The 144179-nt window shown below is 40.1% G+C and overlaps 9 protein-coding genes across 16 annotated transcripts; 5 read left to right on the top strand and 4 right to left on the bottom strand.

Moving 5' to 3' along the window:
* The first annotated feature begins 23743 nt into the window (after positions 1 to 23743).
* On the top strand, positions 23744 to 30834 carry agtr1b (angiotensin II receptor, type 1b). Its single transcript, XM_020935710.2, has 2 exons — positions 23744 to 23820; positions 28905 to 30834. Exon 2 carries the CDS (start codon positions 29006 to 29008, stop codon positions 30098 to 30100), a length of 1095 nt encoding a protein of 364 aa, XP_020791369.1. The 5' UTR covers positions 23744 to 23820; positions 28905 to 29005; the 3' UTR covers positions 30101 to 30834.
* A 401-nt stretch (positions 30835 to 31235) lies between these two features.
* cpb1 (carboxypeptidase B1 (tissue)) lies at positions 31236 to 36048 on the top strand. The gene is made up of 11 exons (XM_020935663.2): positions 31236 to 31316; positions 31933 to 32008; positions 32271 to 32395; positions 32471 to 32570; positions 32646 to 32747; positions 32923 to 33027; positions 33113 to 33223; positions 33370 to 33460; positions 33558 to 33760; positions 35343 to 35427; positions 35696 to 36048. Exons 1-11 carry the CDS (start codon positions 31255 to 31257, stop codon positions 35881 to 35883), a joined length of 1248 nt encoding a protein of 415 aa, XP_020791322.1. The 5' UTR covers positions 31236 to 31254; the 3' UTR covers positions 35884 to 36048.
* Positions 36049 to 37178: 1130 nt separating this feature from the next.
* gyg1b (glycogenin 1b) lies at positions 37179 to 43570 on the top strand. 2 transcript variants are annotated; one of them, XM_055151177.1, is made up of 8 exons: positions 37211 to 37309; positions 37400 to 37487; positions 38646 to 38784; positions 38851 to 39025; positions 39106 to 39268; positions 41920 to 42046; positions 42536 to 42752; positions 42831 to 43570. In XM_055151177.1, the coding sequence occupies exons 3-8, from the start codon at positions 38699 to 38701 to the stop codon at positions 42912 to 42914; spliced, it is 852 nt and encodes a 283-aa protein (XP_055007152.1). In that variant the 5' UTR covers positions 37211 to 37309; positions 37400 to 37487; positions 38646 to 38698; the 3' UTR covers positions 42915 to 43570. The 2 variants fall into 2 exon arrangements, with proteins under 2 accessions (XP_020791323.2, XP_055007152.1); XM_020935664.2 differs by lacking the exon at positions 37400 to 37487 and having other exon boundaries at positions 37179 to 37309.
* A 140-nt stretch (positions 43571 to 43710) lies between these two features.
* bdh1 (3-hydroxybutyrate dehydrogenase, type 1) lies at positions 43711 to 46623 on the top strand. Its single transcript, XM_020935706.2, has 5 exons — positions 43711 to 44678; positions 44865 to 44975; positions 45045 to 45186; positions 45279 to 45431; positions 45756 to 46623. Exons 1-5 carry the CDS (start codon positions 44466 to 44468, stop codon positions 46220 to 46222), a joined length of 1086 nt encoding a protein of 361 aa, XP_020791365.1. The 5' UTR covers positions 43711 to 44465; the 3' UTR covers positions 46223 to 46623.
* A 356-nt stretch (positions 46624 to 46979) lies between these two features.
* On the bottom strand, positions 46980 to 72326 carry nck1b (NCK adaptor protein 1b). 3 transcript variants are annotated; one of them, XM_020935718.2, is made up of 6 exons: positions 72094 to 72326; positions 70246 to 70361; positions 63341 to 63392; positions 62297 to 62537; positions 51102 to 51844; positions 46980 to 50816 (listed from the first exon to the last, which is right to left on the bottom strand). In XM_020935718.2, exons 4-6 carry the CDS (start codon positions 62520 to 62522, stop codon positions 50616 to 50618), a joined length of 1170 nt encoding a protein of 389 aa, XP_020791377.1. In that variant the 5' UTR covers positions 62523 to 62537; positions 63341 to 63392; positions 70246 to 70361; positions 72094 to 72326; the 3' UTR covers positions 46980 to 50615. The 3 variants fall into 3 exon arrangements, with proteins under 3 accessions (XP_020791377.1, XP_020791376.1, XP_020791378.2); XM_020935717.2 differs by having other exon boundaries at positions 70242 to 70361; positions 72094 to 72325; XM_020935719.2 differs by lacking the exons at positions 62297 to 62537; positions 63341 to 63392; positions 70246 to 70361; positions 72094 to 72326 and adding an exon at positions 60112 to 62011.
* A 1089-nt stretch (positions 72327 to 73415) lies between these two features.
* Positions 73416 to 112264, bottom strand: slc35g2b (solute carrier family 35 member G2b). 4 transcript variants are annotated; one of them, XM_055150694.1, is made up of 5 exons: positions 111578 to 112167; positions 110810 to 110937; positions 110490 to 110607; positions 83866 to 84010; positions 73416 to 75044 (listed from the first exon to the last, which is right to left on the bottom strand). In XM_055150694.1, the coding sequence occupies exon 5, from the start codon at positions 75016 to 75018 to the stop codon at positions 73768 to 73770; it is 1251 nt and encodes a 416-aa protein (XP_055006669.1). In that variant the 5' UTR covers positions 75019 to 75044; positions 83866 to 84010; positions 110490 to 110607; positions 110810 to 110937; positions 111578 to 112167; the 3' UTR covers positions 73416 to 73767. The 4 variants fall into 4 exon arrangements, with proteins under 4 accessions (XP_055006669.1, XP_055006668.1, XP_055006667.1 ...); XM_055150693.1 differs by lacking the exons at positions 83866 to 84010; positions 111578 to 112167 and adding an exon at positions 112218 to 112264; XM_055150692.1 differs by lacking the exon at positions 83866 to 84010.
* A 632-nt stretch (positions 112265 to 112896) lies between these two features.
* Positions 112897 to 116767, bottom strand: LOC110170030 (Golgi reassembly-stacking protein 1-like). The gene is made up of 9 exons (XM_020935651.2): positions 116580 to 116767; positions 116011 to 116091; positions 115631 to 115834; positions 115059 to 115145; positions 114844 to 114974; positions 114630 to 114765; positions 114447 to 114543; positions 114146 to 114271; positions 112897 to 113659 (listed from the first exon to the last, which is right to left on the bottom strand). The coding sequence occupies exons 1-9, from the start codon at positions 116643 to 116645 to the stop codon at positions 113421 to 113423; spliced, it is 1167 nt and encodes a 388-aa protein (XP_020791310.1). The 5' UTR covers positions 116646 to 116767; the 3' UTR covers positions 112897 to 113420.
* Positions 116768 to 117312: 545 nt separating this feature from the next.
* Positions 117313 to 119552, top strand: LOC110170022 (elastase-1-like). Its single transcript, XM_020935640.2, has 8 exons — positions 117313 to 117406; positions 117478 to 117572; positions 117639 to 117745; positions 117821 to 117949; positions 118339 to 118475; positions 118556 to 118701; positions 119299 to 119448; positions 119518 to 119552. The coding sequence occupies exons 1-8, from the start codon at positions 117373 to 117375 to the stop codon at positions 119530 to 119532; spliced, it is 813 nt and encodes a 270-aa protein (XP_020791299.1). The 5' UTR covers positions 117313 to 117372; the 3' UTR covers positions 119533 to 119552.
* A 1043-nt stretch (positions 119553 to 120595) lies between these two features.
* Positions 120596 to 133105, bottom strand: csrnp1b (cysteine-serine-rich nuclear protein 1b). Of its 2 annotated transcripts, XM_055150911.1 has the most exons (6): positions 132755 to 133105; positions 128712 to 128870; positions 126140 to 126338; positions 124160 to 124419; positions 123779 to 124075; positions 120596 to 123667 (listed from the first exon to the last, which is right to left on the bottom strand). In XM_055150911.1, the coding sequence occupies exons 2-6, from the start codon at positions 128775 to 128777 to the stop codon at positions 122684 to 122686; spliced, it is 1806 nt and encodes a 601-aa protein (XP_055006886.1). In that variant the 5' UTR covers positions 128778 to 128870; positions 132755 to 133105; the 3' UTR covers positions 120596 to 122683. The 2 variants fall into 2 exon arrangements, with proteins under 2 accessions (XP_055006886.1, XP_020791319.1); XM_020935660.2 differs by lacking the exon at positions 128712 to 128870 and having other exon boundaries at positions 132755 to 133102.
* Between the last annotated feature and the right edge of the window lie 11074 nt (positions 133106 to 144179).

The raw sequence follows: 144179 nt of genomic DNA, 5'->3' as shown, positions 1-144179 counted from the left end.
TGGACGGCCACACAAAGCCTTAAGGAGCGCTGCTTTGTGAGCTTCATTTTATTTATGCAACTGCGGTTTGAAGTGTCCCCTTTTACTCAGACACTAAAAAACAATATTCCCTTTCTTGCAGTGGTGACGGTTGAATAAGATTTACGACTTCAAAATATTTCTTTAGTCTTGCTTACGTCATTAAGCAGCCCATTACAGTTTTGCTTTACCTATTTTTCCTATACTATGCTATGCTTATTTCTTGCACTGCTGATTAGGGCTGAGCATTTTGGGGATAATATCTAATAGCGATTTCCCTTTCAAGTACTGTAGGGATTTTATATTGGATTTAGTATTTTTTAACACACCCAGTATTTGGACATTTGAAAGAAGAATGAAACAGGCTTTGAATTAACGTAAGAACCAAAAACACTTGAGAACATATATGTAGAAGTCTATATGGGTATATTACTGGATTTATACATACTAAGGCCCCGTGGAGATGGATGATACATGGAGACTTTTTGTTAGTAGAGGACACTGCATGAAAAGCAGCCAAAATGTGACTATTCAAATCATGATTTTAATCCTGCAGTCCTGGCCTCAGCACTTCTCTTGCTCGCATGCACCCTGAAGTTCCTCTGTTGTCCACAAAACAATATCATCCACTTACAGCAGAGATGAGAAACTGTACTCCCCAAACCATATGCCCTCTGGCTCCTGATTATGAAAACTAACTGATCAGTAATTTAGCTATCAATTAACTGTTTTCTGAACTATACATAGATTCCAAAACCATGTGATGAGAGAGAATGAAGAGAGAAGATCTAGAAAAACAAGTTAAAATATACTCTAAAACTAGAAAAGCACTCAGAGAGCGCCGACCTCCGCCAAGGACTACCCCCATTTTTATATAAATTGCGATAAAATCAGTCTTCTGGATCAGATCCGGATCAGCCTTTGGAATATGATCCCATTGTCCATCCCTGAGTCAAATTTCATGGGGTTTGGTCAATAATTAACCGAGATATTAAGAAACAAAATTTTTGGCCCCATTTACCACAATGTTAACTAAAATTTCAAAGTGATCCAGGATTTCTTCCAAATCACCCCCAAAATGAAATCAGTTCTTCCTTTTCACATTTCCAACAAATCCTGAAAATTTCATCAAAATCGGTCCATAACTTTTTGAGTTATGTTGCTAACAGACAAACAAATAAACAAACAAACAAACAAACAGACAAACGCCAGCAAAAACATAACCTCCTTGGCGGAGGTAATAAATACTCAGTCTATATTCTATACTAACAAGCTTTTCACAAACGAAGACAATTCCTGAAAAAGTCAAAACAGTAATCACCAGAAAAATGTATTATCAAAATAATTTGTTAAAGCAATATTTTGAATTCAAGGTAAATGTGTCAAATCAAAATAGTATTCTTTATCAATATTAGATTCTTCACTACAACCACTATCACAGTTTTTAACAGAAACACAATATTTTGTTGTTAGCAGAGGACTTTATAATGCCTAAATAATTGTAGTGTAAGTTATTTGCTAATTGTGACTATTCACATTGCAATTTTGATGTAATTGCAAATCAGGTTTTCTTTTTTATTTATTGTTTATTTATTTTTATTTTATGATATGTTGTTGTTGTTTTTATTTATTCTGCAATTTTTCCACTAATATCTCACTTTATAGTTTAGATTATAGCAGGGCATACATGCTGTAATAGTTGCATATAGTAATGTTGTGGATGAATACAACGCTTTTTGTCATCAACATAAAAGATGATCAAACAGTGTGCCTCTGTAATATGATCTACAATCCTGAGTCATTAAACCGCCATAACCTCTGACCTCTTGTACTGCGCAGTACCCTCCTAGTACTCTGTGCTGAAAATGACAAAGTTCACATCCAACATAGCAGAGATACAGTAGATCAAATTCAGGTTTCCAGGAAAAGTCGAACATTGTAAAGTATCCTCATGCTCTTCAGAATGTAACAGATGCAGTTAAAGTGGAATGGAATGCCAGGTTCATTTTGGAAACTCTATAATATTTTACAAAGGGCTCCATCAAAGAGTACGCCACGCGACAAATGACTCGGCAAAACATAAATCACAGTTTGCTGCAGAGGTATTACTGCGGAAAGAGACTGTAACCTTAAACACCAGTGAACATTTGTGCCTGCTCCTCCCCACTGACCCGTCCATTCCACCTCCAGGGGGAGCCCTAACCTGCAGCAGCCGCAGGGGCGCTCATAAAATAAACACAGAAGTAACCTGAAGACTTTAACGGACCTTTGAGCCAGGACCATGGACCAGGAGACAGGAAGACTGTTTTTCACTCTTCAGTTCAAGAGGATTACACTTATGTCAGAGCACATGATCAAAACAATGGACTAGGTTACAACAGTGACCCTTGACCTGCATCTCCTCTCCAAATCAACACTCTGCTCACACAGGGCTGAGCCGACAGGGAGCCTGGAGTTTGTGCAAATGAAGGATCTGTCAGGAGGCTGTTTATATCCCTGTTCCCTCTGCTTTATTTAACACTCCGCCATTAAAAGGGAAGAGCTTTTTAATTAGCTATGGACTCTCCTATTTTAATCAACTCACAAGCGGAGTCCAGCTGTGACAGCCCTGACAGGCGAAGACTGGTGACGCTACCACTGCTGACTTTCTTCCAAATGAGGAAAAAGAGCATTTCAGTGTGGCGTCTCAAGCAGAAAACACAGTTTAGTAAGATCGATGGAGTTTGAATTAGAGAGGAGCGGCTTGTTGCTCAAATGCACTTTCATTTTTCTTATTTAGTTGAAGACACACAGCCTGTTATATTTGCATAGTTTGCCAAGAAGCAGGAAGGTACAAAGACATAACAAAAGACTATTTAAGCTTTGAAAAGTGCCATATAAGACGTGATGCCAACATGGGCACACTGTACCCTCTGAGTTTCTCAATCAGCTCTATTCAGCGACCTTGGCGACTGGCTCAGAGCGCGCTTTTATCCCTGGAGTGGCTTTACTCTTTTAAGCAAAACATAGAGACAATGAAAGTGTAACTGAGGTCCTCAGTGCAGTATGTGATGTAGCTGCCAGCCAGTCAGTGGGACGTACTCAATTCAATTTCCTCTATTCATTTGCAGCTTTTATTTACATGACAAGACTGAACAGATTGCACTGGCCTTGGAAAAACACGAAGAGGTTTGCCAAACAATCGAATGTGATCACAAAGAAGGAGCAGCTTCATATGTGATGTTAGCTCATGGCTGTGCCCACCTGTGACTTCCTGCTCTTTATTATGGGTGGTGGAGCATCCCATGGCTTCACTGTGATGTGCAATCTGCTCTGCTCTTACACTGCCATCTAAATGCAGGAGCTGTGGACAGCGGTCTCATCACAGAGCACTCTGTGGACAGCCCTCATTAAACTAATTACACACTAAACCTGAACGGAGTGCTCATAATGAGCTCTGTGATATTGACAGGGAACGTGTGCCACTGCAGTCTGCCAATGACGCCACCGCTCTCCCTTATCTCCACAAAGCAGAAGACAATGGCAACTACACTACAGCCATTATAACACATATACAATATTAAAATTGAACTTCTGATTGCTGCTATTCACAGTAAACACAGTTACTTAAAGGTCAAAACAAAACACAGCCCTTATGAGCCCTGTGTGTTATTACAAATTATGTAATTCCCAAATGCAGTATTTCCACATTTCCTCAGTGTGTTTACAGTCAGTATTATCCAAACAGCTCCAGTTCCTACACTGCATTGCCCCTCACAACCTCTCCATGGCTCGACCCACACCTCCATCTTGTTCATGCCACAACAGATAGACTCACCCTATTGGCATTTATTATTGTTGTGCAAATTACACAAGAATGCAATGAGTTTACCATTAACTTTATAATTTCCAGGTTTCTCCTTCATTGTAACAAAAGTAGATCTCCTGCCCTGTAATTAGCTGGCAAACACAAATACAAAGTGGGTGGCTGCTTCATTCTGTGGCATATGCAGAAGCCAAAGGTTGCATGGCAAAGAATGAGGTAACTCTTACATGACTTACTCATGACTGATCAGTTTTTAACCAAAGTATCATGAAAGACTCAGTTAACAAGAAGCAAAGGCCCTCTCGCAGTTCACTTGAGTTTGGAGACGAGAAGAGCAGTTAATTCTCACAGCGCCGCGTGGAACCATCTATGAAACATGAGGAATTAATCCAGCGCTCCTATTACGCATTACTAATAAATTTGCACAAGCATGTTTATTGCACCTCACACTGTGGAAAGGGTATCTCATTTCTCTATGTAGGGGCACTATTTGTAACAATGTTTAATTTGACTACAAGCTTTGTAATTTGCCTTCGCGCTCCAAGCCACCCTGCCTCTTCCCCCCTTCTCCTCACTAGATTTATCCAGGCCGGCTGCGTGATGGTGTGTGCTGGAAGTTTTCCATGCATCATAATTGTTTTGCTAATTTACTATGCTAATTGAGTAATTAATTCGGGAACAGGAGATTAGAAGGGGGGCAAAAAATATTGTGAAATAAATAAACAAGTAAAGCGTTGAGTGTATCCGGCGGGCTAGCGTTTTGTTGTGACATTAGGGATGCAGACTGACTTGAATGCTGCAACATGTTTTCCTCTTTGCCCAAGGCTAGCTGCTGATGTGCGATCCCTAACTTCTCACTATGGGACCTGCAAACACTCAGCTGCTAAATGCACGCACCAGCACTTTGAAATCCAGTGGTGTGGTCAGACTTAACACTTATTCCCGCGTATACTTAGGTGATTATGGCTCCATTTTACGGCTCAGCACCTTAAATGAACTCTTAAAGAAAGGGGATCTTGATGCCAGCGCAAAACTAAGCACGCCAGCTGCTGCGTTTCATGGGGTGTGCAAGGAAAATGAGCAGGACATATATCTAACAAAAGAACAAATTAAACTGTGAAAATCATCTAATTGCATCATTATTTTTACACAATTTTTACATGTGATGACTGACCCCTTAAAATATGTTACTTACTATGTGTAATTAAAATGGAAGACCACAAGAGGGCAGTCACCCTATTCACATATGAACTCCAAGGTCTGGGTTGAGAGTCTCAGTATTTGCTTTTCTGTAGTACCTCAAATGGTGAAAAGCATTTTTACTCATACCCCAGCTTCTACATTCAGTTTTGTATCAATATACTGTGTCCACAAAAAATATTATTATTATTATTATTATTATTATTATTATTAAAATGAATGAACTAAAAGTAATAGTTATCAGAGTAATCCCTAGAGATGTAAGGGGAGGGGATCATGTGAAAAGGTTTTCCCAAAGAGAAATGTTCTGGATAGACATTTTAAAATCCATACAATACCCAGCGCGCTCTATGATGATCTTATAATAAACAATATTGTTGCCCTATGTTGTAGTCCTATCCATGTGAAAGGAATTAAGTATTAAAAACCTGATATATGTTCTAAATGTTTTACATGTCATTGTTTTTTCTATTGTGTTTTGGCCTCACGTGATCTTCTCACGTGAGGCCCCTTAATAAGAACACCTGTTGGCTATGGCAAACTTTCAAGCCCTGATGAAGACCTCCATAGGTCGAAATGTATAGGCGTCCCACTCTATTTTTGGAATCAGTGTGCCCCTGACATTTTATTTAAGTCGTGTTCGATATAGAATACTGTGCTACAACAGGACGAGGCTCTGTATTTTAATACATATTAGGGCTGTGCTAAAAAATATTGAAATACTGATATAAAAATGATACAAAATTTGGTATGAGCTGCTGTATTGATATATTGCCAAGAGTATTGTTTGCTATACTTTACTAATTTATTTTATGACAGTGCTGGCAGTATTTGTTCAGAGAAAAGAAACTTGTTCATGCAATACATTTGTCACATTTACACTTGACATATTTACACTTGACATATTTATGTTTTAACTGTTACAACTGGTTTATTTCAGATTGACCTTGCACATGTAGTGCAGAGAAATACTGTTGTAAAAATGTATTGGGTTCTTAAAAATAATGATAGATTACAGAATATCATCTATATATCGAATATCGGGCCCTGCGATTCCCAGCCCTAATACATACATATTTTCTACTGGTGTGACAACAAAATTTGGAGTAATCTTAGCATTTTAACAGTAAGTAGTAGTTGCAGTAGTAGTAGTTGGGCTGCAACAATGCAATTAGCAAATCACAAAGATATAGACAATATTGGAAGTACCATTATTTCCACCACAAACAACAAAATATCCTGTTATTCTTCATAAATACTACAAACCTTAGAGTTTATATCTGTACAAAATGTTCTGAAATGTCTTCAATTCTTTTGGTTTTAAATGTGAACTTTGAACAGAATCCTGTTATTAAAACATAAATCTCAAATCTAGATGAATAGACATTTTTGTCAAACATTCAGCCTGATAAAATAGCATTAAAGCATTAAAGTTATTGTTCTTAAAATGCTAAACCTCCTGATGAATATAACTACAGTATACACTCCAAATATGTCTTGTTCAGCCTCTATGGTACTACTTCTGCTCCATAAAAATGAGTGTACAACTTGCCTTGTACGTAACTAGTCTAAGAATTGTTGTCATCACTCACCACAGAGGGGCAGAGTTGCCACTTGCGGCTATAGAATGTCGCTTTATATAACACACAGTTTAACATGGGTCACCGCAATGCTTTTTTTGTACAACTACAATTTTTCCCATAAGACATTTTATATAGAAGTCTTCTATTTAAACTCATTACTGTTGTGCTTCTGTGGAATATTAGTCAAGCTCTTCCTGGTGGAAATGACAACAAGGCACTGGCAGCTTTGACTGGAAGTGACTGGCCCTTCCCCTCACAAACTGATGATGTTCTGGCTACCTCCCTACGCCTCTGCTTCCCCATGAGTCCAGATGAGCTGGCTAATGGACATAGAGCTCTATAAACACAACTAGCATATGTCTCTTCTTTCATGTGTGGACTTTAAAGCCTTCTGGATGACGTCAGTGCAGTTACTGTGCACTGACAGAGCAGCTGGTCTTTGGGCTGCTGTATATAATCTTATAGATTATGACTGAGGAAGGTGCTCTGTTTCTTCTTAATCGAGATCAATGTATTTAGATAAGCTGTACTGTTAAGCTGTTTAATAACACATATGGATCTAAAATAAGTATCACCTCTAAAGAGGGCAGCAGAATTATATTGCTTTCTATTCCTGGTATGGATCCAGGTTTGGGCTGCAGGGATTTAAGCAAACCTTAGGCTGCAGTTATTGAGGCATTGTAATGTTCTCTTCCTACATGGTAGAAAAGGTTTCAAAACATAGTCATCTGGACAATGTTTTTGAAAATGAGACACTGAAAAGTCCATTTCAATCTGGGCTGAAAAGGAATGTGTTCTAACCCTTCCCTGTATATATTATAATACAATGTATTCTAATCCTTGTTTGTAACTATTTGTTATTATATTAGTTAATTTTAAAGTCTTAACAAACATTAATGCTTCTCTGTGTGCTAAACATGTGCACTGTGAGCTCATTCTCAAGGTAACTTGCAAATCTATAATCGCAATCACAATATTTGTCAGAAAAATTGCTATTATACTTTTTTTTTTCCAAAATCTTTCACAGCCCTTCACTGGTAAAAAACAATATTTTCAGTTCAGCCTTTTAAAAATTAGTTAAAGGTATTATGATATAGTCAGGATAACTCACTAATGAAACAAATTACCACCACTGGGTGATATGCAATGTAAGGATCCAACAGAAAGACTACGGACATGTAGGGACACATAAGGACACAAAGGACACAGAGATTATTCTTTTCCATATTAATCATAATCCTTCTTTCTACCACTTAATTCCTGTTAAATAATTCTTGCAAAAAGTTTGACTTCACTTCGTGTATGTCCCTGTATTGTCCTTCTAATTCAAGTTAAGTCTGACTCATTTCTGACTCCATGTTCATGGACAAATTGTACACAACAATTTTAGATTGGAATCTCTCATGAGTACGGGCATAAATCAATGTGCGACGCATAAGTTGAAGTCCACGTCAGCCGCTGAGCAAAAAATAAAACCGCATTGTTTAATGAATATAGGAACGTGTCCCTCAAATGTCAGCGCAAGTATCACAATAATGTGTCCCGAGAGGTGTAAGTTACATTCTTCTTCAGAACAACTATGTATGGTGAATAGAATGCTCTATGGGAACACACGTAATACACAATACTAGGACTTTTTAGTGAGCAGGAATGAGACAATCTTTGGTAAATAGCATAACACACACACTCACATTTTAGAGCACAAATCTATTTGATAATTACTTTAGCTTAAGTAATAATATTCTGATATGATAACAGATATATAAATAAAAATATGTATCTAATATTACTTTGGAATGCCAAGAAAAGGGAGTATGCATGCTAAAGTATTAAAACAGTAGTAGAAGCAGTTCACATTGTTATTGTCATAATTTCAGTAGTTGTAACTACACAAACATATACTTGCCTAATACAGTTTTATAATAGTTTATGAGTACTTTATGAGCTGCCATCGTGCATTAAATAAATTCTAAATGCAAGAAATGAACTAGGTATTGATCTGTAATCATTCACTTACAAAAATGAAGTGAAAAAACTTCATCACCATCACAAAAAAGTAGATTCTGCTTTTGTACCATTTTAAACGTAACTATTTAAATATAGTAAAGTGTATTGTGAATTTGTGTAGCCTTCTACGCGCTTCTTCCAATGTTTGGTCGTTGTTTACTTTTGCCTAAGAAAATTAGCATTCTTTATCAGCCTTGTTAGAGCTTTTAATGGACATGCGTCACTATAAAAAGTCCATTGTCCTTTACTGATGTGATTAGGCAAAGCAAAACAGCACAGAGCTAATGAGCAGTTTGTGTTACTGTGGGCTCCAAGATAGAAGACAGAAGCCATTTGTGAGCCCATGGAAAGTCCTATCTGAAGTATAGGGCCACCTGAACAGTATGACAGATGCGTTGGGGAATTGATTCTACAGTGTCATGGCCAAATCTATACGAGCCTTTTAATCTAATGAAAAATGAGAAGTGTGCGGTAACTCTGTTAGAAGTGCCTAATGTAGCCAGGGGAAATGGTGCAGGGGGCAGAGTGGCAGGCCCTCTCCACATTCGGTGTAAGAGCTAACCTGATTTACACTCAGACCAATATCTGCCTCCAAAGCCCATCAGGAGTGATTAAATAAACATGACGGACAGGTTTTGGAAAGCATATTAACTGACGTAGGGATGATACGTGGTAATCAGGATATTACATACACATTAACAATGCAGTTTGTCTGATTTGAATGCATTAGTTTGGATATGAAAGATGGAATAGAGATGGGGATCATAAGTTATAAGGTCAAGGTCAAGGTCAAGTTTATTTATAAAGCACATTTACAAACAGCCTTCACTGCCCAAAGTGATGTACGATCAATTGTGGCACAGCTGTTTCATAATAAATACATGTTAAAATAATACATTAATTAGCAAAATCATACAACTGTACCTTAAATGCAATAAAAACTAGTGATGCACCGGTCCAGTTTTTTCTGTTCTGATAAGATGTTATTACTTTTGCTGCCGATACCCGATGTTAACCGATATTAGGGCAGAGACTAAAAATATATTTTATTTTAATCATTTAAATTTAAAGTGCAACAGCTTTGAAAAAAGTTTAAACAGGCCCTAGTAAAGAGTCTTAAAAGTTTATAGACCAAAATTGGATATTGACTGAACTGATATCTTGGAACTGATGTCTGATCTATGAAATTTTTGGTGCCACTATATCATGCAGCTTTAATAAAAACAATACGTACATACAAAAATAACCAAAAGAACCATGAATTTTTTTCCAGCAAATATCAACAATTCTCTTGCTGCTGAAGCTGATGACCAAAATCTCTGATATATAGGTTTAAAACTATGGCAAGGTACAAATTGTAGTTAAGTTGAAAAATTCATAAATCAATAAAAAACTTCATTCGAGTTAATTGTGAATGGAGAAATTTAAATAATAATAATAATAATAATAATAATATATATGATATATATAAAACATTATACCAATATATCGCTCATCATTAGAACAATCCCATCAACAACTGGATAAAGTAAATGCATTTATTACACAAGAATCAGAAAATACTTTTGTATAAACATTTAACTTCATTAGTTAGCCACTTTAAAATGTACTCTCTCTTTTTCTATTAACCAAAGATGAAGTATGAATCATTAAAAGGCCATTGTACTGTATAGCATCAACTAGCCTGAGGAAGCATTGGATTTGTTACATAAAAAGAGAATGTGAAAGATGCACAGTTTGTGTCCACATGGTTTCCATCTGTGGTCAGACAGCAGCCTCATGTAGCCCCATCCTCATCAATCCTCATTCACTTAAGTAATGGTTTTTGTATGAGTGAGATCAGGGAGAGACTTACACCTCCTTAAAGGTTTATAAAAATGACACGCTCATCATTTTTGTGACGTGACAGGGATTACACCTCAGAACAGGCAGTATTTAGGTGCCGTGTGCTGAGGAGTTCAAGCATGGACCTGTGTCAGAGCCAGGATTAGGTTTCACTGGGGACTGGAATGATTTGTGGTTTGGTCAGGACAGTCTGGGTCTCTGTGTACTCATGCGGACACCCAAATCCACCAAATATTTTAGTCCATAAATATAATATGTCTGTCTAATCATTTATTTAGAGAGTTTTCTCCCTTATGTATAGTAAAATTCTTACATCTTGCACTGATCCAAGCCTGGACCAAAGACTGTATACATAAATGGACATAATTAACCTGCTAGCCGCCGGGCATTTCAGGGCTCCATCCACTCTGCTTCCAATTTTATTTTGTTTTGCCGGTAAATAAATTCCTATTCCTAATATGGAACTCGCCTCCAAATTCGTCCTGTAACCGCTAGCATCATGAGTTTCATTTGGACTGGACACATTGGGTCTTGGATTTTGTCATGCCTGTAAATCTTTTTTTATAATAATTATTATAATGCATTTTTTATTTTTGTTTTTTGACAGTTTTGTACTTTTACCACAGTGCTCTGATTTGACATAAAAATAGTATTACTGAAAAACCCCGTTCATCACCTTTTATAATATGTTATTTTGAACTACTGAAAGAATAAGCAACAAGCTATCACACAACACTTATACAGTATATTATTTATGTCTTGTCTATGTTTAAGTGGGTTATTTTTAAGCTTAAGTGGTTCCTCGTGTGTCTGTGTATCTTTGTATTACATCAACTGGCAATTGTACTATAAAGAAAGAGTAAAGATAAATAGATGTAAACTTCTTATGCATCGAAGTCTCTTTTGTTTTTGGTTATTCCAACAGATGAAAGATATGATTACATTGACGCATAGCAGATCCAAACAAAAGCCTCTGTTTTCTCTAGTGGTGTATAGCGTTGCACTGAGGGTGTTGATGTGGACACTTTCCAACAACAGTTGCGTGTCCACTTATCCCGTCCTCCCACCTCAGCCCGATGCACTTCTCGCTGATTAATTAGGAAAGTGAGTGGAATTAGTCCATCAGCAGGCTCGGGGAGATGACCAAAATATTGACAAAGCTCCCAGGAAGACTTTTCATTAGGAGTTGACTTGTGGTGAGGTGCCTCCTGTCTTTACGGCCACAGGGAGTTGCACTACTCTTCAGGCTAAAGTGGAGCTAACCAAGTATTAGAGCTGGTGGAGTAATTGTGATTAATCGGCTATGAAAAGTAAATGTTGTCATATTTTGGTAAGTGTAAGAGACTTTATAATAAAGACAAGTACTTTATTAAAGCAGATCTAAGTAACATTTTGTACCTCATTAAACGTCTTTGTCCCCTTGATGGTTACACATATTTTTGGCATGTCTGAAGCACCCGTCATCGGCATTGTTGTCTGCATGCATAAAACCAGCCTTGCAGTAAGGCCGACACAACACAAAGAAAATTCTCCTGGAAACCATGGCTCTTTTTTTTTAATATTTGGCAACATTATATGCTTTTTATGTGATTATACTCCCTTATTTCAGTAAAAAAGAGATGAAAAGAAGAAAAAAAATGGTTTTGAGTCTGTTCCCTGACAATGCATTCTCACAAGGGAGCTGTAGGGGGAATATTATCTCTGAAAGTTAGTTCTGCTTTAAATCAAAATGTCAAAAAATATTTAACAATTTCTTATTTTCCATAATAATAGACTTTATTTGTAAATATTGTCTGTTTTGAAACCTCTAGTCATCATATTTTAACCTTGATTTGGTTAAAAATGCTTTTAAAACTGCATTTGAATCGATGACTAATCGCTGGAGTCTCACGATATTTGTGAGTTCACAAACTCAAGAGAATCCATCTTGCGGTGAGTCCAATGAGGTTATTTGGGCGGCCAAACCAATTACAGAGAAGCATTGACGTTTGTGTGGAAGCCAAAGGCCAAGTGCCCAAATGAACCAAAACAAATACGGAAAGGCCAACACACATACTTCAACCTATTGTAGCGTCAATACGGACTATTTTATTTATGAAAAATATGTAGAAGGAAAGCTCTTTGTGCATTTATGGACAAGGAAAATGTCTGTGCTTTTCTCTCAACTGGATATAACAAAAGTTATATATTTCGGCTTGTTCCACTGTTGTGACACTTCAGCTTATCAGATTCAAAATGTCGTCATGATGTTCCACATTTTCTGAACGCTTTCTCCGAGAACCATTCCAGATTAATAATGTGTAGAAGTCAATTCAGAGCGCTACATACATCAATCTGGCGTGAGACTAGTTGACTACTAAAATAAGCCCTGCACACCCTGCAGCCCTACTACTGAATGTGGTAGGGCTGAGTAATAAGGAGGAAATTGAACTCTAGTGATAAGTATGCGCAGGCACAGAAAATGTTGCCCTCTAGATTCCAAAACAAACAATGCAAAACCTTGTAGAGGCATTCACAGTACTAGTGACGTGAACCAGCTCCTTCCTCTCTGGGGTAACATCGTCGACTCGCACAATCTTGGGAAATGGTGAGCGTCAGTCTTTTCTTGCTAATGTTTTGCACATAGCTGTACGTTGATTGGCATGAGCCTCCCTGCTGCTGTGTTATTTCCTCTAGGCTGTGCTCCTCCTCCCATCCACTCCAGCTCTCCCAGCGGGAGACAGCTGACCCTCCAAACACACACTGCCAGCACCCATGGGGCACCCAATGTCTCTGTGATTATCGAGGGAAAATAAGAAACAACAGGCAGCTCATAACCAATTTAGAAGGCTCCGATCCATAAGAATAATAACACTATCAAAATGAACGCAAGTATTCCTCTGCTTTAAAATGAACATGTGTAAAGCAATGAGGTTATGAAATTATATTTGGCAACAACATATTACAAAGAACAATGCAGTTGCTATAGAGCAAAGAATATGCACTACAAAATATTTTACAGTCACAGGTAGGCCTGTCACCGTAATAATTTTTGAAGTGCAATATATTGCTGAAGGAAAAAATTATAAACTAAATACTGAAACTAATGTACACCACTGACACAATGACTAAGAAAAGATTTAAACCACAAAAACAATTCTAAATTTAAAATGTTGTTAAAAATCATGTGCTGTGATAAATAAATAAATAAATAGCAAAATGAATCACTTAGTTTGCATCTGTATTGAGTCATAAAATAGATTATTAATTCAAATTCTTTTACGGCTTAAATCTTATTGTATAACCAAAAAATAAACAAACATTTCCCAGTAATGCAGAGAAAAAGTACACACAAAGAATATTGACCGGCCTAGCGACAAAGTGCTGCAAAAGTTACTGCTCACTCTAATACAGTGTCAACATAAAGAGGGCATTTGCTGAATAGGGAATATATAAATATACTGTACTGTAATCACTATAGCTTTAGTAATGCCTGACTTTTTATATTATTAATATAATATTAGTTATTTACTATTACTATTCTTATTATTCTTTTAAAAGTTATATCAGTGAATAATATTTACGCTTATTTTTGCCACCTCATTAATGTCAATTTAAATTTCATCTATGGGCAAGCTGCTGGAACCACCTTTGTTGCAGAGTTCCATGGCCCATTTCCTGAAACTTGACCTGCTTTGATCTTTGAGCTTTTTTCTAAAGACTGTTGGTCAGTGTAAGACCTTGGTGCCACGTATTATTTCAAGCGAAAGTCCAGACCAATTTTCCAAGCAAGGCCCCACCAACAAGAATTATCAGCGTGTACTATCTCACCTCAAGTTTCTCAGTGTCCTGTCATACGAAGTTGTCATCACTAGACCTGTCTCAATAACAAATTCTGAAGTGCGATATATTGCTCAAGCAAATAATATACATGAAAATGAAACCAAACCATGAAGTAGAATTATTGCACCAAAAGAATTCAAAATCTACAATATTGTCAAAAAATATGAACTGCAACAAATAAATGACAAAATGCAACAGTTAAGTTCTTATTTTGTATCTATAATGAATCATAGAAGTTCATAATTCAACCCTCTACAGCTCAAATCTCTTCGTATAACAGAAAAATAACAAAGATATTCCCACTAGTACAAAGAAAAAGTAACCATGATAATAAATACAGACCTCCAAAAATTTTTGTTCCATCTGTCAGGTATTGAACAATAAGTCAGTATAATAATTATCAGGACACTTTGGAAATATGAATCAAACAAGCTTCAAATAAAAAACAAAAAGATAAAAATACATTGTTTACTGAAGGCTAAAATACATGATTGACTTCTGATTTGATGCTGGTTTTCTTCAGTCGTGACAATGATGGTTCTGTTGTGGTCAGTTCCACTGATTGGTCACGATCAGTGTGAAAAGATAAAGTGCCTCTATGAACGTCACTGAAGACAACAGAAGAAAAACTGAAGTCTTAGCTCAGAGTCTCTAAAAGACAGGACTGCACTGCTATTACATTCAGAGGAGAATACACAGTGGTCTCTTAGCACTGTCACTTGATTGATAAAACCTGTTGGATGAGGCGAAATGCCTATCCAACTACTTTATGAAACTTTCTGTTACAATGGCGCTCGACTGAAAAGCTGAGGGATTGCACAACTACCCCAAATGATTTCCAAATGTGTCACAGGACAGTACTAAGACAAAGACAGCAAGACTGTCAAATACACTAATACAGTAATACAGTGTAAGACTGTAAAATATACTAATACACTGCAAGACTGTCAAACTAAAGTTCTGATGTAATTATTTTTATAGGCACAGAGACGAACTCTGTGACTTTTGCAGTTGTTTTGATTAAAGTCAAAGTAGCTTGCCTCCACTTAGTCATCATGCTTATGATCCACAAGGGATAAATAAGGGTCCGTACAAACAGCAATCCCAGAGAAAGAGTTAGAATTTAGCATTGAACACACTGTTTCGGGAATTTTTCCTTTTGAGACTTAAACCTAATATTTTTAAAGCTTTATTTTCAATGTGAGGTTTTTAACCAAGAATTTACAAATAGTAGTAGAGGCATGGGAAAATCTGAAGTACAATTAGGCACTTTATCCAAAACTAAAGAAAAAATATCTCTATACATCACCACCCTCAGAGAGGTTCTGGAATCTTTTGTTTTGAAATGCTCCATATTTATTTGTGATGTAAGCATTTATTTGTCATGTGGCAGTTTGTGAGTGAGTGTCCTTCAAACACATCTGTCAGAGACTGTAGCACTGTTTGTTAGGACAGAGATGAGAATATGAGCAAACATGGCAAGTATGGTGCCGTCGCCCGGTCCCCAGAGGACACTATGTATATGTGTATGTGTGTACACGACCTGCAGGGCCTGAGGCCTACAGTACTATTGACTCAGCTGAGTCCAAACTCTCCAGGACCCAGCACGACCCAGGGGCCAACACTGAGGTACTGTGCATACCCTATGGATTCCCACATGTGCAGCTTGTAAAATGGTCCTATTCTGTTACGCTGGGATGAATATGTTTTACATTTGGTTCTTTTTGTGATTACGATTCCTGAAAAACATGTGACTTGTACAACACAGGGGTCAGGGGTGAGAAAGCCAGCACAGAGTTGTTCACATGCTGTTTACAAAAGGAAAGCTGGTCTGGGATAGGAACAGGCTCAGGACCCTGACTGAGACACACACAAGTCTGTACATACACAGAGCAGGGCTCTAAACACACTGCAAGTGCATGACAGAAAAACAATAAAAACATTATAACAGCATTATGGTGACAAAGAAACCCAGCTCAATATATTTATGTATTTACCTTCATGTAATGTGCGTCTGAGATATTTCAAATGACACAACAAATGTTTTTAATAAAGGAAATACATCTGAGGAGCCACAGTCACTTCCTTGCTTGGAGGCAACTTTACCTCCTCCTCCTCCTCCATTAGCTCATATTATACAGCTCCTTTGGCTGAAAGATGATAGCTCACCTCTAGGAAGCTACACAGACACAGCAGCATGACTACACCATTTCTAATTTCTTATGCAGTCTACTATATCCCTTTCTTCTAGCTGGCCTGAATATTCAGGACTCCCACATCACCCTCACACAGGATTTTCTCATCCCTCCCTTTTCTGTCCAAATGTAACCTTGGGGAGCAGGCCTAAACAATGTGGCTATGAGGGGCCCTCTGTCATACTTCCCACCACTTTCCCCCAATCTCTGGGCACTTCCTGTTTGTTTAGCACACTTGTTTTCTTTGACATATCTGTATGTGGTTCCGATCAGGAGGAGTGCGCTGTCCACATCATTTTACATGGTCTCACTGAACCCAAGGTCAGTGGTTTCCATGATGCTAAGATAGATGTAAAGTGGAAGTTGATCAACTCCAAATCTCCACAGGTTACAGGCTTAAACAAACCACTGGCTCCTTTTATCCTCCACACAAACAGAAAACATCATTCTGACTGCGGTCACAACACTAACAAGGTCTATGCAATGGAAGTGCAGTAAATATTTTCGGAGCCTTGACTGCAGAGAAGGGTGCATGGGTTGTCCTTGACACCTAAACAGCACAAATAGAAAATAAAAGCCTTGTTAAAGTCACATTGGACAGACCCTAGTGCAGGGGTGGCGAACACGCGGCTCTTGAGCCGCATGCGGCTCTCGGCCAATAAGCATGCGGCTCTTTGCCTCATCATATTTTCTATATACTGTGGCTCTTTGCCTCGTTTCATGTTTAGTTTTTTTTCCTCTTAAACCACACTCGAATCCATCAGAGGGTATTAAAAACAAATAATAAATAATATTTTAAAATTAATTTGGCAGATTGGGTGTTTTTCTGCTGCTCCGGACACGTAAGTGACTGCCAATCATCTTCGCGGGTTACGTCTAATGCCGGGAAATGAAGGAAACATTTCATGAGCTGCAGACTGTTACCCTCATGGTCAAAATGGCAAAACACTGAATTTAGACCACGTCATGAAACCTGTGATGGAGATTGTGAACTACATCCGGACGCACGCTCTTAATCACCGGCAGTTCAAAAATCTCATTGCTGAACTTGACGCAGACTTGCCTGGTGACCTGCCACTGCACTGCGCTGTGAGATGGCTCTCAAGAGGCTCTCAAGAGGCTCTCAAGAGGCTTATGGATTTGGCTTTTTTAGTGGACATGCTTTCACACTTGGATAAACTAAACCTGGATCTGCAGGGGAAATTAAAAACTCTTCCTGATCTGGCACAAAGTGTATTCTCTTTTATTAACAAGTTGAAGCTTTTCAAAGTGCACATTCAAAACGGCAATTTATCCCACTTTCCTTCTTTGCGTAGCGCACAGCAGAAGGCTGCCATTAAAATGAATACAGCGCAGTATGTGACACTGCTTGCGCAGCTGCACGGGAACTTTACTTCGCGGTTTGAGGACCTGCAGCAGAAATGACCACAGATCACTTTTCTCATCGACCCTTTTAATGCAGAGACTGACTGCCTGAAATCCCCGCTTGTCACTGATGAGGCAGCTACTGAACTGGAGATGATTGAGCCACGCAAAGATAACAGACTGAAATCTTTTTTGAAAGAAGGCCCTGTTACGTTTTGGAGAACTGTGCCAACTGAAAAATACCCGTGTGTAAAAAGAGCCGCTCTCAAGCTGCTGTCGATGTTCTCGTCAACATATGTCTGCAGTCCCTGTTTTCTACCTTGAAACACGTGAAATCAAGGCATCGGTCCGTTCTGACTGACACTCACGTAAAGGAACTGCTCCGAGTGGCTACAACTGAATACAAACCTGATTTGCAGAGGATTACTGGAAACAAGAGATGCCAGAAATCCCACTGAGAATATCATCCCATCACTCCAGCAATACTAATTAAAAACTTAGTATAAAAATTTTATTGTTTATTTTTTATTAAGTATCAAAATTTAATGATAAAAAATCCCGACATTAGTTTATACATTCAAATAGATTTTTTTTTGTGTTTCACATTGAATAAAATTTCTTTGAACCCTTTTTTACGCGACATTTTTATTTTGCCCTAGTGTAGTTTGGAAAAAACACCTGACTGAACATGCTTGTGTGAATATTTTAATATTCCATCAATTTACATTATACAGGTTCTATCTGTGCATCTGAAGTGTGTTCAGTAGTTGTGTGTGTCAGAGAGAGGCAGAGAATTAGATAGTGAGAAAAAGTGTGTGTGTGTGTGTGTGTGTGTGTGAGATGAGATGAGAGAGAGGTGCCTGTGTGTGTGGCCTCCAGGGTAGTTGCTGTGTTAACTCTGGCTAAGGTGCATTTGATGTGTGTATTGAGGGTGGACACTTTCCTTGAAATGAACAAAAGAACAATACTTGTTGTATTATTGTAAGGAGAGGAGTGTGTTATAAGAAATAATATGTTTTTAATTGCGTGTGTTTGTGTCTGTCTGTCTTGGCAGGTCAGTGCGTGGTGTGGCTCTTTGACTCTCACAGTTAAAAATTTCGGCTCTTTGTGTCAAACTTGTTCGCCACCCCTGCCCTAGTGGGTCATCCCAGAGTGACTGCTGTCAAAGACTATAAACAATCCTATGATTTCTACAAGGCATTTAATAACTTTAGCCTATGTAAAATAGTGACAAGAACTATAAGCAAACAATGCACATCAAATGCACAGGTATCTATACACAAAGTAAATGTTCACTCACTTAACTTTTTTAAGTCAGCAACTCATTAATTTATTTTCTTTTTCTGCTCCTAAAGATTAGAGGACCCATATTATGTTGTTTTCTGATCAATGTTATAAAGTTGTTTCCTCATGAAAAGCATTACTGAAGTTGTGGTTTGTTGTGTGAAGTTCTAACAGAAAACACATTGTGATGCCATGTGGTAATAAAGTGCTCTGGAATTGCCCATTTCTACTGAACAAAAGGTAAAAATTTACCTGTACACTTGAAAACTAGCACTACATGACATCACAAGGTGGGACAGAGCACTTTGAGCTTTGGAGATGTACACAGACTAATAATAAAGGATTACTCAAACATGTGCATAAAACAAAACACAGCTCTAGGTATGTTTTTGAGGAGATAATAACATTGTAACATGTCTTAAAACTCACGAGTCAATTTTGCGTAATACAGGACCTTTAACAGATTGAGGCATGTCCATGGGTTAACTGGTTTTAGAAGCACCCTCCCCCCCAACATCGTAGTGCGCTGGGCCTTCTCACAGTCAAAAACAGCCCTGATAATGATGCATCACAATACGTTTGACAGCTATCATGTCACATCCGAAGCAAGAAAAAAACAAACTGTATCTGGTGTTGAACTGTGACCTTTAACATGTTCAGAGTTTGTCAATGGGTAACGATTTTTGTAATGCATATTTTGTTATCCATTAACAGAGCCCTAGTGACGTAGGGACGACATTTGTGCGGTTTGAGTTATTTCTTACCTTAATGTGGGGAGTTTGACTGTTTTTGCTGAACTCCACGTGGATGCTTGGAGACGAGCGCCAGCGTTTGACGTAACAACACGAGCAGCGGATTTACTGCCATGGGAGTGTTCAGGTAGGTAGGCCTGTGCAAAATACAAAACGCAACGAAGCAAAGTTACAGTCTTAGCCTCGCAAAATTTGCAAGAAGCATTCTAAAACGTAAGACCAAGTGCACTGTGCAAAATTAGCTCGCAAAACTTAATTCAAAACGAGTTTTATATTACCTGCATCTTCTGTTTGTTTCGTTAGGCCCAACATTAACGCATGCGCAAAACAAAGCAAATGTGGCGTATCGACGTTCAATGAAATTAAAATATGTCAAAATATCTGAAACACCAGTAAAAACAAACATTTGGTTCTTTAGATTAAATGTACATTGTTGAAATATTTTAGCACCGTTTAGACAGACTATCCCCAGAGATATCACAAGAAGATTTCTGGTAATACCATATAAGGTAATGTTACACAAAGTCCTATCAAGGAATATGTTCTTCTGTGTCAAATACAGGTGTAACTTACACCAAAGTACAAAACTGCATGGGACTGCAGTAGTAATGAGCTCCATCTGGATGTCCCTGCAGTTATATAATTAAAATACATTTCAGATGGAGTAGACCAGTCCTGCAAAACAACACATATAGACCTAGGCTTGAACTGTAATTGTAATTAGTCCTAAATTGTATGGCTATTTGCCCCTTTTTGACCCTTCAAACAGTGCTTCTGGCCAGATCATGTGTCAGGATTACGTGGCCTACCTGGGTAAGAGTACCTCATTGGAGGGTTGCTATGTGTGTTTTGGGATGTTCTTCTCCCTACAAAGAGCAAGCAAACTCCACACAGACTCTCCATCACTCTTCATCTTGCTGAATGTTGGAAATTGTTAAACTTAGAGGCACATTCACATTCTTGCTTAAGTGAAAGTCAAACAATACTGTTTACTCAAGTCAGGATTCTTAACTTCTTTATCATCATTATCATCACTGAACAGTTTATCATGCTTTAAAAGTAGTTGTAGGCTTGCCTGGCCATTATAGATTGACATAAATATAGAGGATAATGCCTGATGCCCATGTCCCATATTTGCCGATAAAAGGTGTGTCCTGATCCGAGCTCACAGAGGATTGTCTTTCTGGAGCAGGTGGCAGGAGGGTTTGGCATTTGACCGTCTGTGCTGTTTTGCTCCATCATTTCTCTCAGTGATCTCTGCTTCCAGTAATTACTGCAGTCATCAATTCATCCTAATATAGCTTAAGTGCTGACACAGCTAATCCAGTTAGTGGGATTTGATTAGCAAGAACATTGCCTACTATCACACCTCCAGGGTGTAATAAGCACTTGTGCTACAGCCTTGTCCTTTTACTGGCCTCAGCATCTCACCGCTGATGGATGATAACAAACTTGATAGATTGTACTTTTTCTCGTCTTTTCTTGGGTTACAACAGATTCATAGATATTGCACAACATGCATTTTGAACCAGTGTGGAAGTTTTTATTGCACAACATGAAATTCATTCCAAAGAAATGAAGTTATACTTTGGCCGCACGCCACCTGAACCAAAGACCACAGAACTGCTCTAAAAAGGTACAATATGCAGATGTCCATATTTAAATGTTCATGTGTTTCGGCTTAAACATGACTACAGTCAGTCAGTGTGTATTGTGTTGTTGCAACAACATCCTGCCCCAGAGTAATTTGTTATGTGTAAAATAGTGCAGGCAAGATATAGGCCTGATGCATAACTCTCTCTGCACTTCCTGATGGCTCTCATGGGGCAGATAGAGACAGATCTAAATCTGGGGACAGTGAGGCTGAGATGTCATACGCTGTGTGGCTACTGAGTGCAGTGACAGGACATAAGATACAACACAATGCATGATTCTTATCACTCAGAGTATTAAGGACAGAGTAGATCAGATCAAAGCCCTGGAGGTGTAAATGGCTCTGTTTCTGTGTGTGAGATAGGAGATATTCTTCCTCTTAAAGCAAGCCTTTATATAAATGAGCTGTGAGGCCACTGTTGCATGCCTGGTATTTGTAGTAAATGCAAACACGGTTTGTACCTGATGACCCAGTGTGACCTTTGAGCCTGTGCTCTATTCAAAGCTCAGAGAATGTGATTATTTTTCAATGAGCAGGTTACACCTGAGTGAGCAAAAGCCACCAAACGAGACCCCACTTAGCCCCACGTGTTTGTTTTTCCTTTCTTTTCTTGTTTGTGCTCAACCAGAGGAGAGCTTTCTACACTGGCCACAGTGAAACTCACAGGATGACAGTCGGACCACATCATCCGTCACTATCCATCTTTGTGACAGCTGAAATCACAGCCTTCGCCGTAGTGTGGGGGAGAGGTGAGCCCATTCTCAACACCTGTCATGACCTGGCCATAGAAAAAAGAGTGAGAGGCAAATATCTTTAGCACAGACCTGTTCCTGGTGCCTGGTCACAAAGGTTAAAAATAGAAACCTTTTAAATACGATCTTAAAATATGCTGATATATTTTCCATATCATTGTACACCTATGACTCTTTCTTTCACATTCACAAAGTATACTGGTAGGGGAGTCGTGGGCTTAATCACTTCTTAACAATTAAATTACACGTCTTCCTGTATTTAGAAGTGACAACCTGCATGAAAAATCCAATATGCAGCCACCCACTCAATAACTGTGGACTGTTCCAGAAGAATAGGGCTATGCATAGTGCTCTTATTTCCTGAGCCCTAGATACTACCTAATGGAAGTGAAGGGTAAGTTGGCAGCTGCTATTAATAAAGTGTTGACAGGACCAGTCACAATCAGACAGTGGACTTTTCCTTTTATGCAGGGACACGGGACAGTCTTTGTTGGGCCGAGACATGATGACGATGGAAAGCTGAATGTCTTGATGTCATAAAAAAGTTAATATAAATTCGTGTGTGTGTGTGCATATGTGTGTGTGTACACGTGTGTAAGTTCTGTAATAACCCACATATGGGCCTCATAACAGCTCTGCTCATGATTAAGAGGAATGTTTTCAGATGCAGTGGTGGGTAGAGTAGACAAAAATTTTACTCAGCTAAGGGTACAGCTACTTAAAAATATTACTCAAGTAGAAGAGCAGTAATCCAAGAAATTATTCAAGTAAAAAGTAACTGGGGAAACTACAATTTCAGTTTTGAATAATATACGAGTAACTGTTTATATGTAAAATCTAATTTATACTTAGAAGTGAAAGTAATTGGAAGGACAAATCTGTAAATAATGTACATAATCTGGTATAGGATCAGGATAGATCACAAAAATGAGAAGGAGCAGTGCAAAACAAAAATGTAAAATGATTTGATAATGTCATAAAACTTTTGTCACTTAAAGGCTTACTCACAATGAGAGGATTAACCATAACATTTACTTAAGTAAGAGTACTGTTACAATGTAAAGTATATTATTCATGTAAGAGCCAACGTATGGTATATATTAAAAGTTACTTGAGTAAGTGAGAGAAGAAAACTTGAGAAACCAGTGATCAGATGTGTTCAGTAACTTCAGGACACTGTGTTTCTGTGTCAAAGGAAGACCCAAAAACAAGAGAGGACACTGGGGATATTGTGTAACATGTTGTTTATGTTTGTGCCCTGTAGAGGCTGCTGGGTGAGAGCCAGACAGAAACGGACAATGCTTGGCTGACTTGTGTGAAGTAGAGATCATTATTGTGCGTGTGTGCGTGCATGTGTGTGTATGTGTGCTGTAGGAGAGTGACGGAGGGGGCTGAGTCTGTGTTTTTGTGTGTCAGGCGTATTCCTGCTCGTCTCGCTCCACCACTTAAGTTGGATTCGGAGCGGTCAGTGGCACAGAGGTGGTGGTCCTATCTCTGTTCTACCAAAGAAGCAGCTGCCATTTGGTTCAGCAACTCAGGTAAGAAATCAGATATACTTTTGTAACTTTTAACAGTACTTTTATTCATTCAAGTGAATAAAGCTTCTATATTTGTTCATCAAATTTAGCAGCAACATTCACGTGTATTTATATATTATAATATTTATTTGTGTTCCTGTATCAAAAGAAGATTATAACTGATGCCACTTGTTGAAAGTTCTAATACTTTAGTTCTACTAGGGCTGCAGTCCTTCAGTCAGTTAGTCTATTAATCGGTCAATTGCATTTTAATTGACTAAATCTTTTAATAGACAAATATTTATTCTAAGATTATACTTAGCAGAAATTTCAGTCAGTTAATTTCAGTCAGTTAATCAATGCATGGAGAATGTCTTTAGTTGTCCAAGTATTTCTTTAGTGTACCAGTTCTACTTTTTACATAAATGACAGTATAGGGAAGAAGGTGCTGTGAATAACAAGCCAAGAAACTTACTGCAGAACTCAGTCAGTCCAGTTCCTCATAAACATTAACTACTGGAAATCTTCATTTATGAGAAAAGTAATCCTCGGACAAAGTGTGGGGCATATGAAAGTCAAGCGGAAGAACACTTAATATATAAACAAATATACAAACATATATGCTGCATATATATATATATAGTGACTTTAGGAACTTTAAGAACTTGTGGGAAACTATGCTGCATTGAGGATATAAAATACTAATATGGTTTAATCCTAATTCTAATCCTGTTTAAATAATCTTCCCATCATGCAGCTGTAGTTTTGATTGAGTTTATGGATTATGTTCTGGTTTGTTATTATTGCAGGATACATCTCAAATGGCATTATGGGAGATAACATGTGCTTTCAGTAGCAGGAGCAGGTTCTGTTTAATTTAAGTGACAGAAAAAAGAACAGATTTGTAAACAAAACATGCAGAGAACATCATTTTTCTAGGGTCAGTATTTCCATTAGCGGCAACCACAAGTCAAGTCCCCAGGCACTTTCTTAATGGATTATGTGACCACTATTTACATTTTGGCCACAAGTAAAAGCCACTGTAACATATATGACTTATGTAATGATGAAACGACCTGCATTTGCATCACTTGAGTGATATGTTGTTAAAGGTGTGCGATGTAACTTTTCTTGTAGGAGTTTTGCCGCCTGCTCGTGTCTATGGAGATGCTTTATCTTTGCCTGTAATATTCCACAGTGTTGAAATAACAGAATTAATGACTTTATTGTAAAACATGCATACTTACTGTTAGCGGGATCCACTCTCCACAGAGCTGACCTGCAATTTGGCCAGGTAGTGTTACCTGCTTGTCTCCAAAGAAATAGTGGATAGCGGAGAAATTAAGAAAAGTTGCATAGTGCACCTTTAATACATGGACAATACAAGTATGGAAACTTAAAATATGCAAGGGGAGGTGGTAGAATTGAATATATTGCTCAACACTTGCACTCCTCAAGTGGTGAAAATAGATTTTGTACATAAAATTGTGTTCAAAGACAGGTCAGACTACAGGAAAAGAGGGTCTGTGCACCAGAGGAAGTGACTGTTGACTTAGAGGATCTTATGGAGGCGAGATGTGTAGACAGCTATGTAGTGGCCTGGCTGTGTGCTCTTGCGATGAGTCCTTTACTTGATAATGGGCATGTATAAATCATTAACTCCATCAGGCAGAGATTTAGCGGCTCACTCTGAGGGCAGCCAGATGGTGGTGCTCCTGTCAGCCCACTCACCAAGAGGGCCAAGATAGTTCTGTTGGTGAGAATTCCAGGCACTCCCCCCGAGTCCTCCCTCCTCCTTTCCTTCAGATTTAAACTTTTGCCTTTTTGCTTTTTTAAGAAATTCCCATGATCCCCAGAACTGGGTGCATGAACAAACACTTGAATGGGATTAGGGTAAGAATGTTATTTTTTCAGTGTTAATTAGGGGTAGGTTTTGAATGACATAGAGTTACATTTTTTTAGCGGACTTTGACAACCACTTACTTGCCACTTTGATGGGATGGAGTTAATGAAATTTAATAGTGATAGAAATGTGTTTTATATTGGAATGAGGGTGCATCTGGAATGAAGAGTTGTATCAGGATCTCACAAAGGAAGAACCATCACAATTTAATGCTTTAGTAGTTTTCTAGCTTGGAAATATTTGAAGTATACATGAAAAATATAAAGGTATAAATCTTTTTTTTACTGGGCACAAAATAATCATTATCTCTTTTTTCTCAGGTGCCCTGTCAGCACAAGGATTTCAAAAAATTATAGTGAAATTTATATGAAATTTGAAATGAATAATATTCAACACAGGTAATATCTCTCCACAGATCTAACCTGTTGCTTGGCCTGGTGGTATTATACTGCAGAACATTCTGGGAAAGCAATACTTGCACCAGAAAAGTTATACCCTGCACCTTTTAAGCAAACCTCTTTTTACATCTTTAAAAATAAATTCACTAATAGCATTTTCTTTCTGTTACGCTGTAATATAGACTGCACTATAATACAGGATACAATGATGTGTGTCTTGATTTAGCATAGGTTTAAAAACGTTTAGTATTTCCCTTCCAGACCCAGCCCTTTGTGTTACTCCAAGTGACGGACAGGAGACGCATACAGTATAAACTCATATGACGACATGGGCTTAAAATAAATGGCCTGTGCCCTTATGATGTCATTGAGCTGCCTTTGTAGTAAAAATGTTGCAGAGCTTCCCTTCTGCTTATTTTTATCTTCTATGCAAGAGTGTGTGCAAACAGAGAGCATTGTCCGAGAGGATGCAGCTTTGCCATGGACCCTGTGAAGCCAATGTTTACCTTCCTGTTGGTGGTCTCCCAGGGTTTATAGCTGTCATTCAGTCATGCACCGGTATCACTCTCACTGTTAGCCCCACACTAACTCACTAGACCTACTTCCGACACCAGTGTTTGTGGCACCTAACCTTTATTATGGGGTGTGCTTGTGTTCAGCATATCATGAGTAATAATCCACTCTGTTTGTATTGACTCCCCTGCTTACGTCCCTCTGCCCTCACGGAAAAATACTGGTGCTTTATCTGTCAGGTTGTCCAATTATAGCAAAAGGCATTCCATGTCGTATTTTTCTAACACTTATTTTATCTCCTTTTAATACTTATGAACTGGCATGTCTTCTTGTCTCTCTTAGACAGATCAGGTTTACAGCCAACGACTGTTAAAGTCATTAGCGTATAGGAAAAAGACATGTCAGGAAAATCCCAGCTATGACATCTGCATTGGTGCTTTACACAGTACTTACTATGCCAGGCTGCACAACACTGATATTTCATGACTCTGTTGCCCTTGGCAGCCACACACCGTCCACACGCTCCAGCCTCCACATCTGTAACCGATATGCTTGTTGCTTTAGCGCTCACTGAGTTTTTCAAAGAATTCATACAGAAACCTGGTGGAATATGGGCTAATCTTTCATTTGGAGATAAAATATCCATAGCTGAGTGGCTCAGACAGTCTAATGCCAACCAGAGCCTTGGAGGAATGCATTACATTAGCAGTTATTTCAGTTATATCATAAAATAAGCAGTTTGAAATATTATTTTAACATGTCATAACAACTTAGACTACACAAAACCAATCAACGGGTTTTCTATACTGATAAACATAGAATTTTTAGTGCCTTTTGAAGGGTCATCCCACATCAAAATACTTGAGAAAGCATGCCATCTTGTGGCAACAAAAGGCACCAGCCTTCACTCCTGAATTTCTCTTTGTATGTCATTCACCTGTTGTTGTCACATGTCATCACACAAGATTATATTGTTTTATAGAGAGGGTTTTGTATTGTATTTATTGTATGAAATATATATATATATATATATATATATATATATATAATATATATATATATATATAGAGAGAGAGAGAGAGAGAGAGAGAGAGAGAGAGAGAGAGAGAGAGAGAGAGAGAGAGAGAAATAATATAGAGGAATCTGTTGTATCTGTATTTGTTGTATCGAATATATTTCTAAACTGTAAGTTGTTGCATAGAGCAGATATGTCTTATGAACTATGTGATGTTCAGTGGTCTTTTTATCACCAATGGGATCCCTGTTAGTGAAACTCTTCTTATATCTTTGGAGGTCAGGTGTTGTGTTCACTTTGGGCAACACACAATTTCGTGTGTTGTGTCGTGTTGTGTTGTGTCAAGTTAAGTAGCATTCTGATAATGCAGTGAGCTGACAGTCAAGTCAAAGGAGGTTTATTTATTTAAGCTTTGAACTTTCACAGTGTTATCTCAATTAAGACTACCATGAATAAATCCTACTTAGCTGCTGTAATAATTGAAATAAAGCCTTGTGCTAATATTATTACATTAACAGAGCTAATGAGGCTCCTCTGGTAGACTCCCAAAAAGAGACAGAGTTCTTTTTTATCTCAGCTCGTCTGTTACAAATGAAGCACAAACTGCCCTGAGGCCTATTTTCTGCAGTAGCATGCAGGTTTGATTTTCTCACAGAGCAAAGTTTCCATGGAGCGGCATCCCTGCTGTCGTGTTTGTTTAGGTGTGTGCTGATTAGAAGTTCTCATGCTGGGTACAATGTATCTCTGCTCACCCAGGGTTCGAAACGTGACATGTCTTTTACAGTGACTGGAGCCTTAGCCCTCTCTCTCCACTACCTCTGTGTTTAATGGCGTTGTTATCCAAGCTTGCACTTTGCCAGGCGCTCTTCATTAACACAGGTCATAACACAAGGCATAACGCTTCTCCTTCCGGGTGCTCACGGTCCACCCAGATGGACGGGCCATTTGACAAAAACACTGTACCGTTTTACTGTTGCCATTTATTAGCCCAGGGAGCTTTTAAAGGAGAAGGCAGAATGCAGATTGTCAGAGTAATGTTTTAAGGAGCATTTCTGGAATATTGAATAACATACAACATCTGTTTTTAATGAAGTCTTATTTTACAGAAATAACATAAAGCGTCAGGATGGCTTTAATGTCTGCGTTCTTAATGAGCTAGTGTAGGGTGAGCACTTTGATGGCTGCTCGTGTGGATTAGCGTTTATGGGCCGTGCCACTGCTAATGAAGGTTCTTCCCTGAGATTGCATTGACATTTTTGTTCTATTTCTTTTATAGGAGTCACCAAGGCCCTCGCCCAAGGCCCGTATCAGTCAGTACAGACGCACCCTGCTGCCAGGGCCTCCTTCTCATTACCCCTCCTCTGATTCAGAAACAAGATGATGAACCTAACATCAGGAGCAGAGAGTAAAGAGATAAACCTGACATGTGGACTGTCAGGGAATCATGACTTCATCTTCACCCTGGTACCAATTGTCTACAGCTGCAACTTTATTATTGGCATTGTGGGGAACAGCATGGTGGTGGCTGTCATATACTGTTACATGAAACTCAAGACAGTGGCCCACATTTTTGTGCTCAATTTGGCCATTTCTGATCTCACCTTCCTTATCACTTTGCCCATGTGGGCTATGGTGACTGCCACAGGCTACCACTGGCCTTTTGGAGGATTCCTGTGCAAAGCCACTGCAGCTATGGTCATCTTTAACCTCTACACCAGTATCTTCTTCCTCACAGCACTCAGCATCGACCGTTACCTGGCCATAGTGCACCCAGTGAGTTCGCGGCGGTTCCGCACAGTGCTGTACGCACGCATCACGTGTGTGCTCATCTGGCTGTTTGCTCTAGTGCTCAGTGTGCCCACTGCCCTCACCAGAGACATCCACAACATCAGCAACCCGAACCTGACCGTGTGTGGTGTCCTGCACACCACCAAGGACAACGTCCAGAGCCTGAAACAGGTGCTGCTGGCTATCAGCCTGATGAAGAGCCTGCTGGGCTTCCTCATACCCTTCATCATCATCATCACCTGCTACTGCCTGATCGGCAGAGCTCTGCTTGGGGCCAGGCACATCCAGAAGAGCTCCCAGTCCCGGGACGATGAAGTGCTGCGCATGCTAGCAGCTGCTGTCCTGGCCTTCTTTGTGTGCTGGGTGCCCCACCAGATATTCCACTTCATGCAGCTCCTGACCCAGCTCATAATGCCCAACAACTGTCCCCTTCTGGACATCATTGACACTGCCATGCCCTTTACCATCTGCATTGCCTACTTCAACAGTTGTGTTAATCCCATTGTGTATGGATTTGTTGGGCGTAACTTCCGTAAAAATCTGGTGCGTCTGCTGCACTGTGCGCCCGCTAATATCCGAGGACCTCATCCGAGCATCAGCTCCAAAATGAGTGCTCTGTCCTTCAGAGCCTCAGAGGCACTCAGCCTGACAGTGAAAAACAAGTCTTCCTCTGACATTAAATGATAACTCAAGTGTGTTTACCTCTCCTCACTGCAGTGTATCTGGTAAAGAGGTGGGGAAGATCCTCGCTTAAAGCCCCAACTGAAATACCAAGCACTGACCCTCGCTGAGTGACTGTATTGTTCTTTCACAGACATTTACTACAGTGTACAATGTTATTGTTGTCTGTGAGCTGTGTCATTCAGCAGACATACTACAAGTGATGCTGGCAAACATTCTCCTTTAAGCCTGTGGAATAAATGTTAGCAGACCCTGACTACACTACAGTTCCCTACTATGCAGTGTTTTGATCAAAAGGACAAAACTTGTTGGCATGTGCAGCTTTACTTGATGGCACCCAGTCCTTGTCGTTCAGTGACGCTATACTTACTGTACACCACTGTATGTCCACTTATTAACAACAAAAAGAGTTTATCATGCAGTCATAAAGCATTCTCACTCAGGCAGATCTGTATACGTGTGTAGCATTTGTCAAGTGTGTTGTTTCAGGTTGGCAACATCAGTGCATGTGAAGGATTTTGTTATTGTTGATATTGTTATTGTTACTTGATATGTACTATATCTAATAAAATACAGTTATAAATTAAATATGATGCATTAGAATAAAATTGAATAGTGTCAATTGTCATGTGTAAATAAGGTGTTAAATGGATGTTTTGTTTTTGTGGTGGTTGTATTTGTGCTATTTAAACATGTTGAAAACCATTTTTTATTTTCTACTGTAATGTACAAACTGAAGAGGGTATAAGACATATCAATAAAAATAATTTTAAAAAGTCAAAGTTTCATAATTTCTAAAATAAATATAATAATTTTTTTCAGAGTTTAAATTCTAAAGTCTTTGCAAATAAATAATATTTGCCTACACTTCTGAAGACTGTATAAACAAGAACTGTCCCACTGCTAATTCCGTGTACCTCTCTTTTCATATACCTTTCCAACATCACAAGTGGTCAGAATCTTAAAAAGTAATTTTAATGATTAACTCCACATTACCTAGGATCTTGCCTCACCATGTTGCCTGTTGAAAACAGGTGCATGTTGCCATATCATTTTGGGGAGGATGTTTGACATGCTGTTGCATAGGATTGGTGGACTGGTGGAGGGTCCAAGCCTTATAAGTGGCACCCAAAGGTGGGAGCAGCCTCACTGCCAACATGAAGTTCCTTTTGCTGCTTGGATTGGTGGCTGTGGCCCTGGCCGAGACACACTTTGAGGGGTAAGTAAGTTTAGGGGAAAAAAAAAAAGGAGTGCAATCACGATTTGGTGATTAGCATTGATCGCATAGTGAGAAAGACAGCTTGCTGTGTGTCAAATTATCACAAAATATAATGGTTTGGGTATAGGTCACCATTCTCATTTAGCTTTACAAGTTTTAATTTACATGGCCTTCAAACTTTTAATGAGAAATCAACCGTTTTTAGTAAAAGATGCACATCAAGTAAAAGTCAATCTAATACAGTCATTTTCATTCAGATGGGTAAGAGCGCTCAAATATGTGGACCTGAAACTACTGTATTTACAAGCAATTATGTATTTGTTACAATGTGGAAAATCATTCTTATTTAAAACAAAATTTCTAAACAGTTTTTTCCCCACCACACACAGTCACCAATCATCTAATTTAAAGTTGATACATGTGTGAAATATTCTACTTCGTGTACAGATGCAGATATTGCTTTTTGCATGGAACTACTGAACAAAAATATGTTTTCCTTTCTCTTCAAATTGTCCCTGCATTTGAAGAGTCTGTCAGTAAAATGTAGTTGATATGATGTCATTTACTATAGCCTAGTAAGTCTATATGAACTATATGAATGTGCCCTTTTCCTCAGAGATAAAGTGTTCCGTCTGAAGCCTGTGCTTGACGAGCATGTGACCCTCATTAAAGAGCTGGCTGACAGCATCGAGGTACTGTCACACTCCCCCACCTTTACTGCTCTCCTCACGCACTGCGGGGGAAACCGCTCTGCTAATGGCCAAACACATTCAATTGGACTTTCTGATCATGCTTAGAAGACACTCACTTTTGCTTCGCCAGCTGTTTGTATCTTCAAGTCTGTCTTTACAAATACTGCCATGCTGCTTTGACTGTCGGCTTTAGCAAAGGTTGTACCTGTAGGCCTACAGTCTTTCATAGAGCTCAAGTCTTTGTGTTTGGCGCCCTCTGCAGTTGGACTTCTGGAGGCCCGAGAGTCCCCAGCTGGTGACCGTTGACATCGATGTAGACATCCATGTGCCCGCTCTTTACCTGGACATGGTCAGAGTCAGACTGCAGCAGAGCGACATGGAGCACGAGTATGTCACAATAAATACTGAACACAAGTCAGATCTCGTGGTTTAAATTTAAATTTAAAACAATATTATTTTTAGGGTGCTCATTGATGATCTGGATGAGGCCGTGATGCGTCAGCGCGACAGTGGCCCTGTCCCCAGAGCCCACAGCTACACCAGATACAACACCTGGGAGACTGTAGGACACCAGCTAGGCTATATAACACAGAGTTGTGTAGTTTGTACATGCTATACCTTATTGTTGTGATTTCAGATCCACTCTTGGATTAACTCTATCGCCGCCTCCAACTCCGATCTCGTCAGCAAAGAGGTCATTGGAAACAGCTACGAGGGACGCCCCATGACCCTCCTTAAGGTACAAACACAATCAAAATATAAAATAAATAAAATTATAGTCTATCTACTTTATTTAAGTATATCACTTTCAAATTGCTACCATTTACAAGTTCATTCATAAAAGTCCATAGATCAGTGATATTTATATATACAGTACAGGTCTTTTTCTATATTTTATTTTATGTTATTTCCAGATCGGCAAAAAATCCAGTTCTACAAAGAACGCTATCTTCCTGGACTGTGGTATTCACGCCAGAGAGTGGATCTCCCCCGCCTTTTGCCAGTGGTTTGTTAAGGAGGTACAATACAACATTTCAAGTGGATAAGAAGAGTGAAAGTAGCCCAAAAACTGTGCATTACAAGAATCTTTTACTCTCTTGCTAGGCCGTGTCCACTTATGGCAGTGATGCTCAGATGACCAGCCTGCTCGACCAGATGGATGTGTACGTTCTGCCCGTCATCAACATCGATGGTTATGTGTTCACACACACCAACGTAAGTGTTTGTTTTGTTTTGTTTTGTTTTTTTAATCATAACAATAACACATCTATTTTGTATAACTGTAAACTCTAAGATGGGTCACAGGGTGTGAGGCCATAAGAAACCAACTATAGATGTATGTTTGTTTTTTTGGCCATTAGAACAGGATGTGGAGAAAGACCCGCTCCAGGGCTTCTGGAACTAGCTGCATTGGAGCTGATCCCAACAGAAACTTCGACGCCGGCTGGTGCAGTAAGTCTGACAAAAGACAAAGTGCACAAGTGCAGAACATTTATCTTATTACTTATCTCAAGTCTCAAATGCATCTGATTGTATTTGTGTACACCAGCCCTGGGAGCTTCGAGCAACCCCTGCAGTGACACCTTCTGTGGGTTCTCCCCTGAGTCCGAGATCGAGGTCAAGAATGTGGCCAACTTCATCCGCAGAAACAAAAGCACCATCAAGGCCTACCTCACCATCCACTCCTACTCCCAGCTGCTGCTCTTCCCCTACTCCTACACCTACGAGCTGGCCCCAGACCACAGCGAGCTGGTCAGTACAGTCCACTCACCATGTATTGGATTTTTTATGTATTTATTTTTTGTGGTAAAAAAGGGCTGTGGGTGAGTTGTAATGTTTACAGGCCCTAGTGAAGATCATGCTCGGGCTGCAACAATTAATCAGAATAATTGTGACTTGACTGTTCAAATAATCGTAATCGTAATTGTATCATAATCATTAGCTGGACATTACAAATTTGAGAACACAAAAAATAAAACCATAGAAAGTTTTATATAAAAAGAATTAGCTATTTCTTATTTCAGGAAACAATACACTTTATTTATAAATCTCTTTCTATCTACGTAGTGTTCAGTTACCAATTTTCAACATAATATAGATTTTTTTCTTAAATATACAAAAGAAATAATGTCTGACTAGTTGATTACTAAAAATTTACTCACTTAACTTACGTAGAGTTAGTTGTAACCCTATATCATATCTAAGTCTAATTTGTTTCATAATATTTAAGTCTAATTTGTTTACAGTCCATAAACTTTTAGATTAATGATTGTCTTAGTATACAACCAAATCAGCTGTTCTGCACACTTAACATTAGCTGTGCATGTTTCAAATCTGTTATACTTCCTCCCTAAACCATCTCTGTCACAAAAAGGTGCTCATAAAAAAGCGATTATGAAGTAGTTTCCAAAAGCTTAAGCATGAACTCAGCCTAGTGCCATTAAGCCTGTTATCTAAAAGCCACACTTAGCTGCTGCAAATCATTGACTCCCCGCTCCTTCTCATGGGTCTTTTAGCTCTCCCTGGGGTGTCCATGCTCTGTGCAGTTAACACTCACACCAGCACTCACACTGTAACAGGCACATCACACGCCCTTCTCTACCCACGTGTGTAATTTAAGCTCTCTCTCTCACACACTTTACACAACAAAGGAACTCTCCGCATCCTCCATAACTCCTCTGTCTATCCCAAAAACTATCATTTCCTGAGAGCGCGTTTCTCCCGAGGTTTTAATTTCCTGTGCGTGCAAACTGTAGGATTTCATGACGTGCTGAAGACAACTTGTTCTTATGCTATGCTAAAGGCTGTAAGGCATAAAGCATATTGTTGCAAGGTGAAGTATAATTGTACTGTTTTTCTATTCACTAAAATTATTTATTTGGAGTAAATGGCATTTGAGCATGCAATAACTACAGGCACTGCAACTGGATTCAAAACCTACACAAGAAGATCAATTAAAGAGTAATAATGTGACAGGTTTGCCCCTTTTTCATAAAGTACAATTTGAAGACTAACATAGAAATTGAAAAAAATTTTAAAGATTCATAGATTTTTTAAATAAATAAAACAAAAAACATACAAGATACAAAATGAAAAATCAGAACAAAAACAAGTATAGGATGAAAAAGAAAAACTGTCCCATTACTCCTCTTGTTCCCTTATGAGCTAAAAAAGGCTTCTTGTAATAATTATTGTAATATTGCTAACCCACAGTAACAACAGACCGTGTATTTTATATTCATTGATAAACCATTCATTAAGCCTAACATTTATTTGACATTGCATAAATGTTCATGTATGATTATTTAACTCTATGTTTCTTGTGTGTCTATAGCTGAAGGTGGCTGAGGGTGCTGCCAATGCTCTGACTAGCCTGTATGGGACCGATTACACCAGTGGTCCTGGTGCTGCCACTATTTGTAAGTACATGATATTACAGCTGTATTCCACTCACCGTGGGGGGGGGGTTGCTTCTGTGGATGAGGCTTGATAGTCTATTTTCAGTCTAATATTATGCATTATGGTGTGCTCACGATGCTCAAACAAATGTATAGCTAAACAAAGCTGGCATTTACAGAAAAGGACAGAGCCAAATGAAGAGACACATCTTTTGTGAACAAAAGGATGTTGTTGCCAAAAGGATTTGGCTGGTGGCTCACTGGAGCTGTGTGTTCTGTGTGTGCCCAGACCCTGCTGCTGGTGGCTCTGATGACTGGGCCTATGACCTGGGGGTGAAGTACTCCTACACCTTCGAGCTGCGCGACACCGGCCGCTACGGCTTCCTGCTGCCAGAGTCTCAGATCCAGCCCACATGTGAGGAGACCATGCTGGCCGTCAAGTACATCGCCGCCTATGTGCAGAAGAACATCTACTAAAGAGAGAGGAGCTGCCAGGACCCCTGCCAACTCTCCTCCTCTGTACCAGCCCCCAGACCTCCCACTCCAGCCTGTTTCCATGGATACGGGCACCTCCCGCCATGTTGCCTCGCTGTGCTTGACAGAATGTCAAGATGAGAGCAAACAATAAAATCAATGATCCATCCCCACATGCTGAATCAAGTGTGTATGTGTGCATGATATATTATGTGATGGACTGCTGTTGGGCACAGCAATGTGCGTGACGATCACTCTATAAGCACCACTGCATGTCAGGTGACTCAGCCTACTTGCCTTTTTGACCACTTTATATAGCCTACAAATAACACTTTTTTGATTTACAAGTACAATTTACAATTCAAGTAAGACAATAAAAGTATTTTCTGTTCAAGAGAAAGTGACTTAAGTGCCTTAAGCCTACTAGCTGTCTGGCTGAGACTTGAACCCTGGTAGCGCTCTCTTGTTGAGCTGGCTCTCTTCCAGGGGTGGGGGATTGCATGGGAGCCAGGCAGGCCTTTTTAAGGATTTTAGTGCAGTAGCACAGTATGTGACAACTACAGAGTAGTCCAGGCAGCATGACTGCTCTGCCAAGCATCTGTGTGAGCCCACAACTGAGAAAGGACAAAGATTTATTTGGGGTTCCATGTTGTTATTTGGGTTTCCTCTGCATTTTTAACTGCAAAAGTAAAATAGTATAGTTTGAACGGCACTTTTAAAAAAATTAACACACCAGAAATAGGCCTGCGGTTTATTCTTCTTCACTCAGTAGAAGGCTACATGAGTCCCAGGAGTCCCTCTACTCAACTTGCTCTGAGAATGAGCTCCATGACGTCTTTACCACCATACGACTTGCAGCTGCGTAAAATAGTACGAACGCATAGGACCGTCCCATTTTTTGCTTACTGTTACTTGCTTTATGCTCTTTAACCAACAGATGGCGACAAACATAAGGAGTGTGTTTTAATAGTGCATACCGTTCCCAATTCCACAGCATCACCTTCTTATCTACATTGTGACTGTCTGTAAGGAGCCACCACAAAGGTTAAGAAGATTGAGTGTCACAAATGAGATGCGATGTAAAATGTAATGGTTGTATACTATGGTTAGAAACATAATCATAATTTAGGGCTAATAATGATTATAACAGTTACTGTGTGGAAACTTTAAAATTAAAGTCTGATAGAGTTGGAAAACACTTGGTACTAGTGCAAAACAGTGAATAGTTGAACTCCCTCAACTTGGGCTGTTGGGCACACAGTTGGAGCAGGTGGGTGTGAGGCTGCAGTCACGTGACGCAGCGCCTGGCTACTGTCATACTGCTATAAATCCACCTCTGTATATTTAGACAGTCCTTTTCTTCAAGTCTCCGAGTCCTTAAGCCCAGGCTCCAAACTAGCAGCGTGTACTACTACTTCAGTCATGGCTGGTATGTGACTTTTCAAAACTTTTTACACTGTTGGCTGTTGCTTGCTTGCTACTTCTGCCCAATCTTTGTTACGTACTATTTGTATTGCAGCAACTCTCTTCGTGAGTTTGGAGCGCGCGTCAAAACCAGTGCTGACCATTTTGGCCAGTGTCAAAGTGACCTGATAACGCATATAACGGTGTGTCCTGGAAGTTGTTTTGATCGGGTTTCGAAAGTAGGCAAATCCAGTCACTTCACAGAACTGTTTGTCTTTAATGTAGACCTATGACTTTTTTAAAATTTATTTATTTTATGTTGTTGCATTTGTTAACCTTAATGTTGTCTCGCCTGCTGTTATATTGCTCTTTGTCTCATCATGACCAAGTCTAGTGAAGTTGGCCAAAGCATGAACTTGTAATATACTATAATAAAACGTACATCAAACGTATCGTAGGGTACATGTAAGAGCATGATTAAATCTCCACACGGAGCTATATTGGGACCCTCTTATTGGTCACGTAACTCTTGGGACACGCTGTACTATCTGTACTGTGACGCTTCAGCGCTCTTTTGTAAAGTCAGAATTTGTCAAGTTCGTCTGACCATTACGATTCTAAAGTAATAATGCTGCTTAAAAAATATTGAGTTTTAGCTGGTCTGTCTGTATTATGTCACACTTATGCCACAGTAGACTACTGCTTTACCAATTGGAAAAGGGGTGTGAGGCCGGGGGCGTGGCACTGTTTATGTAGAAGCCATGTGAGAGACTTCTCTAGGCTGCTGAATGGAAAGACTGTGCTCTGTGGCACAGCAGAGAGTGACAGAGCCAGCTCAGTCCATACTGGCCTCTTGGCTCTCTTACATGCTGCAATCACACAACTCAAACAAGTGCTTGGGTCATTTCGTCATCTACATTTATACGCTCCCACAGACTCACATTGTTCTGGGACATGACTTGGCAGGTAGATGAAACTCTTCACGGTAGAGCGAATTTCGTCATATCATAAATCTCAGTCACAATAAAGTGATGACTAGCACACTTAATTCGTTTGTGATCTGTGAGAAATGTTGCAGTCCATTATTACTTACCTGTTAATTCTTTGGTAATCCTTGCAGTGACAGAGCCACACTGTTCACCTGTCAACCAAAAGGATACAGTTGAACACAACCATTGTGCTCTTGGGCAAAACACTTCACTCACATTGGCTAGTAGCCACAGTATATATCAGGTTGTATGAAGGGCCAGGAAAAGCACCGGATCTTTCCTAATCATCATGTGACAGGACAGATTCTCTATGGTAACACAAAAAAGGAAGAAGTAAAACAGTGGTTCTAACCTCCATGAATGTTTCTTTAGCAAACCAGGCTTTCGTGACATTGGCTACCAATGACAGTTATGCCCGGGGAGCTATGGTATTGGGCAAGTCCCTGCGAAACCACAACACCACCAAGAAGCTGGTTGCCCTCATTGGCCCCCAAGTTTCAGAGCCATGCAGGTAAGCAACCTTCAACTGTAAAACACATCAGTGCACATCAGTGGTGTAACACTGTGCCCTGCTTAGGGGGGTGCTGCGGAGGATCTTTGATGAGGTGCGGGTGGTGGATGTGCTGGACAGTGGAGACACGGCACACCTGGCCATGATGAAGAGACCAGACCTGGGTGTGACCTTCACCAAACTCCATTGTTGGACCCTCACACACTACTCCAAATGTGTGTTTATGGATGCTGACACTCTGGTAATACACAACACATAAAGAGATAAAGAGAAGATAACAACTGTTCTGGTCCTTCAGTTTGACTGTAATTGTGGCTGCAGGTGCTGTCCAACATTGATGAGCTGTTTGACAGAAAGGAGTTATCTGCTGCCCCTGACCCTGGCTGGCCTGACTGCTTTAACTCTGGTGTGTTTGTGTTTTGTCCTTCAATGGAAACATATGGCAAACTGCTGCAGTACTCCACTGAACATGGCAGCTTCGATGGTAAGCCAAAGCCCATCTATTACTATGTAATAACGCATGGTGCACTGTGCATGGGTTATGTAAATTTATGTATGCAGTCATTTGAGATATAGTTCACACAGCTATACAAGTTAGCTATACAAGTTTTCTAATCACCCATGGACTTTCAAATCCAAAATGCATGGCCTACAATTTTGTGAGGCAAAGCAAACACCATATAAAAATATGTGTAAACAATATCATTTATTGTATAATATTTTTGTAAGTAGAGTTTTCAGAGCATGTTGCGCAGGCACAGGGTCCTGCTGAGTTATTCTGAGTTGGAGCACATATGGGAGGCCTTGTGCACATAGCTTTTGACATTCAACCACTCTTCAGCCTGTGGCGTAATGTTACTGTGGTGGGCAACATTTTGGTTTCATTTGTGTTTACTGAAGTTTTAGTTTTGTAGCAGTTACTCAACAATGACTCTAGAGTCATTTAGAGTTTTTTAGAGTCAGGTTTTGATGTAAAATGTTAATTTGGGGGCAACAGTGTATTTGTTGAATGTTCTCTGAACACAACTGGAGGTTTAGTTGATAAACTCCCAGATTCTAAGCTTTATCTTTGGTAACTATATTTCTCACGAAAAAGATTTCCCTTTGGGGATAAATAAAAGTAATTCTGATTCTGATCTGCCCAGTGAAATGATTCTGACAGGATTTCACTGTCTCCAGGCTCAGTGGCATGCTAATACTAATGGGGAGACAGACTTATTTATAGACATATCTTTTCATGTGCATTGAAGCAAGAGTGGATGTAATGACCTTTAGCATTTCTAATGAATACATGATGTGCACATGCACACTGCTGTCTGTTTCTATCATGGGAATACACTCTGAAAGATGGGCTGAGCAGTTTGTGCTTATGAATGCAGAAAAGTGGTCCAGGGCCAAGTCAAACTGGCACACTAACACACACATTCTTACTGCTCATCCCCTCAAAATGAAGACACCCGGTCTGTATTAGAGTCTGTGCAAAAAAAAAAAAGCTTTACTAAAGGAAGGGACATAGGCACAACCACACCCTATAGAAAGGGTGGGGTTTATTAGCTTCAGTAGTAAATGTACTCCTTGTGAGCAGCATACAATAGGTAATCTAGATAAAAGAGGTAACCTAATCTAATTCAAAGAAACTGAAAGAAACTGCCATTATCCAGTACTGTACCCCAATGCTCTTTATCTTGGTAAATGCTAAATGTTCACATTTTTATATACTAGTAGCACTTTTCCAACTTCAAGGCACTCAATGTGCTTTACATCAAGGAAGCACTCATCCATTCACACACGCATTCATACACCAGCATAGGCAGACACTGGGAGCAAGGTCAGTTAAGCAATGCCCAAGAACACAACGGCAGCATTCATCTGTGGTAGCTGGAATTGCACCTCCAACCTGTGGTTCAGAGAGATACTTGTCGACCTTTGCCAACCTATGTATCAGTGGACAAACACTTTGCCAACTAAGTTACTGTTGAGTTTCTGAGACTTAGAACAAACAGATAGCATTTTGGGCTTCCCTTGCACTGGAGTTGGCCCCCAGCAGTTTTGTGTCTGTTTGAAGCTGAGGAGTTATGAATGGGGTTAATAGAACTATCTCTTGAATTTGTTCATTCAGGACCCATGCTTGTGTACTGATAATGTTTTGTAGACACAAATCCCACCAGCAATTAGTCTGTTTTAAATAGCCCACTGAAAGGCAGGATTTGTGGATGGATTCGCAGCGGCTTGGTTCTGGGTTCTTTAAGTACCCAGCCACTGACAGTCTACACTAAACTTTGGACAACACCTCAAGCATCAGACCTGCTGTCATTACATCTAATATTAGCAAGTCCACATCAGACTCTTCACTGTTCACTTTCAGTCAAGAACATGCACTCTGAATCTGTTGACAACCTACATTTACAAGACTTGTGATGGGTTATGCCAGTTTTAAATTAAACTAGAGGATAATTCTTCATCAGATTTTAAGTAAGTAATTCCCCACCATTGTGCTGAATGTGATGTAAGCACCTCTATATATCACAGACTACAGCCACATACTGATCTCCTGATGTCAAGTGTGCCTAATGTGCCTGTGACAGAGTACACAGTGTCTTTCCAGTTTTCACTCGCATATGGTGGATGTAACATAGGCTCTATGTACTTTCTTTGTCTTACCATATTCAGAACGCCCAATCTTCACAGGGTGGTGCCCGGTTAGTGCCTGGATGGGGGAACACTGGGAATACCAGGTGTCATAGAGAGTGTCCATGTACTGGACAACGTGACGACAACTTTCTGGCATAATTACAACTGTATTACAGTCATGCTAATGTGCTCAATGTTCAAGGTCATGGCCAAGACATGTCCTTAGGTCTCCATGTCCAAGTCAAGTCTGGTTTACAGAAAATATATAATGCTTATTATGCCCAACCGAATAAACAAATACAAAAAATAATGTTGTAGGTTTTATTTTGTACAACTATCATTTCCTTTTTAGTTTTCCCCTTCCATTACACAATGGGGCATGTTATGTTTGCATTGAACACTATCTGTGTGTGACGTACTGAACTCAAAAATAGGACTGAGTTCCAGAGGTCATCTTGTGAATTACTTTCCACATCATGTGCTTGTGTTTTTCCTCATTTTCAGGAGGCGACCAAGGAATCTTAAACGGTTTCTTTGGTGACTGGGCAACAGCTGACATCTCCAAGCATCTTCCATTTATCTATAACCTCAGCAGCATAGCCATCTACACATATCTCCCTGCATTTAAACAGTAAGTCGTGAGTATTTTAATGTTTGTTTTGTTTTTTTCCATTTACTTTTAATAAGGATTTTGTTTATGCTTAGTAGTCATTAGCCTGTCAGTATGACTGGATTCCTGTTGCATAAGATGGGCAATTTAAAACTGTAAGAGGCAAATGTAACTTGAGCCACAATCACATGAGCATGTGCTTACACTGAAGTAACATCAGGTTACCGGAGTGATGAACAGTTAGAATCCAACTGTAGCACTGGTAAGCCCCCCCTGGGCCCGCCTCAGACGCCCACTGGCAAATCCAGCCTAAACCACCCAACAGCTGATACCCATCTGAAAATAGACTGTCTATTCTTTTATGTCAGTCTGTGGTCTCCTTTGTATTGTAAACCCATAATTGGCAAGTTGGTTTAGTCTACTATTGTCTGCTATTTAAAAGCAATTTGTCAAATTTGAGACAAAAGGTATAGTGCTAGTGCAAGTTCCCACTTCATATCCCCATTGCAGGTATGGCGGCAATGCCAAGGTCGTTCATTTTCTTGGTAAGACCAAGCCGTGGAATTACACCTTTGACCCCAAAGCCAAGCGCATTTCTGGCAGCGTGCAGGAGGCCACATCACACCCCACCTTCCTCATGGACTGGTGGATGCTGTATTCCAGTGCAGTGGTGCCTCTGATGTATGAGCAGTATGGAGACCAGCCTTTTCACTCTGGATGTGTAGAGGTATTCTTTGACTCCTCTTAGCTGTTTGGTGGCTAATATCTGAATGTCAACGCATATACTTTATGTTTTGTTTTGTAGGGGGAGAGCCCATTGCAAGTGCAGGCTCTGCAGCCTCTCATATCATCAGGAGCGGAAGGAGAGATGGGAGCAGGGTCAGGCTGACTACCTAGGAATGGACTCGTTTGATAATATCCAGCGAAAGCTCGATAGCTTCCTCAAATGAAGCAGTGATGGAAGTCTAATGTGAGAAGAGCACTTACAGTTCAACAAATGTCACCCAGGCCTCAGCTTAAAGTGTGGTTGAGAAGTTGAGCCACTCCCTGGGCCCCTGTGGGTAAATGCCCAGAAAAAGTGAATGTCAGAACTACCAGGAGAAACTTTGATCTAAAATGACACATAAAGCCCACAATCAATGTACACAAATATGTTTTGTCACTGTGTAACTTTTTTTTTTTTTTTCCAAAATGTTATAGACCACACCATTGGGAAGTGGGCAACAGGAGTTGAACTGGTTTTGCCTGAGTCATTTACTCTGTATCATTCTTTTTTCTTTCTTCTTTTTTTGTACATTTGTGTCTGTTCTTCATTCAAATGTCTTTCCTTCTACTTCAGATATACTTAAAACATGTTTACATTTCCTCTGAAAGTCATGCGCTCTACGGGATATCATATCTGTGCCTTAGCGTTTCTTGATATCTACTGTTCTGTACCAGGCTAGCTTTACTGTGCAAACTCTCCAATTCTCTCATCTGAGAATAGCATACTTTTGCATTTTGCGGTTTTCCCATACTAAATATTAAACATTTAGTTTTAACTCATTGAGTTTGTTGAAATAATTATTTATCATTAGTCAAGTGGCCATGTCGGAAAATATAGGTTATATTCTCTGCTGTCTTTCCTTTGCTTGGCTACTATTAGGTATGATATATTATATACATAAAATATATATACAAAAGTAGATTCACATCATGTAGGTCAATCCAAAGGGACATGCAATTTTATGACTGGACTAAGCTTTAGCTTAGACTTACCTCAAACTAATAGTAATGTCATGAAAACTACATCTTTACCCTGGAGGCTCGAGCTCTTAAATTTCTGCAAAAATTGACAACAAGCGCAGCCAGGCTATGTAGAAGTCTATGTAACAAACGTGTCTTTGTAGTAAGGAGGATGGCTGTCTAGAGTAGTAAGATAACTGATACCCTACACTTCCGGGTTTGTACAAATTTATTCCATCTACTTTTCCATAGACTTTAACTACTGCACAAAACAACACAAACACATTACAACAGATACATTAAAAATAGCTGCTAAATTAACCTGGCATATGTTACAAAATTAAATTAGATTAAATAAAAAATAATAATAACATGCGGTATTGACAGGCCTGGCTCTATGAAGTTTATGGCAAAGAGCCTTTCTGCGCATATGGATGATTTCTCTGTCTTGTCAGTGACTAGAGTCTCTACTGTGCTTTAACTGTTTTCTGTTGTTTCTACTGTCGCCTGCTGTCATAGTCTATGCTGCTGTCATAGTGTACGCTGCTGTAGACATACGGTCTGTGGCTGTAGGCTCAGTCTATGCTCACAGGCTTTGGGATAGAACAGAAATCGCGCATAGTGAATAATTAAAGTCGGGGGCGTGTCGAGAGGGTGGTCCACAGTTGTTAATATAAAATTCTTGCTAGGAAACTAAACACACACAACAATCAAAATGGCTTCGATCCCTGGGCTGCGAGTGTTTCTTCTCGTTTTATTTTCTGTATTCCTCACCGTGGTTTTAGGTTTTGGGCTGCCTGCTTCGCTTAACGCGGTCATGTGGCTGCTCGGATTACCACAGACCAGTGTAACGGAATGCATCGTTGGACTTTATTTAATTTTTGTTGCATTTGTTGCAATGCCCAGACTTCCCAGGGGATGGGTAAAGGTAGGCTATAGAGATTTAATAAGCATGGCGTTAGCAACAATCTTGAACTTGTGGAATAGGCCTTTCTCGCACCTTGTCTAGTTAAGCTACACATTGTATGAAAAATATACATTTTCATCTAATGCAGTAATGTGTGGGTCTAACCATTCCAGTGATCTAATCTATGGATGAAACTTGCTTTTTCAGGTGGATGGCAAAGCTGTATTGGTCACAGGTTGCGACAGTGGGTTTGGACTGGCACTTGCCAAACATTTACACAAGCTTGGCTTCACAGTGTTCGCTGGCTGCCTCCTGAAGGTGAGTGTTTCCATTGTACTTTCCCCTGTTACATAGATGCCAGGGTGCTATTAATGGTTTACTCTGAAGGACAAAGGAGGAGAGGGTGCCAAGGAGCTGGAGGAGATGCACTCAGACAGAATGAGAGTGCTGCAGCTGGATGTGTGCAGTGATGAGCAGACAAACCAGGCTGTGGAACACATCAAACACTGTTTGGGGGACCCAGAGAAAGGTTAACCTTGCCATGCCGATCAGACCAGATCAAGCAATGGTTACTGCATGTGTGGATGTACTGAACAACATGTACTTTTATGTTTATGCTAGGGCTGTGGGCAGTGGTCAACAATGCTGGTGTGTCCACGTTTGGAGAGGTGGAGTTTACCTCCATTGACACCTACAGACAGGTGTATGAGGTGAACCTGATAGGCACCATCAGAATCACTAAAGCTGTGCTGCCTTTGATCCGCAGAGCAAAAGGTTAGATACTTACAACATTATGAAAATGATCCAAAGGAGCATTCACTGAACATAATTCCTGCCATAAAAGTTTAAGGGTTTAAAACTACAACTGACTTGTAATTCTTGTAAGGAATGACAATAATGCAGGCTTAAAGACTTTTACCTTACAAAGCTTTGTCCAGCAATTTACAACAGTTTACATGCTGAAAAAACAAGCTTAATTTGTAACACTGTAACAATTTAAAGGATTTAAAAATTTAAGTTCAAACTTCAAGGTTGTATGCATTGTACTGTTTATATTGTTTACTACACAAGTTCATTATTGTCTGTCCTTGTTTCCAGGCCGAGTGGTGAATATAGCCAGCATGTATGGGAGGATGGGAAACATCATGCGTTCACAGTACTGTATGTCCAAATATGGTGTGGAAGCCTTCTCCGATTGTCTTCGATACGAGATGAAAACCTGGGGCGTTAAAGTGTCAGTTATTGAACCAGGCAACTTCATCGTTGCCACAGGAATCCTAACTCGGGACATTGTGGGAAACACATCCAACAAACTGTGGACTGAGGCCCCTCCCATTGTGAAAGAGGACTATGGTAAAGCTCACTTTGAGCATCAGATGGCTCTCATGCGCTCCTATTGTAATAGCGGACAGAAGGACATGGCCTCTGTTTTAGATGACATCATTGACGCCATAACATCTAAGCGCCCGTACACGCGCTATCTGCCCATGGAGCCACACTTGTGGATCAGAGTCCAGCTCATGACTCACCTGCCTGGTGCGATATCTGACTTCTTGTATTTCTAACTCAGCTTATTCTGAAATAAGTAACATAGAAGGCTGCTGGATAATATTGCACACTGAAGATGATTTGATTGTATTGATGATTTATTTTATATTTTCAGATAATTGTGTTTATATTGACAGTGAACTGGTAATCTGAACTGATAAGGAAAAACATATGCATGTGTTGTGCATTTTGTATCATTACAGTGATTGGTGAGGATGGGTTTTTCTCTGCCCTGGTGAGAACTGGCACTGTCTGATGTGATTATGTAACAGCACAACCGTCACCCCACTGTTTCTGTCTACTTCTGCTGTGATTATCTAGAGTGAATTTATGGTTTTGTGAGTGCCTTTTTCTATGAATGAAAGTTTATATAAAATTAATGCTTCTTGGCTGAATATAAACAAGCGTTTAAAACAAACTATAATGTATCTGGTCGACGTAGATATGTCTGAGACGTGCAATTACAAGAAGTCACCACAAGATGGCAGACAAACATAACACATCAGACCGTCGTCCGGTGCTTTAAGAAGTGTTTACTCAGCTTCATCAGGAGTATGTACTGTTGTACTGTACATATAAATATTTATCAAATATTAGCACTGGATATAAGCTTGAAATTACTAAACATAGACATAAAGGACATAAAGCACAATTTCAAAGATAGATAGAATTATGACACATTAATTAGGCTATAGTATTTGACCGTCAAATTCAAAACTGTTTAGACTTGAGGACACCCTCTAAAAACAATGACAGAATTGAAGAAACCAGACAGAATTTCCCATAGTTTATTATGACATCTTTGAACACTCTAATAATAGACTCTTCTAATTCTTACACCTGAAGACGTCCTCTCCTCCATAGAAACAGTATTAAGAGTATGAACATTACATTTCACAGCACTGCCTCCACTACCCCACAGCATCAATGTGTTTGTTCCACTCTGGCGTACAGTGAGACAAAGAACACCATACAATGTAAGCAGCACAAAAGCACCAACGTCAACATGGGCCACTTGAATTTTATCTAGAAATTAATCTGTGTAAAGACTTTTCTCAGGGTTGCATTTGCAGACAAGAATTCACTTAAGCTGCATTTGGAGTTCTGTACAAGTGGATAATAAAATAATCTCTAGATACATTTTGCAACTGCTGCCCAAATGTTATAAGCAGATTTGAACATTTCTGTAGCGCAGCGAGGCTCTGCTCATGCGGCTGGCTTATGATGGAAAATAATATCTATGCAGAGGTACTTTCAGCCTCTCTTATACATCAGGCTCGTAGGAACATTTTTACATTTAAAGTGGCTAAACTGGTAGCATGATGACAGAAATGTTGCATAATTAACACAATATATCATTTGGCATCATTGCAATATTGGCAATTTCATAAGATATGCAGTAGTATGATCCAAAGCCTTGTATTTTTTGAGTAAAACCGGACCATCTATATCATAATACTTAAGATAACTGACATTTTTGCTACTAATGTGCAGCCCTAGCCTAGGTCACACTAAATGAAAGTTATACTGACATTAAATGAATTTTCTTGGTTCCCTTGACAGTTTCCTTACAACCAAATAAGTCAGGATACCGTTACTTGGCGTTGTTACATTAGATTGAGGTCAAGATTACATTACACCTGCTACTGTATGTTTTTCAATGAGAAATCGGCACATACTGTACATGTAGGCATTCATGAATTACTCAGGAAGTTACAATGATCAGGCATAACAAAATAGCCACCTGTCTAAAATACAACAGGGAAAAAACATTCAAAACAGCCTATAGTTTAAAACTGAACTGAGAATTGGGCAAACTTCTAAGTAAGAATTTGCTTTTTAGCTGTCAGTTTGCAGATGCCGGTGAGATAATTAAAAAATATGGCTAATTTGTAGATCCAATTCCTTCAAAAATGCAAAAAAATTCCTTCCAAAATTGAAAATGCAGCCTTTGAAATGTTCACCCAATCAGTAACTAATTCATATTTAAGATTCATTATTTGTTGAAGCCACAATGTTAAAGCCTGATCAGTATATTCTCAGCAATGATAAGGTCACTTGATACAACAAACAATGCATGACCAAAAAATAATTGGGGAGTACACAAGGAAATAGCCAATGAAGATGTTTTGCGAACTCAATCCATTTTACTGACACACACATGCAAAGCGTCAACCTGATGGCATAGCACGCAGCAGTGACAAGAGGAGTGATAAGGGACATTGAACCTTTGGTAAATCAGAAGCAGTGAAGGCACGAAAAAGCTCCTAAATCCTTCTAAATAGGGCACAGCGAGTAGGCGGTACCCACGTTAATTCTGTCATATTGCGGATTTAAAACAGGAGATAGCATATTGTGAAGTGTGCGGAAAATGGCACCAAAGCAAAGCCAATTAGCAGAATTTGTAACTATGTTAAAGGCCAAATCATAGAGAATATACAGGCACATAAGAAAAAAATATATTGAGAAATTTTGCTTTCATTTTAATTTAAAAAAAAAAAAAAAAAAAAAAAAAAAAAAGATTCCATTCATAGTAAAAAGTGAACTATGTAAAATTTCTAGTGGATGCTTGTTTGATGCTGGATTTAACGTTTCTATCTCCATGGAGACAAGATAAATTAATGTTATACTGTGTAAAATTCCAGGCATCATAATAACCTATCCATGGTGACCAGCAACTGACAAACGACCCAGCAGAAAAGTGGCATAGTGTACCTTTACGATAATGATTCGAGACATTAAAGGCTCTTGTTAAGAGTAAGGCAGAATAAAAAACAGGCTTGGACAATATAACTTGGGTTGACTATACAGTTTGACTTTCCCATAAACTTCTAATTTACTGATATGTGCCTGGTACGTCCATTGCTGCCATTGTTGGACCATAAATTTCTACTTCCGTTGTAAAAAAAATAACTTTCTCACCATCATAAATCCTTACCACACAGTTTACATTAATCAGCTGAAGTGAATGGCCAGAACATACACATATACAAATGTCACATCACAAAAAGAACAGGATACACGCCTCACATCTACTCTATTGTGCCGCAAACGTTCTTTCATTTATACATCACCAATGGCCTCTGCACTCCCCACCCCGACAACTGGGAGCGGTATTCCAGATACTGTATTCAGCGAGTTAAACTTTATCCAAGACTCCTCCCAAGATCCTAAGTCACCACTTGAGTTTCAGAGGGTCAGTTTCCATTCCTCCCATGAAATCCCCCTACTTTTCGATAGCTCCGAACTTCCAGCTGGAGAACTCATCACTATCCTGGTCATCATCATCTGTCCTTAAACTCCAATGCTGCTTTAGTAAGAGGTTTTGAGTACTTCTTTGTCCTCTTTGCCTCAATAACATCCCAAAAATGTCACCTTATTTTCTGTGCATTCAAAACAAAACGCCTGTTCTACCTTCAGCAACTATTCAGAAAGTGAATCATACGTTCTAACCACAAGTGTATATCTAGCATGTGCATTTTAACCTACATAACCACACGAATATAACCTTTAAGCAACCTTTTTCTCCAGTAACTCACGATTTCCAGATGACATCATGCTCTTGACTGGACAACCATTTCCCCTCGGCACAACTAGCATGTGTTTGGACGCAGGCTGAACCTCTCTTATCTCCGGAGAAACGTCCCCCTTGGCAACACACAGGGCGCTCCTCAGCTGTCAGAGTGATGGGTGGGGGAGGGGCTACCACATAGTCACAGTGAAAACACAATTGCATGCAGACGCAACATGGTGGGTTTGTTTCGCTATGAGAGCAACAGGCTACATCTGTGGTGGCCACAGCTATGCAACAATCAGCGTGGCCGAGTGGGCACGTTTTACAAAATGAGAATCCTTCATATGCAAAGCGTGACAGATCTAAGCCTAACAGAATAGTGTCAATAAATATATTTTGGTCACATGAGTTTTATTCAGCATAAGCAGTTAGCAGAGAGTGTTGATTAGCGTGTCAACAGCCAATTAAGACAGACACAAAGAGCTTCAATCATGTCTGAAAGATGGTGTAAAGACAGTTAAAATCATCACATTTAAAAAAGAAAATGTTAAAAAGATTATATATTATTAACAAAAGAGAAAACTAAATGTAAGTCTAATAGATACAGAGGAGGAAATACATGGCATTGCCGATGGGCTACACATCTGGATCATTTTAAATAGGCGACCAAGAGGTCTGTAGTCATCTATCAGGAGTCCATAGTCTTTGTCTCCTCCTCTGTGTGTCCGTCTCTCCCATGCTTTTTCCATTCCTCCTCTTGGAATGCTCTCAAATGGGTTTAAGTCCTGATGATGTGCTAAGTCCTCAGGGTACAGTTCATATGTTAGTGTGTGTTTCACTATGACTCCACATGTTCTGTGTGTATCTGTAGGTTCCAAGTGTCTGTGACAGAGGGATCAGGAGGCAGCCAGGGCCTTGATCAGGTACAGTTTGTCTCCCTGCTCGCTGGTGAAAATAGGGGCCTTTTTGTAGTGTTCAACAAGCTCTTCCATAGAGTTGAACTTCCTCTGTCCAATGCAGTAAAGATTTTCTTTAAGCTGCACTTTGAAATGCTTGTTCTTGCTTTGGGCCTTCAGGGAGATGGAGAAGTCATTGGGCTGTAAAAGACAATGAAAAAAAAATATTAACAAACATGCAGTTCATGGGAACAATCTATTACCTGATACATTTTTATGTATATAAAATAGTGTGAAGAACACACAAAGATTTTAATGCAAAATTGAAACAAGTGTTATAATGAGGAGTATAAATGCTATTAAAATGTTTTTGTTATAAAATGGTTAGCAAGTAAACTTGAGTTCTTTTGCACCTCTAATCATTACTAAAAACACAGCGGACACATTGTGAATGTTAATAATAAGAGTGAGTGTTGGAGGACGTACCGATGACTCGCTGTCTCGGATGAGGAAGTCTCCCTCTGTGCCCCGGTGGTTGAGCGCCACCTCAGCCTGGTGGCGGGTCACTTTGCCATAGTACCACTCCTTCCCGGCGAAGCGGCCGGTCCCTGAGGGGGAGATGTAGTCACAGTCGGGGGTGGGGGGTCCGGCTGGGCCTGCTAGGGGTTTATGGGAGCTGGAGTCCAGCACTGTTACATAATTTTTAGGTACTAATCCCAACTGTCCATCGGCTTTGCGACACTTCCACCACTCTGGGTCGTTTTCAGGTTTCTCTATGACCTCCATCACCTCTCCCTTTTCAAAGTTCAGCTCTTCATCATTGCCCGAGCTGAACGGGTACAAGGCCTGGACCGTGTGCAGCACTCTGTTCCCATTGGCCGTGCTGTTGACCACAGCTGCCAGCTTCTCTGTCAGGGATACCGTGGGGTCACCCAGCCCTCCTGGTCCTGCTGTCCGCTCCACATCCTCTGTCACATAGTTAGAGGGGAACCAGCCCGAGCGGCCGCTGTAGCTGCCACGCCACCAGCCGTCGCTGCACTTCTCCATGACGATGACCCGTGTTCCTTTGACCAGAGACAGCTCATCCTCACGCTCCGCCGTGTAGCTGAACTTAACCAACGCAGGCACGTTCAGGTCATACAAACGCTCGCCGTTATCGTACATGTCTGAGTCCACATTAGAGGCTGTGTCTCTCATGCCCCTCTTCCCGCCCTTCACCTTCCCAATCCCTGCAAGGAGGAGGAAAGACAGAATCAGTCAAACTGTTTTGTTTGTGTAAAAGAAAATGTTTTACACAAATAACCAATGCTAATATATTTACAACAATGTCCAACTTTTAACATAGCCTCAAAAACAACTTGTATTTTACCAGCCAGCCTAGAACGTGACATGAAAGTAAACAAACAGCAAAGATATTTTTAGTCTGTAAATGTTTCCAATTAAAGTACTAGTCGAACTGTTACAGCCCTAGGCCTAATGCTGCTCAGAGGAAAGCCAATGTGGTGTAGAGACTTGGTTAATTCTAAGTTTGGCCTGAAATGGATACAGTTCAGAATGACAGACCATCTCACAAAGTGGCTCGCCAACAAAAAGCCCTTGAGCAACGTTAAATGTGCCTGATGACATCCAAATGACCAGGCCTTCAGGTCTGTTGTAAAAGGCAACCCAAAATGCAACCAAACATCAACTCAAAACCATACCTGCTAATTATTAATGTCCTGAAATGTTTATGAAAAAGACAAAAACAACATATTCACTTAGGGTTAAATAATTGGAGTGGGCACAACTCAGAGCCACTACAGCTATCCGACCACACTACAAGCCAAAATACATTCTTTGGGATTAAGTGGTGGTGCTAAGGAAACAAAAACCAAAGCTTGTGTGGTTGGTAGAGAAACTAAGTGTGATGAAAACTTGTTTACCACAAACTTATACATCAGACAGTCTCCAGTGCATCAGAGTGATTCAGCTCAGGATCTTACAGCTCACCGTAAGCCGTCTCTGCGGTGAGTGCACATTTCTGACTGGGCTTAAGGTGCGTTTCAGTGTTGTGGATATCACTGCACCAGTTACCTGAGTTGCCCTTCTACCTGTAACCTGATGTGCCCCACAGCTGGATCCCAAACCACTCACTTCTGACACTCATTTTTATGGACTGTAAAAACAAACAACATTAAGCGCACTCTGACTGCTAGTATAACTTTGGCATCGCTGTACTATCAAGTGTACGTAAACAAAAATGTGTGGGGAACAGGTCTGTCACCATAATTACTACCATATACTGTATTGTCATTGAAGATGTATGTATTTTGGAGCTCAATATTTGTGTGTACATTTTCTTTACATTAGCAATCCTTTTTTGTATTATGGCAAGATTTGTAGAGGGTTTAATGAGTAACTTCTATAGCTTACTATAGCTTATTTGTTGCTGCTCATGCGTTTCAACAATACTGTACATTTAAAATATGTATTATAGAGCGAATTTGCCTGTGATATTTTGTGTAGCAGTATGTTGTGTTTCTAAATGTGCCATTGTGACAGGCCTAGTGGGGATCATGAGTGTGAATGGAAAAATAACTGTGAATCATGCACAAAGTACAAAAAAGAGACTTCCTAAGTACATGGTTTTATAGGGCAGAGATGCGTTTTAGTTTTTCCTCCAGTGATGGGGAAAAAAGAGAGAGCAACTGTATGTGATCATGTATGTTAGCTTTTGTCAAAAGTAATGAAAATCAGCTATTAATTGATACCAAAACTAGTACTGAAACTAGATTTGAACAAGTACAGATATTAAAAATATTACTTTTTTAAATTCTTTTTTTATTAATCAATTCTAGTTTTATACACATACATATGTATTGACGTATATATACATACATACACACATACATACATACATACATACATTTTCCTCCTGTTTATGGTCGTACAAACTAACAGTAGTGTTAACAAAGGGACGAAATTTTATCGTTTATAATCATGCAAAACAAACAACAATGTAAATGAAAAGATAATAATAAAAAAAAATATATATATATATATATATATATACATACATGCATATACACATATACATATACATATATATACATACATACATACATATAAAGTTTATTTGTTTTTCGTTTATGGTCTTACAAACTAATAATAATGTTAATGAAGGTATAAAAGTTTATCGTTTATAATCGTGCGAAAAAACTACAATGAGAAATAAAAAATAAATAAATAAATATATATATAACACACACACACATATATATATGTGTATATATATATATATATATATATATATATTATGCATGTATGCATGCATGTATGCATGCATGCATGCATACATATTTTATATATATATATATACACACATACACATATATACACATACACACATACATATACACACATACACATAAAATAAAAAGTATAAGGATTATTTGTTTTTCGTTTATGGCCTTGCAAACTAATAATAATGTTAACGAAGGCGTAAAAGTTTATCATTTATGATCGTGCGAAATAAACTAATCTTTCGTTTATAGTCGTACAAACTAATAATAACGTTAATGAAGGCGACAAAGATTATCGTTTATGATCGTGTGAAACAAGCAACGATGAGCGTGAAAGAATGTAAGGATTATGATCATGTATTTATTTTTTTTTTATACAAATATTACTCAAACTGAACAACCAGTCTTAGTCTTATAATAGTTTTGATAAAGCTGGGCTTACACCACATGGCAATTCTTATGTTGTGTTGAAAATTCTATTGTCTAAAAGTATTTTTATTATCATTGTGGTATTGAAACTGGTATTGAGAATCAAGCAAATTCCTCAGTATCAGAATATAGTCCAAAATGTTAGTATTGTAACAACACTATGACCTTTTATACATTAATAAGTATAGTGCCTTGCTAGTAAAGAATTCCAAATCTTAAGTGTTTGCCCTAAGCAGCTTTCAATTAACATAAGTGAAAAAAATTATAGAAGCAATTCTGAATTTACATTTAAGTCTATTCAGTATTCAGTAATGACACAATTTATACAGCGCTATTGTATGCTTTTCGTAATACAAGTCTTAACAATCCTATAAACTTATTTGGCTGAACTCCACTCCAGTAAACAAAACTATTCTAGAACATATCTACTTCAGAGTAATCAGAGCAAGGCTGTAATTTCTTGAGTACCTTAATTCTGGTCACAGCCCAGCGCTCGCTCGACCCATCACTTAACAGGTCTGAGTAAGAGCAGGGGAATACCAGGCTTCGGTCTGCCAGGCCTGTGTGGTCATCATTTTATTGGTCAAGAATTTCCACTTGGCAGGGCACTTCTGAACAGACACAGCGGTGAAATCATGCCGCCTAGCTAGCCCAAAGGAAGTCTGCATGGTCTATCTACATGTCGGACATGTCCAAAGTATAGCCCAGGTTTACACAAAACAAGTAAAGTGTGATTTTACAGATGTAACGTAGTGAACAAATTAAAAAAAAAAAAACCTGTCAGATTTTGCCTTCCTATTTAAGTCTGTGAAGTTAACCTGTAAAACAGATGAAAAGTCATATAGCTTGATTTCAACACTAAAAAAACTCAATTCTGACAACACAATTTCTGTAAAATGAAATTGCACAACAAGTCTTATGATGTAGTGTCATTTTAGCAGGAACTAATGTGTCATCTTACAGAATGTATGTTAGGAGATGAACAGTTACTGAGGGGTGTCTGCTGTGACTCCGGCAGAAGAGGACAAATTTCATGGTAGCACCAATAGCCTCCGGTCAGAGTGCTTCACTGTGGAGTCTGTTATTAGTGCCACCACTGTTCATAACTACAGACTGTGCAGGGTGTTAAGAGCTGATCTGAGCACAGAGGTTAGGCCTAGTCATGCCCTGGGATCTCACACTAAAGTAAAGTATATCAGCTTATACATTTATTTTATTTATCAAAAAACGTTACAAATATATATTTTATCCACTTACTTATCTAGTACAAAATTCTCTAATATATCAAATCATATATATATAGACTTTATTGACTTTATCTCTGTGAACATGCATCCTGTCAGTGATGTGGTAAAAGGGTTGAAAAAAGTTTGACCCAGTCGTGTTTTATCTGTGTGACCAGACTCTTATCACAGTCCCTCTGGGAGTGTTTGTGCTGTTTCCTGCTGCTGTGACAATGATGCTTTGCACACAACCATCATAATCATGAGTTTGTCTTACCAATAATATCAATTATGCTTTCACTTTCACTTCATAAGATAATATTTGTTGTTTATAATTCCAAATTCCATACTTGGCCTAATTTAGACTGGTAATAGGTTAATAGGCAGTAATAAGCATTCTTGAGCCTAGACCCATTCAGAACATCGGCCACAATAATAAACTAAAAGCATGGGTAAAAACAATTTTCACACTAAAATTGCAACTTTATATATGTTGACAAATTAATAAGATTCATATTTAAGATTCAGAGTATGGTACTAATCTGTGAATGATAGCAACGTAATGACAAAGCAGTCTGGGGATCAGAAGGCAGACAGAAATCATGCAGCGTCTGATACACAGGGACAGAGGCACAATGCATAATTATAGGACATTTTAATGCCACCACCTCAATCTGCAAGATGAGCACAAATTCAGCACTTAACTGTTCAGTTACTCTATGATTATTTGTACAGAGCATATGGCTGGGCAGACTACAGACAGTGCTGCTTTAGGGGAGGCCGGGCTAAAAATAAACCACGTTTTGCCCCTGCCCCCACCTGCTCCCCTAACAAGCTACAAAGAGATAAATATTCCTCTTGCGTTTGAACTTGATCTATACCTGAACCTAAGGCTATCTTTAAATGCCTGGGTGCACATGTGGACATGTGGTAACTCCCCCAAAACCAGGGCACTGCTGGGATATGAAGGGAGCAGGGAAGAGAATAGCATGGACATTTTTCTGACATCACATGCTTTTTCTTGTGAGTATGAGAAGGGAGGAAGGAAATTGTGCGTCAACTGGTGGTAAATCATCACTGCACACAATGACAAATACTATCAGGTAAAATGGTGTTCTAGATAGAGAGAATCAGCAGGAGAAGAAAGTGAGCTGGTAGAAACACACAGGATGTGCTTTTGTTTTTTAGCTTAGCCCCTGTGAGCTGGCTGCCCGTCCATTGTCCGCCGGGGCCCTCTCGACCCAGCGCTTCCCTCCATTCCAGAGCTCTTCCTCTGTGGACAACAACAGCCCGCGTCAGCCTGTCTGACAGCTCCAGCCTTAAGACTGCAGCATCACTCTCGCACAAGTATTTTTAGAATGCCATTGATTCACTTAGTGGAGATGGATAAGAATAGCAGTTCCTTTGTGATAGCTGTTGTGGTTATTCTGGTCACTGACATATTGTTTGCAAGATTAGAATATAGATAGGGCATCAGAGCAAAAAACATCAAACATCATGCCAAATAATTTGTGAGGCTTTGGGCTTTATGCTCTTTACGCACCATGATCCCTCACCAAAATCTAATCTAGCCAAAAATACATCAGCCCCAACCAACAAATCAATGCTAATGAATACAAAATTGAGACGAGAAGCCTATAACTCACAATTACACCAGATTACTGCCATATTGAACACAATACGTTCCTCGGCAATCTGGATCACTGCCCTGCACTGCCTTCACCACATACAGTGGCAACTACCAGTATCAGAGTAAATGTGTAACATAAAGTATAAAGAATACCTTAATACTTTTGGGATTATCCTGATAACAGCAATCAGATTATACTTGCTGTTTATTCCAAACGTCCTGTGATGTGCCTATAATGTCTTGGTTGAGGTTCAAATACCACACAGAAGAAGCGGTATTGAAAAAGTAACCACAAACAAGCAGCAATAGGACTTTCTTTGCAGAGTTTGCACTGCGACTTTGTGGGTTTCCTCTGGGAATTCTGGATACCCCATCACTCCAAAACATGCCCAATACATTACAATCCTCAAGATATGGTAGTTCTGGCCAAGTCTAGCTCAAGATCTGGAGATTGGTCCCAGGGCGCTGCACAGTGGCAACCACTACTCCAGAAGGGTTGGCGCAGCAGCATTGAAGAATGGGTCAAATGCAAAGGATAAATTATCCTATGGGCGCAATAAAGGTAGCATATCCTTATACTCATATTGCATACATTTAAAATGTCAGTGCCACTCATAATTATAACCACAGAGTTAATTTCTGCCTCATATGCTTATTTGTTATTAAGCATTCAAAAGATGCCAACTTAGTCACCTACAGAGCTCAGTCATGGCACACAGCCGTATGTTTTAGTATGAGACATAGACATTAAACATAATGACAGATGCTCAGCACTGAGTCAAACTAAAGGGTAGGAGCAGTGCAGACTTCATATTCCTCTGAGGAAAAGGTGTTTTTGGCCTCTGCTTCAATCAAGGAGCAAACATGGCTGACTGATGGCTGCATAGGAAGCGCTGCAAGTCCTTTCAACTTGAGATGTAGAGGACTTCAAAAGCACCAGCCTGAGAGTCTGTGATGAAGCAGAGCAGAAAAACTACTCCACTGGGCTCTGCTCAGAGGACACTAGCACTAACCATTCCAGGTGTTCATCAACATTTAGTCTCATAAACTGACCATAATTTATTATTGAGGTCAGAACTCTATGCTAGAATTAGCCTATTTAATGCTTAGCCTAGAGATCTGACGAGATCAGGCACTGACAAGGACGTATGGTACTGTTAAATGTGCATAGGCCTATTAATTACAGATATTTGAGCATCTGGAAAGACTATATAAGACTAAGGTATTATTATTGTTATTATTCACACTGGCGGATCTACTGGATCCTGTATTGATAAAATGTAGAAACTAGTAAATTTTGTTCATCCAATGCCAGAAGGCAAACTGTAGTAAATATATACTTCCTCTTAAATAGAGTATGGACTCAATCATTACAACAAACCTGGTTTCCATTGCATCATGATTTTATTACTGTATAGCTCAGATGCACCAGTGACACAACATGTCAACACAAACACTCATCAGACTCTGTTGAAAAGTTATCTTTACAAGTTGTAATTCTACATAGCTACATACACAGCTGCTACAGCATCTCAGTAATATGCTTGTTGTCTGTTAACTACATTTAAGAACAAAAAATGGTTTAAACATAAAAATAAAAAGTAATTTAATTTTAATGAAGTAGAGTCTTAAGAGATGATCTAAAGAGGATGCTGCTATGCTCTCTTTCAACACAGTTCACAGCAACACCACACACTTGTCCAAACATCTTGGGCCAAATTACAGGCGAGTGTCTGGCCTTGAAGAAACAAATACAACAGTGACGGAGGCTGCCATTAGACCCAACAGACAGAGCCAGCACAATGATTCAACTTCCTCTTCACTTCTCACTTCCTCTCAGGCCTGTACTCCACTAAGGCTCACACACAAATGTGGCTCAAATTAGAGTTTCCGCTCGCTGGGGTGGCTCTGAAACAGGAAAACACAGGGAGGGAACACACTCCCTGTTCTCCCTTTACACGAGTAAAGGCCTTTATTAGCCCATCTCCACTAGTACAGGGATCTTCTAACCTCATTAAAACTACAGCTCTCACTTTAAGGCTGTTCAATGGAGACAGGGACACACAAGTGATCCCAGAGGAGCAGACAGACACAGACAGGAGATAGCACTCAACAGTTACAAGGTGAGATTACAGCGCGGCTGTGCGCCAGCCCTTTTGAAAACGTGTCAGTGTGCCTGTAAAGTGTCCACAGGCGCGGAGCTGCCGGGACATTCCTCTGATAAGAGGCTGAGGTGAAGGAGATGGGACCCGAGTCCCATCAGTCAGTACAGAGCCTTTCCTCCTCACAGCACAATGCCTACAGTGTTCTCAGGAGCCCCGCGGCCCGGCCACTGTAGCTCATGACACGGAGGGGGGCCGGCTCGCCCTCAGGGTTAGTATAAAGGAAAACAGACTTGAGCTATGTCTCTAGATATTCCCCATCAGGGTGGAGCGGGGGTCTTAAAGCATGATAATGTAATCCGCTGAGTCGCAGCCCACTTGCGAGAACAAATGCTGGAGAAATGGAGTAGGATTTGTGTATGCTGAGACTTCTCAGACTGAAGGATTGTTGAGGCAATTACAGGCTTGAGTTCAGCAGCATATCCACCCAGTCTTGCAGCCGCTCTGAAACTCCAAAAGCCAGAACAAGCCTCTGTCACTCAATGCTATTAAAAGCTGCTAGAACAAAATCAAGTTTATGTCATCTAAAAATGCCACAATCTATTGGCCCAGAAACACTGGGACTTCGTATAAACCACATTTGGAACACAGTTGGAAAGAAAATGAAAGACAAGAAAAAAAAGTGACACCCACTCCTCCATTGCAAAAGAGCCAAAATAGACTGACTCCAACTTGAGACAAAGACGCTTGAAACCCACTTGTAAAACACCAAACAGTTAGTACAACCTCACACTGAGGGGCTAGAAAGGTGTAGGAATGTGGAAAACTCACGAAAGAAGTGTTTGAATAGGTTAGCCATGTCCATTTTGGGCTCGCCGCCTCTCCCTGTGTCCCGGCCCCAGCGCTCTTCCCACTGCAGCTGTGGAGTTATTCCATGTGAACACCCAAAGAGCTGGGCGGGTAGCGGATAGCAGTGCAGCCCACTCAGCACCATGTGACAGCTGTGGACCAGTCACAGCCTGGGATAAAGAGGCCTCTAGCCCAGCTCTTGTAGGAGAGGCCTCATGGAGAAGGGAGGGAGGGGGTAAACTCAGACCGGGGCAGAGAAAGAAAGACAGATGAAAGAAAGAAGATATGGCGAAAGTGGACTAGCTCTACATTTCCAAGCAGGCCTCAGTGTGTGAAAAGAGAGCAAACAAGAGCAGAAAGATTTGAAGGATTTGTCAAGTGAGTCATTGAGTACGTAACACCATCCAACTGCAGTTGTTTGTAGAGACGAACTCATAACTTTGCAACAAGAACTGGGAAACTAGAATGCTTTAGCCACAGATAGGCCCTGGACAGGCACTAAGCAACATAAACAGAGTCCTCCCAACTGTGAACTGCAATGCATCTCCTCACCACCCACACAAGTGAAATGGACAACTGCTATTATGTATGGAATGATTTTATGACTTGTATCTGATTTGAGCTCATGTTTTACGGCATAGACACTTGAGCTTGTGAGTTTGTCGGTGCAGCTGTCCACCTGCAGTTATTTGATCAATGTGTAGTGACAGGTGCAAAGGTGTTGTAACAAACAGTATCGCCACACTGCGAGCCATACACACAACACTATGCAGATAAGACATGCAGGCAAAGCAAACACAGTGAAGTGCTTACAGCAGCATCAATACCAGAACCTTTGTCACAGAAATGATGTCATCCACTGATAGTCTGCTGCCAATTTAGCAATTTTGGTCCTTTTAGCATTGTTATGCTGCCAGACAAAATTAAGACATCAAGTAGGAACCAAACATTCTAAGCTCACAGCTAGCAGAAAGACCCATAAGAGACATGATCTGATAGTTAGAAATGATGACACTGTTATTCAGAGTTACAACAACTACAACAGCTGTAGTAGAGGATTTCAAGGAAACAGACACATTGAGGTTGTTAACTTTGTAACAAAAATGTAAAAGGTGAATTAAGTTAAAGATGAATTTAACTTTTTTTTCCCATAATATAGTGTAGTAGTGAAAGGTCTCTGAGTGCTGCACAGTAGTGCCAACTGCTCTTGACAGGTTACCCTAGCAACATTGAAAGATGGGTCAACAGTCTACAGGGAAATCAAGTTGACCCTTATCTTAACCTAGTAGTACAGCATATATTAAATAAATGGTGCGTGCTACTCCTCTAACTGCTACACACATTTTACAGTACAATACATCTTGCTATACATACGGAAAGATAAACAAAGTCAAATGCACATAATAGAATCACAGTTCATATAGTTTTGTATCCAGGTACTCGAGTAACAAAAGATCTACTTAACAGAACTGACACAAAAGAACCACAAAATCTATAATCTAAAAAAGGGAACTATTTTGGCGGAGTTGTGCGTTTCAAACAGATTTTTTTTTAACAGTGAACTCAAGCCAAATGAATGTGTGGTGGGATCCGGCCATGTTTCAGAGATGCCAGTGGTCAGAGTGTGCCTCCCGAATGATGCTGAATATCTGTCATCAGAGAGAATTAAGCAAAGACAAATGGCAACGTTGGCTTCTATACACCGAGCTGCGTTTGGCTCAGACACAGACCCCTGGCACACGGTTCAGCTTAGAAATATTACTGCTATGCCAACAAGCACAGAACATTGTATTAGAGTAGTTAACTGAAAGGTCATGGGGAAATCCTCAGCTGGACACAACGCATACCAACTGGATGAACTAAAAGCAAAGACACTTACCCTATCTCTTCTGTTTAAAGAGAAGCTGCAGGTGCTCTACAGATGAAATACTGAAAATTACTGAGCAGGTCGAGGTTTCAACTAAACTACAGTCAACCACAAAGCGTCTTCCTGTGATCGCTGTGTGAATAAGACACTACGACAATGTCACTCACACAGATATAATTTCTGCTTGCACTTCAGTTTGTGTTATCAAGAAATTGTTGAAACTCTAAATGACTAATAAAGCGAAGTCTAAGAAAGAGAAAGAAAAATTCTCAATTCAGTCAATCTGCTGCTTATTCTTACCGAGTGTATCTTTGAGATTCTTAACAATCGAGGCTTTCCTGGCACTGTTTTTCCTCTCCACATAGTTAGAAGGCACAAAGCCAGTTTTGTTGGTGGCATTTCTGACCATCCACCAAGACTTGGAGTCATCCAGGAGCCAGAGGCGCTCGTTCTTCTTGATGTCCAGCTCCTGGTCCTGCTGGGCCATGTAGTCGAACTTGGCGATCACAATCACCTCTTCACTCATCTTGGCCTGGGTGCACTGAGAGAGAGAACAGGCACAACAAACTTATTACGAGTCACAGATTGGAACAGAGATAGACTTTTCTGTAACAAAAATATGATTCTAAATTCAGCCATGATATGTTATAGGTTTGGCAAGCCCACTTTACTGAGGTTGATTGCCAAATGGTGATACAACAGTGTGGTCTAGACTTGTCAAGAGAACACATTTTGAAGTGTGATGTATTGCTGAAGTAAATATAGACAATAAACGATAATATTAAAACCAGACCATAAAGCAGAATTATAACCAAAAATGATTATAAATGTACAATATTGGTAAAAAAAAATATGAACTGCAATCAATAAATGACAGAATGCAATACTTGAGTAGTTAGGTGGTATCTATAATGGGTCATAGAAGTTCATAATTCAACCCTCTACAGGTCAAATCTCATAGAACAGAAAACTACATAACTTTTTTCCCCGCTAGTACAAATAAAAAGTACCTATGATAAATACTTACCCCCAAAAATGATTGTTCAATCTGTTATGTACTGAAGTTGATACAGTAATCTTTATAACAGGCCTGCAATGTGCATATTTTCACTCTTTGTAGCTTAAAATAAGAAGTGAAAATGAAAAACTAATAACAAAATTTACTGAATTGAATAGCTCATAGCTTTTAATGATCTTGCTTTGTGTCAGTGGCATTTCAAAGTTTCAATATTATCATTTATCACATTATATCTCTGTAGCAATACACCATGCTTCAAAGTTTGTATGTGACTGGCCTATATTTTATTAAATTTAGAAACTATGTGTGGGAAGAGAAAACTGTACCTGTTCTGCATCAAGATGAGAACTCCAGGGGCTTTTAAACTCCTCCTCTGACCTACACAGGAGAAAACGGGACATTAACACATCATTCATAGACAACCTCAGTTAAACTAAAATGCAGTTTCACTATATCATCTTATACTATACAGATTTCTGGTGTTTCATCTGACAGTTTGAATAAAAACGTCTGTCTCAACACTATAGGTTTGCCAGAGAGTCAGTATCCAGGTTTTCAGGAATCAGCAGAAGGGACATTTCCTCAGCAGCTGTCCAACTATTGTCTATTGTGTCACAGAAATAAGCTTGTCACACATCACACGTCAACAAGTCCAGACCTTGTAAACAAATCGGAAATCAGTATTTGATAGCGTTAACAGAAAAACTAAAACATGTAATACAAAGTTATGGACCAAAAAGTAAAATATTTTTTACCACATACAATATTTCTCATGAAAATGTATACGACTCATTCCAGTTTGTAACAATCAGATTACTTAGCTATAGTGCAGCACAGCAATAGTTTATAGAGTCATTTTAGAAACAGCACTATCTCAAATAAGTCCTAGAGGGTAAAAAAAAAAAAAAAACATGCTTACACAATTTTGACGCAATCTAAAAACTGGGCTATATTTTGCCTGTGGGTCAGAGGGTTTCGGTGTTCATGTAAATTTTTGTTAAATTAAATTTTGTAACTAACTTATTGTGTTGTACCAAAAAAAAACCTTATCAATCTCAATGGAGACAAGGGATTTTATAAAAGTCAATTTTGATAGTGTATCCTATTATAGACAAAATGGATCTCTATCACCGAGATTATTATTTGGAACAACAAATTTATTGTGAAGAAAAAGGACAGGACAGATTATTATTTGTGCTACAAAAAAATCGATGAGAAACAACAATCTCAGATTTGTATAATTTTGACCATACAAGACCAACGAATGAAGTATGAATCGAATGAAAGTTTGCTAATCACATGGATCACACTATTTATAAACACAAGAGCTGCTCTGAAGATTAGTCTGACAAAAAACGCATTCATATCTCTGGTCTTATGACCTGTGCAGCTGTGAGCACTGGAGGTTAGTGCAGCACAGAGAGGCTCCATCGACTGCGCTTTAGTGTCATGAGAGTGGGACACGCTGCTTCACCTTTCCCCCTCTACCCAACTTAAGGGACCAGACAGTGACCTCATTGATCGTAGGCTCCTGGGTTTTTATTGAAGTACTAGTGTAAGTTTCACCAGCAGCTGCCCCAGATAGGCCCCGAACATGATCTTAGGCAAACAGAGGGTGCGCAGGGCGTGATTAGGCGGGATGTGCTAAATAAACAAAACAATAAAGGACAGGGTGCATCCTGGTACTGACACCAGATGAGTTATGGCAGGTTTCACCAGATCTGTAAGTGCTATCAAGTATAGTGAGAAATTGAGTTATATTACAGATAACAATTAATGATACATTTCTATGGTTAGGTGGTTTAAACACATAAGACACTAAAAGAAAAACAAAAACAAAAACTGAATCCGAATCCGAATACTGAATTTGAGCAGGTATCAATACTATGAATGGAAGTATGACCACATGGTAAAATTAAAGATAAAATATTATTCTGTGTTGTTAAATTATATCAGGTATATAATGTGATTATATATAGTAAAGGAGGCAACTGTTCACTGTACTTCAAAACTTTTAAAAATGTTTTTAACTTTATTTTCCAATTAGAGTTTGAGATTTCAGTACTACGAAAATAACATTAATTTATATAGTATAATTTGTATTTTTATGTTTCAAGAAGCATAACAGCCCAGATAAAAGTTAGAAGTTACTGAATATAGTGGAAAATGATGTCAACACTTAGAGGTTGCTTCTGAACAACTGCATAGGAAGCTTGCTTTTGAGGGTGATGTGGTTTGATCTTACAGCATGCCATTACTTGATCTTTCCATCTTTCATTTAATTAATTAAAATCCAGTGGAAGCCATGTTAGGGAGGGCCTGGAATAACACAATAATTATATTCAAATGCTGGCTTTAACAGCATAACAAAAGTCAGCATCATCTCCTCTCATCTCTCCACTCCCAGGCCAGGGTGGACTTGATAATACAATCTGTCTCCACTTACAACGCTGCTCAATCACAGATCTCCTATGACACTTTCCCCCTCTTATCCTCCAGAACGTTGAGCGACAGAAGGCTTATCATCTTTCTTATCCGCCATATTTTCAGTGCGGCACCCCAATCAGAAATCTTGACCCCCCACATTTCCAGTGGCGGGGTATAGTGGCAGTGAATTACAAAGTGCAGATGTGAGGGAGGATCAAAGCCGGAGTGACAGATGCTGAAGCAGATCTGGCAGCTGCAGATTGAGCTGGGGCCACTTGCAGCACTGAGGCTCTAAACACAGGTCACAGGTCAAACTGCTCACATTGTGTCTCATTCACATTGGGGGCCGCTACATTGTTCCACTGACAATCACCATTTACAGGTAGATAAACATGAACGTAGCATCATAAACAAGTGGGATCTGTAAAACTGGGAGCATGACAGGGATAGGCAATATATCGGGTCCTATATCGGCCTCAGTGGCTGGTATGAGACTTGTTTCCAAGTTGTTCCAGTCTCTGTGTGCCCAATGTGTCCTTTTGTACCCAGTGCATAGGGCTAGACAACTTTGACTGAAAATAAAATTATTTTTTATTTTAAACTCTCTTCACAAAAAAATCTGCAAACTACTCAAATGGTCAAAAGTGAAAAGATTCTCAATCTAATTTCCAATGCAATAAAGAGTGGGAAATGTTTAAAAATGTATTTTCTTCCAAACAAACTGATTCTGCCCAGCCCTACTAGTGCATCAGATTTGTTATTGAAAAGACTAATGAGTGAATATAGAAATAGAAGGGAATTTCAGAAGAGAAAAACAGGCTAAAAATATGGCTGCCTTTACAATTTACATCTGTGAAGTAAAAACAATTCCAGGGTCAGGTGACTCATCGAGAGGAATTCAAATCTAACATAAAAAGGTTATTAGGAGTTATTTAACATTTCTATCTTTGCTATATATTTAGATTCATATGTATCTAAAATGGTAGCACACAAAAACATTGAATGAGAATGTGTCTCCAAACTGTTAGCATACACTTAGGTTGAAAATAGCCAGTGTACGAAACATACATAGTAAAAATATTTTGCACAAGCCTTGAGGTTGTCAACAAGTGGGTGGCTGTATTGTGGCATATGCATGGTTATGTGGTTGAGTGCGTGATGTGTGACTGTGACTGCGTGAGTGTGTTTGTGAGAGAGCGACTGTGTGCGAGTGCATGTGCGAGAGTGTGTGCAAGTGTTTTGTTAATGTTTAAAAATACATTTTAACAAAAAAAAACATTTATTTAAAAAAAATCTATGCGTTCTGTTCATTGTTTAATTTAATTGTTTAACAATGGAAGCATACTTTGTCTCTATCCCATAAAGATAACAAAAACATTTATTTTACAGCTGACTATTAGAGCAACACAAAAATGGACTGATGCATTGAAAATTAAATATGAAAAGCTCTATTAAATGTTACTGGACACTATCAACCATAACTCTCCACTATACATAAATATACAGTGTGAAAGCAGTGTTATCAGTTAGCACTTATGTCGTGAAAAGTGCTCACAGTGGACACAGTAGTTTCCCACCAAACCAGATGTGTCCTTGTTATCAGAGCGACCTGTCAAACAATGATCTGATTAGTCTGTTCAATGGCACCATCTTTCCATCAGTAAAGATAATGATAAACCACAAACCGCAACAGTTTTCAATTTGGAGGTGTGCCTGAGACATACTGCAAAAGTGTACTTTAAAGTCACTATGAAACTGCATGTGACACTTCACCACATCCTGCCCCCTACAGCTGCTGCCATGAACTATAGAAGTATGTCAGGGAAATGTGATGTGTTCCTGAGCTGAGCGCTCCTAGTGGTGCTTGTGTGCAAGACCTAAGTGCAACTTAGGGGTTGGGTTTAGTACTGCCATCTAAAGAAGTAATCTGGTTTTAGAGCTAATATAAATGATTGTGATTTAATATAGTCTTATTTTAATGTTTCAAATTAGTCATTCTCAAATTTGTTACGACAATGGCCTGCTATGTAAAAATGGCTTTCAAAGTATCATATGATAAGTTTGTCACTAATAATTGCAAAATATTTTTCCCTATACTGATTGATTGATTGATTGTAGACTTGATAAAAAATGTTGATCATTGACAATTAGAGATGACTCAATCTCAATCTCAATCTCAACGTATCTAAAACTTAACCAGGTCTACATTATGGTAAGGTAAACTTTATTGTCCCTGTGGGAAAATATGTCCTAGCTGCATTAGACTTATTCTTCATTTCCACCGGGTCAACCTGTTAGGAGCAGTGGGCATTAGAGTGCAGCTCTTTCTGTGTGGAGTTTGCATGTTTCTCCCCGTGTCTGGATGGGTTTCCTCTGGGGGCTCCGGTTTCCCCCATCAACCCAAAACATGCTACAGGTCTCCAGAACAGTTGATAGTCAAGGTCAGTTAAAATACAATCAATTCAATCATTGTGTGTCCTTAGGAAAGACACTTCACCCACATTGCCTAGTATGAAAGTGGTGTGTGCGTGAGTGATGGTGGTGGTCGGAGGGACTGTTGGCGCCAATTGGCATGGCACACGCACTTCTGTCAGTGTGCCCAGGGCAGCTGTGGCTACAACGGTAGCTTACCATCACCAGGTATAGCGTGAATGAATAATGCTGAATAATGCTCTGTAAAGCGACTTTGGGGACAAAAAATGTTTCTGAAAAGCGCTATATAAATAAAGACGTACTTGCTTTAGCTAGAGGATTTTATTCATGGTAAAACACTCCATGAATATGGGAGTCAAACTTGGAACCTTTTTAGGGTTAGGCGAGAGTGCTAGTCCCCTAGTCATCCAATAGGCCAGTCAGTGCCAGAATCCGGACTAAACATTAAAACCCCTGAAAGAACTAAACAAACAGAGCTGGACAAAAACTAGCCTTAATCTGAACTGCATAAGACTCCTGAGGAGTACCTCTAGATAAAGTCTCCAAGCAACGGAGGACTGGCACATAGCCCTTAATCATGTTTTACACTGTGAAATGTGGGGGGCCATGGTCAACATAAACACTCAAAAACAATCTAAATCTCAATAGCAGCTGGATCATGTCCTCTCACTAGAACTATGGTCGGTTGTGTTGTATTGCCGGAGTAGGCAGGATTTGTGTGGACTGAGACAGCACCAACATGAGCTCACAGTGGCAGACAGAGTAACCTAATCCCCGGGACAGCCTGCTAAAATCACAGGGCTCTGCTGCCTTCTGGAATGTGCTCGCTAGGCTGGAGCCCTCTGGCTGAGCGGCACAACTCCGTCATACCTCAAACGTACATTTAAAATCACTATACAGGTTTACTCTAAAAAAAATTTAAAAATCACAAAGACTTTTTTTCACTTTCACATAAGCCCAGAAAAACCCAAGAGAGACAAAGCTCATCCCGTCCCATATTCTCTCATAACACAACAGCAGCGCAGCAGCAAAGGGTCATGGGAGATTTGGCAAGCCAGCTGTGGGACAGGAAGTGTGGACACCGGGGCGAGCAGAGGATGAGAAAGTGATGCAATTTGACAGAGCACAGGCTTGACCCCAGGAGTTCAGTAGAGTGCAAGACACAAGTTATGAGAGAAAGTTTTGGGCTTTAGTATCCACTCGACAATTACTGCTGGGGAGGATTGTTACTTTAAAATATCATAAAACGTTGAGAGAGAGAGAAGTGTGTAGGCACGAGTGACACTATTTGGTTAGGCGCCCCAAGGGATCGCCCACAGCACTTGGGAATTGCCTAAAATAGCTCAGTGGCTTGCTAGTGTCTTTTGAGAATTGATGATTTACTCATTGGTAAAATTAGCAGCAGTTGATGTTTCTTTCAAATTGATGGATGAAGGGGTTTTAGGCAGACAAAAATTTAAGGATCACTAAAAGCCTAATATAATACTGTTCAGTTATTAACCATTCAGAAATGTACCAAAAAGCATTCTAATTACCCTTACACAAAATGTTTGTCTGCATTTGCATATTTTAAATTGCAATATTGATCTGAGATGATTCAATAAAGAAATATCAGCTGACTTCCAGAGTCTGCAACCCCTATAGATAGCTGCAGAGCACATTAGCTAGTAGAAGATTTTTTATTTTTCATTTGTACAGAAATGCTGCTGAATCCTACGTGTATCACTGATTAAGAAATTAAAATGAGAGAACTAAGTAAGCACAGAGCAATGGCCATATGCTGGTGGCGGTGAAAGGGGTTGATCGGTAATATGGCGTCCTGAAAATAAGTGATAAAGATTGCTCAAACATGCATTAATCACTCCAAATACAACTTCAAGAGGGTAAATGGAAAACAGGAAACAACTATAACAGGGTTAAACATTCTATACGCTATAATTAGATCTGCTTCTGGTTCTGTATTTTATGTGTGAATATACATGAATAATAATACATCAAATAGGGGACTTTCAGTAATAAGTGACATCCTTTCACAACATTTCTCTGATCCAGTGCTATATTTTAATAGGACTTTAATAGCCAAACGATTATTAAAATTAGTATCTGCATTTCAGGTCCATTTCGTGATGGAAGCATTCATTTCAGCAAAAATGTAACAAAGGGGGGATACTATACTATGCTGAGCTGGTTAAACATGGATACGAATGCAGTGTGCTAATGTCCTTAAATCTTAATTGAATGAGTCTCAAATGAGCCCTAAGCAAAAACCCCGGAGCAGGAAAAACTGACATCCTATCTGTTACAAGAAACCCACAGAAGATAATGGCTCTATGGAAGAAAGGATCCATTTCTAGAGACACCACCTACCTACTTTAGCAGAGCACACACATCCACACCCGCTGGATTGCTGCAGCAGTCACCAGTCGTAGTAGTGCTGGGTGGTCTATTTACTTGCAGCTACTGGTCCAATCACAGCCACATCCACATCTGAAATCAAGGCAAAAGCAAAAATAAGCATTTTAGATTGCCTCAACAACTCAGCCCACTCTTGGGGATTTCCAAAAAAAAATAATCCAACTTTAGAAAACAGAAGGATGAGTGACAAAACCTCTGACACATTAGGTTATCTGGTTCTTTGAAAGTACTTAGCTTTAATATGGTAGTAAAACTCTATATTCAACCTTGAAGAAAAGTCTGAAACTTCTGCAGAGTTCAGAAACAAGAGCCAAGCTGCAGTTAACTTGGCAAATCATTTGTAAAGCAGATAATTATCTCAGAAAGGTGAAATGGATACTCTGACTTCCTGTTCATCCTGACATATATGAGCCCTAGGGTGCTGTCAGTAGGGTCGAGCAAGCCACTTGGGGTAGAGATTTTAGGAAGACACATGTTGGGACTTGAACAGCCTTTCAGGCAAAAGATACTTCCACATTGTACTGTCATACTGAAATGCAAGGACAATATCAACACAAGAAATTACACTAGATAGAAAAACAAGACATTACACAAGAGAAATTTGTATGTAGGGTTTCTTAAAGATACCATTTGTGCTCACATCCTCTTTTTACAACTACCACCACATGGGGAAATACATAATGAACAAATAAAACACGTCTGAAACTGAAACTTCTTTTTTCCGTAAAAGGGGAAGTTAAACATTTACTCTACAACAGCAAATATATTAACCACACTGAGATTTAGTATAAGTGTTGCCCATCAAGAAAACTGCCTACATTTTAAACTTTATAAAGCATGCATTTTCAACTTGATGAAACCTAATAGTGCTGGAGAGTTACTCATTAAAACTAATTTGACTTTTTTTGATGGGTTGACACAACTTGAAAATATGAAAAATGACCAGGCCTACCAGGCTAAGTAGCAGAGGGCATACAATAGAATACTATTACTGTCATGTTGCCATGTACAGTAACTACAGTAAAACAACAAACAGGACACTCGTGCAAAACTATTAAGCCTCTAGTCCTCCCTCTCACTCCCATCAAGAAAAAGACTTCAGGAGGCCAAGTGTCATTCCTTTCTCACCTCCCTGAATCCCACATGATAGAAGATGTCTGTCAGGGGGGACAAATAAAGCACATATTCAGCTGACATGGATTACATACTAGAAAAGACAACACATGCAACAAGTAATGCTAGTTACAACCTACATAGTGACAAGAATTTTGTCAATTCAGTCCATCTACAGCTAAATAGGGGAGAACACGTTAATATAAAAGTATGTATTTGTGGTGGACTCACAATAGTAGGCTATGCTACTTATGTACTGATAGACAAGAAGAACTCGAGGAAAATGGCTTCGTTACCACACTGTAGTAAAAAGAGTGTGCTACAAATCTACTGTAACAACAATGAGAAACACATTGGGTTCACATATCAAACCTTACATTGGCACAATTCTGCTGCGTAAATCTGACACGCTGGCTCACCAGGATGAGCACAAACATAAGATTTCTTTACACAGGAATAACGGAGTCATATGGAGAAATCCCGTTAGCCTGCTGCTGGAGTAGAGTGGAGAAGTGTGTTAACGCTAGCCATGTTGGGATGAACAAATGGGTTTGTTAGCTGTTATTCGATGGAAATTCAGGGATAGAGTCGGAGATTTGTGGCAGTGGCTCGGATGAAAAATGTTGGTGTGTTAGCCTGTACCTTACTGTAGACACAAATCAGACGCAAAGTCAGCCTTACCGCGTCTTACCTGATTTGTAGTCAGTTTTCTTTTCTCCGATAGAAATCATGAACGTGTAGAAATGCCATAGAGGGGACGAGATGATGTGCCAACGACATTCGGAATCACAGAAAGCTTACAGATGTTTTCGGGTGCTAGCATAGCGGATGAAAGCCTTTGCCCTGATGGAGTGGCATTTCTGTATGTGTATCAGAGCATGTCACTGCTCTCTGCATAGCGGCTAGCCTAGGCTAATGCTAGCTGCCGCTAGCTGTTCAGACCGCAGGTCCCGCCTTCTTTCTGTGATTGGCTTAGAACACATAACTGTACTGTGATTGGAAAGGGGCGCCGTCAATCATTTACACTGCAGCTCCTGGTTGTTTTGCATTCATATTGCAACTGCAGCTCAGTATTCATCAGAATTTTACTGTCGTACACACCGTGGGTCTGGGCTGCAGTCCCCAAATAGGCCTATCTGAACTAGTCTACTGTGTGATTAGGCTTACGTGTTCTTACGTGTTTTACACTTTGTTTATATCAAACAGACTGAAGCAAATTACATTGAATAAGAGTTCCTCCTTTTGCCCTGTAAACCTACTGTTGCTGATGATTTGTATAATATCACAGGCTACTCAAAGATCAAGAATAAGGACAACATTTACTTATTCTTATGACAGTTACAAAAGTAGCTAAAGATCCTATCTCAAACCTTTACAGGCCTAGGCCTACTTAAATGCAATGGACTGGAGAATTTTGGGCAAAAAGCCCAATATTGTGTACTGATATAATAGTATAAGCCCTAAGCAAAGATAAAGATGATTCAGGCAGGTCTGCAATAGCCTTTCTACAAAATGGATTGTGCATGCCACCTGCTGGGCTATTGGTGCAACATCTGTAATGCAACATGCTGTCGTGCACCGCAAAGTCTATTATAAATTCATACTAGTGCATATAGTATGGCTCAGAATTATTCACAGAGACGGACCAACTACAAAATTCTAAAATAAATCATCACTGACACTTCCATTCACTACATTCACTACATACCTTACCATGTTGTTAGAGCATATGAATTGGCTACACTGGGCTTGTCACATGCAGTATGAAAACAGCAACCAGAGAGTCACTATTAATAAAAGTTAACTAATGAGTGCAACCACAAAATAACTGGTGAGAGCTGGTGAACATTAATCATAGATCATGAGGCCTGTTCAGATTTACAAGTCAATTTAAAAGACAAATAGTCTTTAATTATATAAATACATGAAATATTAATTTAGAACTATTGAAAAAAGTCATACATTTACCTTAAAATGTGGTATTTGTTTTTTATTAACCAGTTTCTTGTACGATTTCTGGGCTCACAATTACACAGTGCAAGTGTGGCAGTGTAACAACAGAGAGAGACATTTAACAATGTTTATGGCATTTCCTGCTTCCTCACAGTCTATATTCTTATATCCTTTTAGCTAGCGTTCATTAGGCCTGATCAAAAACAAAAGTGAATTTAGTTTTGTTATTGTTTTGTTTGAACTATGAGGGAATCATCATTTACATTAGTCTTTTATCACAGACATATTAAGACATTAGATACACAACCAGCACTCTGCAAACAACACAATACAAAATCATCAAATGATCCAGACATTCATTAAACTGCACAACCAAGCAACACTGTAAACATATAGACTGACATTGTGACTCTCATTTGATGGGTGAGTCTAGGATCTCCTGGTAGTCCTGCCTGATGGCCCGGCTCACCCTGTACAACTTGACTCCAGTCAGCGTAAACACAGAGACCATGATGAGAAGAGCCCCGATGACATCATACACAGATGGGACCATCCTCAGCACAATGAGCTGCAGGAACATGGCCACCACGATCTCCAGGTGCTGCACGGTGCTGACTAAGGCTGGGTGGAATTTGTTCAGAGCATAGTAGACTCCCAGGAACGCCACTGTGGAGCAAATACAGATGCCTGTGAGATAGCCCCAGGTCTCCATGTCCAGAGGAATGATGGGCTCCTGCATGATGAACATAGTGGAAGCCCCCCACACGGTGCCTGTCCAGCCAAAGGTGAAGAGCGCTGTCCACATGCTCACCCGCTCCTTTATGGCCCTGTAGACTATCATGGACAGGGCCGCAGTCAAACCCGCCATCACTGTCATTGTATACCCAAAGGCCTCTTTCCAAAAGCCCAGCCTGGACTTCTCCTCATCTGCAATGTTGGGCACCATCACCAGGCATAACCCAAACACACTGCCCACCACAGTGACCACGTCTGTGTAGCCAAGACGCTCGTCCAACAGCAGAAAGGCCAGGATGGCACTGAAAACTGTGGTGGAGGCTCGCCACATGATTGTGCCGTTACTGGGCGGGACAATGGCAAAGGAGGTGTAGGCGCAGGTGATGGAGATCACGTTGCAGACGCCATAGAAGAAGAGCTTAAGCCTGTAGCCCTTAGGACCAAAGGGAGCCTCATGGTAGTAGAGGACCACAAGGATGGACAGCACTTGAATGACAGAGCGAATGAAGAGTAGCTCCAGGGAGGGCACTTTGGAGCGGTCTGCTGCTAAACGTGTGATCAGGGACACACAACCGTGTGCCACTGCTGCCCCAAACAGGGCCATCCAGGTCACTTTTGAGGCTAGGACATTAGCCTCCCCAAAGCTGGCAAGCTGACCCTCCACCCCTTTGTCCTTGGGTGCAACGGGCTGCTTAGGCTGAGTATCCATTGTCCCAAAGAAAGTCCTGCCTCCTTTACTGTCTGTGACCAGTCTCTTTCCTGCATTGGCTTCTGCAAAGGCCCCAAACTCCTCAAAAGAGGGGGCATCATCGTAGCCCTCGTCCCCCGGCTGAGGGAAGTGTGTAGCATATTTCACTGTCACTGTGTTTGGGTGGATCTTCACACGCTTTTTGGAGCCATACTGAAGAGAAGGTGAGGATCCGTCCATGTTTCTTTGGGTGTCAGGTGTCAAAACTAAACATGAAAAAAGAACACAAATGAATAGAATTTAAACTATGAGATGTTCTTCATGTTTTCATTTGGTCACACGCCCATTTCAGAACACACCAGAAAAAGGGATTCTCTTACTGTATAGGCTACTGTAAGTAAGTTACCTTTTAACTCGCCTCAGTCTTGCACTAGTGTCTATATATATCCCATGCAAGCTCATATAAGCAGCAAACATTGTGAGGCTGATGCAGTGTGATGGGATGAAATTACATAACAGGAAGTCACACAGGGAACAATCTGAATGTGGGCCATTTGTGATGAATGGAGGAGTCCACTTGAAATTTGCAAGACGTGCAGTAAGAATGTACCTTTTGAAAGCATGGAATTTAGAGTTTTAGTAACTAGCTATGTTATTTAGACTTTTCAAAAATATTATGCTGACGAATAAAAAAAGAATGCACTAATGCAATATACAGGTCAAATAAATCTTGCGTTTGTAGGAAAAATCCATTAGACGCGAAGGTAGAATTAAATCTTTTGTTTGTTTGTTTGTTTGTTTTTTTCTTTGATGTGTGCCTCTCAGATTTAGCTAAGTTAAAGCCACAAGGGGGCAGATAGATACACAGTTTCATCTTCAAGCAAGGGGTTGTTCCTCCAGTTAAAATATTCATTCCTTTAACCTGACAAACGACCAGGATTTAACTGTTTGGACTACAGAATACAAAAGAACCATCCCCTAAGATCACATTTCAGCAATTTTCAATTCCAGCATTTTATAGTTGTTTACACATCTGCCCAAAGGTTTTAGTTTTTTGTTTTGTTTTTTTCCTTTAGCGAAATCACAATCCAAATGGGTTACGTCGCGTACCAGGAGGAGTACCTGCATAAAATACTTATTTTGCCAGTATATATAAAAATCTTGATTTCTCGCACAATACACTAATCTCGAATTTGTGGTGAGACTGACAATTTGGAACAAATTGGACGTACTGTCGAATGCATGTCTTACCTTTTGGTTTTTAATGGTCCTTAATAGAGCGTTAAGTCGGTCCGGTGTCATAAATAAATACTTATTTTAATTTCTTGATCCATACATTTGGTCCACTGCAGCTGCCATTCCCCCATGTTCCCTTCGAGTGGAGCGCCTCTTGAAGACGCGTGACGCGTATCTACTCACGGCCACAGCGTCTTATTCCAAAGAAGCTAAAAGCAAGCTGCTCTTACTGATGGTGATGATGAGGAGGATGAAGATGAGGAGGGGAGAAGGGAGCGACTGTCGCTGTCACAGGCACGGGTCTGTTCCTCCTCCTCCCGCTGCTTTACTCCTCCTTTTTGGCATCTCCAGAGGGAGATGCGACGCGCCACGCGCGTATAGGTCACTTAATGTTTTATAAACTTATGTAAGAACTAACGCATGAAAGCGAATTTGAAGAGAATATGGGCTACAGGTTTCATCACCATCATCATTAAGCCTTGTTCCGAAAGGCAACCCCTCCACCTGGTACTCTACAGATGTCTACCTGTGTTAAGCGCTCCGAATGAAAGTACAGCTTGATTTATGTGGCAGTGATCTGGCTCCCCTCCCACTGGGATTAAATCAATTGCTGCTGGCGAAACCTCAAGGCAACAATAAAGGTAAAATGTGCAAAAGGTGTTGTGGCCTGTTTAAAAGTGTGTCTGCAAATTTGTGAAGCATATTATGTATGAAGAGGAAAAATGAAATGAGACATCTCCAAAGCAGCAACAGGAGCCTGGCGTGGGGGCAGCCAGTGCAATACTGTCATGGCTGCCATTGCCACCTCTGCTACAGCAACATGCTGCGAATTTAATGGTGCCCCGTGGAACGTGATTTGTGATGCCAATTAACATCCCACGTTTACATTACTCTCACACTTGCTATAAATTAGATCCCAGTAAACACGGAATTACCCTGAGCAATTTTATACTTGCCTTTCACAAGAGGATTGTAATTAGTGGTACTTTAGGAACTATCATCAGCAGATATTAACATTTTTATTACAGCTCAAATGTTCGACTTATGGTCCTGATCTCAAGTCTTCATGGACTAGTTGCATGCCTAACACAAAGACCCTGACAGGCAGAACATTCATTCACTCACTCAATGAGAATTAATTTTGTACTCCGTTCACCTTTCTTCATGTTTGTAAAAAACAGTAACTGCAGAGAACATACAACAAGCAGACTCAGTGAGACTGAACCCTCAGCCTCTTACAAAGGCAAGAGGTGTAACCACTCTGTTACATGCAAAGATGTCTAGCTCAAACTATTGTGGTAAGCATTGACTTTCAAAATGGCTGCAGGCTCTGTAGAAAACTGTTCTTGTGCCACTGGAATAATACTGTTGAGCATTAACACAGTGAACACTACTGAAATGCTTCACAGCTCATTGAACCACCAATAGTCTTTTTGCGGTACCATTCCTGCCACACACTGGCCAGTAGCACATTAAGAAGGTAATAGAACTAACAGATAAAAAGACAATTAATTTCCAGATTTTCTTCTTGAGAGCCAGCACTAATTCACAACACAATCAGTGTACATCCCACTAATGAAACAAATGCACAGTGCAACAGGTTTGTAAAGTTGTAGTGTGTTGTTTTGCATCTTTCTTTTGCATATTTTTGGAGAGTTGTCATGTGTAAGCATGGGTGATGTAGACTTGTGGATCGCGCGCTGGACAGAGCCTTACAGCTAACTGTGAGGGGGGTTTCTATATGGCCTGGGAGAGATCCCTAGATTACTCATTCATGCATGGATGACCACTTCAGGCAGGCAGTTTGCATAATATCTACTCTTTAAAGGTGCACTACATTACATTTCTGGTGGAGGGTCTGCTTCTTGCTTGTTCCATGGTTTAAAGCTATACTGTGAAACAGACAAACAATAACATTTCAAGAGGCAGATGGCAGACCCTCCACCTAAAAAGTTACATAGTGCACATTTAAACCCTTGACTAAATAATAACACTGCATTTTAATGTTTTAGTAATTGTAGTAATTTGAATTTAAATATGTGCATAAGCAGATCCTACTATAACTACTTAAAATGAATAATGATTGTATGAGGTCTATAAATTGTTACTACTTTACCAGCATAAACTGTTTGAACAGATGTGCCATTATAGTGGCTAATTCAACAAAACAATACCGGTAGATAGAGACATGCACATCTAATAAAAGTTGCGACTGCGTGCTAGTTCCAAAGACAAAAAGTGTGCAAACGAAGAATGAGATCTGCACTGCAGTTCTTTGAAGGTCCCTATTTTTTTTGTTTTTGTTTTAACAACACCACAATGTAAACATAATACTGTGGTGTCATTATAATTAAACAAATCAAACACAAAAGAGATTTTTAAAAAGAACCACTATACCTCGATATAACCCAACCCGGCATTGCCATGACACTGTCAATGTACCTTCCAACAAAGCACAAAATTATGCCTGTGCATAACAGCAACAAAGTACCATAAAACATCTCTTAACCCCAGCCATGCATGAGACTTCTGCTTTCTACCACAAGCACTCTCATCTGATTTGTTTTCATTAAAATTGTCACAAGTGCATTTCAGAGTTTGTTTAAAAACAAAATGGCACATATAAATTGATTGAATAATTTGTTAGGATTTTTTTTTGCACAGTTCAAAAGGTCATCTTTTATCCAGGTTTTTAGTATTTTACTGCAGGTAATATGAAGTGTGTTTTGTATTGATCACCTGTGCTTCAAGGCCTTCACAATAGCAGTCTGGAAGCCATCTATCTCCTGTTCTGGCAAAGGCTATCCATCATCGATTAAGCAGTTATATCTTGAGTTTATGAGGTGGAAAGCAGGCTACAGCAAATATGTGTTGTTTTAGTGCACTCTGCACTTTACAGATTGTGAAAGCACACAGGAGGAAACGAACTAAACCTAAGTGGTATTTAGGTGACTAGAATGCCAAATGAAATCCCATTACAGGTAAAACAGGAAACTCCTATTACACTGTTCACCATTTGGTATGCTAGTCCATCTTTCTGCAAGGCAAGTCATCCCCTCCCTAACACTGTTTGAATAATTGGATTGGCTTTTCAATTTCTTAGCCATATGTGATGGACAGTAAGTCATTGGTTGTAAAATCTATCACTTTTTTGCCCATTGTATAAAAAATGCCAAAAATATCCCATAATAAAACAAAAAGTCAAAGGCATGTTTTAAATTCAAAACCAAACATTATTACGTTGACCATTGGTTCATTAAAATGGTTGAATCAAAATTTGTTTTAATTGTTTGGGATGTTGCTACAGACCAACCAATAAGTCAGTGCATACTAAAGCATAACTACATTAACATAATTAGTTATGGATACACAGTCAACTAATCATTATTTCACCGTCAACGAGTCATAATTAATTCTGTTCATTAACTTAAAGAACAGGCTTAGAACCCCACCCACTGAGAGGTGCCATGACAACATATATGCAGCGCTCTCTGCTTCTGGCTAGCTAATCCATATGAATAAATTATTGGTGATTAGTTATGGGAGCTTAAAGGTCCTATATTAGATTATTTTCTGATCTATGTTATAATGTTGGTTCCTCATCAAAAAAATCCCTGTAGTTGTGTTTTGTTTCATTCACACATTGAACACACAAACCATGCATATTTAAGATGTGTTCTTTGCTAACACTGAAAACACACTGTTCCAACTTGTGATGTCATGTGGTAATACAGGAAGTGCTCCACTGTTTTTGAACTCCATACACCTTCACTAGAATCATTTGGATTATTTCAGCCCTGAATTTGCCAATCTCTACAAAATTTAAGGCAAAAAGTGGAACAGAGCATTTTCAGCTTTGGAGATTTAGTCAGACTAATAATTCAGGATTGCTCAAACTTATCTGAATGAAGCAAAACACAACTCCAGCTGTGTTTCTGATGAGGCAACAACATTCTGACATGACTTAAAGCTCACAAGAGTCAATTTTGTGTAATATAGCACCTTTACTATACCTGATGTATGTGATAGTTTTGACATTTTGTTCTGAAACATTACTACATCACTTCAAACTTATTCTCATTTCCTAAGCACCAAAAGTGTCTACTCTCATTTTTCACACTTCTAACAATAACTTTTCCCAGCGGTGAGAAACCAGCATCTTTCTTCTCATATTTGCACACCCCAAACCAAGCAGTGTCTTCCTCTAGTATGAATCATAAATGGACTGGCACTTTGGTCTAAAAATATAGTCATTTTAATAATTCATTAGCCAAAGAGGGTTCCTACTTCTTCAGTTTTGTTACATGAAAGAAAACCCAGTGATCATTTCAATAGGCATCCGTCTGAACCATAGTTTGACCCTGATCTACACGCTTATAATAGCAGTCCAATTAGACATGGGATAGAGGAGCCATTTTATCCTAGTACTTTAGCTTACCCAGTGTAGCAGATGATGAGCCCTCACACTTTTTTTCACTGCCTGCGTGATATTATCAGTTTGTCAGTGCGTCGAGGCTGCACAGGCGTAATTGGATTCTAAAGCTCCTGGCAGCAGCTGTTAATTTTGTTTCTTTTTTCATTCCCCTTTTTCGCAGTACATTTCACAGATCTAAACAAGTTGTTCATGTTTCACTCACTAAATTTTATGATATCGTCTGCAAGTGTCTTTTAGCTCCCTTTGCCACCAATTAAATATGCAGTCTGTATGGATTTGCACGTACATGTGAGTACTCCAAGTTTATAAATATAGGTGCACTGTGTAACTTTTGTGGTAGAAGGTTTGCTTTTTTCCACAGTTTGACATTAAACATATCTATCTCCATGGAGACCAGTTGTTGTAGTGGTAGTGGTAGTAGTAGTAGTAGCTATGTTGTATGAGATGTTTGGCCGCACCCCAGACAGGTGTCAGTGATGTTAGTGTCAATCTGACTGAGGTATGAGTTCAAGAGCCGAATGTATCCTGAGCGCAGATGAGCCAGACTGCACCTGGTGTCTCTGGGCAGTTCTTCAGTACTCACTTTTGGGACAGGATCACCTGAGTGTTGAGCCCAGACAGAGGGGGTATAGGCTGAGGCGGCTTGTGCTGCCATATGTAGGAGTATAACCTGAACCCCATTTCTGTAACATTTCTCACTGATGTTGGTATTGTCAGTGCCTATGATTTCTTTGACCTGCTCTCCGCACAGGGTGATTAGTGTCTCTCTGATGTTACAGTTTTTGTCCGAGGAGTGGGGAGTGGAAGTATTTAGTTCTGGAGTCTGCAGCCACAGGAGGAATTGCATGCTAAGTATCACGTTGTGGTCTTTTACTTTCATAACATTCATTTCATGGTGGAGATGGTCAGTCAGGTTCATGTGCAAACAGTCTGTTACTGTCCTAAGGGCAGCATTTTCTTTAAAATGGAGGTGCCCCCAGTTAGTGTGGGACAGGTTTGGAGTCCAGACTGGTGCTGCATAATTGAACACTGGCCTACCGATGGCTTTGTAGGTTGCAAGGAGCACCTCCCTTGAGCATCCCCATGTGGTACCAGCAAGCTTTTTTTTTAGGATGAAGCCCTCTCTTCAAACCCCTTAATAAAGATTTCAGGCAAATACGTAAAATCTCCATGGACACCACCAGGTAACAGAACCTTCATTTGATAAAGGTAACACAGTAGACCTTTAAGTAAAAAATACCCCAGAAACCTATTGAAGTTGCTTAGCAAGATACGTTAGGCCTAGTTCTTATATATTGTATATCATGGTATTTCTACTTCAACTTTCTACTTCTACTTCCTACATCTATTACATCTACTACTGCTGCTACTACTACCACTACTACTACTACTGCTACCACTCTACCACTACTACTACTGCAGCTGCTGCTGTTGTTTCTGCTAAAATACTATTACCTACAATTTACTTTACCTCATGTACTGCTCTCACTGTACCACTCTTGCTGAATAAAACTGAACATGACATTTTTTGACAAATCCTTGCTCACATATCGTGCAGGTGAATTAAATGGTTCCTACATGGTCCTGTCAGTCAGATGTAATCTCTGTGACATTCGGGACCATTTAAAACCACTGGAAACCATGTCAAACCTGCAGCTCTGAACAGTAGTGAAGATAGGATGGAAACTACTATATAGTAAGACACTATGACCATGCCTATTGTACTGTATGTATTTGACTTCTAGCATGGACAAGCTCTATTTTAAAATAACATTAGGAAGAGCATCTGGAGGAGCAGGGTTTTTGCCCCAGGTGGTTCATCCTCATGTCAGGGTCTGTGATTAAGCCTCAGACATCTCTGGTTTTCATTAACCTTGGTCTCAACCCTATTAAATGCCCAATACAGACTGGCCTTTAAGATCTGATGTCGCCTTGACCATGTATGCACTGATCTATAATGCATGTGGAGCAGTGCTAGACTCACATGTGGGTATTCAGACACAGAAATAGTACATTATTACAAAATGATTAGTAGTTTTGTTGTCAGTTTTTGATTTTGTTTTCTTGTTTTGTTGAGTTTTTTACAGAGACTCTTTACAATCTAATTTTACCAACAGAATCTCTCATCAGTAACATCTCCAAGCAACTGTATTCCAGTCTTGTACCCAATTATTTTTAGATCTCCAATAAATGTTATGTTTTAAGATGAACATTTGAGATTCAGTATGCCAGCTGTTTATTGCAGTAGAAGACACATAACTTATTTGAATTTATATGTTGTTTTGACAGGGACAGAACACAACAAAAGCACTGTAGACACTTTTTCATTTGTAGATATCCGACAGAAATAATTCATAGTTTGTATTACTTGTTTCATGAAATATAAGACTCTTTCAAAACTGTACACACATAATGGAATTTGCCCTATTTATCTCTAAGAAAGCTTCTTCCAGTCTTATACCAAATTATTTTTAGATGTTAAATCAAATGAGAGACACGTAATTGTTGTTTTTTTTGCATGCCGTCATAAACCATCTCAGTTATTTCAGAAAATCTCCCCAAATTCAAAATAAAAAAGACATTGATCTTCTAAATATTTCAACAGTACAGGGTTGCCAAGAAGGAAGATTACATAAGAGGGTGTGAAAAAGAGGAAGCCGTGCGCAATGGTGAGGTTATAGGTGTAGAAGAGAAGTTTTATCTCAAGTACTTAGGGTCAATGGGTCAGCGCAATGATGAGATGTGTGCAGCAGACTGGAATAGACTACTGTCAGGTGTGTTTGGTGATACAAGAGTTTCAGCAAGAATAAAGTTAAAGGTTTAGAGAAAAAGTAAGATATGCAATTGTTGCAAAAACAAACATGTTGAGGGATTGTTCATTCTCTGATCCTGGCATAAATATCATTGATAGTCTGATCCACTGACCCAGAAGTTGACAGTTCTATCCCAGCTCCCTCAGGTGAATTCTGTAGTTGTATCTTTGGTTTCAAGTTTTCATTTATTTCCTTGTGAAGAAATTTGACTCAGAGCAGGGGTCAGTAGCATCAACATAACATACAGACATGAAATCACAAAAGACAAAAGAAAAACATGTTGAACTGGAGACTATACATAAAGGAACCCTGCATCTCCTCCCACACTGCAGGAGCTCATCTTGTGTGTTAAGCACATAGGAGGGATCTCTGATGATCTTCAGAGCTTGTCTCACAACTGGCTGTTCAAAGATGGTCTGTGAGACAGGCTCTGAACATGATCAGAGAAAGTGGCAACACATTATATTATTAGACATTTTATTTATTCTATGAACGTACCCGTCAAAGATAAAGTTAGAGCTGTAAGGTGTAGTGAAAAGCCGCAAATTAGGAGAACAGAACAATAATTGAGACAAACCCAAACATGCACATAAAACAGATTACCTGCTGCTCAGAGCTACTGTAACAAAGGTCTGTCTCCATCCATCATTTTTAAAGTAGGAGAACACTTGAGGAGTTATGAGGTGCAGAAATCCAAAGTGTGACAGCGTAAATCACACTCTCACCCAGGCACATGAGCAGAACAGAGCTGTGGGGAAAAACAACAGTATAATGTGTAGATTGATCTGGTGTTTTATGGAGGTAGGTAGGTGTCGTGGAGCTTGTAGTCAGATTGAGAAGTCAGCAGCCCGCACACAGCGCTCTAAACGGATAGCGGTATTGATTAGAGCCTCAGGGGTTGGTGCGCAAAGGGAACTGTTGGCACCAGTTTGTAAATCTAGTGCAAAGAGATCAGCAGGCTATCTGTTCTAATGTAATAGGACAACTCACCAGAAAACACCACACTAAAACATTTAACGGTCACTAAATGTACAGACCTTGCTGTACAGATCTTGTTTGACGCCTGCTAGTCACCATGGAAATGTTACGGCTTTGCCTGGAACGTTTTGCAGTATGGCATGCCTTGTGATGTCATGTAATGGTAATTTTAGCCACCTTTTTACCTTTTGTTCAGTAGAAATGAACAATTCTAGGGCTAAAATGAATTCAAATGATTCTACTGAAGGTGTATGGAGTTTAAAAACAAATTGGAGTACTTGATATCACAAGTTGGAACCAAGTGTTAAACATGTGTGAATAAATCTAAACACAACTTCATGTATGTTTTGATGAGGAAACAACATTATAACAGATCAGAAAATAGAATATAATATGGGCCCTTAAAGAGTATCGCTAGCTTACAGGTCAGAACTGTTGAGAGGCTGGCCTGCTCACCATAATAATGCAAGCTTTTCTAAGATAGTTTTGTGAGGAAAAACACCTGCAGTTGAATATATGTTAAAAAAGATATGTTCATTGCTGTACTGTGGAACATTGCAGGCAAAGCAGTAACATCTTCCTGAGACAAGCAGTTAAGATTCTCATGCCATAAATACACCATCATGTCAAATGTACATCCTTATCCACCACAATAGAACCATCAGCTTCTTCATCTCCTCCTCTCCTCTTCATCAAAACCACCATCAGTGTCTAGCATCCAAGGTGCAGACAGAGATATTTTCCCTAACAAATGTTTTATGCTCTCCCACTGCTTGCCAAAGGTGGTCCTTTCTGTAAATGATTTGTTGCTTATTTGTGTGTTAAGTTTTATCTGACTTGAATAGGCCTATTACTGTGAAGAATCGATTTGAAGAGCAGGGATCTTAAATATATGATTAAGAGAATATGTACTATGGCTGTTAAAAATGTATGAAACTGTTATATAGTGTCTTCATTCTTCAGTCTTTTGAGCCATCTACAATACAAGCTGATCAATATCACATTGTGTGCTTCATGTTCTAGGCCTGTCACAAAATGTCTAGTGAGGCGTGTGCTTTGACAACAGCCGCTGAATAAAATCAATCACTGCCACATCATGGGAAACGTGATCCACTGCAGCACCTGAGAGCGTGTGAGTGTTCTTCACAGCCCTGTGTGGCTCACTCGTATGAGGCACAACAAGCTGCTCTGGGGCCTGGGGCCATTTTCAAATTGCAAATGTTATAAACCACCATCTACTCTGCTATTGGAGAGAAGGGCTATTTCCTCATTCACTTTTTACTACAAAGCCATATTTTAATTCCCAATACAATATAACAATTTGATATCATTATCTTACCTGAAATAATAGTATGTGAATTGCATTAAAAACAAACAAAAACTTCTAGGCATGCTGTGTATGGTACTGGTCTGGTCACTGGTAAATCTCCACGTTTTCAAATGGCCGTGATTGACAGGTGGATTAGTCAAGCATGGTCTGTCAGTATGCGAAAAAATAAAAGAAAACGATATCACTGAAAAACTGCAGCTGAAAAACATAACAGATTTCTGATGAATCAATGAGCCAAGCACCAAACTCTGTTAATCTGAGGTGAGATCAATTTGATTTTATTTGTAAATGATATGTGACCAATGAGCTCCTTTGTTTCACATGCATTACTGAAATAAACAGATCTGATTGCACAATCACATTTGATCAAGCATGAGAGGCAACAGAGGACTGCACTGATATCAATCTGTTTACAAAATACAGAGATTCTGGATTTGCCAGGCAACTAGTACAGCCCACTGTCAATGACACTGGGGTTCAGAGTCAATTCACACAGATTCATAAAATTTTGTATTTAAATCACTAAAAATGAAAAGCAATTATCACTTTTTTTTCCCCATAGTGTAAATGTTATATATTGTAATATTATATCAAACTGCTTCTAGATCAATAGTTAGTACTTTGTCAATTGCTGCAACGGAGAAAACACAGGGAGAGGGTCTATACCTTAAGCTACACAGAAATGAAGCAAAGAGCAGTCCTCCTTTGGTCTCTACACATTTTCATTTGCAGTGACAGTCGTGATTCATGCTCGTGATTACATTCTTACACGAGGTCTCATCATTACAGGAGTATGATGTATTCTTTGACAGACAGTTCATCTGCATTAGAACGCCAGCAATGAGAAGGTCAGAGTTGATTTAGTATTAGACATTATGGATTCACCAGGAGCCTCCATATCAAACCAAGACCCCATAATTTAACACTATGTACTCTTCCTGATAACAGCACTCCATAAAATGACTGCTTATGCTAATGCTAACCCGCCAAAGCGGCAGGTTTAGAAGGGTGACAGCAGTATTGTTCATAAAAAAACTGCTGGATTTGAACAAGGTCCTCTGATTTTATGGATATAAAGTGATTCCATAAAATGCAAATAATCAATGAAAGTCAAAGGAAAGATTTAAGACTTCTAGCAGCACAGCCTGTTCCACTGAAATATTCGATACTCTGCAAAAGCCATATCAGTAACCCACAGTAAGATATATGTGGTTCATTAAAGGAACCCTATGTAACTTTTCTGGTGGAGGGTCTGCCACTTGTTTGTCTCCATGTATACATTATTATGTCTGGAATGTTCCACAGTTTTGTTTTGTTTTTTCAGCTGTTCTTATTACTCAAAAATGTGTTGGAAAACATTCATACTATGAGCTGGGTGACCTCTCCACAGATCTGACACATGCAAGAATTTTCAATGAGGGTTCCAGAGGTCCTAGCAACACTAAGGATTTTTTTTTTCTATTCTTATATCATTCATATACTAGTTTAAAATAATTTTAAACTATATGTTTTCAGTGCACCCATTGTTAAAACAAAATACACTATATCATATTTAAAAACACATCATATTTTTTGCAGACAAGAAAAAATAACTATAATGCATTAGGTATAATGTATATGTCTGCATGAATACTGGCTCCAGAGTCCTCCTGGCTTGAAAGTCCCAGCTCGAGCATCCAATTCTCTCTTCCAAGCACAGCAGGAGGCGGATGTTCCCACCAGCCTTTAGTAGGCTGTGTCTTGTACTATGATGTATAAAGTTATAAAATCAGAATTCTATATCATAATAAAATGAAATGTAAATGTTGCGCGATCAAATGTTGGGCCTTGTTTATGTCATTTTATTGATCTTCCCAAAGCAGCACACATTTTTTTCAGTTTGTAATATCAATATAATCCTCATTTCTCAAAGAAGTTTACTATGCAATCATGTTTAATTTTTTTTCTTCTTGATCCCCATGTCCTTTAGCATATGTAACTGTTGATTTGGGAAGAAGTATTCATTATTACCTGCTTGCGATGAACATAACATAACATAACATAAAGACGACATAATTTTTGCATGTTTTATTTGTATGTATGAACAAATGTGATGAAATATATTGTAACTTCTGTGTGTAATTAATACAATAAATATATAATGAAAAAAAGAAGAAGTTTTTTTTATATGTGTATAGACTGACTAACTAAGTTTCATAAAGTATACAATTCAGCGGACTTTCCAGCTTGGGGACCTTCAAGCCAGGGGGAAATTACAGCTGATTTCAGTCTGCATCAGGTATTAACTCCACACAAGGTGATGTAACTTACTTCTACAGCTGCCCTGAGATAAACTGACATAAGCACACAAATACATAGCCAAGATGTGTTAAGTGTCTTGCCCAAGGACACAACAACAGCGCCACAAATATTGCTGTAAAATGTAATTTCCTATTACAAACACCCAGAGGATAGACAGCGGCTGATCATTTTATGCTTCAGTATATAATAATCTTTCAATCCATACTAGTCTATATCACGCTGCTGTCTGCGTGGTCAGAGCCCCAACATCCATCACCACATCCCTTCGGCTCCACATCAAATTATGTTGATTTGAGCAAACGCGCATTCTCCCAGCAGCCCTTTGTGCATCCAGATAACCACAGATTATTGACGTGGGCTGCAGGTCATCCTATTACATTTATCTACGCAAAGACGGTTGCTATGACATAAAACAGGTTGCTAAGCTAATTTGGCGTTTGGGCTGAAAAGGTTGACAAGAATCAGATAACGAGAATGAGATGAGGAGGATGTGAGAAGGCAGATGATAAGAATGTGGATCCAATGAGGCGTGGCATAAACCTGTGACATCTGCTTCCTCCAGGACTGTTAATGACAGATATAACTCGTGATTATAAGTCCAAACAGATAGTGTACATATACGTAAAGTAATGCCGATATGAGAAGAAGTTTTATTCAACCTAATTCTGATGAAACCCACAAGAATATACAACTTAATGAAAGATGAAAGAAAAATTTAAAGGGCTCATATTACGCTATTTTCTGATTTTCTATGTTGGTTCCTCATCAAAAACATACCTGGAGTTGTGTTTTGTTTCATTCACACATGTTTAACCCACAAACCCCTGCATATTTACGATGAGTTCTGTTCCACCATGTGATGTTGTGTGGTAATACAGTAAGTACTCCACTGTGTTTTTAAACTCCATACACCTTCACTAGAATCATTTAAACAATTTCAGTCAATCTCTACTGAACTAAAGGTAAAAGGTAGCTGTGAAAACTACTACTACATGACATCATAAGGTGGAACAGAGCTTTTGTGTTTTGGAGATGTAGACAGACTAATAAATGATAACTTAAACATGTATGAACTGAACAAACCACAACTCCAGGGATGGTTTTAATGAAGTAACAGCTTTATAACTTTCTCTCAGGATCAATAAAGTATCTATCTCTCTCTCTCCCTCTAAAGCTCACAAGAATCAATTTTGTTGGATCTTATAGCAAAAAGTCAAGGGTGGGTAGTTTAAATTGAAAATTGATCAAAATGACTTAACATTTGGAATAGTCTTTCCTGACTTCCTGATTGAGATGAGTTGCTACCCTCAAATTCATGTAAAAAACATTTTCATTAAAGCTGGATTATCTCTTTTATGCCTGTCACTTTATTACTTCTGCAGCCTTGTTTAATCAAATGGGCTTGATTATGTGAACCTGCAATTGAGGGGAAATTGTTATAATCTGCTACCCATTTACACCCAGTTGTATTCAGTGGCTTTATTTACATGCACACCAAAAATCTCGTTATTAAATGATTTGTGGAGTTATCAGAGTATTGAAATGTTAACAGTACATCTGATTTCTCTGATTATTGATACCCAGAAAGGAAATCTATATAGGTGTATACAGCACTTTGCAGTATTGGTAAGGTCAGACAGAAGACAGATATGTACAGTCTATGGGCCAGACAGACCAATCTCAGTATTTTTTTCTTTCAATGTAGACTCAGACCTATAGCAGCAAATGCCATCGACCCATAAGATATAGCCTCTTATTGACCAACTGTCTCTCTCAGTGGCTATTATCTTTACTGCCTTGTTACCAGATGGAGCAGGTCAGCAGCACCACACACATACTTCAGCCACTTAGACCTATAGTTTTTGTGGGAGCAGATGGAGCAGGAGTGCACACGGACCATGACCAAAGCAGACAATTGGGTTTGTAAAGGTGCCTCATAACCTGGAGCTGTGTGATTCACTCCTTAGATGTGTCATGTAAAAAGGTTCATCTCATGTTAACCTGATTTCTTTCTGAGTATTCACGTGTGTGCAGGTTTTGACAGGGACCCATCCATCCATCCATTTTCGTCCGCTTATCCGGGGCCGGGTCGCGGGGGCAGCAGCCTAAGCAGGGACTCCCAGACTTCCTTCACCCCAGACACGTCCTCCAGCTCCTCCGGGGGGACCCCGAGGCGTTCCCAGGCCAGCCGAGAGACATAGTCCCTCCAGCGTGTCCTGGGTCTTCCCCGGGGCCTCCTCCCGGTGGGACATGCCCAGAACACCTCCCGAGGGAGGCGCCCAGGAGGCATCCGGAACAGATGCCCGAGCCACCTCAACTGGCTCCTCTCGACGTGGAGAAGCAGCGGCTCTACTCCGAGCTCCTCCCGTGTGACTGAGCTCCTCACCCTATCTCTAAGGGAGCGCCCAGCCACCCTGCGGAGGAAACCCATTTCAAGCGCTTGTATCCGCGATCTCGTCCTTTCGGTCACTACCCAGAGCTCATGACCATAGGTGAGAGTAGGAACGAAGACTGACCGGTAAATCGAGAGCTTCGCCTTTCGGCTCAGCTCCCTCTTCACCACAACGGTCCGATACAGCGACCGCATCACTGCCGAAGCTGCACCGATCCGCCTGTCAATCTCCCGTTCCGTCCTTCCCTCACTCGTGAACAAGACCCCGAGATACTTGAACTCCTCCACTTGAGGCAAAGACTCCCCACCCACCCGGAGAGGGCAAGCCACCTTTTTCCGGTCGAGAACCATGGCCTCAGACTTAGAAGAGCTGATCTTCATCCCAGCCGCTTCACACTCGGCTGCAAACCGCCCCAGTGCACATTGCAGGTCCTGGTTCGATGAAGCCAACAAGACAACATCATCCGCAAACAGCAGAGATGAAATCCTGTGGTCCCCAAACCGGACCCCCTCCGGCCCCTGACTGCGCCTAGAAATTCTGTCCATAAATACAATGAACAGAACCGGTGACAAAGGGCAGCCCTGGCGGAGTCCACCGAGTGCACCGGGAACAGGTCTGACTTACTGCCGGCAATGCGAACACAGCTCCTGCTCCGGTCATACAGGGACCGGACAGCCCTTAGCAAAGGGCCCCGGACCCCATACTCCCAGAGCACCCCCCACAGGACACCACGAGGGACACGGTCGAATGCCTTCTCAAAGTCCACAAAGCACATGTGGACTGGTTGGGCAAACTCACATGAACCCTCGAGCACCCGATGGAGAGTGTAGAGCTGGTCCAGTGTTCCACGGCCAGGACGAAAACCACACTGCTCCTCCTGGATCTGAGGTTCAACTATCGGCCGGATTCTCCTCTCCAGTACCCTGGCATAGACCTTACCGGGAAGGCTGAGGAGTGTGATCCCCCTATAGTTGGAACACACCCTCCGGTCCCCCTTCTTATACAGAGGGACCACCACCCCGGTTTGCCAGTCCAGAGGTACTGTCCCCGACTGCCACGCGATGTTGAAGAGGCGTGTCAGCCAAGACAGCCCCACAACATCCAGAGACTTCAGGTACTCAGGACGGATCTCATCCAACCCTGGAGCCTTGCCACCAAGGAGCTTTCCAACCACCTCAGTGACTTCAGCCCGGGTGATGGATGAGTCCGCCTCCGAGTCCCCAGCCTCGGCCTCCTCCTCGGAAGACGTGACGGTGGGATTGAGGAGATCCTCAAAGTATTCCTTCCACCGCCGGACAACGTCCCCAGTCGAGGTCAGCAGCTCTCCCCCCGCACTTTAAACAGTGTTGGCGAAGAACTTCTTCCCCCTCCTGAGGCGCCGGACGGTTTGCCAGAATCTCTTTGAGGCCGTCCGATAGTCCTTCTCCATGGCCTCCCCGAACTCCTCCCAGCTCCGAGTTTTTGCCTCCGCGACCACACGGGCTGCAGCACGCTTGGCCCGCCGGTACCCGTCAGCTGCTTCAGGAGTCCCCCGAGCCAGCAAGGCCAATAGGACTCCTTCTTCAGCTTGACGGCATCCCTTACTTCCGGTGTCCACCACCGGGTTCTGGGGTTGCCGCCGCGACAGGCACCACAGACCTTACGCCCACGGCTCCGGGCAGCCGCATTGACAATAGAGGCCGAGAATGAAGCCCACTCGGACTCCATATCTCCAGCCTCCCCCGGAATCCGGGAGAAGTCCTCCCGGAGGTGTGAGTTGAAAGTCCCTCTGACAGAGGGCTCCGCCAGACGTTCCCAACAGACCCTCACTACACGCTTGGGCCTGCCAGGTCTTTCCGGCTTCCTCCTCCGCCAGCGAACCCAACTTACAACCAGGTGGTGATCAGTTGACAGCTCAGCCCCTCTCTTCACCCGAGTGTCCAAGACACGCGGCCGGAGGTCAGATGACACGACTACAAAGTCGATCATCGACCTCCGGCCTAGGGTGTCCTGGTGCCACGTGCACTTATGGACACCCTTGTGCTCGAACATGGTGTTCGTTATGGACAAACCGTGACTAGCACAGAAGTCCAATAACAAAACACCGCTCGGGTTCAGATCGGGGAGGCCGTTCCTCCCAATCACCCCTCTCCAAGTGTCACTGTCGTTGCCCACGTGGGCGTTGAAGTCCCCCAGGAGAACAACGGAGTCCCCGGTCGGTGCACTGTCTAGTACCCCTCCCAAGGACTCCAAGAAGGCCGGGTACTCAGCACTGCTGTTCGGCCCGTAGGACGACACCACAGTGAGAGACCTGTCCCCGACCCGTAGGCGCAGGGACGCGACCCTCTCCTTCACCGGGGTGAACTCCAACACACGGTGGCTGAGCTGTGGGGCAATGAGCAGGCCCACACCAGCCCGCCGCCGCTCCCCGCGGCCAACGCCAGAGAAATGGAGAGTCCAGCCCCTCTCAAGGAGTTGGGTTCCAGAGCCCAAACTGTGCGTGGAGGTGAGGCCGACTATATCTAGTCGGTAACGCTCAACCTCCCGCACAAGCTCAGGCTCCTTCCCCCCCAGCGAGGTGACATTCCATGTCCCCAGAGCTAGTCTCCATGTCCGGAGATCCGGTCGTCGTCGAGGCCCCCGCCGTCGACTGCCGCCCAGATCTCTCTGCACCGGCCCCATATGGCTCCTCCCGCGGGTGGTGGGCCCACGTGAGGACGGCCCCACGTCGCTCCTTCGGGCTAAGCCCGGCCGGGCCCCGTGGGGGAAGGCCCGGCCACCAGGCGCTCGCTGACGAGCACCCACCCCAGGCCTGGCTCCAGGGTGAGGCCCCGGTGACGCCAATCCGGGCGACGTAACTGGCCTCTGTGTTGCACTCATCATAAGGGGCTTCTGAACCGTTCTTCGTCTGACCCGTCCCCCCGGACCTGTTTGCCTTGGGTGACCCTACCAGGGGCATGAAGCCCCCGACAACATAGCTCCCGGGATCATTCGGGCACTCAAATCCCTCCACCACGATAAGGTGACGGTTCAGTCGGGCTCGTTAGCGTCGTGTCTTGTGTTTTATCATGTTTTCGTTTATCGTTAAACCCAGGGGATCTTTTTATGAGTTAGCTGTTAAGCTTTGACGCCGATAAACGTGTTAGTCCAAGATGACAGTCCCAGTTCTGCACAATACGGGAGTCCTATACAGACGCGTCCTGTCCCAGTTTCCTCAGGACATTAGTTTAGCTTTCGCCTATGGATCTGGAGTGTTCAAACAACATGGGACCAGCCAAGGTCAAATGGACAAAAACATGCTGGATTTTGTGTTTGCTGTGGACGACCCGGTTACATGGCACACACTGAACCTCCTCCAAAATCGAAAGCACTATTCCATCCTCAAGTTCCTGGGGCTGGCCAAGATCAGTTTGACAGGGACAATTGTGTGAAAAGGCAAACTGTGGGGCAAAGTCAGAGATGGAAAAGAAAATGCTGAATTGATTGAAAGAGATATTTTAAAATGTGTTGTACTTTTTGATGTGTTTTGATGATCAGATTTCTTTTTGGGGCACTGAAGTAGATAATGTGTCTTAATAAGCCATTGAAGAATAGTATGCATTTTAAGCATAGACAGCCTACATACTGCAGTGACTAACTGAAATATTTAATAGCTTCCGAATAATTAAGATTTCAAATGAGTTGCAAGCGGTATTAGTACACTACTTTTCTGGGGTTGCTACTGCATACTATGTTTATGTGCCAGATGCCCTTGTTGTAGCAATAATGTATAGGCTAACACTGTACCTGTAATTTCCTATGACAATGAGCAGTAGCTGTGTACTAGCATTTTATTGCTCACTCCACAGACAATAATGCATGGTGGAAAACTGAGGGGGCCAGCTGTAACCTGGGTTTTTTCACTTTAAGATTAGCATGGGCCAACCTTTAGTTCAGTTTCATGGTTGGAAAGATGAGCTATTTTTTAGATAATGTTTAATATAGGCCCTGTATGTAATGAAAAAATGAATATTTTTATACCCTTAGGTGTTGTGAAAACATAAAAGCATGATTCAGCCATTCTCATTTCATATATTTTATTCACACATATCAGCGGGTGATACAAATAACACAAAAGCAACCCTTTAGCTTTTAGCACATGGGCTACAATACAATAATTAACATAATAAAAGTTTACGCTCTAGAATTTGATAAATAAGAAAAAAATCCACTTTTTATTGACAGAAATGTTGAACGTTGCACTTTTTTGTCTTGATAGGCCCCGTAATTACATAGATACTAACCATAAAAGGTCAACAAACCTCTTAACAGCGAAACATGTGTTGCTTATTTGGTTTCATTGTTTTCTTTTGTCAAGACCATAATACTAGAAATAATGTTAATCCAGTGATCCACTTCCAGTGAGTATATTAAGTACTTTAATATCGCCAAGTGTGCCTTATTACTTCGCACTAGCAGCTCCTTCGAAAACGCCCTCATTATTGTGTCCTCAGCAGCAGCATTTTTTTCCTCCCACCAGCTCCCTACCGCATAGAGGATGGCTACAGCCGCCTTCACTAAAGACATTATTCAAAAAGTGCCCTAATTCCTGCGTCTCTGTAGAAGCACCATCACACACTCCCCAAACAGGCTTATCTGCACCTTTCCACAGCTCTCGCCCCATTTTATCTCATTGTGAAGGAGGCTATTTATGAGAAGCAAGGCAGCTGTCAGCAGAGAAGCACTGACCAGCCCCCCAATGCCAAATACTGATTCAGGGATTGTGCTGAATGTTAAAATAAGAGAGAGGAGAGTCGCAGAAGAACAGAGGTGATGTGTAATCAGGTCATGTCTCAACAAACACCTCGCTCCCTTCATGTTTTTAGAGAAGAATCGTTGGCCTACTTTTCCATTTTTAGTTGTGATCAAAGATACACAATAGGATAATAGAAATGAGAGGGTGTATGTGTGTGCACTGACGTGTTTACCAGGGATGCTGGGTACCATATAATTTGTTATCGTGTTATCAGCCAAAGCCATATGGTAATAATAATAAGCGTGTTACAGTGCTAAATTATGCCCTAAATATGCAGTAGGCCAGTTTTGCTATATGTAATTTGATGTTCCTTGTATTGTAATTCATTTATGTGCTATAGGAATGGGGATTGATTTTCTAAAAAGAAAAAAAAAAAAAAGATATTCAGATATTCAATTGAACAACTAGACCCACGAATACATTTACAAGGCAAAATTTGACCTTCCCTGAATAATTAAGAATGATCTTGAGCTTTAATAGAACTAGTATAAGACAGCATGGTAATGAAGAAAGTACTATTATCTATTAAAATGACAGCGAAAGAGCTTTTTTTTTTTTTTATTGTAAATGTAGTATCAAATTGTATTCCTTAAAAGGTCCTATGTTACGCAAAATTTACTCTTGTGAGCTTTTAGTCATTTTGTTACTTCCTCTAAAACACCTACCTTTTACTTTTTGTTTTGTAGAAATTGGACATTCCATGGCTGAAATTATTCAAATGATTCTAGTGAGGGTGTATGGAGTTTAAAAACACAGTGGAGCATCTCCTGTATTACCACATGACATCAGAACGTGGAAAAGAGGTTATATGTTTTCTGTTTGCAAGAAGAACTCAGCCTAAATATGCAGTATTTGTATGTTAAACACAGTGACACTTAGTGACAACACTATTTAGCATGAATAATTATAGAACATAAAACTGGAACATTATTTTTGCTTGTTTTGGCAGTACTGCTCTGCCAACTGCCTCGTAATACATAAATAAGCTCTTTCACAACAAGATAAAATGGGATGAGACTGCTCCACTTATGATGTACTACAATACTGAATAAAGTTATTCATATCAATGAATCTTAGTGTTTCCAACAGTGTCAGGAGAAAACCAGCAGAACGTGAGTGTGAGTGTGTAGGGGAAGGGATACGTGACACTGATGGTGGAGTGATAGTCATGACCAGAGGAGAGCAGAGGAGAGCAGAGGAGAACAAAGGAGGTGTTGGGTCACTGAGAGCTGTGACGTACAGGGGTCAGGTAATATGTTCACGTCTAGTAATCACCCGGCTCCGGGCTGCAGACACAACAGCAGCTAATCTGAGACCAGCGTCTGCAATCAATAAGCACTTTCTCTCTCACCGATGTGCCTCATGTTGATGGTGGTGGGACAAGACATCTCCCTGGAGGCAAATTTTATTTGAAGATTATAAAGACATTTATTTAAACTGTCAGAGTGAGTGTCATGGCTATTATGTGAGAAGGGGACGATGGCAGTTCTTCTTCCCTTCAGCTTTCTAAATGTGCATAAAACCATAAAATATCACACACTTTGAATTTAAAGGATGTGTCAAACCCCAAAGATTTCACCAGAACTTTAAACCTACTTTATTCTAAAGATTAGTTTTTTTGGGGCCAAGTGGGTTTTTAACGAAAAACTACATTTTTAGTTTAGTAAATGTAGAGTTAGGTAGAGGGTCTGCCACTGGCTTGTTTCTAAGGAGATGTATTGCTTTGTCTGGATTGTTCCACAATATGGCATTATACTTATCTAGGCAAGCAAGCGACACTGTCCCACTATGGTAACGGACAGATCTATGGAGAGATGATCAGGCTTGATGTTTAGTGAGGTATTTTTGAGCAACAAAAACACCTTTGAATTGGATAAATGCAACATACATTTACTGCCATACTGCAGAACATTTCAGGTGAAGCTATAACTTAGAAACAAGCAGGCAGTGAACCCCCTACTAGAAAGGTTACACAATGTCAATATTATTATTGAGCTTTGACCTACAAAAATGTATAAAAAGTATAAGGCACTGCATACAATTTCATTTTCAACATTTCAATTTTGTGATCTATGTTGAGGAGTTATGTCCAGGTTTGCCTTCTGTTTTACTAGCACCTAATATAATGTGCCCTGACTGTCCCTATACCTTTAATGTCACTCATCCCTTTGTATCGGATTATTGACTCAATATCTCTAAGGTAATCAAGCTGTCATAGCCTTAGCAGCTGCATCTGCAAAATGAAGCGCATACAAGCCAACTGTTCATTACCTATGCTCATTGGAGGTGGCAATTAGCCCAGTGAAGCTAATGAGGCGGGTATTCCAATGTAGAATTTGTACATCATGCAAATTACATCTACAACAACATATTTTGGCATTGTTGTCTCTATAGCGATAATGCTTTGGCAACAAAAGTAATGAATAATTTACTGCAAGACTGGCTCAGTTTGAGTTGTTTTGGGGCTGATTTGAGAAAATGTGAAAAGAAGCACATTCGAAAAAGTGTCACCTCTCAGTGTGGGATGTGTTTGGATCTGGCTCAATGTGGACATTCAATTCTGCAAGTTGATTGAGTGCAGTCTCTATGGAGTCAAGTTGCATTTTCAGAAAAAGCCAGGGACTGAAGTGAAATGGAAAAAAACTCAGTGGACACACCAGCACCATCTGGCCAAGATCAACACTGAGAAACATTTATGTAATATAAAGTGCCAATTCAATTAATAAAAAAAAAAGAAGAAATAAATAAAACTATATTGATTTTGTGCATACAGCATTAAGCATCGGGGAGAAATCCCAGGGGTAAAAATGCTCTATCCACTAAACCACAAATCCAAAGCCCTTATCTAACAGAATAGGGGCGATTAAAGGCATTATTTTTGCCTTTTGATTGAGGTTGTATTCCTGGTTCATATGATCATATAAATCTGTACAAAAAATGTGATACGTGACTTACACTCCAAAAACATTATCAAAATTGCACTTAAAGCAACCATACTTCAACACTCTCCATGAAGATAAATTTATGCAATAATGTGGAGTATTATAGCAAAAAGAACAACATGGAGGCCCTTCAAATAAGAGTACGTTTTTGTGGAGATGTGTCCTTGTTCTGAGAAGCTTACATGTTTTTCTATGTTTTTCAGTGCAATAAAAACATCTGAAATGGAAAAACATTCTTTAATTTTAGTCTATTTTTGGCAAAAATATCGCGCAGCGGGGCTTTAAACAAACATTTTCAACAATGCCAATCAGTTTATGTGTCTATAGAAACAGTGCTTCAAAAGCTGCATATGAGCTGCTTGGTTTTGTTGAAACACTAAACATTTGCTCTGGCCCTGTGTGTTTGAGCTTTCCCAAACATCAGATCTTCTCAGAGCAAATTATCACCAAATAATAGACAAAAACAGCAGAGAGAGATGGTAATAAAACTGATACAAGCTTTTATTTGTCCTGTCCTCAGATGTGGGTTCACAGATGAAAGGGGCTGTAATATGGAGGTATACCAGTCATAATGGAAAAGAAATGAGATTTGGAGAGGGGCTGACTCATGTGCTACTGGTTTAATGTACTGCATCACAGACTAAGCTGCTTAGAGCCCATGTGGTCCTCGGAAAAGCAATTATTATTGGGAACAAACACTAGGATCTATTACTGATAATAAGCTTTTGGCCATAATGAACTTCTCTATTGACCCTATAAACAAAAGACAGAAGAATAGGTACAGATCTGCAAGATACCAAGGCTGCCAGTGACACACACCTCTCATATATAACAGTACACTTGTCAGAAGATTGGGAGTATGGAGTAAATGGATCTTTTGTTTGATGTTGAAAAAGAACATTATAGTCGTAGTAGTCGCTGTATGGTAGTACTATTCCAGTGCTATTACTATGACTGATCTGTAGTTGAATTTCGAAAAAGGGGCCACATTTTTTAGCTTCACAGTGCTTGTCTGATGTTAGTGGACCTCATTTCAAACTGGCTCACAGAGATAGGGATTATGTGGTGTGACTGTGTGTGTACTGGCCCACTACCATTACAATCATTTTATTATTAAATCAACAGCCGAGATACAAGTCTACCTTGCTCTGTGACTATGGGCTGCAGATAACAGTACCTGAAGGCAGTCTGAGGATAACAGTACCATATAAAAACATGCAGACAAATCCAATCAGGGAGATAATTAATGTGGCGCACCTACTCCAGACATCATAACCAACATTAGCCTAATCGGAGCGTTATTAGCTTAGTGTAGATGCATTGGCCGAAGAAGGTTCCTGTGTTGGGAAGCTGACAATGAATAAAAATAAATAGCTGTTCAAAAAAGTATCTCAAATAAAAGCCATAGCTTAATTAAAACTTAAAATGATGCATGTATTGCAATTAAAGGTGAACTATGGCATGTTTCTGGTGGAAGATCTTGTTTTCATGAGCAGTTGTTTGCCTGGAACGTTTGCATTAGGACATTAAACTTATCTATGTCCTTGGAGTAGAGATAGATATATATGTTGGCTTTATATAAGGGTTGACAAATATTTGCACTTTTTAGCAAATCAGCTCTCTGCCTTAAATCTCCAGCACAGGCCAATGTTTTATTCTAGCCAACCTGCTGCCTAAAGAGTACACACAAAGCTTTATTTGAACATTTTAATACAAAAAGATAACTGCTCAAAATGTGACTAAATAGCCATCTTAATGGCTTGTTGTAAAAAAGGACTGTAGGTGAGTTTTTTGTCAATTAAAATTACATAATTTGGCCCTGCAGATCAGCCCAAAAATATTAGCAGAGCTTATCGGCCAACGGTTCCTCTGGATTCTTAACACCTGAAAAGTTGCATAATGGACTTTTAAACTATATTATGTCAAGACATAAGTGAACATGATTTCAGGTTTCATGGGAAAGTTGGACTGAATTTAATGTCACCACAATAGTTTGAAGATTTGAATAAATATGTATTTATTCCACAAATTATTCTCTAGAATATTTGAAAGAACATGCTCTCGTGCAAGAGCGTATACTTTACCGGTGCAGTGCTTGTTCTCCCGCAGTTCACATCTTGATCATAGACTTCTATAGAACACAGTCTGTGGCTGTGAGAGTGGCTGTCTGTGGGAGGGCATCTGAATCTCTCATACATGCTCACAACCCCCTTATTTTAGGAGTGCATAAATAGATCCAATCCTCATGCACATACAGTATCATAGGCATACTTGAAAATAGAAAACCTCTGAAACAGTTAAACAATTTGGCCATATTTGCAAAGATGCACTGCCTAAATACTATGACATAATTTAGTCTGACATTTTCTAATTAAAATTAAGAGATCAGTCTTTGCAGTTATTTTTTGTGTGTGTTTATTTTAAGCTTTTGATGTGAGCGTGTGGTGCTGCGTGGGGCATCTCCCCCTCCCTCTGTCACGCATGTCTCGGTCAAACCCACTGATTATTAGCTCATGTTTTTTGCATGCTCCTTTTCTGGTGAAGTGGAGGTGTGGAGAGGGCGTGACGTGGGTTTACGTGCACAGATTCTAGCTGCAGGTGGGACCTATAAAGCACAGATTGCTTGGCGGAGAGTGCATGGAGGGTTTTCTAAATTTGGAGTTTGCATGGTGCACGCGTCTGGTGGCCAATAGGAGTGCGCACTAGCTTAGGAAAAGCTAAATCGTACATTTCTTTATAAATGAGGGCCCTGATCCTTGCGTGGATATCCACTATCTCCTAGTATCCCCAGTATGTGCTAACAATGCACACTACCATTCTAAAATTCTCCATTAATATACCATCTTAAAAGGCTGACAATCTGAATTCAAAGGTGCACTGTACCTTTAACCTGAATTAAAAAAAAAAAAAAAAAGTTAATATATATAAATATTTTTTAAGATTAATTGCAACAACCAAATTCAGTTTTAATAAGACACACCATTCTTTTTCACAAAAGTCTTGAATTTTAACCATACATCTGCAGCATACTGCGAGGCACAAAAGTCAGTGGTTTGATCTTTTCTGAGCCATTTCACGGTGTGGATTTGAAAGCCTTGTACTGCCGCCTCTGACAGAAGTATTGTCGTCACACATGGGCTTTTCACATGATGAGCTTCAAAATGGAGGGCCTCTTTTGTGCCACAGTGCTCGTCTATGCACCCAGCTCACTGCTTAACTACACACGCCTTTACTCTGAACATTCATCTGCCCAAGAGCTCTCCCTACCATCCCCACACAGACTGTAGTAAGACCGCAGCCCCTTGCCTCAGAGGCCATTACTGCGCAAGCAAATGGATCCTGCTTAGCCCTCTCGATCAATGGATTGATTTTGACCAGAGTAGTTCTTTGAGGTAAAGAGTCTCTGGACCGGGTGCTCTGGCTGCTGTGGTTACATTTAAGGCTGTACTATATTACATGGTATTGATTACATATATAAGGAAACACAAAGATGTCTCTACACAAGATAAACAGGGGTGTTGTTCTATATAAGGACTGTATTATGTATTTACAGTTAATCAATTTCTATTTTTTGTCTATAGCTCCACATGCACATTTGAACAACCCTAAAGGTCCCGTATTAAGATTTTTTTTTTTATCTCTGTTATAATCTTGTTTCCTCATCAAAAACATACCTGGAGTTGCGTTTTATTTCATTCACACATGTTTAACACACAAACCCAGCACTTTTAGGTTCTTCTCTCTAACTCAAAACACTCTATTCCACCTTGTGATGGCATGTGGTAATACAGGAAAAGCACTCTTGTGTTTTTAAACGCCATACACCTTCACTAGAATCATTTGTATAATTTCAGCTCTGGAATTGCTGAGCTTTGCTGAAGAAAAGGTCAAATGTAGCTGTTAACTTGAAAACTACCACTTCATGACATCGCAAGGTGGAACACAACATTTTGAGCTTCGGAGATGTAGACAGATTAATAATAAAAGGTTACTCAAATGAAACAAAACACAACTCCAGGTATGTTTCTGATGAGGTAACAGCATAATAACATGGCTTAACGCTCACAAGAGGCAATTTTGGCTAATAGCGAACATTTAATACATGGCATCAGTCTGACAGATTAGTATTTCATTGCAAGAAAGTACAATGTATGTGAGTGAAGTTATGAGCAGCTATTCCTGTTCCAAAGAAATTTATCTTATGGGATCTTGAGTGAGAGAAAGAACTAAAGCATACAAATTTGAACCCATTTGGAGCATCAATTTATTGTGCTTTTCCTTTTGGAATTTTGAGTATTTTCAACATCGATGTACCACATTTTACAGTATATACTTAAAAACAGGATTTCTTTACAACCAGGATGTTTGTGTTTTGGTTATAAGCTGCATTATTGCCATCTTCTTCCCAACCCGCATACTTTATAATCAACTCAAATACTACTCTTTTAGAACCTGTGTCTCAGCAAAACTGTCAGTCTTCATCTTACATATACAGTACTGTCATATTCTTGTCTTAGGGGATTGCGTGTCACTGAAAATGTCATGGCAGAAACGCACGGCTGGGAAACAGCAATCCAGAGATGGCAGAGGAGGAGGAGGATAGGCAGTTGGCAGCTGGCTAACTGCAGGGCACAATGCTCTAGTCACGCCTATATGAGATGAACTACTGCATCCTCTTACAATAGAGAGGCTTACGCTAGCAACCATATAGGAACAACATTACATTTACTCACCCCATGTTAGCATTTAGGAACCACGGGTCTCGATGTTGAATTGATGTCAGGTGAAACAAAAGCAAAACAATGAAAATGGTCAATTTGATTATAAAAAAATACTCTTGTGCTACCCTATAATTATCTACTTCAATGGTAATTTTACCGTTGCTATAGGAACACACAAGAACAATGCAGAAAAAACAATTTGCATACTCTGTAGTGGACTTTGTTTTGTGGAACAGTCGGCGTCATGCAAATCACTACCAGTGGATTAATTTAAAAGGTTAAGCAGCTCTTACACAGCCCATAAGTTCTCTTTGTTTGAATATACAGCATTGTCTAAATCAGATGAGTCAAAGTGAGATTAATTAGCCTCTTCACCCTGATCATAACCACAAGATAGTAGGCAGTGATGAGACACAGCTCATATCTAGAAGGGTTTTCTAAAAAGAGATAAAAGAGATAACAGGGCCTTGTTTTCTGTCAAATGATAATATTGTAAGAACTGGTATGCACTGGCAAAAGGAAAAACAAAAAGGTATAATGCTACATATAGTAAATCATTTTTAGAGAAGATTTAGGCCTTAAAGTAGATCTGGTTTGCCAAGAGATGAGCAGTAACTGGTAATGAAATTGATAAACAAAAGTGATTTCTTCAAAATAGCGTCTTTGGATGGGTTTAGATTAGAGTCATATGCTTGTTATTCTTCATTTTGTCTACCTCCATCTTCTCCTATACTCAGGAGAAAATTTCTCAAACCTGCTAACTAATGTCTTCTCTCACAACATCCATAAATCTCCTCCTTCTGTTCCTTACTCCTTGATAGAATAAAGACAGCATAGTCTGAACATCAGTATACTAACCATAACTTAACCATACGTACCCACATGTAAGATTTAAATTCTATTCCACATAATCTAACCGTGTCCCTAGGTATGTGAGAGGTATGTTCAAATCAAACACAGTTATAACATTTTTAATACTGATTTATTCTTAATAACAAAAGCATTGGAAATGATGGTTAAGTTGTTCATGTTATAATTTTGTGTTTTGATTCTCTGGATGATTATCCAATCAGAATGAGTCTCACATGAGTCTCCCATTTGGGTTGCTGTTTTCAGTGCTGAATCCAGTTCATTTAAACTTAAAAAAAACTCCCTGCGATCTAAATGGTTACTACCTAAACCCCAGCATCTGCAACATTCATGAATCAGTGCTAGTACAGTCTCTGCAGCTCAGTGAACAAACTGTACATGTCCTCTATAGTAATATATCCGATAAAACAGTACAGGCTATATAATAATCAACCCATGTATCAAGCGTCATTCCTCTGACACATCTGTCTACTGGCTGCACTGGAGAGCACAGAACACTGTCAACATCATCAGGGGATAGGAGCAACGGACGCAGTGGAAATTGGCCATCAGTGTTTCAGACAGCCTCCTACGCACACTTGGGTATCCAGATGGGAGCCTATAACTCCCTGTGCTCTTTTCTACCTCCGACGTGGGCCTGTGTTGACAAAGCTGGAGCAGCCGATGACTCACGGCCTGATAAGTGATGGGAGACTGACCCTTGCGTTAAACCTGGGCGTTCTCATCCTCGTTTATCTCTGTAATGGCGATCAGAGGTGCCGACAGGAGCAGCCACCACCTGCCCAGCTCTGTTTGCCTCTGACTAGGTAAACAAAGACGCTGTTTCACATTAAAGAGCGTATGACAGGTTTTCATGTTTTTCAATGATGGGATACTACCTGTGGTAAATATGCATCATAGTTTTACATCAGTGTGTCAAGTGTCAGTTTGTGAGAAAAAAAGGTGAGAAGAAAAGAAAACAATACAGGAAGTAGTACTAAAACTAAATATATATACCATCATCACCATGTCATCAGCGGGAACATATTGTGCTTTTGTTGGCTATTAAAATTGTGAAAACTGAGGGTTATTATGTTGGACATTTTAAATCACAACATTCATCTCAAATGAATTAATAAAAGAAACAGGTCAGCTGACTTCCGCCTCAGAAAACTGGTACCCAGTGGGAGCTGATGTCACCATTAACATCATCACAACAAGAACCGTGGAGTTAGTGACACCTCCACCAAGCAAGCAAGTAACAGCTTTTTTCATTGTACCAAAATGACGCAAAGCTGTTATAGTATAAAGTATAAAGATTATTTTAACACACATGAATCATACTTTAACATAATGTATTTTATTATTCTAATCATAACTATTGTGTAATATAGTTTGAGCCCTTGTTTAAATTATGGTTGCAGTTATGGTATTATATATCACATCTACTGCCTGTGTCCAAGGAAGTAATACCAAAAGTAAAGTAAAACCCCCAAAAATATGAATTAAGTTAACTATGTTTTAGTGAAATGAGTCATATGCACTTTAAGGTGTCTGCTCGAGGCAAAAATCCTGTCAGGCTGAGTGGTTTTCCAAAGCTAACCATGTCCGATCATACAACAGCAGTGATTATGACGGATAGATAATGGCGCAGACTCATTGCCGTTCACGGATAGACTAACAGAAAGCTAATAGCATAACAAATGTTCCCAGACTTTACGCCGTTTAAAAAGGCATTCATAATGGGGATGATGGTTGAATTATTAGTGGACTTTTGACAGGAGCAGGACCATTTAGGACAGAGGAGAGGAGCAAAGGCTTTCACACAGCAGGGAAACACATCCTCATTCGCTCTCTCAAAGTAATTACAAAAAAGTGAATCTCAAGGGGAGGAGGGGTATTTGGGTATAGCTCAGCTGTTGTTGCACAGTGTGTCCTGGCCCAGACTGATAACAGGCTTATTTTTACTTTAGTACACAGACAGTTATGTTCTGCACCACCTGAACTGGCCTATTTCATTTGGTGTTCAAAGGTTTGCAGTACTCTGTATTCATTAGACTCTCCTCTGCGGCGATGGGAACATGATTTCACAGAGTTAGAACTGGGGGCTAAAGATCCAAACAAAGAGTAATGTTTACAGGCTGTGAGGCTCAAATCTGTTTTATTTAACCAGCAGCAGCAACAGCAGAAGCAAGTCAAACTACATTATTAATGCATGATGCTGAGGGGGGATTGGGGATACTGTATATATTCTGTATTCTGGGCAATAAGAACTGACCACCACAAACCCCATTCTACTCCAAGAGCCCCTGGCAAATAAACCATCTGTTTAGTACACTGACAATGTTATTACATTTTCTTGTTCAGGTGCACTCTAACATTTCTGATGGGGGACCGTCACCTGCTAATTTCCATGGTGACTGCTATTAGTTTGATTGGAATGTTTCACAGTATGGCATTAAATATATCTTGCTTGCATTTATTTAAGTAAAAGTAGGAAAGCACTCACTTAAATATAAAGCTCCTTCTGACTGGAACAATCTTCCCTCTTTGATTCGCACATTAACTTCTGTCCCTTCATTTAAAAATGCTCTGGTTCAATATTTACAGAACCCACATAATTGTTTTTGATCATTTTGTTGAATTTTGTTGTTCATCTTGTTGTATTTTGTGATTGTCTTTGAACTCTGTTTTAGCTTTTGTGTTTTTTTCTCAAATTAGTTTTATTATGTGTCAAACAGTCAATTGTGAGTGAGTGTATGTGAGTGTGAGTGTGTGAGTGTGTGAGTGTGTGTGAGTGTGTGAGTGAGTGTGTGTGTGTGAGTGTGTGAGTGAGTGTGCGCGTGTGTGTGTGCGTGTGCTGATTTTGTTGTTTTGATACTTATTTGAATTTATGCATCCTACTGTCTGCACTACTGTATCTGTCTTTTGTTGTTATATTTATGAGGATCCCCTCGAAAAAGAGATGGCGAGACATCTCAAGGGGCTTATCCTCCAAAGAAATTTTTTAAAATCTAAATTCAAAGTGTTTTAGTGCTGGTAAAAATACCTTGAAAAAGATGCATTCACTATGAGTAGGGTTGTCTCACCTCTTACTGATTTGGTCTGGAAGAGTCCCTCGCGTGTATCCATGTAGACAGATAGTGTTAATTCCATACTGTGGAGCATTCCAGCCAAAGCATATCTTAAAAGCATTATAGAGAAACTTGTATACTCAAATACTATTTAAATACTCATTAATTCTTTACATTTGAAAAACATACCTGGGTAACTCCCTAGTCGCGTTCATGGGGGCACTTCAGATTCCATTTCCATTTGACTTTACGTTGGAAAATTGTCACCCCTCTTTCTGTAACTGCTGCTGTGCTGTGAGCTTTGTCAATTTGGTCTTAAAATGTTCACATTAACTCATTTTACATAATCCTGGTGTTTTTATTTAGTTGTTTTGTCCGTAAATAAATTCCTATTCCTAATATGGACTTGGCTCTAAAAAATAACTGCATCGTGAACTTCATTTGACTGGAGCTAAACACTATGGGTGACGTCACACTCCCTTAGTCCAGTTCTGCTGAAAACCTGATTTGGAAACACTTTTAAAGACCCCAAGACACAAATTAATCACACAGTTTAATTATACTTCTCCACACCTAATATATATATAAAAACACTAAGGTATTATAATTTACATCACACTCAAAACACCCAACCCCAACTGGAGTTCACTCTCTCTCCTCTCCTCCTCATCCATCTGCACACCTCTGATAGTTGCTGCTGCATCTACATTTATTACACGCCTGAGCCACCACCGAGTCTAATCCTTCTCCCCTGCGCCGTGAAATGCCGCCTCCATGTTTCAAAAATATAAAAACAGAGGAATTGCTGACGGTTCATCTTTGGCACCTAGTGCACCTCTGTGGCTGCAAGCTAGTTCAGCTCTTCCCAGACTAAGACATGAGCAGAGTGACACGCACACTGTCACGGCCATATGGAGCACCATTCGGGCTGATTGAAGGGGCCACAATTGGAAATAAGTGGCCAGGCTGTTTGTGGAAGTGTGCCATAAATCAAGTGACTCATAGTTTTATCGATTCACTCATTTTCTAGCATTTTTTTCCCAGGCACAGAACAAAAAGGGTTATTCTTGCTATAGTTTCTGCCATAAAAAAATCTGTCTAAATAGGGATTTATAGACTGTATGCGGATGCCTAGGAGGCTATACAGTCTAATTCAATGTCTCTGTGAAAGTTCTAAGCATTGAAAAACATTTGGTTGTATCAGAAAGGGCATCCAGATTAAACTACATAATATACAAATTAGAGCAAGATTGCCCTCAAAATATGTAAGTGGTTTCAAAAATCATCCTATATAAATGACATGAAAACATAATATTTCACATATAATGCTGCAAGATGTAACTTATCCAGCAGAGGACTCTCAAAAGCTTAGGCATATTCCATTTTATCGCCCAATCCTAGAAATGTGCCCTCCTTCGTGGCCACTGTAATGATGTGTAATGCAGTGATGTGCGTGTTTATTAAAGTTGACTGAGTGGGAGGACCAAAGCACTGTGTACATACCCTGTGGACCATGGGTAAGTGGTACATGAAGTAAACTGCAGGAGACAGAGCCCCATAGGCTCAGAACCAGGGCTTCGTGGTACTGGAGATGTCACTGCAAATATGTCACATACTGAGGAGAACAGCAGGGACTCTGCTGACTGTGCTTCTCACATCCACTCACATTTACAGAAAATGCCAAAAACATTTCTGTGAGGGATGCTTTCATCCAACCAAAAGGGTTTCCTCGAAGTCACACATATAAATCTTGGCTATGGCACTCGCCTCACAAAAAGTGTGTGGAGTGGAGTTTGCATCCATCTTCTCGTGTCTGGGTGGGTTTCATAAGGGCATCACTTTCCCCCAAAAAACATTTACTAAAACCAAAATCCACCAGCTCAGGGAGCACTGATAAAATACAAGCTCAAAATCTGAAGATGGGTCCCACATGTAGAGGACAGATTTGTTTATACTGTCATGTGGTGACTCAGTTCCTCTCTGTTTAATACAACAATACAACTATGCTCAAACACAGACACCTATCCCCACCCACTGCTCTTGTTGGCCAACTTCCATCACGCTCTGAGTGAGTGACACGTGGATTTAACCAATCAAAGTGAAGTGATTATTATTGTTCTGACTTTGTTATATCTTATGCATTTGCAAATACAAGATGCCAATATTGTGTTAATACATTTCTAAATCATAATGTATAGGGTCCTTGTTGTGCGAAAACATTTGTTCCCATACCTAATTGATCCTTTGATCCCATTTTTGGACAAAGTAATCAAAGAACTAGCAAAGCAACCTAATTATTAGATAACTTCCTTTCATATGCTCCTTAGCACAGGTAAAAAGGGACAAAGACAGACCACTAAATAGATTAATGGAGACAGCCTGATCATAATTAAGAATCTGTTTACAAATAAGTCTCTCCACTGCATTAATTACTTTCCTTGGGAATAAATGTAATATAGATTATGAGAAGCTAACCTACAAACACAAATCTAATGAGGCTTGGATTCATTTTGGTTCCTATTCTGGTGCATGTGTGGGAGTCTCAGGAGCAGATGGTAGACTTGACGTAGTGGGGCCATTCTGACAGCGATCAGTGCGGCCAGCTCCTCTGCCTGGACCAATGACAATTAGTGCTACAGGAAATAAAGCAGGACGCCCTCAGCTCACCTCCTGATTGGCTGCTGTGTCCCATCCTCTCTGTCTCTGTCCTCTTTTGTCACGCGGAAATGAGTACAAATGGAGCAGAGGAGAAGGGGCAGCTAGGAGCACCACCAAGCTTTCCACAAGAATTAGATTAGTAATTGTGACTACATACTTCACATTAGCGGTAACTGAAAGGAGCAAAGTGGAATTTGCAGCACAGGCAAATTGAAATTCTACTTTTAGCATTTAATTAAAAGAGAAAAATTATGTTTTTATATATTATAATTATACCGTTTAATCAACACTGACTTGTAATTATAAGGAAAGATAGAGATCTAAAAATTACCTAATCTAGTTATTTAATCAAAGCAGACTTCATCCAAACCATTTATTTGCCTCAAACCACAAAATAAATGTATAATAAAAAGTACACCCATATTGATAGTAGGGTTGTCAATAGTATCGAAAATCAGATATTAATTCATACCAAAACTAGTATTGAAACTAAGTATTGGTACTAAAATGTCACATTCAGAAGGGCAGAAATGAACTTTTCCTGAATAGATTTAGAATGATGGTGAGTTGTATCAGAACAAGTGCAAGACCCATGAACCAATATGGAACCTACCTGGACAACAGATTACACAAATATCAATCCACATTGTAAAATGAGAAAGTAAATAAAGAGTGCATTTTATCATTGTGGTATCAGAATTGGTATTGAGTATGGAGTCTTAGTATCGAAACGAATCTGAAATTTTAGTATCTTGACAGCACTAACTGACAGTAAAGTTAACATTATTGCTGCTATATCTACACTAGAGCTAATACTCTTGATACTATACTCAACTTTTATTAATAACTACTTCTGCTCCTAATTATTTTACTCTTACTTTCTAGCCTATTAATTCATACAACAATGATTTAACTAGCCCTATTACAAACTCAAACTACAGTTCAAATATTGACTATAATAAATATTTTTCACTTTTGTGCTTGTTGTCAAAGTCATGTTTTACTTTGGAGGTTGTGCTCATGTGCTTTGAGCTACATTCTAACAAATTGATTAAAAGTGATATCCCTCCATCTCAAACAATATAACAGCAGGAGACCACCACATGGGTCGAAAACAACTTCGTAATGAGTTTAGGCCCCTTGCGGTGCTGCTGTTATGAATGTAATTATGCTGTGTACATCTTTGGTCCAGCACACGGGCACTTACCCAGATTATTCTCTGCTTGCGTTGGGATCACCGCGGAGAAAGCGGCTTGACGCCCGGCAGGCAAACACAGCTCCGAGCCATCGCACTTCCTAATATAGGACGCATCACACCAAGAGATCTGTGATTGGGGTGGGAGGGTGACAAAAACACAAGAGGAAATAGAAGTCTGTTAATGCGTATGGGATTAGTGCTGGCAAATGAATGCAAAGTGGGTGGATTAACATGCTAAAAGCTTGTTTGGGGATCATGCACAAAAAGTGGCCATTATTTCACAACATGCTCTAAAATACTAATTTGGTTACAATTAAATGTTGTTTCACCTTTTCTTCTTGGAAATAGTTTAGCAGGAAATTTGTCAATGTCTGTGATGATCAGACTTTTCATGTTGTTGTGCCCTTAGGTAAAACACTGACTGGTTTCAGCGGTGACTTGCCTGCAGTGGTAACCTCTGAAAAAAAATGGACCAAAGTGAAACAAGACTCAGCTAAAGTGTTTAAGATGAAACAAACAAACTTGGATGACTCAGTCTCTCTACACGAAATGGCTCTTTGTTGCCACATATTACAGAGGCTGCTGAGTGGAAGCTTCTTGAGCAGTGTTTTCTGGAGGGTTTGATCAGTGACAGTGGGGCGTCCAGTGGCACCTGCTGATTTTTCCTGCTCACCATATTAGCAGTGCTCAGTGTTTTGAGTTCAGCCCACACAAGGAAATATCTCTTGTACATGTATACTAAATGTAATGTATTTTTATGTATAGGCCTACTACTAATCAATCTCATACACTAGACTTATTGAATGCTATAGTCCTATGCAGTGAATGCTAGGCAGTGTGAGTCTCAAAACAGTTACAAAGTTTGCTTATTTCTTCATTTTGGCCACATACAACTTAAGAGATAGGCCCACACATTAGGCCAATCCTGTACATAGCCAATTTAGTTAAGAGAGCTACATTTTATAGGCCTAATGAACCCTAATTCTAAGATATTAGTAATTCAATAGACTGTGCACGATTATATGTCCATCTTAATTATGTTATTATCGCATCTTTCTTTTAATTGTGTGGAATTGTTGCTGATAAAACAAACACACCTTTTTAATCATTATGATAATTCCCTCCTCTCCGCCTCTCTCTGTGTGTCTCTCCCGCGCACGCTGCTTTGGTGCCTGCCTGGCCTCCATCAGAGACGAGCCTCCTTCTCTTTTTTTCCCCTTTTTCTCTCCCTCTCTCTATAACTCTCTAACTCAGAGACGAGCCTCCTTCTGTCTGTCTCTCTCTCCCGCTCTCTTCTTCTCGCTTACTTATTTTCACTCTCCCTTAATCTCCCTCTCTTTCTCACTCTCTGGAGACTTGAGCTAAAGCTGAGTTGACAAGTGGGTTCAGCTGCGTCACACTCCTTTCAAACTGTGTCCGGAAAACACGAAAAAATCATGTGCCCGAGGTGTGCCTTTTGCACTTTTGGATTGGATCCTGCAGCTTCTGGCAGACACCGCCTATGCCACCAGTGCACGCCACCGCTGTCTCACTCTAAAACTGATCTCAAAATCAGATTTACCCGTGTGATAAATGCTAATTCCCCATAACAAGATATAGCCTACTAGACAAACACTTCAGTCTAACGCGCAGAGTCTTATATTAACGCAGAGCGCACAGAGACTTCTAAATCTTCATCCTCGCAGGATCCTCATCAGTCAGGTGTGTCAACACAAAGCTCCGTAGAGCACCACTCACTCTCGGCTGGATCAAGTCAAGCCCCTCCGCCTCTCACGTTTCCTACCCCGCCTCAGCTCAGACTCTGCCGCCTTTCCCCGGTGCCCATCCCCCCTCGGCTACTGCTGACTCTGAGGAGGAGTGCCTTGCTAAATAATTGAGGCATATTCCCCTCTGCTGGCTGGGGTTTCTCTACATTTTTGGCTCTTTTTTCAGATTTAGGAGAGAGACAGTTTCAAATATTCTGACGTCACTTTCCGCTTCATTCCATATAGACTTCTTGATAGGCCTATTGATGGTGTGCTACATGGCCTACTCAAAACTAGGATAACTATTTGTCATATACAATTTCATTATGAAATTTAGCATTTACTTGTGATGATTGTGGTTTTGATGAATATTTATTAAAAGTCATAATTATTGACGACTTTAGCAACAATGTAAGTGAAAATTTAACACTTCAGACATGTTATAATGTCTGAAGTGAGACAAAAGTGTAAATACTGCGGTTTGTTGTTTCATTAATAAGAATGATGTAATGAGCTAATTTTGAACACATTTGGGAATGAGTGCCTTGGGGAGTCTTGTTTGTTGTTTTGTTGAGGGATTTGCTGCCATCTGCTGTCTAAATAGGAGAATGCACTGTCAAACGTCATCTAGAGCCTAACTATGATATGATCTGCCACTCAAGAAACGCAGATTTGAGGAAGAGAAAGCAAATTATTTATTCTACTATCCTGAGAAGTATTATTTAGTTTGACTAAACAACTTTAAAACAAATAAATGAAAATCAGCATTACAAATCAACAAACAAACAAACTTAAATTATTAACATGAACTTTCAACCATTACGCTTTTAACATGGTGCACCGTATTTTTAAACAATAAATCCCTCCTGCCATAAATTTTGCATCATAATACAAATATGAACATAACTTTTAAAAATACGTCAGTGTTTTAACCTTCTCGACATTCTTCATGAGCCTCAAGCTAGCAGCATATATTTTAGGCTTTTTAGTGCAAACTTAGATTCAAACTAAAATCACAGGTAAGAACATTTTAAAACGACATTAATCTTGCATGATACGTAACATCCCTTGACATAATGGCTTTATAGAGGTCCTAGCATGAAGCAGTGACACTTGCATATAATAAAAACGTGTAAAAGAAAAAGATACCAATTAAAAGCTTATTTAGTGTGCTATATTATTTATAGTAGTTTTGTTAATTGTCTGAATCTACAGTGTTCAAGTCTTGTTCAGTTTGATCTGGCGTGGATGGCTCAGATTGCACCTCAGGGAGACACAGTGCCTCTTTAGTGGGAGTGGGTATACCCAGCTCATCCGGACCTTCTGTGCTCGGTGCAATGCTGTCACCCACATTTAAGGGTTCCTCTGTTCCCTGGAGGTCTGGCTGCTCGTCCTTCTCTGGAGATGAAGGTCTTGGATCAGATGAGAAGTTTTCTATGATATAAGCAAGAGAAAGAGTTAAAATCCATCAATCCATTTTCTCCCACTAATCTAGGGTCATGGGGGGAACAGTCTAAGCAATGACTTCCAGCCTTCCCTCACCCCAGACACTTCCTCTACCTCCTAAATAAATTATAGGCTTATTCTAATAGGGGTCAATACATGTAATACTTGGATTCAACAACTTAAATTTATGTTTTTGGACAACTGAAGGGAGCTAAGAAAGAAGTAGCCCATGTTCATATTACAGATTACAGATTTAGTGCAATTAGTAAGATTAAAAATAGAATTTAAAAATGCGTGAAGGTCATAACTAACAACTCACCGTGCCACAAAACCCAGTTATCTTAAACAGTAATTTCAAAAATATAAATATATTGTTGGTTTTATAGGTAGGTAGGTAGTGCTTATTGCAGCTATTATGAGCGAAGGCATTCACTAACATGTTGGCAGTTGATCATATACTGTATTTGCTCTTACCAAGGCTTAACTGATCACAGGAATCTGCATCTCCATAATTTGCAAACATTGAGCTGTTCCCCATGTGACCGGTGGATGCCATCTCTGATACATCTGGGGTTGTCACTTCAGGCAGGTTGGTCGTGTCTATTATTGACAAAACATTTGAAAAGTTTGCTATTCTTTTGTAACATCACTGCAAAACTTGTTACTTGCAGCATCTCTTTCTCATATTGGTATGCCAGCTGAGCAAAAACAAAATAGGGCCATCCATGTTTTCTATTCAGTCTTTTTTAAGTAATAGCCACAATACGTGTCTTACCAGAAGTTGTGTTTTGATCCATTGTAAGAGGTAGATTGAGGTCTTGCACAGCTTCTTTAATCTGACTCAGGTCGATTTCGCTGATATTAGAAGGCACCTGCAACACAGATATGTATTTTTCTTATCCATCAAATCGGCAGATATTTTTACATTAAAAGATCAGATATTTCTTACTGTAGGTACCTCTGATTGGTTGTGAGAAACAGGCTCTACATCCTCTGTGACATTCTTCTGCATTATGTGTTCATCTTCTGACTTTGGTTGAATTGGGTGAGTTGGGATCCGGTGCAAATAGCCGTAGCCAATGCCACAACCTAAGCTAAATAAAAGCACAATGTGATAAGATAAATATAAATACGATGGTAGAATGAATATTGTAATTAAATAAAATCCTTACCTTCCCTCTCCTCCCCATGCACCATTTGGAGTCACCACCACTTCTCTGCATTGCTCAGTTTGTATGTTATACACAAGCAGTTTTAGAGGTTTTCCTTCATTGGCTTCAATTAAAGAGTAGAAATCCTCAGACTATAAGAGAAATTGCTATCCTTAATGCAAACTTCTACTTAAATTGTCACATTTTAATAAACAAGTTTAGTTGCAGAAGCTTACCTCCTGCAACACCTGGTCAGCTCCCACAATATAGTCATCAAAGGCAATAAGGCCAGCCAAGGCAGCAGGTGAATTTTCTTCTACATCCTGCAAATGTATGGTTAATGTGTTTTTAACAAGTTACAACATTTTGCCCAAGATTACTTAATTTATGCATACTGATGGGCCAGAACATGGTGTGGGTGGTAAATATCCAGATAAAAATAGTCACATAATGTTATGTCAGTCCAACACAAATGTGCAAAAACATGTCTTTAAGAATATTAGATCAGAATCAAATTACTTTTAAATGTATCCACAAATTTCTAGAAATATCCCTTCATACCATGATTATTTGATAGTTTGTAACATATTTTTCACATTTAATAGGCTTTACTGTATTTGCAGCAGTTTTTTGAAAATGAAATTTAGATTTATGTAGCTTCAAAACAACACTCACAGTATTATTTGTGTTTTGACAATCTGCCCACCTGTAGTCAGTATGGCCAAAAGAGCTACCTCTTTGTAATGGCATCATTTGTTTTAGTGAGTTGATTATACATCATTATGGTGTGTGTAATCGTGAGTCTTACCAGGACATGCCATACGTTCTCGTTGGCCCCCTCGAAGCTGCAGAAGCGGACACTAGCGCCCAGCAGACCCTGGCCTCCCCACATGTTACTGGGCGTCACCTCCAGCTCTCTCACCCTCTGGGTTTTGGAGTTGTACACTTCAAGTTTGACAGCTTTCTCCACATTGGCTTTTAGTAGGTCTTTCAGTAAATCACTTTCTTTATTCTAAAAAAATAAAAAATAAATAAATAAATTATGAACTTTATATTAGCATACACGATGCTCCCAGAGTTTTGTTTACTAATTTCAAAACTTTTTATCAGATGTTGGGTTTATATCAGATGTTATAATATATGATAAAAGGTTTGACAGACAGCTCTTGATTCTAGTCTCACACTCACTAGTCTGGTGTTGCCAATAGAGAGAATGAAGTCAAAGAAAGGCTCCAGACCCGCCTTCAGCGCAGGAGAATCCTGTTGAACCTGGAAAAACAAGATCCACCATACAGGTTTGATTGGATTACGGTGGACACGAAAAATGAACAGTGTCGCCCCCCTGTGTCGCAACTCGTCATTACGCATGCAAGAAACCCGGATCCTCGAATTGGAATCCTGCTCTGCTCTGCTCAGATTGTGTTCATTCAAACAGCTAAAATTACATTACTTTATTTACCAACAGTAAATGATAATAATTCCCAGTAAAGCGCCTCTAACAGGGAACGTACCTTAATGCCACCTCATCACATGCCGATTATAATAGAGACCATGAGTTTCACATAATTCAACATTTATTTTCTACAACAATCCCTTATTAGAGCTTTTGGCCACATATCAGTAGGTATATCAAGTAAGACGTCGCAGGTGTATTACAACAACATAATTATTATGCTGTAAACACGCACATCCACGTTACCAAAGGACGTTACGCGTGATCCGGGTGCGGACATTATCTTGACCTCCTTCAAACTTACCCCATGGACGTGGTAGCCGCTGTTTGCCCCCGAGTCCAGCAAAAACGAGCTTTGTGACAGCCCCATTGTCTTACACTGTTATAACAATACCAGCAAGACGTGGCCGAGGTAGTTGGCAGCACGCATCACTAGTGGTATGCGATTTATGGCTACTAGCAGCGCCCGTAGCAGAAAGACTAGCTGTCAAATGCAGGCGGTAAGACCTGAGTAATAAATAAGGATACCAGAAACATCGAACTCGATTCGACCACATGTAGGCCTATGTCAAGCAAGATAACATCGATCATTATGAGGTATCATGTAAAGAAACCATTAACAACACAGTGTTGTTGTAATATTATTATTACGCATGGATAGAGATTATTTATAGGCGTTTGATTTGAGTTTTGGGAAGGAATTTTGTGCCCACATGTGGCTTTGCTGACTTTGGAAACAAAGTAGGAACATCTGTGTTTTTCCCAGGAGTGATAACAGAAAAAAAACATGTAGGTCTGTTATGTTCCATTGATTTTAAAACATTAGTAAATTGTGATTAATGATGGTTAGAAAATTGATGCTGGGTACTCATTCCCTCAAAATGACTAAAATTATATATTTTTTAAAAAAAAAAAGGAAAATCTACATTTCTACTCAGGTGTCATTGGTATTAGACCAATAGATCTGTAGCTCATGATGTCATGTCTTCTTATTTTGTGTTTGGCTTTCATCCATTGCTTATATTGGCAGAACACTTGCATCAATCTTAGCTGGTATATATAGGCCTAGTTCAACACAGGTTTATCCAATCTTCACAATGATTTGGTGTGTGGCTTTCATATTTTGCTTTGGTAAGCTTGCTTTAATGACTCTTCATTTATTTGATTTCTTTTTACACTATATTCTTTTGCTTTTTTTGTAGGGCTCGTCAGGGCAGAGACTCCCTTTGACTTTAGAGTGCACAATAACAGGGTGATAGGGGGCAGTAATGCTAAACCACATGTCTGGAAGTGGCAGGTATGGTCTAAACTAAACAGGCGCTTTTATAAGTTTGAATATGTTTTAATCTTTCTGGTTCTCCAGGTGTCTCTGCAGCTAGATTCTAACAATGATGGCTCATACTTTCACATCTGTGGTGGTAGTCTTGTGGACACGTTTCATGTTCTAACCGCGGCTCACTGTATCCTCAGGTTGGCTCTGAAAAATTAAAAAGTTGCATTTAAAGAGATACACTTTAGGGACTTTGTGTACTGTGTTCTTTCTAGCTCAAATCCTCAGCAGTACAGAGCGGTGGTGGGTGAGTATAACTTGGACCGCTTTGAGGGCACTGAGCAGTTCCTCCGTGTGCACAGTATTTTTGTGCATCCTCATTGGAATGGAGACCTTGCCCTTGGGTAACGTTAAAGCACATATTAGTATAAAGGTTCACTGTGTAACTTTTTCTGGTGAAGAGTCTGTCACCATTGTTGTGTCACTCTGGAAATGTTGCTTTGCCTGAGCCTCACTTCAGCTGTGTGGCATCAAACATTTCTATTTCCATAGAGACACATTACAGTGCTTTTTTTTTTTCAAATCAATAAAACTGTAGCCTATATGAGTAGAAGACAAACAGATCAATTTTATCTCATCCTCTGTAATCTTTCACAAAAAAACAGCCTCTCCATTGGACAAGTAAATTACAGACCTCCAACAGAAAAGTTACTTAGTGTACCTTTTACAGTCTTACAGAACTATCTTATAATCCTTGAAATTAGAATGTTTTTGTTTGTTTGTTTCACTTTAGCAATGATATTGCTGTTTTGAGACTGGCTGATTCCCCATATGACAATGGTTATATTGGGATTGCCAATCTGCCTTATTCAGGAGACACACTGCCTAATGGCTTTGAGTGCTTTATCACTGGCTGGGGTCTTACAGACTGTGAGTTTATAAACTGATAAATAAAAACAATATGGAAGTGTATTAGAGATTTAAATAATGAAGTACTTTCTTGTTTGCAGTTGCAGGCAGTATTCCGGACATCTTGCAGGAGGCGCCCATCCTCGTGGTGGAGCACTCGGTGTGCTCTCAGCCTGACTGGTGGGGCAGTCTGGTTCTGGAGACCATGGTCTGTGCTGGAGGAGATGGGCTCATTTCAGGATGCCAGGTGTTTGTTTTAATGTTAAATGTGCAATGCATAACAAATGTTACAGCATGTTAATAGGTTGTGTTCAACTTTCGTGAATGCCTTCAGTTTAAAACTGGGCATGAGGACAAATCAGAATTCTATGGTAGAAATCGCTGTTTAACTTTTAGGTGGCAGATTTGTTGACTTGGTTTATGGTTAATATCACTGTAATTACTGGACTTAGTCACATGCAACAACAACTGGCACCACGTCAATCTCTTAGCACAAAGGAACTGAGGTGAAATTACTTTAACAGTGTCAGAAAGTGATGACATTCAACCCCAAATTTCAATTTATTGTCAAATGAAAGGACTTAGTTATGGCAGCTTAGTTTGTAGAGCCAATTTCAAACAATAAGTGTAATTGTCATCATGTGTGGTTGTTTTGTCTTGATATTTCTTTCAAAAATCTCCCTCAGAATTATGCCTCTGCCCTCCATCTGAAATTATGAAAACAAACTACTGTTTTATCACATTTTCTGATCACATATCCAAAAGCAAGCTGTTATTATGGTGTGATTAATAGTAGTTCATTGTTGTGTAACTGGCATTTTACCATCCTGCTTCTGTGTCCCAGGGTGACTCTGGCGGTCCCCTGAACTGTTACACTGACGGGGCCTGGAGGGTCCATGGTGTGGTCAGTTATGGTCCTGCCGGCATGTGCAACCAGCTGCGCAAACCCACGGTCTTCACCAGAGTGTCTTCTTTCATTGACTGGATAAATTTGGTATGCATTAAAATCAAATATTTAAGATACATTTGTAGCAAGTTTTTAATATTTTATTTTGGATTTCAGGTGATGTATACTTAAGTTCATCATTTTGAACCCATCAATAAAATTATAATATTTTTAATTGTCTTTTTTTTTTTTTGTACCACACCTATTAGTATAGGCTTTTTTAGGCTCAAGAAGCTAAGTGAATGTGAGTCCAGCTGTCATGAAAGCTCGACTGCTTATGTCAATTATGTCTATATATGTGCACTTTCTGTATATACATATTGTAGTTATTTTTTAAGTCAGCAGGTGGCGTGAGTGTTCTTTAAATACTGTAAAATAAAACACACAGTATGTTAGCTTATAGAAGGGGTGTCCAAACTATGCATTAGGGGCCAGACCTATTTTTATTGGCCCTCAGACCTTCTGCTAAACTGGCCCAAGTGACAGACAGTAATTTTTTACAGCAAATGTATTATAAAGTATTTCTACCACTATAACCTCAGTAACACTACATTTCATTGTGACAGGGGTCTAAAATGAATGTTTCAAGCCTTATTAAAGGTGTGGCGCCACAGTCAAACTGTGTTAAATGCATCTGTCATCATCTGTACTGACCACCAGTCTGTGGCTTTCACCTCAAATGTTTCTATAAGTGGCCTTCTGTGAAAAAATTTTGGATGCCCGTCCTGTTCTTACATCTCTGAAGCACATTGTAGACTGACAAAAGTAAACTATGGTAGTTTGGCTGCAGTCCAGTCAGACACTAAGATGCGCAGAGGGTCATAGGGTGAAGAGTCACAGAAGTGGAGCACTTCCTGTCATAAACTTTGACCCTAAACTGAAACTTCAGTCGATGGAAAACTCCAGAGAATGTAAACAGCACAGCACATGCCTCCACAGAAACTGACTCTACCCCAACGCGCTACAGTACGGTCAACTGTAAAACCTTACTGGACAAATAGCTGCGATCTGAACTTCTTTACTGCTCTTTACAGTAATTGTCAGGACTCAGGAGTTAGTGTGACTTTATGCTTTGCATGTGATTTTCTAGACATAACACAAAATAAAAACTGAGGAATGTTCCTCAGGCTACATGCACAGTACATATCCATATATTCAGGTGTCAGTGCAAATAAGGACAAATGTCAACAAACACTTTTAGAAAAAACTTTTTTTTATTTGGAGGGACAGGCTGTCAAAATGGCTTAAATGAAAGAAATTGTTTTGAACAGCAGGTTAATGTGTGAATATGTAAAAAATAAAGCAGCTTTGTTTGCTCTGCAGGACCATTCAAGCAGAAATCTGTACAACACAAAAGGCATCAAAGTAAGACACATTGTTTGAAAATGAAACAGCCGTACTGTAATACATTACATTGATAACACTCACTGGTGCCATGTTCTTCATGTTAAATTATGTTTTGTACAAGAGAAACTAATTGTTGCAAAAGTCTGTGCCCATTTTATGGCCAAACACATGGATTTCAAAGTAATGAAAAAGGCAAAAAGCGAATAATACATTTCCATTGTGCACGCTGCACTTTTCAAAGTATACAATGAATCAGAACAAGTTTGAAGAAACAGGACCTGCATGCATACGTCTAAAGGGTCCACCGGCTGTAGAACAGCTGTAAGAGGGGACATATGTACATTGACTCAACACTTCACGCCCTCCTCTCAAGAATCAGGCAACGCTTTCATGGTCAAGCTTTTGTACATGATAAAAATTGTATAATATATGCAATTTTTACCCACAAAAAACTTTTAATTTATAACATTGTAACCCAAGTCACAGACTTCCAAAACTTCAGAATACAATCAAATTGATCTTTGAAAATGATTCATTTTTAATGGCATTTGAACATATCTAAGTCCGCCTATGAAAATACTTCAGAATGCTAGAGCTATAACCTTCATACATAAATGTCTCTATAATTCATATATTACAAAGGTTGTCCCAAATTGAAAATTATTCATTAGTCTCTTAATAAAATATTACATTTGTCAGTGATTAGAATTTTTTTTCAATCAATCTACATAAAATTAGTTACAAAATATTAGTGTCTTTTCTATGGTTACAATATAGGCAGCCATTTAATAATAGACCCAAACTTTAGTTTCAGTGATTAGGGAAATTCCACAGTTTTCAGTCCCAAAGCTTAAGTGGAAGCCCTGTGCACAGGCCACTGGCAGGCATGGCTCCCTGATAACAGGCACATCCAGTAAACTCCACTACAGCCCATTTTATTGCCCAAACGTATAAATTAAATAACTACTGAAATAATGACATAATAAGTTATAAAAATGTTAAATGAATACGAGAATAGATATTAAATACTTTGATGGACTTGTGGTCCCATTTCCCATAACAATGCATTAATGTAATTCGAAAAAAGGAAAGAAGGATTGCACTTAGAGGTGAATATTAAACCACAGTGCTTGGTGAATGAAATTAGGCTTTAGCTGAAATAAATAAAAATTAAATCATAAAGAAAATAATTTAATTCAAGGGTATTAAAGACAAAACAGCTACAGCTTCTATGGTATGAGTGTTATTTTCTAGTTAGCCAGCACACAAATCATGTAGCGGTGAACTGCTGAATCCACCCCATACAACCAAAACAATGCCTATTGATACTTAAGTCTGTTCACAGATAAAGTGCTGATTGAGGAGCTTTCTGAGGGACTTCTGTACCATACAAAACCCAGGATTTGGACAGCGTGAGGAGAACGGCCCATTTGAACACAGCAAAGACCGCCCCCTTCAGGCTATTCAGAGTAAGCACTGAGTCTGACTGGAGGACGCACATTGGATTATGTTTGTGATTGGACTCAGGTCTCATTGAAAGGCCATCACAGCAATGCTCTCCATACATTGCCTCCAAAAGCTAGAAAGCTAGAAAAATATCCCTGAGGTGCACATTCAGCTGTGTTCGATTCTTGACAAGGCCCTGTTTATAAAGGTTGACTCTTGTAGCATATGGTTTGGTTCAAAGAGCTTTCTTAGGAATTGTCAGCCATCATTGGTTTTCAAGGGCCATGTCAAATTATATAGTTTTACCACTAGCTGCCATCTCACACAGCAATACTCCCACACGCTTTGCTAACATTTTGAAGGCAATTTGAACATTTTAGGCAAAAGGGAATCACAGCTTCCTCCACAAACCACTTCTTAGACATCAGTAATCTTACTGTGTGCATGTATAGTTCACCCCGTACAAAAGTTTTTTTCTTGTTTGTTTTAGTTAAACTTTCACAGATTCCATCACAGACAACTTCATGGCTTCCTCCAACAGCTGATTGTCTGTAAAAGTGGCAGGGGGCTCAGGGACGGACTCGGAAAGGCCAATGAGCGACTCGAGGAGGCATGTGCCGGGGTCAGAGGCTGCGGGGAGGCTGGGGTAACTAGGCAACTGGAACTGAAAATAGGTGTCCATGTGTTCATACTCCTTCAGAGAGTTATAGAGCGAGCTGGGCCCGAGGCAGGGGAAGCCATCAAAGAACTCCAGGTCGGACTCGGAGGACAGGCTCAGGTCCATGTTGTAGCTGGCAGAGCGGTCCACGGTGGGGGAGGGGGTGCGGGGTACACTGCCACTGTGGAATAGAGCGTTTCCTTGGTTGGCATTCTCATCTATGAGTTCTGAAATGGCTGTAGCTCGATTGTCTGTCTGTTCAGAGTCCAACAAAGCAGAGTCGATGTTGTCATTTTCATCTGCAAAGTCCGCTATGCTAAAGCTACCGAAGGCCTCAGTGGAGGGCTGCTCCTGCTCTCGCTCTGTGCTGTCCCTTTTGCATTTGGAGCAGGTCTGTGTGGTACTGAGACTGGAGCCCCTCTCTGTGTCTGTGTCCATTTGTGAACAGTCACACTGTCTCTCCCCCACCTCAGAGTCCTCGCTCTGCCCTGAGGAGTCGGATAAGTCTGTCATGTCACTGCTACAGCTGTTCTCCTCTACTGTAGACAGCTCCGAGCCAAATGTGAAAGAGGGGGCCATGGATAGAGGGGACAGGGTTTTGTGAGTGAGGCTGGCTGGGCTGCTGTGTACGGGGGCCGCTTGAGGCCGTCTGCTCTCCTCATCACTGGACTGCTCCTCCAGCCTCTTCTCCAGCTCCAACTTCATGATGGTGTGGATGTAGTGCGTCTGAACCCGGGTGGAGTTGAACTCAATGCGCCCCTCAGTGTTCCCACAGCCATCTTTAGTGCAGCCACAAGGGAAGGAGGAATGGTCCATCTAAAAAGACATGACATTATTTGGTTAGGTTGTTTTGAATTCCATGTGCAGGAAGCATACCCCCATTATATAATTGCACACATTAAGCACCATTATCCCCTGGTTCCTCACCTGACATTTGATGCCTGCCAAGCTGCAGCCACAGGTTTCTGGTTCACAGAAGCCCTGACAGTCACAGCCACAGTTTTCCCTGGAGAGCCGGAGCTCATGCAACTGCCTCTTCTCCTCCTTGTCGATCTTCTTGACCCCAGCTGCTTTGAGCAGAGCGTAGCGCAGTTTGGATGTGTATGGCTGCAGAAAGGAGCCCTCCTCCAGGTTGGCAGCACTCAGGTCCAGATCATGCTCAGGGATATCATCCACAGTTAGCCTCTCTGCTTCCTCACTCTCCTGAGTCCCATTTTTAGTCAGCTGGATAGAGAGAAGACAGTATGTTATTTATTACAGCATACAAATTTAGAATAAATGTCACATTTTAATTGGGTTCTAGCTCACCTTTTGCTTGAGCACCTCTAGTTTCTCCTGTTTGAGCCTGTTGAGAAGTTTCTCTCTTCTCAGCAGCTTCTGCTCTACAGCAAACTCCGCGAGCGTGTAAGTGCGGAGCGCAGTGTGCCGAGGAGTCATGCCCAGAGTGCAGCCTCCTCTGCTGGGGACACTGGTGAAACCTTGGCATCGAGGAAAGAAGAAGACTGTGACCTGGTCAAAGGTCACGTTGGCTCGCCGCGCCCTCTTTGTTTTCTTTAGGATGGATGTTGCTGGAGGGGAAACGGTGCACATTAGCAGTGTACTCTAACAGTTTGCACTTGCACAATGTAGTTTCTCTATTGGACCACAAGAGAGTGCTGTGCTGTGTCTATGAGTTCTGTATGTTCAAAGGTGCTGAGCAAACTGTAAATAGACACCCCACTGATTCATAGGCCTGCTCCTGGCCCAAACCTTATCATGTACCCAATTAAAACTACTGCTACCAGGAGTACAACACACTTACATCCTGTAAAATGAAACCCAACCTAAGAGCCTATTCAGCCTGTTACTGGGCCTACTGTGTAGCACAAAGCACCCAGCCCAGGAATTTCCCAGAGCAGCCAGCCAGAGGAGGAAGCAAAGCTGTCAGGATCACAAACTAGAGGGTAAACTGTCACAGCTACGGAAAGGCAGAGGGAGGGGATGGGGTGTCCCAAGGCAGAGGAGAAAGTGCCCGTGCTGGTCTCACGGCTTCAGAAAATCCCCTCCAATGTCCCAGCCAGGAAGTCAAAAGGTCTGTTATCTGGTAAGACCATTCAACTGTGCAATAATCCATCTCACTGTACCCAGAAGCACACAATAAAAGCATATGGGAATAAAAGAGAACATGTGTGGGAACGAGCCCAGCAAATACTCGCTTTAATCTAAATTCCATTTACAAGCCCGAGAATATTCATCACCACTTTAGCCTCAGCGGACGAGCCGGTTTTTCCCTTTACCTAATTTGCCACAGGGCTTTTATGAAAACAGAAATTATGCGTAATATCTAGCTTGGACATTGCATTTATTATTTTGGGTTTCCTGATTTCACCATTTGTGACACACTCGGAATGGATTCCTTTCTGAATCAATCTCAACATGCTTTTAGTTTTAATACAGCTGAGAGCCTGACACAAAAGCTGCCCTGTGTTTTCCTGTCTGCACTAAATCTAATACTACACAAACTGCCACCTTCAGCAAACATCAATCAAACCCGGTGAGGCTAATGACAGGAGCGCTAGACTAATGATACCTGCCTGGCTGCCTCCAAATGGGATGAGAAAGGATTTAGTGGCTGTTTTTCCTCTTTATCGAACAATGCCAAAACGCTCTCTGTCCAACACAAGCAGAGGATTATAATGGCGCACAGAATCAGAGACGCCCCCTTCGCTTGATTGTCCTACCCTGGCTCTTTCTGCACCTGTGTTGGGTGAGGGCCCGGGCTCCAGACAAGGCGCTGTTGTGTTCTCAGCTTTGGCCCAGAGCCACACTCCTTCTCCTGCTGGCTGAGAGCCCCGCCATCCTGGAAACCACTGTTTACACTACTCCCTTATGATCCCAACCTCTCACCTGAGTGTCCCCTTAAGACCAACACAAACACACAGAAGCAAGAAGTGGCTGGATCGGGGTCCCTATAGTGAAAGAGGAAGTGTGCCGGAGAAGGAAGTAAGGAACCAAGATGCTAGGTGAGCAGCTGTTGTATAATACAATTAGCCACTTAGCAGCTTTGGGGCATGACATCAAAGCGGGTATTCATTGCGGTAGTCTGAAATCATTCCTGTGAAGTGCTTGATGAGCTGCCAGCTGCCTAAATTCCTTAACCTCTCTCTCATATTCATTATAAGTTTGTTATCGAAGCCTCCGTGGAGCAGTGAAGACCGGGGCGATGGGGTGAAGCCCGCTAAAAGGCCCCATGTGTGATCTATTGTGGATGTAGGAAAGAAGAGAGAGAAGGGAGGGGGTTAGACTCACTGTTGAAATGGGTTGCTGGGGAGCTGGGGTTGCTGGGAGTGGAATCCAGGGTGTCTGAGTAGCAGCTCTCCCCCTCGGAGTCCCAGGCCGAGCAGGCGGAGGAGAGAGAGGAGGGGGAGGCAGACGAGTAGCACGGGTCCTCGTCCACCTCCTCGAACTTCCTCTTCAGGAGCCCACTCATGGTGACGGTGTGGCAAATCTGCAGGCGACAAAGGGACAATTAGCAAATGAACTGTGTGTAATTACGTGCAATTAAACTAAACATGGATTTGAATATAATAGTTAGGCTTGCATATTATTTGCAAAAGGCATATCAGCAAACAAAATATCAGTTGCGACCCACATAACATAGACCTCAATAACCTTATAAAATATGTGGTAACCTATTAGAACACATTTTAGACACAGTATTTTTATATTTATATTTATTTATTTAATTGTAATTATTGTAGCTTCAACATAATTACACCAGAGTTAGCGCAACAGCAACATTTGATCGGTCTGGGGCAGTTTGTTATAATGCAGCTTTATACTTACAGCTAGAATACAAGTATAATTGTGAAAAAAATAAATAAATAAATAAAAATCTCAAATAATATCACTGTATTTAACATGCAATGCTCATTTTAAAGCAAAACTCATTTACATCCAGGACCATACAAATACATCTATCTGCACTCAGAGGCAGCTAACCATGGCACAGGAAGCAATCAATCAGCCCCTATTCGCATAAGTCAACAATTACCGGACCCACCCTCCTGCGAATCCCATCAGCTCAGCAAACGCATTGATTAGAAAACACACCAGCTCCAGCCTATAGCACCATTAGGCTAGCGCGTGTCCCTTTTAACACCCCGGTAGTAAATATATGTTCAGGAGCGGTGCATAGCTGAGATGTTTTTCCTATACAGCCACTGTGCACACATTCTACCAGAGCTCCCACGAGAGCCGGCTGCTGCCTCAGCGATACAAACAATCAATCCTTTGAGCGACAGACACAGGCAGACAGGAAGAAAGGAGACAATCGCCATTTAAAGCCCGCCTCATATCTTTAAATCTGATTATGGCCCATGAATTATTTCCCCAAAACGAATCAAGCGGGCATGTTCCAGGAAGTAAAAGCACAAAACATTGCCGTGAAGGATAACATGTCAATACGTTAACAAAAAGCAGACAGGATTTTCTTTGAGAAGGTGATGGTTAAGTCTGCCACGATAATTACTATGTGGAATTATAGACAGTGGCATAAATGTGTTTCAGTATTATCTTGTTTCAATATTATCATTTTACATTTTCTTCAGCAATATATTGAACTTCGAAATTTGTTATCGTGACAGGCCTAGTGGTGGTCTACTCTAAGAAAGGGAGGATAGACAGCATAACTGGGCTTGGGTCCAGCTTAGACACTCCCTAGTACAATGATGTGTATTGCAGTTTTTACTTTGCCCATAAAGAGATCATTTCACCATCAGACTGTTTACAGCCTACACATTCTCGGCCAAAATCACTTGCAGCTGCAGTGGCGTGGGCATTGCGTCCTTTTTTCCCTTGATTATTTTTAGCAGTGTTTGTCCAAATATTTGCTCGGTCAACACCTATGAAATGATAAGGCATCTGCTAACAGTTGAAACAATCTTGCGTTCTGTCTCTTTTAAGCCTGGCTAATTAGAGAGCGCTTTGAATGTGTCTAAAATTAACTTGTTAGGGAGTAAAAACACAGTGCAGACACCTAAACACAAAGTGAATACTAGGTCTGCCGTGACACTGAGAGAACTTGGCAAGATTTATATGCAAGCTTTGTCTTATCAGCAGGTTATGCAACGTCAGCAAAAGGCACTGAAGGGAACGAGGGGAGGGGCGGAGGGCACGTGGGCTCCAGGTATGCAACTATGGGGTCATTTCCTACATGCAACAGAGAGCAATTATGCAAAAGAATTTCTCTACCGGACAAGGATGAAGATTCAAGGGCAGGGGCTGACACCTCTGAGTGGGCCGCACATAGAAGGTCATTGTTTCTGGTTTTCTGCTGCTCTCAGATATTGTTGTCCCCCCAGTGGAGATAGTGTGTATGATGAATGAATCACCTTGCAATAGGTCAAACTGCATCATAGCAACAAACATATAGCCAGCCTAGCAACCTCCACCTTGCACTGAGCCGAAACAGATTCCGGAGTCACTGGAGCATCAAATAATCTCCAAATTGCTTTTTACACATCCGGATTATCTTGTTGTGCCTTTTGAGGAACACCTGGTCTGGGCGCAGCATCTGTTGTATTTCCGACAGTGTGTGTTTTTAAACGCAGTTGCATGTGTGTAGAAGAATGCACGAAAAGATTCACCTTACATTTTTGCCCCCCGACTCCTGCTCTTAATTCAGCGTAAAACTGAAAACAAAGCTGTGAGCCTTCCTCGGGGGACTACATAGAGCCAGCTAAGCAAAGTCTTTTTAATTAAAAGCTGCAGTGAGGGAGAAGAGGGGAGAGGAGGAGGAGGAGGAGAGGGATAGAGGGGGAGGAGGGGGTGGCAGGCAGCGGTGTTAGAAGTGGGTCATTGTCTCCTGACTGCAGTCTACCTGACACATTGATTTGTTAATCCTGTTCAACGGGCAGAAACAATGGCGCGAGGTTAATCCTGGCATGGGGACGTCTTGTAGTCAATCTGGAGGTGCTCGGCCGCTGCCTCCCCACAGAACAGGGGCCCTGGGAGCAGTAGTAGCAAGGAGCAGGAAGGACTGAGGAGGAGGATAAGAGACAATTTAGGAGTAGAGTAGAGAGAGAACGAGTAAGAAGCAGAGATGACCCACTTCAGTACTATAGAATACATTATGTAAACTTCAACATTTAGGTTAAGAAAGTATATAGCTGCATAATTATAGAAAAAGATCTACTTGCAGTTTTTCTGACAAATCTAATTGCAGGAAGTAGGATTCTGTTCAGTTTGCAATATATTGTGCAACCCTATTAGAAAAATGCCATATGCATAAAAGTAAGACACGGTGCAAAATTCATTCATACTCTAGACATTATCTAGAAATATAATCATAAGTGAGGAGGAAACCCTGCTGTACCCTCCCTTTATAATGTATTGTCTGCTTTTATGCTCATATCGCTGTGCTTATTTGCCTCAGTCAAACACTAGAATTATAATTTATTTTATGTGTTTCTATGTTATGATTGTATTACAGTTATTCTAATAAAAAAAGGAGATGAAAGAAGAACTCTATAAGAAAAGAGTTGCTGGTGACTAGGAGAGGATCTGAGCAGACTGCCCAGTCAGAGGCACGGCATGTTTTTAACGCTCACTAAATTATGCATGGCTGTCATTCCATCAAGCGCACACGGGCGGGCTGATAAAAGGACGCATCTGCAGAGGTGCTCCCCAGTCGGTTGTCACAGAGCTGGGGAAGATGGATCATTGACTGACGAGGAGATTTGTCACCAGAAGTACCAGCGCGGATCAAGTCAGATGTACAGCTATGTCATTGAAATGAGATTAAGTTGATACACGCGGCTACAGGCTGCTAATGTGAGTGCGCAATCTCTATTCATTTGTATTTGATCACAGACAGCTCTTCAAGTCCTCATTAAGGCATCAGATTAAGTGCCGTCCAAAAGGGAGCAAGGCAAACGTTTGACTTCATTATAGTTAAGAATGCCCCATCATTGATTATGCAGACAAGTGGCCATGAAGCAGCCTCTGTGTTACTTTTGGTTTAGTGGTAATGTAAGACATGTTCATTGATACTTGAATGATTATGTTACATTATGTGGATTATGCAAATTAATAAAAAAATAAAATAAAAATCATACTTAAATTACAAGCTCTCACAGTCTGCGCTAAGAAGTTTTTAAAAGTTTATGAAAAAATTAATAGTCTAAGCAACAAAACTAATATGATGTGTCCGTGAGCAAAACACTTCATCACCTTAGATTGTGTGTGAGTGAATAATGCATTGTAAAATTTCTGAGCATTTAGAAGAAGCTTGATATAAAGTGTATGTTTCAGGAAATGCACAAGAAGTTTGATTAGTACCAAACCACCTGTCATAGATCAGTCGAGCATGTTCGAAGTACCGCTGGCAGGTCGTTCCAAGTCACCACTCACTTTGTCCCTTTGCTCTCTCCGTCCGGCCCCTTATGTGTCTGATAACAGCGTGTGAGGGAGACACAAGTTGCACTAATCTTAGCCAGCTGGGAGCATTGACATGGCACGGTGACAAAAGGCTGTGCGCCGCTCAGTGCCACTGGAGTGGAGTGCTCATAAAATGTGATAATGATGAGCCTGGGAGTTACTGTGAGTGTGCACGAGCATGTCTGAGCGAGCGTGCACGTGAACTGTACTACCTGAGGTTCCAAAGGTAGCACATCTCTTCACAACTTCACAGCTCTGTCACTAAAGAGCAGAGTCCCAGATCAGAATGAAGAGAACACTGGCCCAAGTCCAGCTGAGGGGGGATCTGGAGTCAGCTGTTCCCCAGTAGAGCTCCACCTGCTGGTTCAAAGCTGCCAGCATCTCTGTGTGTGTCTAACTATGAGCCTGTTGTTCTCACCACTGGGGCTCAGTGCCACTGTGCCACAAAAACATTCTGTTCCTCTGATTCCAAAAAGGAGAGGTAGTGGGAAGGAGCAGCAGGATTGTACAAAACAAATAAATAATGTCATGTCTCCAGGCCACAGGAATTCTTTCTTGGCAGCGGCTCCCAGCGGCTGGAATAGTGGGAGAAGAACACAGGCTCTATCTAACCCAGATGTGTTTTCTGCTGCTAACCACTGGAAAGTCCTCGTCCCATTAGGCTGCCCAAAGCAAGTAAAGGCTGCCTCTCCAAGCCACACCTGCCGGTGGTATTAGCTGGAGTGCTCCTCATATGCCCTCTGCTGTCACTCATCTCTTATGCAAAACAAACCTCAATACTCCATAGACAGTCATGTGCACATTAATATAACAGACATCAAAGCTTCAATCTTTTTGTACACTGTAGCAAAACATCTTAAGGCTAGAATTTTATTCCTAGGGCCAAAAACGCACTTCTGTCCACTGTGGAGGAAGGGTGGAGGTTGCAGTGAGTTCAAGGGTCATGCTCCAGTCTGGGAGACTTGCTGCACACCATTCTGGGAGAGGACAAAACAGATGGTGGTATAGCTCTCCAAACGAGCCTGTGTGGACTTTACTTCCCTCCAGCACAAAAGCGATGGGGCCATCGTTTTTGCGTGACTGAAATATAAGGGAGTACCTCGCTTGAACCCATCCTGTCCTTACCAGCTGAGGACACACAAACTTGGGTTTGAGAATGTGTGTTTGTGAAAGAAAGGAACACAGAGAGATAGAGGCGCAGAGTGAGAGAGAGAGAGACAGAGAGGGAGAGAGAGAGAAAGAGAGAGAGAGAGGGAGCAGGAAGTGGCCATCCAGATTATGGATTCCACTTCTGACAGCTGAAGGCACCACAAGGTTAGCTGTGTAGAAAAACATGTGACACCAGTGTAAAGACTCAAAAGACATGCAATATCCTTCATGTTGTGTATTGCTTAAACAATATGTTTTAACTACAGTGTAGGGCCAGCCAGAAAAATAAATGCAAAATCTTATATTTTATATAAAATCTGCACACAAAAAAAATCACCATTAACAATAAAATAATAGGCAATTAGATAAGCATTGGCATAAATATTTTATGAGAAGTGCAAAGACTTAAGCTGTAATAGCAGTGTCTGTGAACAAAGGACCAGCACTGTAGCCTGATTCCAGAAAACATAGTTCCAGAAATTATCCGGGTGAGGTCGCGCTAGAGACGCTTTCATTGACTCAGTGGCTCTACTGAGCATACAGTGAGCTTGTGTAATATACCTGCAGCCGATAACGCACAAGTGACAGCTTATGGTCACGATTACAGAGATAAGCACTTTAAACGCTCCTATCAAATGCAACACTTTTGGTCATGCGTAAAACATGACAAAGAATAATCAACATGTTGATACGAGAGACATCTGTTCAAACAATGAACGCTCTACTTTACCAAAAGCACCTGGATAAATTCCAACAAGCGCCAAATAAACAGCGTCAATCACGCGTAAAGCTCATGGCACACGCGTCCAGGTGTCCAGGGCATAGTCGGTGGCGTTCCCCTGTTGACCCGATCATTCCTCGTGATTAATGCTAATTGTAGTGACAGCGCTGCTATCAGCTGTACTCAGATGTAGTGCCTTCAGGAGTCGCTCTAGTTACAAGAGGCGCACCAGCACCGCGGAGGTGATCAACTCCACACGGCTCCACTAAACACAAAGACAACCGCTCAAACAGTTCGCTTAAATGTAACGACAGCACAAAAACTTCACTTAAAAGCTCTAAGGAAGTTCATAAAAAAACACATATTGTCAACTATCAAGAGCTGATCAATCAATGTATGACCCAAGCTGGTTAGAATCTGCCCGAAAACTCGCTATTTCTCTGTGTTTTACCATCGCCAAAGTAAACTGTTAAATGTCTCGCGTAACGAACATGCCGGTGTATTTAAATGCCCAACAACAAACTATTTGCTTCTTTCTTTGCCGAGGTTAAGCGCAGACATTACACTGTTCAAGAAGCCAAACGCGAACTCTCCGTTGTGTTTGTAGTACTCACCACCAAATTAAGTATCCTTTCAGCATTAGTGACCAAATCTCGTCCAACGAACTACCGATGGGATAAGGGGCTAGTAATCCAAAATCGAGCGGTTTAAACCCGTTTGTCGCCCGGGTACACGACTCCTCCGCTATTGTCTGTGTGCCTGTGTGCCGCACGGAGCTCCGCAGCAGCTGAAGCGCTTCCCTTGTCTGTAGCAGTCTGCCGAGAAGCGCAGCCTTTTCGTCAGTGGAAAACTCCCTCCTGGCGTCTGTGTCTGACGCAGGCGGTGACACAAGGAGACTGCCCACGCCGCTTCCTGCCCGTCCTCCGATGTTACTGTACTACCTGAACAACAGATCACATACTAGTCATGTCATCAGAGTAAATGTGGTTTTAATAACACAATGTAATCCATATTTATTAGCTCTGGTGGCCACTATGGGAATTTATTTTACATCAGCCAATCAGAGCGAGGGCTTGATTTTTTACTACTAGACTGTTGTTTTAAAGTTTAAAAAGAAAGGCTCCACTAACTCCACTGTAATAATATCATAGGCTATTCCTCTTAGCTAATAGCCCATAAAGGTTAAATGATATCAGTACTATATTGTAACTTCAACAAGTGCCTATGACGCGACAGTGGTACTTTAGGCTGCTGAGTCTCATTTCCAGTTTATGAAAACATTGACTAAGCTGGCTCATGAAATTCTGAGTCATTTCACTAGATTCAGGGGATGTAAGAAGCAATAATACGGATGACTTAAATTCACTAGAAAGGCAAGAGTGGGTTACAGAAATTAGATACTATTTCCTAAATGTCTTAATCTGGTTTTTCCTTATCAAAAAGTGAAATGAAGGAATTAAAGCCAACAACTAATAACCATCTATGTTTAAGAAGGAGCTAATTAAAAACTGTAATGATGAGGCATTATTCATGTTAAAGCAGCAGTGTCCCTTCTTATCCAGCCCTCTAAATGACCACCTAATCAAGCACATGTCTAATCCCATTACATCTAAGTGATGAATTAGGAATAAAGATGTTTTCAACAGCCATCTTGTGCACTATTTCAGTTTCTCTTCTTGGCAACAATGAGAAAAAATCTGGTATCTCATCCCTTTAACTCCTCCCAAAGAAAAAGCTCAGCAAATAGATCGGTCTGATCTAGTCAGGTCTAGACTGAAACTTGCCAGTAGATATCAGTATTTTGCTCTGTGGTATAGAAGACTTGTGGTTGTTTGCATTCTCTGAGGTGAAGGACATCTGTGCAACAACAAAATAAATAGGTCAAATGTTTAAATAACTGTTTATGTGAAGATTCTCAGCCATGTTTTTATCACAAGTTTTGCTCTGAGCCTTGATACTATTAATGTAGACTAGTGGGAATGCTCAAATAGTTCTTCACATTATGTTTATTTGATCAAAACTACAATACAAACTACAATAAAATACTATATTAAAAGGTGTGATTTGGTGTCACTGATTTGGTCTTATTCAAGTACAGAATATGAATTAAAGCTTCAGTTTATCACATATTTCAGATTTTATAACAAATAAATGTGAACAATCTATAAACACATTTACCCTGGTGTAAAGTAATTAATTACAAATACAATGTTACTATACTTGACCAGGATTCTTGAGTAAAGTACTTTATTAGTAGATTTTAGTGTACTTTAATTGAGTTATTCTAGTTATATAATTGTAAATAACTGCTTTTTAAATCAAACTTGGCAGCAGTTCTTGTACTTGTAATTGACTACAGTTTTAGTGAAGTAACTACTTTTACTTGAGTACCCATTTTCATTAGAATTGTCTCCACCTTTGCACATTTCTACCATGACCTTTTAAAGACATGGTGTTTGACAGAAGCGTATTACTAATGGAATGTTTCAATGACATAATCACTCAGTCACACCCTGCCCTGTGTTTACCAGTAGATCTGCATGTAGCCCCAGCTGGACCCTGCTAATGTCAATACAGGTGCTTGACTTGCATATTTGGGGAGAGGTCTCTAAAGCTGAGTACGCGCGGTCATGCTAATTGTCCCGCACGGAGAGAGGGGGTCTTTCTCAGCACTGTTAAGCCTGAGGGCCCCATTTAAGACCGCGCCAATACAAGCACGCCGAGATAGATGACTGCATTCAGCCTCATTACTGCTCCTCATGACCAGAACAACACTGTCTTTGTTCACAACATATCATTAATTAGTCAGTGTATTTGTGATAACATGTCAAATCAGCTAAAAGGTATTAAAGATGTAGTTAGTGACTCTAAAAAGGAAGCAACAAAACACAAAAGGTCTAAGAATCCAGATTAGTAACTTAAATTGCACTAGTGTAATGACAATTGTAAATCAGAGTACAATTTACAAAAGCATTTCCAGTGATGACTCTGAAACAGATGAAGCTTTAAGAAACGCTGATCTGTTTAAGTGTTTAAACGCATTTTAATATATTCTATGTTCTTAAACTAACTTCCACAAAAGGCAAGGTTACTACATGCAAATTACACCTCAAAATATCTGCACTAGTTTAATCACTCCTTGAGCATTTCTACATATTTAAATAGTGATTTAACTTAAGAAACCAAATTAAAAGATCCTTGATTTTTATGATCCGATTCACTTTAAATCTTTATCACATTAGACAGACTAAAACAAACTCTGAATGAATAAATATGCTTTTGTATAAGAACAAAGCCACAGTGAATGAGCTAAAGTAGAATCAACAACTTGCATAATCAGTGGCAGTTTTATCAGTACTACATAGTGAAGTTTGTGTTTACAAGGTGTGTAATCCAAAGCCATGCACCGAGCTGATACTTCTGCTGGATAGATACGGAGTCACTGTGTCCAGACAAACTCCACCCAATTAGCTTCCCTGTCTCCTGCCCGCCACTTTTTTTCTTTTTTTAACAACAACAATGTCCATCTGAAAGTCACATGACAGGCCTCGGTCACAGCTATTACACAGGAATTCTGCTTCTTCTCTTCACTACGGGACACACATAAAAATCCCCCCACATTAACAATTAAGCCCCTGTTTGACAAGTTCCACAAGAGCCTGGAGACAGCACTGCTTCTTCTACTGCTACTACTGCTGCGGCTGCGGTTTGAGCTTTAGAGGCTAATTATAGTCGATGTGTTGGCAAACAGCAGATCAGCCCTGTGCAGGTCCCACTAAAATTATGCAATAGGAAAAATCTGGCCGTCAAAAGAACTCAGAACTTTCTTAAGACCCTATTGCTGGTGTTCAAATAACATCTCAACAATCAAATGACAGCTCATAATATATTTAATACAGATGGAGGCGGCTACAATAAATATTCTTAAAATTCAGCTTTTTGTTCTAATACAGTGAGTTTGTGGGTCCAGTCAGTGACAGAAATGATCAAGTTTGTGAAACATCTGTGAATTTATCTGTGAATTTAAAGTGCAATGTAATTAATAGGGAAAATTGTCCATCTGGGAGTATGAAATCATCACATTTTACAATCTGGAAACCACCAATACATATTTTTTTTCTTAGATTTGTTTTGGCTCCAAATTGTAGTCTTTCAGATTATACAGTGTGATGATGTCATACTGACAGATGTGAGACAAGAGCCAGTGTTTAATATTGATTACATTGTACCATTTCATTGGACCATTTGTAATTAGTGGTCAGACCCAAGACAAAAAAAGACCAAAACAAAACTGCATTTAACCTGCTCCCATCTGCATTAAATAGTATTGGCCTATAGAATAATGTGATGTCATTTGAAACCCAGCTCTAGTATATTGTAATAGCTGATATTTGAGGGAAAAATCAGATCTATGCATACTATCAACATTTAATTATATATTTTCCTTTAATGCAAATTTGTGAATAGTGTAAAAGTTGTTGAAAGGTCTTAGAAATGAGAAATCAGAAATGAGTCAAGGTAGCGGCTAACAATTTCCAAGTAATAGCTTCCACAAGATATTGAGTGGAGGAGCTTTAAGTACTTGAGCATGAAATAAACAAGACATTAGTTGGCTTTGCAATGTTTTTACCATCTTTGAATTTCCCAGACATCATATCAACTCCCCTTTTAACAAACAAGAGACAAGTTCCCTCTTACTTGTTCCAACTGACTTCGTAGAATTGTAGTTTGGAGTATGTGAGAGTTGAGAATGGGGGGATGGTGGCTCCAGCGCCCAGGCCACTGCTGAATCGGGCCTGCATACATTAGGGCCACTCTCTTTAAAAGTGTGCCAAAGAGTTCACGGTGGAAGACGCCCCTCCAAGAGCACAATAATGGTCTTCAATGCATTCCATCTGCGGAGAGAGAAAAAGCCCTGTGACTGCACGTGTGGCGCTGGAGTAGCTCAACAATGTATCAATTTATGGTTATTACTGATGCCATAAAACTAAGGTGACTACAAAAGACTATGTGGGTTTTTCCAAGTTAGTATCATATCTGTGGCTGCCGCTCCGTCCATGTAATAATGATCTGGCATATTTGTTGTTAATATAGAATTTAATGGTTGAAATGTATTAGTTAAGTCCTGGAAATGCATAAAAAATTCTGTTTTTAAAAGCAGTAGTTTCTTTCTTGCTGGCTGTGAAATCTTAACTTAAAGGTCATACTGTAATAGTATATCAAGCAAAATTGACTTGTGTAAGCCTTTAGCCATGTTGTAATGTTGTTGATCAAAAATATACCCAGAGTTGTGTTTTGATTCATTCACACATGTTTCAGTAACTCTTTTCAACCTTGTGATGTCATGAAGCTGTAGTTTTCATGTAAACAGTTAGATTTTACTTTTTGTTTAGAAGTGAGAGGCAATTCCAGGGCTGAAATTATCTGAATGATTCAAGTGAAGTTTTAACAGTGGAGCACAAGGTGGGACAGAGTGTTTTCAGTTTCAGAGAAGAACACAGACTAAATATGCAGGGTTTGTGTGTTAAACATGTGTGAATGAAACAGAACACAACTCCAGATATGTTTGTGATGAGGAAACAACATTAAAGGATACTGGTCTACAATGGAAAAATGCAGCAACTGTATATTTTGCCAAAAATCTAAATAAACCACTTCTTAATACCTGTTTTATTTGGTGACAAAGTTTTATGACTCAACTCTGCCTCGTTTTTTGAGAAATCCTGATGTGAAATTTGCAGGAACTACAGTTTGTTCAGTGGAAAAGGAAAAGTGCAGTAACTGATGTCAGTTAAAACAATGAATGTTGTAACTGACAAATTCAAAAGAAGATACCTCAGCAGCTGTTTTACTGGAGAGTTTTACACAACTCACATATGCTGCTACATGTTTTAAGGAGTAAGTCTGAGACCACCTCATTTTCTGTACTTTAACTGTACACTCAGAGGTCAAAGGGAAATCAGTGGTGATAGTTGTAATTCATAAAAATGACCTCACCCTATGGAACCAGTAACACATAAACATACAATATTAGTGTACCTCTGACATACACAAGAGAGACAAACTCAAAACTTCAAAGCCATTTTTAACTGTCAGTGAAGATATTGCATTTTTCCTTTTAGATCAGCATAGATCAGAAAACAGTGAGAAGATAACTTTGGACTTTAAAATAAGTCATAAGTAATTCAGTAGTCATAGTTGAGGGGTGTGAAAAACTACAAGTCAGAACAACCAGCAAAGGTGAGCACTGTTGACAAACACAACGACTCCATAAATAAGCACTCATGATTTAACAGAGCGTTTGTGGTGTCAAAACGTCGGCTGAGATTTAATAGCCTTCTCAGGGGGGCCTGAAATAAAGTCCAAAGAGAAATGCTGGTATTATTGGAAGTGGAAGTGTCCCCCGGAGGAGTTAGGAGGGGAGCAGTGCAGAGTTGTTGTGGTCAAAGCCAGTCCGGCACACACACAGGGGCTTTGGGGGGCTGTGATTGATGGCTGCAGCTGTCCCAGAGGAGAGGAACACAGGCAGACAGCTGGTCACCTGTAGCCCCAGACATGGCATTGTGTTTCACTGCAGAGGGCAACCGGTGCACTGCACACTTCATCACAGGCCAGACCAGAGCGCAACCCGAAATGGGTCATAAGAGATCATTTATGGAGATAACAGAGAGGGGCTGGCTGGAGCAATGTCTTTGTTTGTATATTAAGTAAGAAGTGCAAGTTATTTAAACACTATGAAATATCTTTTAAAGTAAATAGAAAAGATCAAAGCCAAGGATTGAACCCAAACAAATATAGTTTCTGAGGGCTAAGCCAGGATGAGAAATATAGGAGAAATATGTGTAGATCTTTTCTTCAGATTTTGAACATAAAAGCTCAAGTTATACTAGTATCTAGTATCTAAATTTTAACAGATGCCCTTCCGGCCAAAGAATACGCATATGTAGAGTTATTCTCTCTGTAGATCAGTACAAAATATGATATTGTATGATTCTATGTAACTAGTTGCCAGTGAATCCACTTACCTTATAATTAAATGTATCAATACTAAAAAACACATGACTTAAAAATAGCCTGCATTGCTTCACACTTTTCAAATAGCACAAATGATAGTGACCAGAGCAGCCACATATGGTCGTGCGCACTATAATTACTGTTTTGACAATGAGGGAATGAAAAAGACAAGGCTGAGATGAGCTCACTGGGCACAGGGATTAATCCAGAAGCAGGAGGGAAAAAGAAAAAAAAAAACAGACACGCACACACCTCCCCCATCTGAGCAGCAGCCAATCAGTACGCAGAATAGCCGGTTTACTTGGAGACTAAAGAATCTGTGTGTAGTGATATGACATCATGAGCTGCCCATTAAGGGAGAGGTCACCTTTTTTCCCCTTTGCCGTTCTTTTATTTTCCCTTTAGACTTTTAAGGGTGATGCTACAAGTCTGTACTTGTACATTAAAGCATTGTTGGACTTATTTTTTATTGTTGGTTTTCAGATTCTAGCAGATGATGATGTCATAAGCCTAGATGTGGGGCAAGAGCCAGTTTTTCCTGTTGATTACATTGTCCTTAATGCAGAAAAGTTAAATCTGATCATTTCTATTATTGACTAAATCCAAGAACCCACTGTATTACAACAAAAATCTGCATTTGAACAATATTAATTTGAGATGCCTCCCATCTGTGTAGAATAATATTGGGCTGTAGAATTTTGTGATGCCATCTGAAATCCAGCAATACTTGTTTTTGAATACCACCTCTCATCCCAAATAGACAACTTTGCTTTCTTTGTCGTCAAGAAATCTTCAGTGCAAGTATTCACTGCAACAAAGGCTCTGTATTCTAATGTCTTGTGTGTACAGTATACAGTAGTGCTACTTGGTGCTGTGTATCTTTGGCTTAGGGAGAGAGGAGCTGCCAGTTCATGGCTTGTTTACTTGGCAATGTCCCACAGCTGTCTGAGTAATGCATTCTGGATTGTCTCTCCCAGGACATTTGTGCTATGTTTTATTCATCGCTCTGATGTGTTATAGACTTCCCTCTGACATAATATTATTGATTAGTTGATAGACTATTAGAAAATTGGAGCGCACTAAAGAAGTCCCTATTCCAAATATAAAAACCGTATTGTAGCTAATAATTATGTCCTTTAATGGCATGCAGTAGCTTTAATATGAGATCAATACACTTAAGGTTGAGGTATCTAGTTAGTTATTTTAACATTTTCTAGCATTTAGTATTTAGTTTTATCTTGAAGACTGGCATAGAGTTGATGAAGTTACAAGGAATAATCTGCGGTCAATAGTTGGGGTCGTTATGGTTTATGGGGCTCTCATAACTGCCCGGCCAGATAGGCTCATTCCATTTTATTGCAATGGGAGTTTTGTTCATTTACAAAGCCTGAGCATTCTTAATCACTTATTAGACCTGGGTATATAAAGTTTGTCAAAAAAATAAAAACGTATTAAAATTAGGTATGTGCCATTTTCAAAACTAGCATGGAAACAGTTGGGTCAGGTACTGGTTTCCGGATATCAGTTGAGAATTAGGCAAATCAGTAAAAGTACATTATTTTCCGTCATGGAGATGTTTCCTGGAATGCTGGTGTTTCATTGCCTTGAAAAACACACATTATTACCGCTTGGGGTCTCCTCTCCACAGATCTGAACTGTGACTTCTAAACACCTGCTTATCCCTGCAGAGATAATTAAGTTTAATGCCATACTTTGAAACAATCCAGGCAAAGCAATGGCATCTCCATGGAGAAGAAGAGGTGACAGACCAGACCAGACATACACCAGACACATAGTGCACCTTTAAGTTAAATCAGACTAATTGGCTAGTCTTGGTGAGCTTCATTTGACTGGAGCCGAACACTATGGATGTACAAATAAAACAAATAAAGCATTGATACCAGCACTGAAAAATCTGGCTTGCTGCATCTCTAATCAAACTGATGAGACAGAATGACAAAACACTTGATTCTAAATTTTTATTGTGGTCATTTATAGTGTGTGTTTAGTACAAAAACGTCCTCTTTGGGAGTGAGGGAGTGACATATTTAGTGAGTCCAGGTTATGAAAGCCTGACAGGAGACAGATGGCAGCGGCACCTCAGAATATTAATAGGCTGAGTCTGTTATGGGACTGATTTGGGCTGACTCTCTCTCTCCCCTGTGCGCATCTGCGATGTTTACAGACGTCACCAGACCTGAAGTGAAACCGGACACTCTCGGGGTTAATGGCGGGTGACACAGGAATTATAGAGGAGACCATATTAGCCCGTTCAAATGACTGAGCTAACCTATACTTCCTCAATGGACCACTTTATCACTGCTCACCCAGACAGATCATTGTGTACCTCTAAGCTGCCATCGCACTCCCCTGAATAGCCGTGAAGCCCCTGTCAGCACATAGGCAGAGGTGCTACTGGGACACTCCGCTGAGAATTTACTGCTACTGATGGCTCCCCACATTGCGCAAGAATCAATACCTGGCAAAGCATGCTTTACGGCGACATAACAGAGAAAAAAGATGTTATAGAGCAGAGCACACGGGGATATTAGCTGCGTTTTAAGGCCAGACAGCACAAAAAACAAAAGGCCCGATCAGCTCATTTTCCCCCGACTGCAGCACTTCCTGACTGTTTACATGCGATACACGTGCTAAGAGGAGAGCACAGGAAACGCGCCGGCGATGGGTTCCTCTGACACCATTGGAAATCTGATAACACACATGTCTACAAATTTTGTAAAGAAGCAAAAGTTTTGTTCACACTAAGATGAATCAGTTCACCAAAACCACAAATGTAAGGTGAAAGTCTATACTATCACACATACAAAAGTATCCTGAAACGTGCATTCTCACTGTGAGCAAAATAGCCTCTCCACACTTCTGATATTTTTGCATTTTTACATGGCTTAGTAAAGTCACATGTTTTTCTCCATGGACATAGATATGCTAAATATATTGTGGAACATTTGAGGCAACCACTAACATCTGGATGGAAACAAGCCAGTGGAAGAATCTCCACCAGAAAAGTAAATGCTCCTTTAAATGTCCTAAATTACACAAAATTTATTCTTGTGAGCTTTTAGTAATGTAATGCTGTTACCTCATCAAAAACATACCCAGAGTTGTGTTTTGTTTCATTCACACATGTTTGAGAAATCCTGGTTTATTAGTCTCTACATCTACATCTCCAAATCTCAAAATGTTGTGTTCCATCTTGAGATGTCATGCAGTGGGAGGGGGCAATTCCAGGGCTGAGATCATCCAAATGATACTAGTGAAGGAGTGTGGAGCTTAAAAACACAGTGGAGCACTTGCTGTATTACCACATAACATCACAAGAAGCAACAGAGTGTTTTCATTTTGAGAGAAGAACTTGTGTGTGTGTGTGAATGAAACAAAACACAACTTTGGGTATGATTTAGATGAGGAAATAACGTTATAACATAAATCAGGAAATAGCCAAATTTATTGTTATGATGAACACATGGTAAAGAAAACACGAAAAAAAAAACGCGATGGGCAAAAAAATGCCTAGACCAAAATATAGTACTATTTATATGTGGGAATAGGACAACACACATGAGAAATCAAAGTTATGCATTAGTTATGAGGGTCTGCCACAGCTCGCTAATCTCACAGTGATTTAACAGGCAATCATCCTTCCTGCCATAGCCACTGACTGACAATAAATATATGAAGCGTCTTGCCCAAGGGTTGAATCCGCACTACAGCTCTTCTGTATGTTTATAAACAGATGCTTTCAGGCCAGTTCATTTAGAGTTGCCTTACACTATAGGCACAGGTTGTTTGTTAGGTAATCTGCTCAAGTCAGTGATTGACGATTACAAGCTATATTGAAACTTTGCTTAAACTCGATATACGGTACATGCTGTTATTTGACCACAACACAATGTTTCTATTACAATGGCTCTGGCTTGTTCCACCAGATTACTAGAAATCTTCCCGACCTAGATAAATGAAAGTGAACCGTGATGCCACTCCTTCTAATGTAATGGAAGTCCCAGCCTGTCGACGTCACGCTCACAGTGACACAAGTACAAGGAAATCACACACAGTTGCGTTTCCCCTCACAAAACAAACACTTCCTCCATTCTGTTGTTACTGCCTGCCTGATAAACTTAGTGTACAGTGTATTATGCAGTCAACAAAAGATGATATGGGAGTACGAGAAATGGTAGACAACTGATACTAGACCGAAAAGTTACTTGAGATGTGCATAAAACATAACTGGTTACATAAGTGTTTTTGTTATGTTACTGTAAGGATCTTTTCATCGAATGGGTACTTCAAATCCTGGTAGCACAACATCTGATCCATTGTACCTACGTCAATTAGTACAAAGGTAAAATACCGTTTAAGTAAACCTGGATCATCTAGCTCCAGTAACTGCATAATACAAAGTTAATGCACCAGATGTTCCAATACATTTCATGAGGACAGTACAATTTATCAAGTATAATGATAAACATAGCATACAGCATGATCAAGATGAATATATTTTTGCTATAAATATACTATATGCAAACTGTATATTGAATGTATTTTATATTCTGTTCAGTATTCATTTGCATTGACTGTTTCTCTTTCCCATGAGGCATAACCTGTGGATCCCACCTACAAATGCTAGCCACTCACTCAACACTAAAGCCATAATAGAAATTTTTTTATTTTGTCCAAGGATAATAGACTATATATATATATATATATATATATATATATATATATATATATATATATATATATATATATATATATATATATATATATGTATAAGTGCTGATGTCTTTTCAAGTGTCCAAATGGATGTAAATTGTAAATAAAAGTTGGCTCCAATGTTAAACAAATGCCCCACTGAAGTCAGGCTAAGAAACAAGCACTGGCCTGTGTTACGCATGTCAAAGCATCACATTAACTTATTCTTCTTATGTAATGCAGTCATCTGTGTTTATGTAAATACACAGCTCCAGTCATGTGTGCAGCCAGTCAATCAGAGCAACTATGTAC

The sequence above is a fragment of the Boleophthalmus pectinirostris genome, unplaced genomic scaffold, assembly GCF_026225935.1.
Source record: "Boleophthalmus pectinirostris isolate CB_2022bp ecotype Guang Dong unplaced genomic scaffold, ASM2622593v1 HiC_scaffold_15, whole genome shotgun sequence".
NCBI classification, from domain to species: Eukaryota; Metazoa; Chordata; class Actinopteri; order Gobiiformes; family Gobiidae; genus Boleophthalmus; species Boleophthalmus pectinirostris.
The sequence above is the reverse complement of the archived record's forward strand: the minus strand, read 5'-3'. Positions and strand labels throughout refer to the sequence as shown.

Coding starts and splice junctions, on each gene's coding strand:
- agtr1b (XM_020935710.2), top strand. CDS start 29,006: ATGATGAACCTAACATCAGGAGCAGAGAGTAAAGAGATAAACCTGACA.
- cpb1 (XM_020935663.2), top strand. CDS start 31,255: ATGAAGTTCCTTTTGCTGCTTGGATTGGTGGCTGTGGCCCTGGCCGAG. Junction 32,009..32,270: donor AGCTGGCTGACAGCATCGAG/GTACTGTCACAC, acceptor CGCCCTCTGCAG/TTGGACTTCTGGAGGCCCGA. Junction 32,571..32,645: donor GATACAACACCTGGGAGACT/GTAGGACACCAG, acceptor TTGTGATTTCAG/ATCCACTCTTGGATTAACTC.
- gyg1b (XM_020935664.2), top strand. Junction 39,269..41,919: donor TGAACATGGCAGCTTCGATG/GTAAGCCAAAGC, acceptor CCTCATTTTCAG/GAGGCGACCAAGGAATCTTA. Junction 42,753..42,830: donor TTCACTCTGGATGTGTAGAG/GTATTCTTTGAC, acceptor TTTGTTTTGTAG/GGGGAGAGCCCATTGCAAGT.
- bdh1 (XM_020935706.2), top strand. CDS start 44,466: ATGGCTTCGATCCCTGGGCTGCGAGTGTTTCTTCTCGTTTTATTTTCT. Junction 44,976..45,044: donor TCGCTGGCTGCCTCCTGAAG/GTGAGTGTTTCC, acceptor TTTACTCTGAAG/GACAAAGGAGGAGAGGGTGC. Junction 45,187..45,278: donor TTTGGGGGACCCAGAGAAAG/GTTAACCTTGCC, acceptor TGTTTATGCTAG/GGCTGTGGGCAGTGGTCAAC.
- nck1b (XM_020935718.2), bottom strand. CDS start 62,522: ATGAGTGAAGAGGTGATTGTGATCGCCAAGTTCGACTACATGGCCCAG. Junction 51,845..62,296: donor GAATCTCAAAGATACACTCG/GTAAGAATAAGC, acceptor TCCTCCTTGCAG/GGATTGGGAAGGTGAAGGGC. Junction 50,817..51,101: donor TCCGAGACAGCGAGTCATCG/GTACGTCCTCCA, acceptor TGTCTTTTACAG/CCCAATGACTTCTCCATCTC.
- slc35g2b (XM_055150693.1), bottom strand. CDS start 75,018: ATGGACGGATCCTCACCTTCTCTTCAGTATGGCTCCAAAAAGCGTGTG.
- LOC110170030 (XM_020935651.2), bottom strand. CDS start 116,645: ATGGGGCTGTCACAAAGCTCGTTTTTGCTGGACTCGGGGGCAAACAGC. Junction 114,544..114,629: donor TTTCTCACAACCAATCAGAG/GTACCTACAGTA, acceptor TCTGTGTTGCAG/GTGCCTTCTAATATCAGCGA. Junction 113,660..114,145: donor CTGTGATCAGTTAAGCCTTG/GTAAGAGCAAAT, acceptor CTTATATCATAG/AAAACTTCTCATCTGATCCA.
- LOC110170022 (XM_020935640.2), top strand. CDS start 117,373: ATGATTTGGTGTGTGGCTTTCATATTTTGCTTTG. Junction 117,407..117,477: donor GGCTTTCATATTTTGCTTTG/GTAAGCTTGCTT, acceptor CTTTTTTTGTAG/GGCTCGTCAGGGCAGAGACT. Junction 117,573..117,638: donor CACATGTCTGGAAGTGGCAG/GTATGGTCTAAA, acceptor CTGGTTCTCCAG/GTGTCTCTGCAGCTAGATTC.
- csrnp1b (XM_055150911.1), bottom strand. CDS start 128,777: ATGCCAGGATTAACCTCGCGCCATTGTTTCTGCCCGTTGAACAGGATT. Junction 124,420..126,139: donor CCCAGCAACCCATTTCAACA/GTGAGTCTAACC, acceptor TTTCCCCTCCAG/CAACATCCATCCTAAAGAAA. Junction 123,668..123,778: donor TGGCAGGCATCAAATGTCAG/GTGAGGAACCAG, acceptor ATGTCTTTTTAG/ATGGACCATTCCTCCTTCCC.